Source organism: Panthera uncia, chromosome D2, assembly GCF_023721935.1.
Source record: "Panthera uncia isolate 11264 chromosome D2, Puncia_PCG_1.0, whole genome shotgun sequence".
Lineage (NCBI taxonomy): Eukaryota > Metazoa > Chordata > Mammalia > Carnivora > Felidae > Panthera > Panthera uncia.
This window is the reverse complement of record NC_064818.1, coordinates 45,056,559-45,182,364: the sequence shown is the minus strand read 5'-3', so window position 1 is coordinate 45,182,364 and position 125,806 is coordinate 45,056,559. Positions and strand designations below refer to the sequence as shown.

Sequence of the window (125,806 nt, the reverse complement as noted above, 5' to 3'; positions counted from 1 at the left end):
GCGCCGGCGGGCCGGGGCTCCGCGCGTCCCGGTGGCCGCGCCAGTTCGGCGGAGCGCGGCGGCGCCTCCCCGGCTCCCCGCGGCCGCGGTGCCGGGGCCCCCTTCCCGCCTCCGCCGGGCCCGGGGGCCCCGCGGACACTCGGAGCAGCCCCTGCGCCCCAGCGGGGCCAGGCCTTAGAGGGCAAAGCTTGAAGGGACGCGCCGCCGGCCCTAGTTGTTGCTCTGTTTTCTTTCTTTCTCCACGACACTCGGGACCAACGACTGTGGGCACGTTAGTCTGGCGGCAACTTCCCTTTGCCTCTGCGGAGAGCTGCTCAGACCCAGCGCGAGGGGCTGGCTGTGCCCCGGCAACCCAACCCGGGACTTGTCCGTGGGCGGTCCTGGAGACCAGGCCCGCTGAGACAGGGTGTCCACGCCTGGAAGAAGTGGGACCCTCTACCGGCGCACCCTGCTTTAGCACGGCCCCTACCTGCGCTGCTGGCTTTCTCTTGGGGTGGCTGCCCTCACTTCTGAGTTGCTGAAAAAGTGGCTCTCTTTATTCCCCCGAGCCCTGCCCCCCTGCCTCAGGGCTGCAAAGGCCCTGTGGCTAGAATAATAGTTAATAATGAGTATGTCAATGGCTCTTACATTTCCTGTGTAGTGTTACACAGTAGGTCATGTAATCGCAACAGCCCTTCAAAGTAATCATGACAGGAGCAAAGGTTATATATCCAGGTGCCTTGCAAACATCAACTCCGTTTGTGACCTCTGGGGGAGGCGCTGTTATCATCCCCATTTTATAGGTGAGAAAACTGAGGCACAGGCCCACCAGTCGACTTGCCTTAAGTTCATAAGCTTGTAAGTTGTGGAGCAGGGATTCGAACCCAGGGAGCCTGGCCCTAGACTGAACTCCTACCATCTAAGCTTTGTTTTGTGAATAAGGAAGCTGATGCTCTGAGTTAAGTGATTTTCCAAGGGTGACCCAGCTACCGAGTGGTGGAGCTGGCATTTGAGCCAGTGTAGATCAGAGTCTGAAGAGGAGAGACTTGGATCACAGTGGGAAGAAATTCACCCATTGTTCCCTGGCTACCAGGGCAGTGGGGTTTCTGCTGAATCTGAAATCGGTGCAGTGGGAAGGAAATGCTCTTGTACCTGTCCCTGCCTTGGCTGACCGCGACTGCAAGTTTGACTGGGGTGGTTGGGCCAGGCCAGTTGTGGTGGCCTGTGTGGAGTAGGCAGCAGCCAACAGGATGCAAGGGGCCCCAGGCTCCCTGACCACCTTCCTAATAATCACAGGTGCTATCAAGGAGGGTGCCCTCAGAGAGAGACTTTTGGGGGGTCAGGGACATTCTCATGTTTTCAGGAGACTTGAGAGCTGCAATTGGGGATCCTTTAGAGTCTGCCCTGGCTGTGCCCGAGGACATGCCGGAGGTAATCAGACAGCCCTGCTTCAGGGAGGACTCACCATGTGCCACCCACTCCACTGAGTTTTTCACCCATGACTCCTCGCCACGGTGCCCGGGGAGGCTTTATACATTGGTCTGGACTCTTAACCACTGCACTTTTCTGCTTCTTGATTTGGGGGCAGAGTGGGGCCTTAGCGGTTACCTGGTCCCACCCTCATTTTATAGGAAAGGAAACCAAAGGGTAAAATATTTACCAAAAGCCAAGCTGTGGTCCAGAGTGGTGGTTGAGAGCTGCCTTTGAAGCCAGATGGCTTGCACTCAGATGCCAGCTCTGCCATGTTTATGTGAGCTTGAGCAATGGGCTTAGCTTCTCTGTATGTCAGCCCTCTTCTCAGTAAATTGGGGATAAACAGTTCCAGGATGGGGCGCCTGGGTGGCTCAGTGGGTTAAGCGTCTGACTTCGGCTCAGGTCATGATCTCACGGTTGGTGGGTTTGAGCCCCGCATCGGGCTTTCTCTGCTGTCATGCATGGAGTCTGCTTCGGATCGTCTGTCTCCCACTCTGTCTGCCTCTCCCCGTCTCCCCTGCTCGCAAGTACTCAGTCTCTCTCTCAAAAATAAATAAACATGGAAAAAAAAAACATAGCTTGAGTATCAATTGACTAAATACATCTAAAGGGCTTACAACAGTGCTAGGCATAGAGTTCACACCCAGCCGTTGTTAGCCTCTATCATTGGTCAATGTCAGTTTTTGTCCTGGATGAAAGCTATTTTCAGGTCATGGCCTAATGTGAATGCAGCACCCCATAGGCTAGGTCTGGTAACATCTCTGCTTGGTGCTTGATAAACACAGGCTCCTAGTGCCATGGGTTTTTAAGTAATACAATTGTATTTCTTTCAGAGATTTATTTGAAATTCAGACTATCTTTTTAGTGTTTTTTAATTTTATTTATTTATTTTATTTATTTTTGAGACAGAGGGAGACAGAGCGTGAGCAGGAGAGGAGCAGACAGAGAGGGAGACACAGAATATGAAGCAGGCTCCAGGCTCCGAGCTGTCAGCACAGAGCCCGATGCGGGGCTGGAACTCAGGGACTGTGAGATCATGACCTGAGCTGAAGTCGGACGCTCAACCGACTGAGCCACCCAGGTGCCCCAAGACTATCTTTTTAATAAAAATGAGATTTTTTGTTGCTGATTGGTACCCACTATTTGCATTCTTCAGAAACGTAGTAACTTCTGGCTGAGTGGGGTCAGGGAAGAAAGAGACCCTGGGGAGGTGACCGTGAGCTGAAGTCTGAGTTGGAGTTAATGCCATAAAATTCAGGGCAGCAGTGAGGAATTCTTGGAGTGAGAGGGAGCAGTTTCTTCAGGACAGAGAAAGAGAATGGGACACAGAGCCACTGGCACATCCCGGTGGCCATACCCACCTCTGTGTCCCAAGCAAGGTGGGTGCCTTGTTTCTGTTAGAAGTCCTACCTACACTGCCCTGCAGCTGGAAGTTTCCCTCCTCCCCTTCATGATGAGTGCTGGAGGGAGGGGCAGGGGCTTTGCTTTGTACTAGGTGAGTAGGTTATATACCATTTGGTACAAAGATGTTCTTTTAAGCTGTTTTCAGAGCTGTGTTAGTCCTTCTCATGACATTATCCAAACGGGAACAACAGGGTGAGACCCCGTAAATCCTAATCACAGGAATTTGATGTGTGCTTATAGTCAGAATCAGCCACATCATTTGCGGAATCAAGTGCAAAATGAAGATGTGGGGTCCCTTATTCAAAAATGTCAAGAGAGTGACAGCAGAGATTGAGCCAAGTGGGGTGCCCCTTCAAATGTAGGGCCCTGTATGATGCAGATCATACACTCAAGAAGCCCACCCTGCTCGACGATGGGCGTGTATGTCACTTTCTGTAGACCTCAGCTGCCCAGCTCTCAGCATACAAACTAATACCGGTATTTTAAAGGTGTTTTCTCATTGGAGCTCACACTTAACCTCGTGAGGCATCATCTTTCAGTTTTTCAGATGAAGAAACAGGCTCTGAGGGTCTCACACCTAATAGCACCAGGTTTCTAGCCTGGCTTTGTTCAGGGCCAACCTCTGGCTCTCTGCCCAGCCCCACCAAGCCACTGGGAAGGTCTGGGCCATGAGTACCCCAGTGCCCAGCCCACATGGGGCACCAGGGCTCCCAAGTAGTGAGGCATGTGCTTGTTGAAAGAATAGGGTTCCCTGTGGCCAGAATCCTGTTGCTCTGTCTGGGTCAGTTTCTTCTCTGCCTGTGTTGTCATATTCCTCCTGTAAGAACTGGCCTTGGGGGACCCTTACTGGGGTAGAAAGTACCCTCCTGAGATCCACCAGCAGGCACGGGTGGCTTTGTGGGCCACTATGTGGTGCACATCACCAGAGGACACTGTTCTTTCTGTTTCCAGGCTGCACCAGGTTCCTCCTGCCTAAGGGTCTTTGCACAGGTGGAAACTTCTCTCTCCCAGGAAGATCACTCTTTGCTGTTCTCCTGAATTTTATGTCATGAACTCCAACTGAGCCTTTAGCTCACAGTCACCTCCCCAGAGTCTCCTTCTTCTCTGACCCCATAGACTAGATTAGGATCTTGCCCTGATTTTTTAAAGCCCCGCACCTTTTCTCTGTAGCATGTGACACTATTTGCAGTTAAATACTCCTGTGTCTTTTTCCCGATGACGGGCCACCTTGCCCACTGGACTCTCAGCTTCATGAGTTTAGGAAAGCTGTCTTCCTTGTACATGGCCTGGGATGTGGCTGTTGCTCAGCAAGTATTTGTTGACCGATTAAGTGCACAAAGCATAGGCTGGGACGTAAGCTGGAGGAAAGGAGAGAGGTGCCCGGGGCAAAGGGTTGAGCAGTCTACCTCCCCCCTTAGTTCCCTGCAATGCAGGGGTCACAGAGCAAGAAATTCAGCTCTTCTAGACTCTTAACATACAGAGAGCAAACTGAGGGTTGCTGGTGGGGTATTGGGGGGGGATGGGCTAAATGGGTGAAAGGCATTAAGGAGGGCATTTGTTGGGATGAGCACTGGGTGTTGTATGTAAGTGATGAATCACTAAATTCTATTCCTGAAAGCATTATTACACTGTATGTTAACTAACTTGGATTTAAATATTAATTAATTAATTAATTAATTAAAATTAAGAGTAAAAAAAAAAGAAAAAGAAACAGCTCTTCTCTGGGCTGGAATGACTTTTTGACAATTCTCCCTCCTAGGCCAGGAGAGGAGAGACTCTGCCTCGCCCGGGGCTGCTCCCTTGCGTTCCTGGGGTAGGAGAGTGATACCCACCCTCCCCTGTCCGGTAGCTGGCTTGGCCTTTGCTTGCTTGGCTGGCCCCTCTGCCCTGCAGGGGGTGTATTCTCTGCCATCCAGCCCGAGCCCCGGAAGGGGCAGGCCTGGACTCTCCTTCTGGTCAGCCCGACTCCATCTGTTGGGCTTGCCCTTGCTTCCCCCTGTCCTGACTCCCACTGCTGCTCTCTCTGCTGAGCTATACGCGGCCTGGCCACCACGGTGAGGTGGATGTTACACGGTGCTTTCTTTTCTGGTATTTAACTAAATACCCAGCGCAGCTGATGTCTGCTGGGCACTGGGGGCCTCTGCCGCGTTTTCTCCCGTCTCTCCCCATGCCTGCACGCGAGCTGTGTTCACTGGATTTAATCTAGCCATTTCCAGTGCCAAGCAGAGGGCGTTATTGCGAACACCTGGCTTTCAGAGAAGGCTCATCACAGGCCAGGGGACCCCTGAGAGCCTGTGTCCTCTAGCAACGCTTTAAGGCCCTGAGGGGCCTTTGGGCCTGAGTTTCAGTCACCCACCGCCCATACCCTTGAGTTGAAAGTGGGTGTAAATATCTGGGTTGGTGGCACACGTAGGGCCAAAGTGAGCCTTCCTGTGTATTGATTTGCTACGACTGTGGTAACCAAGTGCCACAGACTTGGGGGGGCTTTCAGCACAGTCTTGGAGGCCCGAGGTCTGAGATCAAGGTGTTGCACGTTTGGTTTCTTCTGAGGCTCCCTGTTTGGCTTGCAGATGGCCGTCTTCTCCCTGCCTCCTCATGGGGTCTGCCCTCCGTGCGTGCACATATCCGTGCCCAAAGTCATCTTCTTATAAGGACACTGGGCGTGTTGGATTAAGGTCCTCTGTAACAGCTCGTTTTAACTTAATCACCTCCTTGAAGGTCCTATCTTCAAGGACCTTCAGTCACACACAGTCAAGTCCTGAGGAGTGGGGATTCGGGCTTTAACGTGTGGTAAAGAGAAGAGGAGGGGCCAGTTTAGGCAGATGGTTCAGTCCATTGGCTTCGATGGGAGCTGCTGACTCCTGGCCAGAGCCACAGGAGTGCAAGGGTTACTCGTTTGCCTCCAGGATGGAATCTGGCCTCCCATGGGACTGAACATTTGGCACATTCTCCTGGTTTCAGTCACTATAAATAATCCCTCCTTCACGCAGCGTTAATAGGAGGAGACTGGGGTGTGGGGTCTGGGCTCTCTCATCCCACCCATATTGTTTCAATTTCCTGCCTTCCCCAGCTCTCCTTGACTCCAGTGGGGGGGGCCTTTGGAGGCGGGCGGAGCTGGGCTTCAATCCTGGAAGCCAGCTGCTGCCTCTCTGCCACTCTCTGCCTGTGACGAATCCCAGGACAGAGGTTGGAGTGGGTCAGCCTGCTGTCCTGCCTGTGTGGCTGCTCGCCAGGGAGCCCCTGCCCCTGTGGGGACTAAAGGCAGAGCCTTTGCAGTCAGGAAGGACTTGGGCTAATTTAATATGTTGCACAGGCAAGGTGCAGGGCAGATGGACAAGGTGCAGGGGAGACGGGGTGGGGGCAGTTCCTCCTCTGTTGTCTTACATGAGTGATGTCTGTCACAGTGAGATTGTGACTAGAGAATGTGCACCTGCCTTGGTTGTTGATGCCCTTCATTCCCAAAGTGTCTCCCTGGGCCTGCTTTGTCCTTTGCTGCTATAGACACAGAAGTCCTCATTCTTTTCCACAAGGTGAGTCCAACCTGCCACCAACCTTTTTCTTGTGAGTTTATGCCCACCTATTTTTTAAGGTAACAAAAGGTGGTCACGATGGGGTTAACACCGAATGATGGCCCCCAGAGATGTCTGTGTCTTAATTCCTGGAACCTGCGAATGTTACCTTATGTGGCAAAAGGGACTATGTGGATGTGATTGAGTTAGGGATCTTGGAGTGTCCTGGAGTGTCCTGGGGGGCCCTGGCTTCTAAGAGAGGAGAAAGAAAATGAAAGGAAATTGACCCCCCAGTCATACCTCGGAAGGTATTCTGTTTATGAACTCGATAGCAGAAGCCACATGGGAGGATTAGCTTATCGCCAGGATTTTTACAGTGAAGAATATTTTCTATGTGAGAACTTCCCGCCCCAGCAGACACAGGGCCTCCTCCCCTTGCTCCTCGCAGTGGAGGGGTTCAGGCCTTTCTTCATCTTTTTTGTCCTTCCTCCTTGCATACCTGCAGCCCTGGCCAGGGTTCAAAGCTTCTGGTGATCCTCACATCAGGACCCGAGCCCCTTCATGTGACCAGAGGTGACATTTGGGGCTGAAAGCTGTGGCTGGAGATGACCGCCCAGGGACACCTGCTTGTGCAATGGGGCGGGCAGGGAATAGCGTTTGCTGCTGTTGGGCCCTTGGCAGTGCAGGTTGAGGACAGGGGATGCGGTGTGAAGACAGTCTTGCTTGGATGGAAGGAGGTTCTGGGCATCCTGTGTAAAACGTCCTTTCTGGGCTCTGCCTGCCAGGTGACGAGTCCATCCGTGAGCCCCAGGGCAGGACAGCCACACTGCAGAGCCCCTGTAATCCCCATGCGGCATGTCTCCTGGGGGAAGGCCTCTGTGAGCTCTGCTGGTCAGGCTGGTCTGGGTGGGTGTTGGGGTGGCTCCCTCAAAGGTGGGCAGAATGGCAGCCAGAGAGGGGCAGCCCTTGGGGTGGATCTAAGAAAACAAAGGACAGGAAGTAGTAGACCAGGTCTGGAATTTCGGAGCATCTTCTGGGTTGTTGGGGGGTGGGGCGGTTCTCCCAGTTCTCCCTGTTCCTGGGTTCGTTCATTCTTTATCCCTGCACTGCAGCTCTGAAGCTGTGGATCCTAAAGCCACTGAAGACTTAGAGCAAGAACCTAAGAAGCCTCTGTTGTTCCAGCTCCTCGGTGCTGGTTTAATGCCCACCTGACCAGTACTGACGCTCTGCCTTGGTTACAGTTGAAAAAGCTGAGACAGGGCAAGGGGCTCGGAAGGCCAGCTCCTGGACCCCCAGCATTGCCAGGTCAGGCAGGTCGGGACGAAACTGATCAAAGTGGACCCTGGGAGGCAGGCTGGTGGATAGGATGTGGCTGGACATTTTTAAGAGATTTCCCAAACCCAGATCTTTTTTGTTTTTTTTTTTAACATTTTAAAAAAGTTAATTTATTTTGAGAGATAGAGCAAGAGCACGTGGGAGGGGCAGAGAGAGAGAGAGGGAGACAGAGAGTCCCAAGCAGGCTCCATACTGTCAGTGCAGAGCCCGATGCAGGGCTCAAACCCACGAGCCAGGAGATTACGATCTGAGCCGAAGTTGGATGCTTAGCCCACTGAGCCACCCAGGCGCCCCAGTTGCCTGGATTTTAAATGTCAGCAGCTAATTCAAAATGTTTTTAAACTATGTCTGGGCCAGATGGTCAGTAGCATCTCCTGTGAATGGGATGTCTCAGGGGTGAGGACATGGGAGCCCGCAGAAACCCCCTGTCCCTGCCATGCTCCTGAAGGAGTCCTTCCATCCACCACAAAGGAGTGAGTGTGGACAGGATCAGGGTGGCCTGCCCCTCTGGCCATGCAGATGGCTCCTGGAGAAAAGACGCACTGTGCGTCCTTCTGGGGAAAGGCAGGGCCTGTGCTCATTTTCTTCTTTCCTTTTTTTCTCTGCAGAGGTGTGTGGGGCCCTCAATGTCACCGTGTCCCCGGGGCCTGTGGTTGACTACCTGGAGGGGGAAAATGCCACTCTTCTCTGCCACGTCTCCCAGAAGAGACGGAAGGACAGCTTGCTGGCCGTGCGCTGGTTCTTTGCACGCCCCAACTCCCAGGAGGCCTTGATGGTTAAGATGACCAAGCTCCGGGTGGTGCAGTACTATGGGAATTATAGCCGCAGTGCCTTCCGGCAGAGGCTGTGCCTCCTCGAGGAGAGACGTGGGGCACTCTACACACTCTCTGTTTTGACCCTTCGGCCAGCGGATCAAGGGCATTACGTGTGCAAAGTCCAGGAAATCAGCAAGCACAGAAATAAGTGGACCGCCTGGTCCAATGGCTCCTCAGCGACGGAGATGAGAGGTAAGGGCATGTTCACTCTTTGGGGGGAGAAGGGGTTCAGATCTGTGGTCCTCGCTCCAGTCAGCGAGATAGGGGCCCCCAGATGACTCTGTTGGGCTAGAATGCATCTTCGTGGCCTCTGTGAGCCACGGCCATGTGAAACAGGCTGTGGGGATGAGGGTAGCCCTTTCCTTAGACGCTGTGGCTAACGTAGAAGTAAGGAGAGACAGGAGCCAGTGCCTGGCCCCATGCTGCCCAACCTAACCCTGAGTAAAACCCTCACGTCTGAAAGATTGGACTGGCTATGTGTGTGCTACGCCCCTAGCTCAGGTCTGTGCAGGCTTGCTTGCTTTGGCTAGAGGGTGCTGGGTATCTGTGGGAGGAGCATGCATTGGGAGGTCCTGATGTCAGTTTCCGGGCCTCAGAGCAGGGCAGGCTGGTGGCTCTCATCTGTTGCCCGGAAGAAGTGATCCAAGCCACAGGCAACATCTCACTGAGAAATTCATCCCAAAGCACGCAAAGGACCAGAGGTGGCCCTCCCTTCCTGGAGAAAGATAGGAGGCATGGGTTGTGTCCTGGAACATCTCGACTACCAAGTGCCATATTTGAGGGTTATCATGTTTTTAAATCACAAATGTTCTACAGTTTTAATAAGACTTGCTTTTGGGTGCTGACTATTGCATTGTTGATTGCTTCTAACTTGAATTTGGTCTGGTACAGGATAAAGAGGATCACAAAGTAAAGCTGATGGTCCCAAGTGTGGGAAAGAATCTAATTTTATTATATACATGTAATATAATGTTAAAGGCATTAGTGATGCTGTTTTGATAAGCTTTTTAAAAGGGATACAACTCAGTTGTAAAAAGGTTTTTTTTTTTTGATGGAAGGAGAAAGGGTATTTTTAATATCCTATATGCATAAAGGACATGTTAAAGTAGATAATTTATGTAGATAGTGTTTAGTACAACTTTATTTGCCTTTGGAGTTTGCTCATTATAATGTTCTTAAGCACAGAATGATGTATTATCTGAAATGTGCACATTTTCTCCCTAAGCATATTCATTCAAGAAAACAAATGACTATTAGTATAAATATATCTTTTGGCACAGAAAACAGAAAAATACATCCGATGACCAAAGGCTGAGGAGGGAATCCACTCTGAATATCCACTTGGCTCCGAAACATAAAGTCTCATGCACATCCTTTTTATTTTTATGTCACAGTGTATTCTGGAACTGTACGTTACAGCTCTTGTTAGGAACGACTCTGTGCCAATCAGAAAGGATGTAAAGATTTCCTACATTCAAGTGCAATCATCTCGTTCATTATTTAATGCGAATCTACCCTCAGTGAGGGAAGCTGGGTTCCTTCTAGAATGTTCGTTTAGGTACCTGCGCCCCAAACCTGAGGTAGTTCTTAAGGTTTCACTGAAAATACACACCTTTTCCCCCCTTCTTCTTCTCCCCCACCTCCCCCTTGTCTTCCCTTCCCTCCCTTCCTCCCCTTCCCGCTCTCTTCTCAGAACCTCCTCTCTCTTCTTCCTCTCCTTCCCTTTCAATCTCCTGTTCTTCCCGTTTCTGGTTCTTCCCCTCGTCCCTCTCCTTCCCTTCCCTTACTCTTTTCTTGTTTCTCTTTCCTCTGTCTCTCTGTCTGTCTCATGCTCACCAACCCCCCCCCCCCCCCGCCCCGACCCACACACCCTCTGACGGCTCACCTGGAAGTGATTCTAATCTCACAGCAGAGCTGGGCCTCCCTTGCTGTGTCTGCTCCGCCTCAGAGCCTCCTGCTCCTCACACTGCCTCAGCCTCTGAGCAGGACTGTGGTTTTCTGACAGGAAGATTAGAAACCTTAGGAAGTGATGACCATGCCTTCTAGAATATTCCACACAGGCTTCAAGGGGACTACATCAGGAGGGTTAAGGAAAGGTAGTTCCAAATACATGACCTGAAAGCAGACTGGCTTGTTTAGGTTGGAACATGTCCGCCCCAGGCTGGGGGGAGTGTGTGGAAGCTTGGCTCTCTGTCCTTCCTGGGCAAGGCGGGGGACAGGCCCGTGGCTCCAGCCTCCTGGGGCGCCTTTCCCCAGGCCCTTTCCCTCGCTCATTTCCAGGGGCCTTGTTTTCCTAAATCTTCACCTCACATTAATAATTGTTGTATGGAAAACCAGAACAAAACAAACACAATGGGCACGTATTTTTGTGTTATAATACTGAATAGGAATTCTCAGAAGTGTTTTGGAGTAAGTGCCTTTCCTCTACTGGGCCCCATATTCTTTCTTTTCTAATACACTCACTTTGCTCTCCTCCTTCCTATGGGCTTCTCAAGCCATTCCCAGGAGAGGGGAAATTTTCTTGGGAATGTTTTCAACACTACCCCTCCTCACTGCCCTTCCTTGACCATGGACTATTGCACTCTCCTTCTTGCATACTCTTTTTTTTTTAAATGTTTAATTTATTTTTGAGAGAGAGAGAGACAGAACATGAGTGGGGGAGGAGCAGAGAGAGAGGCAGGCACAGAATCCCAAGCAGGCTCCAGGCTCTGAACTGTCACCACAGAGCCCGATGCAGAGCTCGAACTCACGAGCTGTGAGATCATGACCTGAGCCGAAGTCGGACGCTTAACCAACTGAGCCACCCAGGCGCCCCTTGCATACTCTTGATGTGAGAATAAAACTGCTTGTCTTTCACTGTGAACTCCCAGAAAGAAAGGTGGGTGCATACTGTCTTCTCATCTCACTGTTGAAAAAGGAGGTTGATTCATACTGTATATTGAGGGGATGGTTCCTGGCACAGAGCAAGTGTCACAGGGTTTTACCCTGATTTCCACATGTTGGTTGTTTTCTATTGCAAAAATAATATAGTTCAATTAGAGAACTACTAAACATGAAGAACGTGAAGAAATAGGTTTCAGGGTTTAAAGAAGATAAAAACGACTTGTAATATCTCCACCCAGGCGTAACTTAACATTTCAGTGTAAATCCATATAGTCATTTTTATGCAAATAACAATTAAAAACCTAATTCCACTCATACCATAAGTACTATTTTCTGACTGGCTTAGTGTGCACATTTTCCCGTGTTGTTAGTTATGCTCCCATCACATAATTTTAACGGCAGGATAGTATTCCATGATGCGGATGTACTACAGTTTATCTTTTCAGTTACTGTTATTGGACAGTTAAGTTGTTCAAAATTACGGTCGGTAAATCTCCACAAATGTCCCTGCCTTTTGAATAAAGTCTTGGAAATAAGATTGCTGGGTCCAAAGGAATACTCAGTTTAACGATTGATACCATTTAGATTGATACAATTTAAGGAGGTGACTTGACCTCTAGAGTAGTTAATGAATTCATATACCCACCAGAATTGAAAATGCCTTTTCCCCGCGGATTGGTCTATGTAATATAGACTTTTCAGAGATGATGACGGTGATGATGATGATTATGAGTGCCTGGTATACAGCTGATGCCTAATAAGTACTTGATGAATCAATGAAATGCTTTTTGATAGCACTTCTTGCCATGGATGACTTTGAGGTAGGCATGACTTGATGATGGCACCTTCTCTGGAGAAGTCACTTCTCTTTCCCTTGGCCCATTCCAATCATATGTCATATTCGAGGCCCTTGTCCATCCTTCCTCTTCCATCACAAAGGACTTCTTTGTGTATGCTAGCCCACAGAGATCTATCTCACATCTTAATATCCCCAGTTTCACTGCCATCCCCAGAAGTAATCATTGTCAGTCCGTGCTTTACATCTTTCAAGTCCGTCTTCGGTGGGCACTCAGTGCCCACCAACACGTATGTATTCTAACAACACTACACTTCATGCTGTACAAGCATTGTTGATGATATTACTTACACTTTTTTGTGATCGATATCACATAGCCAGACAACGCCAAACTGCACACCATCATCCCCCTAGTGCTGAGGTCTTAGGAAGCTTCCAATTTTTCATTAACACAGCAAGTGCTTCGGTGAACACCCTTCTGCACGTTTTCAAGTTTTTCTGTTTGGTTACATTCTTGGAAAGAGAATTGCTGGGCCTAAGGCTATGCATATTTAAATTTTTAATAGACAATGCCCGTATGCTCTCCAAAAAGATTTTGGAAATTTATGCTCTATCATCGCATGATAGAGTCTATTTCCCTGAAGCCTCATTAACAATGGATATTATTAATCTTTTTCAGTATTTATCACTGTGATGGGAAAAATAATATTTCCTTGTTGTTTTAATTTTGATTATTATATTCAATACAATTTAATTTCAATTATTATATTCAATTATTAGTGAGGTAGTGAGGTTGAAATCTTGTCATATGTTTATTGACTATTTAAAAAAATTTCTTCTGTCAATTGCCTGTCCATAACCTTTGCCTGTTTTTTAATTGGTTGCCGTTTTTTTCATATATATATATATGTGTGTGTGTGTGTGTATATATGTATATATGTGTACGTATATATACGTGTATATGTATATGTAATACACATATATATATACATATACACATATATATATATTTTTCTGATCATTAATTCTTTTAGCTGCTATAACAGTGCAAAATTTTCTTCCAGTTTGTTATTTGACCTTACACTGTGTTTATGTTTGGTTTTTTTCCTTTACCATATAGATATTTTACATTTTCAGATATTTATGTTGTTAGATTTGCCATTTTTTCCCTTTATGGTATTCCTTTTTTCAGTCATATTTTTTTTAATGTTTAAATTTTTTTTGAGAAAGAGAGAGAGAGAGACAGAGCATGAGCAGGGGAGGGGCAGAGAGAAAGGGAGACACAGAATCTGAAGCAGGCTCCAGGCTCTGACTTGTCAGCACAAAGCCTGACACGGGGCTCAAACTCACAAACCGTGAGATCATGACCTGGGCCGAAATCAGATGCTTAACTCTTTCAGTTGTATTTTTTATTGAGATGTAATTTATTCAATAAATTACACATAGTACCTTGGCTTCATATATTATCTAGGAAGCTTTTTCCCATCTCAAGCTTATAAAGGTATTTTCTGTTTTCCTTTAATGTTTTTAAAGGATTAAAAGAAAATTTTACTCTCTCTCTTTGGAATCCATTTTTATATATGGTGTGGAATAGTTAACTTCCTTTTTGTTTCAAAATGGCTATCCTGTTGTCCCTACGTCATCTACTGAACAGATAAAATTTCCCTGTTTTGAAATGTTACATTTTCATGAGTTAAATTCCTACATTTAAATGTAAACTCCATACCTCACCAATATAGCACGATTTTAATTATTAGAGAATAGGGCAAGTCTCATTAGTTTTAAAATAAATGTCTTGCCTAGTCTCATTTCATTTTTTCTTCAGCTGCTCTTCCTTAGTTTTGTAGAAATTATGTTGGGGTTTGATTTTATTGGGGTTTAATTGACTTTATAAATTACTTTGGTGTGGGTATATACATCTTATACGTCTTTATGATTTTAAATGTTCCTATCCAGGGACCTGCTGTGTTCCTTCATGCATGCCGGCTGATATTTTTAATCATTCGGTAAAGATGTCTTAATATGAGTCTTGAACATTTTTTATTATGTTTATTTCTAGGTATTGCATGCTTCTAAGTGGGATCTACCCCTTCTCCCTACATGCACACACACACCTCTTTTAAATTGGTTATTGCTGATTTATAGAAAGGTTGTTGACTTGTATTTGGCAACATAATAAGTTATCTTATTTTTTCAGATATAGACTTTTTCAGTTACTTCTCAAGGACGTCTGCAAGTTGATATCTCATTTGGTTTTGCTGACTTTATTGCGTTGGCCCGTAGTGAGTCATCTACCTGTACTCTTTTTGTTGACAGTTCTGGGAGTTTTACTTTGACCATTTTGGCTTTTACCTTGACCATGTTTTCCCATCTAGCCCACATGGCCCCTGCTAGTGATTGTCAGTTGGTCTACTGAAAAACCAGCTTTGAGGTATCCATGACTTTTTTGTGATCCCTACTAGTAAGCCTATCAGAAAAGCAATTGAGTTTGGCCTGACAATGTGTCTTAGTAATTTACCTTTTCCTTTTTAAGTTTCTTAGAACGCTTTTAAAAACCCAATCTCAAGAAATGAGCTATCAAGCCACGAAGGCCTGGAGGAACCTTAAATGCATGTTACACAGTGAATGAAAAGCTACATACTCTATGATTCTAACCATATGACATTCCAGGAGAAGGCAAAAGTATGGAGATAGTGGAAAGATTAATGGTTGCCAGGGGTTGGGAGGGAGGGATGAATAAGTATAGCACAGAGGATTTTTATAGCAATGAAAACATTCTGTATGGTACTATAATGGTGGATACGTGTCATTATTAATTTATCCAAACCCATAGAATGTACCGTACCAAGAGTGAACCCTAAGGTAAACAATAGACTGGGTGGTTTTGATGTGTAATTGTAGGCTCATGTATTGTAACAAATGTACCCCTCTGGTGGGTGGGGGTGCATTGACAGTGGGGGAGGCTATGCATGTGTAAGGGCTGGGGGGGTCTGGAAAATCTCTGTACCCTCCCCTCAATTTTGCTCTGAACCTAAAACTGCCCCCCAAAAAATAAAGTGTTAAAAATGATGATGATGATAATAATAATAATAAAACCACCTAGAAACTTGTCAGAGATAGCCTAAAGTTTTAAAACCTACTTTCCTACTTTTTTTTTTTTTTTAAATCAAGGTGTTACTGACTTCAGGGTTCTCTGACTCCCAGGTAGAAACAGGCACGAGGCCAAGGGTGGCATGGATAGCATTACTGCAAGCTCATGTCCGGGTGTGAGGGAGACAGCCTTCGTGAGAAGGATACCGGGCTGCTCCCTGAACAGTGGCTGCGGAAAGTGTTTGGAGGGGCTGAGGCAGGAAAGGAGCGATGTCTAAACATGTAAAGGTGGGGAAATACGCAGGCACAGTTAACAGAACATGCTCCTTCACACATAGTAAGTGTTATTTGCCTGTTCCGCCTCCATCCCCGGGTGTGATTTTTAGCATTATAAAGATAGGAAAAGGTGAAAGGTCAGGGCTGTGGTCCACTGTGGCTCTGACTAGTCTGGTCTGGTCTTTGCAGGAGTTGCAACTCATAGCTTGTTTCAAGTTCGTGGCTTCTGGCTTCCTGATTCAGTGTAGCGCCTGCAAGGTGGGCTAGAGAAATGGGTGATCAGAGCGGGGTAAGGTTTTCTGCAAGTTCGTGTTCTGTAAAACAGGTGGCTCAGAAAGGAAAACTACCAACGGGCAGGCAGGCAGATACTCAAAGAGCTTTCATTTTGAAACACTGAAATTGTAAGGAGATTAGGGCCTAGGACAACTTTATCCCAACCTGTGGCAGGGGCCTCAGAATCCTTGTCTCAAAGGCACTGGGCACGCCTCTAACATCGGGTACCTTTCCTACACTCCAGGACATCTCACTTTTCCTTAGCTGGAGTTCTTTCTTACCTGTGAATGGTCACCACTTAAGAAAGGTCAGATGTTCTCTCTGAAGAGGAGAGGGACAGAAATGTGATCAGCAGGTCTTCGGGTTGAAGAGGTTATTGCTGGGAAACTCACTTGCCAAGCTGTTGAATAAATGTAGCTCATGGATTTTACTGTGGTGCCACGACTGACTTTTCATGAATGCCGATTAAAGTTTAGCATCTTTTTAAAATTAAAAAAAAATATATTTATTTATTCTTGAGGGAGTGAGAGAGAGAGAAAGAGACAGAGTGCGAGGGGAAGAGGGCAGATAGAGAGGGAGGCACAGAATCTGAAGCTGGCTCCAGGCCCTGAGCTGTCAGCACAGAGCCCAAAGCGGGGCTTGAACTCACGAACCTTGTGAGATCATGACCTGAGCCGAAGTCAGACGCTTAACTGACTGAGCCACCCAGGTGCCCCAAAGTCTAGCATCTTTAAATTGTTTACATCTATGATAGTGGAATCAAGTATTATCATCTGTCAGTCCATATGCCTTATGCTTTGATTTGATCTTTTGAAGGGGAGAAGAAGGAATGGAGTCACAGGGGGTTCAGGGAACTGTGTGTAAGCCAACACATCCGTGCTGCATCCCTGGGATGGTGGCTCCTTATAAAGTCCAGCTCATTATCTATATGCCCATAAAATGCTTTATAAATGTCATACAAAATTAAAAAAAAAATCCCAAGCCCAAACCAAATAACCAACTCACCCCAATATCTGCGGTGTTATTGGCTTTACTTTGTTCTCTATATTTTGTTTCCCCAAATTTGGGGTAAGTCCTTGAGCAGGTAAATGTGGCGAAAAAAGCAAGTAGCAAGTTATTGGAAAAAAATCTGCACTAACATATGAATTTTTCATGGCTTTATTTTTTTTTCCTGGAGACTTCTCTGTAAGCTGGCTAAGAAATGTAAGTTGTATTAATTTGAGGCAAAGCATAACTTGCCATTTTATGTTTTAACTATGCATGTTATTAAAACATGATGGAAAATGGGGATTTTGAAGACAGGGGACGTAATAAATTAAGGGTTATCTGCAAATCGCATACATGTGAGATTGTGGAAGGGGGCTCCTGACTACGGGGCTATTGGTGCTGTGTGGTACAACACGATATGATAAATAATGAAAATTGAAGCACAACACTATATGAAATTGAAAACCATAATGAAAATTGAAAACACGTGACCCTGTAGATGACGCCCTGTGAATTGTGCTCAGCTTATCTTAGAGAAATTGTCATACCAGATGATCGATGTTATTTTTATGACACAGAGGGAGAAAGAAAGGTAGAGAATGTTGTGCAGATTACTCAGTTGCTTGGGCTATATGAGAATCTTACTGAGCAAGAAGCCTTTCCTGCAAAGAAAATGGATCAAAAAGTCCTAAGTGACACATGTCCTTGAACCCTCTGGAGAAGTTTCCAGTGGAAACCAGGAGGGTCAATGTTAGGTTTGATTTCATTTAACTGTTTAATCAATGACATTGAAAAAGGAGCACACATCACCCCAATGAATTTTACAGAAAACACAAAATTGGGAAATGTTTTCTAATGTCAGCGAGGAGTAGAAATGTAATAAAAATGAATCCAGAGAGGTAAGAAATACAGGCAGGGAATAACAGAATAAGATTCAACTTGGAAAATGGCAGAGCAACACATCTGGGGAAGACGTAGCACAGGCGCAGTTGGAGAGTCAACGGGAGGCTAAGAGGCTGTCGTGAAGGGACCTTGGTGATGGTGGCAGTGAATCAGGTGTGTGTCTGCAATGTGATATGGCAGCGCGAACAGCTGGTGTTATTTCCATCCACGTACAAATTGGCCTGGTGCCCCTGGGGAGGAAGGCGGCTGTGTCGTGTGTACTGCCCTGGTGAGACTAATGGGGACCACAGCAGTCCGTTTTGGGAACCTCATTTCCAGAAAGATCCACTCAAACTAGAGAAGAGAGGCAAAGCTGATAAGGAAATGAGTGGCAGCCTCCAGAGAGGTGATCAGTTTAGCTGAGGAAGCTTTGCTGGGCTTAGCGAACAAATTGCGTCGGAAAATAACACATTGACTACGGTGCTCGGTGGTGTTGGGTGAACTCATTTATCCCTTCACTCGGCGGGCATTTTACTGAGCACCTGCTCTGTGCCAGGATCCTGCTGTGCTGGAAACTTGGGGAAACATGGGTGGATCTGTCTGTAAGGGGGGCAGATACGTAACAGTGTATGTGCAAGGGTCAAGGTGTGCACAATTTCAACACACAGGAGAGCCTCTAAGGATGAGGGGGAAGGCAGCGCCATTTCCACAGGGCAGGAAGTGGGAGGAAGTGGCATCTCAGTGTGTGGGCACCCTGTAACAGTGGGTCAGGACAGCTGGAGTCTGAGACGGAGTAGGGGTGATAACCTTGGAATAACTAGGGGAGGCAGGCAGTGCTGATGGTGGAGGGGTTTGTACTGAATATTAGAGAATTTGCACTTGATTTTGTAGGCTATTCTTCTCAACCTTGCCTAACGATTAGAATCACCGGGGCCATTGTTAACATGAAGATTCCCAAGCACCTGCCCAGGGGATTCCAGTCTACTAAGCCTGGGTTGGAATTTGGAGATTTAACAGGAAGCCTAGGTGATTTTATCATCAGGTGGTTTTGGGGGCGGGGGCGGGGGTGTCCTCTGCTTTAGGCCTTGGAAAACCCACGAAGCATTTAAGTCTTCTGACAGATCCCTGTGTTGGCTGCTCAGGGCATGGGTCCCTACTACATTCGGCGGTAGGAATGGAGGGTCATGAAGAGGTCAGAAGAGAAGTCTCTAGTAATCGACTGGGTATGGGCAAGAGAGCGCTTGTGGCCGGCCCCCAGAGGTCTAACTCAGTAGTATGAGCAGGGTGGTGCCCGCAGCTAGTCCACGGGGGACGTTCAGGATGGAGAGCCAGATGTCTGGAGGCCACCCTGCACCGATGCCCGCTAGGGACACAGGCATGTGGAGCCGAAGCTCCTATCTGATCCAGCAAGTGGCATTGAGTCAGGAAGCTGTAACCGTGGGGGTAGATGAGCATCCCAAAAGGCAGGGGTGGGGGTAGAGCTCCAGAAAACACCAACATTTGGGGCAAGCGGAAGGAGGTAGCTTGGCTTGGTGTTATTGGTCCGGGCTCCTCCAGGCCAGCCCGTTGGCCACCTGGGAAAGGCAAAATGTTTTTAGTAGAAGGGCAGCATCACGGGATGAAGGCACAGCAGCTCTTTGTCAGGAGGCCAGAAGGTCAGTCTGTGGGAAATCCAGAGGAGCACAGGGTCCTAGGTGGGGACCAGTGCATTCACCTTGATCCCCAGGGGCCCAGCGAGCCTTGTATCTTCCGCTCCAATAACAGTCATCTCTAGGTAGTATCTTCTCTCTCATTCTTCATGAGTAGGTAGGATACAACAAGGTCAATAGCAGCGTTAGGTCCTGCCTGACCCCAGGGACAGCAGGGGGTGGAGTCCCGAGGGCCCTGTACCCAGGAGTCATGTGGAGATGTAGGAAGGGTGCAGTCGACAGAACAAGGCAATCAGGATGGAAATAAAGGAATATTATCAGAGGTTTGGGGGTAATTCCCAGGAGGGAGATGAAGAGGCCCAGTGAGGTGTTTTTCGAAGGGGGTGATTTATTGGGGTGTTCAGAGTTTTCTGACTAGATACACCAGTGCAGAGATTTTCCAGCATTCTTGATTCTCAATGCCCTTAGGTCAAAAGAAATAACTGATAATTTTGCTTTTTAAGGAGTCGGGCCCATCAGTTTAATATGAATATTTCTGTCCTAAAAACGGAGAGCATAATACATCCCTAGAGACTGAGACAAGCTATTCTTTTTAGTGGAAATTCCAAAATCACTTTTGAAATGAGGTGAAGATTTGATAGTTTAGGGGACAAAAATCAATGCAGAGTAACGTGTGGCTAGTTGTGATATTGTTGTTTTTTTTTTTTTTTTTTTTCAAATAATGATACTTTCTGAAGAAGTTCACTTTATTCTGTCCCTGTCGATGCACAGAAGTACCCGACCCTGTGTTTGTTTTCCATGCTCAGTGTTAACTGGTCACTCGCTGTGTGCATCAGGCATACAGTTCATAAACGAAGTCCACTGTCTTCCCATTACTGGGATGTTAGGGTCCCTATAGCCCCTCCACATGCCCTTTACCCCCTCTATCCTGTGTCCCTGCATCTAGGCACTTGTGTTTCATCCCTGCTCTATTTAATAATCCTTTGACCTCCCTGCTTCCCAAGGCTGCCTCTGCTTCCCAAACTTTGAGGGTCTCCCTGCCATTGTGCCTTTTCCATCCACCTTGAAGTCCCCGTGGCGCCCCGACTTGCCCTCCCTGCATGCTGATTTGGTATGGTCCCTCCCAGGACGTGTAGACACGGTAGAGTTCTTGACATGAGAATGGCCCTGAGCAGGGATGAGAGGCTGGACTAGCTCCTAAGCCTGATTTTCTTCAGGTGCCTACAGGGGAATTTCCAAGATGAAGCCCAAGGTCTGTCTGTGGGGCTTCCTGTCAAGGGCAGTCCCTGGTGCAGACCTGGGTGCCGTATGTCCTTCACGGTGACTGAGCTTTGAGATCGGCTGGTTTGCGGGATCAGCCCGCAAAGGCCCTTCACACCGGTGGGCATGAATTTCCAAGGCTTGCGACAGTGAGGTGGCCATTCATTTTAGGCTTCTTCTCTTTTTTTTTTTTTTTTTAATTTTTTTTTTTTTAACGTTTATTTTTGAGACAGAGAGAGACAGAGCATGAACAGGGGATGGGCAGAGAGAGAGGGAGATGCAGAATCTGAAACAGGCTCCAGGCTCTGAGCTGTCAGCACAGAGCCTGACGCGGGGCTCGAACTCACGGACCGCGAGATCACGACCTGAGCCGAAGTCGGACGCTTAACCGACCAAGCTACCCAGGCGCCCCTAGGCTTCTTCTCTTAAGGGACAGCAGCTTTGATTCCCCAGACCTCATAAAAAGTTATCCTCGATGGCTTTTCAGCCCAGCTCTGCCACCCACAGACTCAGAAGACTGGTCTTCTGAGCCAAAATGAATCTGCATACTTTCAGATGGAGGCGTCTGCATTAACAGTGAAAATGCTAATAATAGAAGCAATTTGCAAAGGCTGTTCTCCTGCAATTTAATCAGTATTTCAGTCTGACCCCCAAATAACATATTTTAATAAGCCAAATTGCTATTTGACTTAAGATGATATAAATAAGCTTTAAATGTGGGGAGTGAACAAAGCAAATGGAAAACTCTGTTACCCTAAAAGTATTCGGGGGCAAAGATGAAATCATAATTTCTTATCTGACTATTTAACCCCAAAATGTTAGAGGGAATTTAATAATTGGATCTGTAAGTACAACCACAGGGAATCAATATTTCAAGTTTCAGTGGAAGAAATTAAATAATTCCTTTTTCTCCAGAGACAGAGAACAGATAATTAGGAATGAGATTTACTAAACGTTTAGTGCTACTGCTTAATTAAGCAAGCACACATCATGATGTTGAAAGTGTCAACAGGTCCAGATACTCAAAGGGAACAAATTGACAACGGGAGTGTAATTTAAACTACACTTGAAACACTTCTTCAGTGTGCCTGCCCTCACTCCCAACTGCCATGGTCTTGGAAGAGTTGAAGAGAGTGAAGACTTAAACAAACCTCTTTCAAGCCCCCTGCTTATGAGCCTGTTATCGCTGTACTTTCCTTAAAGAGAGGGATGGGTGGAGTGATCCCCACCCTCTCAGGGCCCCAGCCTCACAATCCAGAGAAGGAAACAGGTCGACATGTGCACAGATCTGATCGATATTATGGACAGAGCTAATAAAAAGGGAATGTCAGTGGGCCATACATGAGGGTGACGCTGGCTTGGGAGTAAGGGAGAGAGCTCAGGATACGTTCTTGGAGGAAATGAGAAGGTCACCTAGAGGACGCGGGATTCCACTGGGCCACAGGGTGAGGAGGGCTGTGGTCGCTATGGGCCATCCATGTCAAGAGACGAAACAGGCTAAGCAAAGCTAGATAAGGGAGAAAAGGAATTTGCAGATAACTTGATGAAATTGGATGCACGTTTGTGGCTGGTGAGGGCTGGAGGTGGGCAGTGGTTAAGAGCCAAGTTTGGCACGGTAGACCTGGCCAGGGACCTTGACTCCAGGGACCCTGCCAGGTTCTTCTTAAATGCACCCTCACACCTGACACTGTACGTGGTACACAGAAGGGCTCGGTGCTGATTTTTTTTTTTTTTTTTTTTAAGAAAGAATGAATGAGTGACCCAAGCTCTTGGGTAAACTGCCATTTTAATTAATTTTCATTAATGGCAACAGGGAGTGGAAGGTGGTAGTAAGAAAATATATAGACCTGACCCGGAGTCGTAACTGGAGGGGGCAGTTACCAGGCCCTAAGCGTCAGTATTTCCTAACCATTGTTTGGGGATATACACATGGTCTTTGTCTTCTGTAGCTGATTCCATTTCAGAAGGCAACCTTCTTTTCCAACTGCTCTGTTTAATAGGAAGTCTATTTAGTATGTTTTTTTTTGTTTGTTTGTTTCCTCTTTTGCTTTGTTTGCTTTGTTTTTAGGAATTTGTCCTACAGTGGATGCAAAAGAGGAGTGGCTTGAAAAAGACAAAACTGGAGCTTTTCCGTTTCTCATTAGCTGCTCCCTGTAGGTCACTCAGAGGTCTTATTCACATATATGGCTTTGTCTGAGCCCCAAGAGAGACTGCCTTTGGCCTAACTCTTAGAGACACAAGGCGGAAGTGAAGCAATCGGCCAACTCCGGAGAGCAGAGACAGAGAGAGTCTCTGTGTCTCCCTGGGGTTACAGTTGCCTTCCCTGAGAACGCTGATCCAGTTATAAATAGTGGCCACACTGCTACATCTTAACAGGGTTTTCCTTGGGAAACCATCTCATCATTGAATAAGAAGGGGTAGTGAACTGAGTATATTCATTGTTGAATTTATAGCAAAAGTGTTGACTCATCTTTATTTTCTTTAAGGATCTTCTCTTGTGAGTACTTCATATCACCAACCTCTTCTGGTCTCCTTTTCCATCCTGTTGATCTGTGCAGGAGGCTACCTAAGCAAACTGAGGCAGGGAGGCATCTGCTGTCTGGATTCCCACTCCCTCCCTGCCCCCCACCTCCCTGAGTGCAAATCAGTGAGGTCTACATGCCAGGGACCAAAACTTTAAATGGCTGCCCCTCCCAACTCCAGTGGACTGAAGAATCGTCTTCTGCTTAAGGTCTTGGGACTTCCTGCCTTCATTTTATACCAGACTGAGAACTCAGAGGCCATAGAATGAATCACGGCAGGCTCAAAGTACATAACTTTGAGGCCAGAACTTCGCAGGGAAGTCAGGCTTGGGGGCCTGTTGCTTTCATGTGAAGGGAGGTGGCAGGGTAGAGCAGGTGTCTCCCTGGCCTCTCTTCCCAGCCTTCCAGAATGTGACCATGTCATGGTCCCAGCACCAAGTTCCTTTTAGAGGAGGCCTTGACCACCATGGTGTGATGTTTATTGCATTTATTTGTTCGTTCAAAGTGACCGTGATGTATAACGGGCCAAGAAGGATTCTAGGAAGTGAGGAAGACAGATGTAGTCCCAGCCACCATGTACCTTCCGGTCAGCTAGGAGTGACAGATAATGACCAAGATGAATGAGAACACATTCTGCAGGGAGGGAGGGCGTGAAACACTGCGTAATCATTGGAAGAAGGTCTCTCTGACTCAGATTCTCCCCACTTTCCAAGTTTGAGTCAGCCACGTGGGGAGACCTATATCAATCATTATAGATGGTCTGCCCTTTAGAAAGTAACTTTCTTGAAAACTGTGTTCTTTTGCTCTGAGACATGCTATGAGGAGGGCACCTGTTGGGATGAGCACGGGGTGTTGTATAGAAACCACTTTGGCAATAAATTTCATATTTAAAAAAAATTAAAAAAATAAAGGGGCCTTTTGGAGTTTTTGTAAACAACACTCATGCGATGGGCTTACTCCTTAGTTTTTGCAGTTATTTTGTTTTCCCTGGATTAAACACAGAGGCATTGTCTCAGTTTTCAAGCTCTGGACCCTGCCCTGGACTAGAGGAGAGATTGAGGCCCAGGGTCTGTCTCCTCATCAGTTGACTCCCCTCTCCCACATCTCCTTGAACTCTGTGCCCGCCTCTCTACTACGAGTGGGTGAGGCAGGCAGGCTTCTCGAAGTGGAGTCCCGGGACCTCCAGACTCAGGATTTTCTGAACGATGCACTCCCTCATCATGCACATTCCCAAGCCCTCCCTAGATTTCTCCAGTCAGAAGCCCAGGGGTGATGCCTGGGAATGTTCATTTTAGCAAGAGCCCCAGTTAATTCTACTGCACACTAAAAGTTTTAGAAATCTTGGTCTTTGGGCACTCAATGAAGGTAACACCCTCTGTGATTAAAATCGGTGTAACCTGGGAGGAGAATACTGGGAGGAGGCCCAGCCTGTCCTGCAGTGAAAGTAGAAAGGCGACAGTGTGTCTCTTGAGCTCAGGCTGGTCTTTCCGTGTCCTTGCTGTATGCTCCCTGAAGCCTCCTCAGCCCTCTGGCTGTGCCAGGACCCTCTCTACGCTCCTCTCCATCAGTACCTGCATTCTGGAGGGCTTTCTGTATCAGAAATGTGCTGTGCACCTTCCTTTGGATGTAACCCACGATTGCAATTTAAGCTCCTTTAATTGTAGGATCCTTTGTTAGAGGAGCTGGGGACACAAGTGAGCAGATGAGAAAGAGTTTGGGAAGAAAGGGAGCCTTTCCAAGGCCCCTAAAAATTCTCAGCCACCTGTTCTATAGATGATGGGGTCAGGCCTTAATGCAGGTCCAGATAAGGATGCCAGTATTATCGAGGCAAATGGGAGACCAGAGAGGGAGGTGGGAGGCGCCTCAGCCTGAAGGCCATTGTCACAGGGTCTTGGCATAAACTCAGGGGACACAGTCTGCTACAACCTGTGAAACATGCCTTTCCCAGGGGAGTTGGCAGGACATTCTGTCCAAGTTAGGAATCAAGGCTCTCAGTTTTCACACCTCTTTGAGTGATGGTTTCCCCACGGGTCTCATCACAGGGGGCTTGACTGAGATTCTTTCTTCCCAGCCTGCTTTTTCCAGACACAAAGCTGATAGGATCGGTTTGTCTTGGTGCCTCTGTGCCACATTCTTCTAGACCGTTTGATCCTGTAGCCACTTTCAGCCAGTTCTTCCCAGAGGGGCCGAGATCCAGTGAGTCTCACAACTTGCCCCTTTTTAGATTTCATCTGATTCTGCTGTCTTGGGCAGAGGCCCCCAGACAGCCTGCGGCTCTGTCATCTGGGCCAGCCCCTCACCAGAAAGTCAAACAGGCTCTTCCCGCTGGGCACCAGGGTCCCAAGGAAATTACAAAGCCGTCAGTAGGTCAGTTGATGACTTGGCTTTGAGCCCTCTTTACTCCTTTTCTCCACTGTGAGCCCAAACCGACTGTAAACGGGCCTGGGAGTCGGACAGAAATCGAAATCCCCACTTTATTCCAGATAAAGCTGTACCAAGAAAAGCGGTTTGGTGCTGAGGCCTAATTGGACTTCCTTTTGCTTTTTTTGGTCCATTGTGCTACCTTCCTCGGCACTGTCTCCCCGGCCCAGCATGGGGGCCCTGGGGCCCACACCTCATGGGTGGAGGTGGTCTGTGTAGGTAGGATGAAAGAGGAGAATGCACATGAATGGCCACAGGCAGGCTCCCCAGGAAGCAGGGTTCGCTGCACTCCCAGCAGCTGGGGTAATGAGAACTTCCCAAGGGGATGCACGCTGCCCACCCCTTCATTAGCTGTTTGCTAAGAGCCCAGTCTCAGAGCATGTGGCAAGACAGAGGCTACCTTGAGTGGGGCTTTGACCACATTCCTCTCACCCAGAGAGGGGCAGTGTGTCACAAGCTCCCCAGGATCGGGGGCTCCTGTCAACCCCCCTTGCCTAGAGAGTAGGAGGTGAGTGGATGTGGGAGTGGAGGGAGGGTCAGGCAGGGTTACTGCAGGAACAGGGTCCCTTTAGGGAAGCGACAGGCGTGCTATCCCAACCTTGTAATCCCAGCACAGAGCATAAGCGCCCCCCATCATGACCCTACAAGACAGCCCATTGGTTAAAAGGCTGACTGAGTGCATGTGAATTCCTAACCTTTGAGGGATCAGGCTGGGAACTCCCCCAATCATAGGTAGTTGTCAGAAGGTAAGGACTTTCAGCTCTGCTGAGCTGATGCTTAGGAAGAACCAGCATTCTGGGTACGAAAGGCTCCTTGTTGCCTTCTCCCCAATTGTCTGAGAGTCCAGCTGGGTCACCAGGTAAGGCAAATGCAGTTGATAGTGATAGATTCACTGAATCTTGTTTGAAAGATTAGCCTTCTGATGGCTAAGTTCCTTGGAAACCGTTACGAATGCTCTGTGATCAAGAAATTTGCATTTTATTTCTGAAAGTCTTCGATCAACACGAGCAATCTGGGGTTGGAAAATTTGCCACTCTTTCCTTGGTCAAGCAAAATGTTTCCTTGAAGCATTTTATCCTCCTCCGTATCTACCCCACAGTGGCCTCTTCCACTCAGTGTGTCCAGGGTGGCCGCTATAAATTTCTGACCCGCAGGTGCAGCTGTGTCGTGAAGGAGGGGCGCCAATAGTCAGCCGATCCACTGCTGGTCCATTACAAAGCCCTTCTGTCGGCCTGGCCTTGTCCCACAGCGTGTTTCCTTACAGCATGCAGACTCAGCCACATGGCTTGACAATGTATCAAATTCACTTTGAGATAGCATGGGATTAGCGGCTGAAACCAGACAGTTAATGGCAAAAGCCCGGGAAGATTTCTGAAGCTCCAGAAGAGGCCAGGTGAAGATTTTTCTTCTTTTTTTTTTAATGTGTCAGTTTAGTTCTTGTATTTATTTCTTTATTCAATTATTTTTGAGGTGGGAGTGCAGAGGGAGAGGGAGGGAGAATCCCACGCGGAGAGAATCCCATGCCCAGTGCAAAGCCCAACCATAAGATCCTGACCTGAGCCGAAATCAAGACTGAGCCACCCGGGCACCCCAAGAGTTTTCTTTCTCGTAGGAACAGATAAAGTTATGATCAGAGTTACTGATCATTATATGCAAACAAAGTTGTCGCATCTTCCCATAGAACAGTTGCACTGGGGGAAAGTGAGGAACATCTATTAATTCCTTGCTTAGAGCCCTGATAGCTCAGAATCTGTTTGTTGGCTCTTTCAACGCATGTCTCTGTAAATTGGTTAGGGAGACCTTGTTATCTTTTATCCCAAATAAGGCAAAGCAATTGTTAGTGACCACATCAAGTTAGTGACTACAATTTCTGAAAAGAAAAAAATGAAAAGTGAATCAACTGATCTGAAGACACCGGCCTTTGCTAGTAATAGCCCTTTTGAGCTGTAGACATTTAACAACAAGGACAAGGAACCCTTTCTTGTGGACCATTTGGATGATTGAAGATGCACACACTGAAACAAAGGGCTGACAGCAAAGTACCATGCTGGACTTAGGTGCAGGAATTGGAACAGTGAATAAAATAATAAAATAGACAAAATCCCTTTTCTTATGGAGCAAAAATCATTGTGGATAAATATGGCTCACTAGGTCTCAGGCACACTTCACATATATTAACCCATTAAACTCTCATGCCTCCCTTAAGAGTGGGCACTTACCATCCCTATTTGTGAAACCAAGGCACTGGGCAACCAAGCAACTCGCCCAAGGTTACACAACCAGAAAATGGCAACTAATTTTTTTCAACCTGGGGTGTATCAGTGCATCTCAAACAGTGCATATGACTGACCCAGGGTATCTGGTTTAAAAGCAGATTCTGATCCAGTAGGTCTGGATTGCAGACCCTGTGATTCTGCACTTCTTCCAAGCCCCCAGGTGACACTGTACTGCTGGTCTGTTGATCATATTTGGAGTGGTAATGCTCTGGATGATGAGGGCATCTTCGATCTCCCTAAAAACTCAGCTCCTTGGAGATAATCTGTTTTTCCTTTCTGTATTGTCTCCACTGGGTCTCTTTATGCTTATCCTAGCCTGGGCTCAATTAGTTGAAGCTATGAAAGCCCATTCAAGCTAATTCAGAAGGAAGGTAGGGATAGTTTAGGGCTATGGAGCTCATAAAATGCAAGGATAGCAACCATATTCCATAAGCCCTCTTGGGACCTAGTGTTCCAGCAACACCATGTCCTCAGCCCTATGAGCCCTCTGACCTCCAGTTTCCTCTTGTGGGTTTTGCCCTCTGCTCCATTCCAGTTGCCTGTGTTTCCAACATGGCCGCTACCCAAAAGTCCACAGGCTCTTTCAGCCCCAACGCTCTCAACAACCATATATATTATATTTCTTAGCTTAAATTCTTGGGGGAAGAATCTGAATGATTGCTCTGGAAGTCAGCTGTGAGTGGGGAAATTAAGCAGGGATGATGATGGACAAATTATGGGACTTCTCTAATACCATGGACAAGACCAGGTATACACTAAGAGTTCATTGCTGGAGGGCCAGACTGCTTACTTTGCGAGGCAGTCAGAAAGAAATGGATTTTCCATTTATTTGCTAGGCACTTACCAGCTGCCAGGCAGTCTGCCAATGATGGGGATATAGAGGTAGAAGATCCAATTTCTGGTTTTAAGGAATTTAGGTTCTAAAGGGAGAGTTCTTGAGTTGTGGCAGACCCAGCTTATAGCAGACTAAAGCCTGCCTTCTGAGAAAAATTAGAAAGCTGAAAAATAATTTGCATTTCAGCTATCCTAATTACATGTTCATATTTAATCAATACATTTGGATTACATAATTATATGTCACATGTATCTTTCAGCTATCCTAATTGTTCTCTGAAGGACTACCTAGATAAATAGAGCGTAGAGAAGTTAGTGACCCCAATTGTTGGAGACACTTAACTCTTGAAGGAATTCAACCATACTTAAGCAGCACTAGTTAAGAGAAGCTATGTAGACAGTATCCATCAGGATGCTCAGGAAACAAGCAGACAGGATCAAAAGCAAAAACAGATAATGGAAACAAGTCTATGGGTGATGCAGATATAAAAGTTATCAGGCACGTGCATTGACATAATATGATTGATATGGTTGAGAAATTAGGTGACAAGCTGGAGAAATTCATCTGAGAGCTGGGATGTATAAAAATGAATTAAATTAATTAAATGTAAAAAATAATTAATAGGGGTGTCTGAGTGGCTCAGTTGGTTAAGTATTTGACTCTTGACTTTGGCTCAGGTCATGATCTCATGGTCGTGAGATAGAGCTCGGTGCTGGGCATGGAGTCTGCTTAAGATTCTCTTTCTCCCTCTCCCTCCACCTCTTCCCCATTTTGCACTTGCTCACAAGTGTGCTCTCTTTCTCTCTCTCTCTGTCTCAAAAAAAAAAAAATTAATATATGGGCTTAATAGCAGGTTAGACACCGATGAAGGGGGTCAGTGATTTTCAAAATGGGTCAATAGGATATACCCAGTACAAGGCCTAGGGAAGTAAAAAGATGGAAAATTCAGATTGAAATTCATGACAACATAATACAAAAGGTTTTTTTTGAGGGGGGAGTAGTAAATAGAGGTAAAGTTTCAGAGGATCTCTGCCATAAGCCTTGCCTCTCATACTAATTCAATCTCCAATCCAACCTCCTTTATCTTTCTCTTCAGGTCCTAGATGTGTGATAGCCACTGACCACAGGTGGCTATTTAAATTTAAATTTAAAGGGCACCTGGGTGGCTCAGTTGGCTAAGCATCCAATCTTCATCTCGCTCAGGTCATGATCTCACAGTTCGTGAGAATGGAGCTCCAAGTCAGGCTCTGTGCTGACAGTGCTTTTTGGAACCTGCTTGGGATTCTCTTTCTCCCTCACCCTCTGCCCCTCCCCTGCTCGGTGCACGCTCTCGTTCTTTCTCTCAAAATAAATAAACTTAAAAACATTTTTTTTAACTCAAATTTAAATTTAAATTAAAACTTAATTCCTCAGGCTCATGTGGACTAGCCACATGTCACATTCTCAGTATCCACAGGTGGCCAGCGGCTACTACATGTACAGAATGGGCATAAAACATCTCCATCGTTCCAGAAAGTTCTATCAGACGATAATCTCATTCCTTGATGTTTTGGGCTTTTTTGTCAGGTTAATTTTTATAATTTTATCCTATAATTATATTACTGTTATGCATGGAACCTTTCCATAGCTGCAGCCTCTTTAGTGTAATGCTCACGGATTTACGCTGTGTCGCTCAATTCTGTTTCCCTGGTTGCTGAAAGCAGGCGCAGTAAGTTCAGCGATCACCCACTGACTAAAACTGTACAAAATCATTTTGAAATGATATTTATCTTCCAGGCCCTCTGGGGGGAATTAAGTTAAATATGATAACACGTAGCCACAAGAGCAGCAAGATGCTTGGCACATGGTAGGCATTCAGTAAATGAGATGTCAGTCAGTCACTGAACACCATTCCACAACTCTACAGAGGAAACAGAATCCCTGAAAAGGGGAGAGAGACAGAGTGTGTGTGTGCCTGTCTCGCATGGAATGGTGCTCAGAGCACAGACCCTGAGTCATCAGATGACTTCAGGCTCCTCTATCCAGTGGTACCCAGGCAAGTGCACTATACTTTATTTTTTTTTAAATAATTTTTTAAAATATAATTTATTGTCAAATTGGCTTGCATACAACACCCCATCACCCCATGCTCATCCCAACTATACTTTAGAAAGATGTCCGCTAGGGGCTCCTGGGTGGCTCCGTCAGCTAAGCGTCCAGCTTCAGCTCAGGTCATGATCTCAGTGTTCGTGGGTTCGAGTCCCGCATTAGGCTCTGTGCTGACACATCAGAGCCTGATGCCTGCTTCGGATTCTGTGTCTCCCTCTCTCTCTGCCCCTTCCCCACTCGTTCTCTCTCTCTCTCTCTCTCTCTCTCTCTCTCTCTCTCTCTCAGAAATAAGCATTTAAAAAATTAAAAAAAAAAAAACAAACCAGAAAGGTGTCCACTAAAATGACTTCGGTTCTTGGAATTCCTACCGGGAAACTCCTTATTTTGCTAGTATGTGGGGCAAGTGGACTTCTGCCATACCGAGTCCCAGCTTTGCCATTTATTGGATTTTAGACAAGGGCAATCTGATTCCCCCGACTGGTGCCTCCATTGTTGTTGAGTCATTGCACCTCTTTTTAACGTGTGAGTTGTGATAATCAAATGTGGTTTTGCAAATGGAAAAATTACTTCATAAAGGTGAGTGCCCTACATACCGTATGGCATCATTTTGGGTTACCGTGTGGGCTGGGGCCATAGCGTACTGCACTTCATGCTGTCCCATTTCTTTTTTGCCTTACAGTGATTTCCCTCAAAGCGTCTGAAGATTCATCCTTTGAGAAAAAGAAAGAGACCTGGGCATTTTTTGAAGGTAGACCTGGCATGTTTCTTTATTATAAGATGCACCTCGCTTTTAGATAATAGGAAAGGAGTAGAATGGGAGGAAAGTGTAACCAAACTTGGGGGGGGTCACCACTTGGGGTACACCAAATTGAACACAACCCAAGGAAATACTGAAAGTGAAGGACTTTTTATTACTTGTGGCAAGTAAGGAGACAGGGAGCTAGCTCTCAAAGCACTGTCTCCCTGTGGGGTTAGTACGGGAAGCTTTTATTCAGTGCATTAGGGGGCGGGGACGGGGAGTTTGTATAGGCCCTTGTATAGGTTGACAGGCCTACCGTGTCAACCTGCTAAAGCATACATTGTACGTTCAAAACATGGCAGAAAACTCCCCCCATAGGAGGAGATGTTAGCATAAAGAGCTAAAGGTGACTTCAGGTCAGCCACTGGGGCTTCTGTGCAGGTCCTCAGCTCCAGTCTGGCTCAGATTGGCTCACATTAGATGTGTCAGGAGAGACACATCTAGAAAGGGGCTCTCAGGTGGAAACACCTAGCTGGGCGTCTCCTTGGCTGGACCTGTTTGTTAGTTCTGCGAAACAAACCTCATTCCTTCCCTGCTTTTGTCTCTTCCCCTTCTCCCTGCGGCTGATACCTTTCCTCCCTCTTACTTGAGTAACTTCCTATTGCACTTTAGCTAACAAAAGGAGCCTGAAGTCTTAGTTGTGCTGTGATGTCAAGTTGTTTTCTTATCCTAAATTTACTAAAGAGTGGAGTGGGAATGCCCGGTGGTATCAGCCCGTGGGTTTTGAAAGAGCAGAGGTGAAAGGTCCAGTCTGTATAATTTGGGCTTGTTCGTTTTGTTTTGGCTCCAGAATTCCTACTGCAATGTAAAAAATGAAATGTGCAGGGGTGCCTGGGTGGCTTGGTCGGTTAAGCGTCCCACTTCGGCTCAGGTCATGATCTTGCGGTCCGTGGGTTCGAGCCCCGCATTGGGCTCTGTGCTGACAGCTCAGAGCCTGGAGCCTGTTTCAGATTCTGTGTCTCCCTCTCTCTCTGCCTCTCCCCTGTTCATGCTCTGTCTCTCTCTGTCTCAAAAATAAATAAACGTTAAAAAAAAAAAATGAAATGTGCACCTACTGTGACAGAGTTTATCTCAGGTTTCATATGGAGTTGGGGATTCTGGAAACAGTCTGAAAACCTTAAGCAAGTGATTTTCAGCCTACATCAGAGCCCCCTGGGGATCTTTAAAAGCACTGATGCCTGAACCGCATCTCTAGAGATTCTGATTGAGCTGGGACTTGGTTAAAGCTCTCCAGGTGATCCCAGCATACAGCCCTGGCTGGTCCCAGACCAGCAGCATCAGCATCAGCATTCCCTGGGAGCCTGATACAAATGCACACTGTTGGGCTTTACCCTCACTTACAGGGTCGGAAACACTAGGGGCAGTGCCCAGCAATCGGGGTTTTCATGAGACCTCTGGGTGATTCTGATGCGCTCAGGTTTGAACCTTGGAGTGGCGATTCTCAGCAGGAGGTGATTTTGCCCCTCCAGGGCCTATTTGCCAATGTCTGGATACATTTTTGGTTGCCACAACCAGAATTTTGATGTTACTGGCATCTGTTGGGAAGAGGCCAGGGAGGCTGCTAAACATTGTAACAATGCACCGGTCAGCTCCCACAGCAAGGAATTATCTGGCCCCAAATGTCAAGAATGCCGAGGTTGAGACACCTTGCCTTACTTGGAGTAAGGAAGGTTCACAGAAATTATTATCACAAAGTAGATGAGGATTATGGCCAAAAGCAATGAAAGAATGTACTTTGTGAGTTCTTAGGCAGAGCCTTTGGTCAGTGAAAAACTGATTAATGTCAAAAGGTGATCAGGAAATTGTGAAAGGTGACATTTTGTGAAGGCATGACATTTACTGATGATAAATCACCTTGCCAAACAGATCTAGGGACATGTGTGTGCCTTGGGGGCCTCCCACCACCTTTAGTTAACTAACAGATGTGATGGAAGGAGATCTTGCCCAATGAGGGGGCAGGCACTTGGATCTAAACCCACCTCTTTCAATAGCCAGTTAAAAGCAGTGGATGGAGGCGCTTGCTCTCTTAGGAAACATATAATCATAATTGTGATCATTATTTGCAAACTAGAAGGTGTCACCCAGGTAGGCCATTAGGTTTCAAACATTTTCTTTCTCAGATCGTGTGATCTCCAACAGCGATTCTTTGCATTCCCTGCCTTTTCTTAGGCAGGCTTTGTAGCTGTCTTTTTATTTAATGACCCTCTCCTAGCAAAATAATCCCCAGCTCTCTCACTCAGCCTTTCATTCAGGGAATGCCTGTTTGTTAGCAAAGAGATGAAAGCAACTTTAATCCACACGGAGCAAAGTAGTAAACAACTGATTTACCCCATGTTCCTCGGAGCTGCCCCATGACCCGGGCCCTGGGCCCTACGATGGGGAGAAGTATGGAGACATCCAGGGCATCCCTAAGGTAGGTCACTGGCAGCTGTAACAGCGGGAGCCCTGTTTATCATCAGATCCATAAAGATCTCCTGGGGGGTTGTTAGTAACCCTGATTCTGGGCTCCCCACCGAGAATCCGATTATTGCATTTAGGAAGTGAGCAAAACATTTGTACTTTATTGGGGCCCAGGGTGTTTCCCCAGTACAAGTGGTCTGAGGACCATATTTAGACAACATGGCACAAAAAACAAAACTTGGTATGTTGGGAAAGGTTGCAGCACTTGGTCCCACCATGCCTTGCAGCATAATCAGTGTGTCTAAAACGCTTTGTATGATTAATAGTATTTTATAATTCACATGTAGCTATGGAAATCAGGGTCACTCTCGACCTAACTCTACACAAAAGCCGGAGCCTGACGTGGGCTTACTTGTCAACACAGAGAATGAGGTCCCTTCAGAAAAGCATAATTGGAATCCTCACTATGTAAAATGCCTCAGAGCAGCTGTTTCCAGTGTTCTTTCCCTGTGATTTCGGCAGCAGCGGCCTTGCATTTTGCTTTTTTAACCCAGCCACAGCATTGGCGAGGTCAGGGGTACAGATGAAACTCCCTGGCGCCTGAGCCCAGGCCTTTGCCCTTTTGTTCCTGGATGGAAGGGCTGCTGCAGAGAGTGCGAGGGGACCTCCATCCTCCCGGGGCTCGGCTCAGCTGGCCGTGCGCCCACAGCACAAAACCAGTATCGTCAGGCCTCTTGGTGAGATGCTGGAGTGAGTTAAAATCCCTCAGGGCTATTGCTCAGGTATTTCTCGCCAAGCAAGATGATACTACAAACTGGATTTAAAAAAAAAAAAAAAATAGCAGAAGCATACAGTTTGCTGCCTAGACCTGAGATCTTGGCATTTGCATTTTCCCTGGGAGAGTGGAGGACTGCCATCGACTTTCTAGAGTCAGCGGTCTGGGGAGAGGTGGTCCCTTCGCTGTGCTGAGGAATGCTGGGGTCACCGGGCTTCACAGCCCCCCCCCCCAACACCCCCGCAGGCCTCAGGGTTGCCTGGCAACAGGTGCCGCCTGCCTTTCACTGGGGCCTCTCTGCCTGGCCTGCCCTGCGGTGGCTTGGTTTTCTGGGAGGGCGGGAGCTGGCACAAGTACACTGTGCACCCCGTCTCGGCCTCCCCGCTGCGTGAGTGTCACTCCAGCCTGCCGGCCCTGCCATCTGCTTCGGGGAGGCCTGGGCTGGGGATGGTAGGGAGACATTTTCTGCATGGTGGCTTGCAGTGGTGTCTAAAAATGACATCGGTGCCTTTGGAAGTCCAGCGGCAAAAGACAAAACTGCAAACGGATTTGAGGAACATAACAAGGTTTTGAGAATTATTTTGAGCATGCAGGTAATATGTGGCGTTTTAAAAGCTAATCCCAGATTTGGTTAAGTGCAGATGTTTTGTTGAATGTGGATCTGAGCGCTTGGATTCAGCCTCCAGACAAGCATTGTTTGGCCCGGTCTGAGTTTTTTAAAACCTTTGCGCCAATGTTTATAATTAGAGAAGTGTTTACATAAAAGTTAAGGGAAAGTCAGAAGATACTGGGCTGGCGTTCCAGCCCAAGGATGGCTGGCTGAAACATTGTTGCTGCTCTCAGTTCCGCAGGGCACGGCTTTGCTCTGGCTCATCCAGGAGGAAAGGTGGTGTTGGATGGAGGTGTTTGTGACCCTGACTGAAATGGCTCAGGGTTTTACCTTTGCAGAGAAAATCATCGGGAGGTGGTTTCAGTGTTTTGAGTAGATAAAACGGGGCGATTGTCTTTATGCAGCAAAAGGAATGCTTGGAACAGAGGAAAAAATTGGAACCTTGGGGTACCGGTGGCTGCCCGATCCAGGGAAACTCAGGTGTTCTTTTTGAGCTTTTCTTCTCCTGCAAGGTGACACTTTTTAAGGTTCCTGTAGCTCCAAGAACATAACAGAGAGCAGGCACGATTGATCCTAGGCCCGTGGGGACCCCCACACAGGCAGCTGAGGCATGCTGGCCAGGGTCCGCAGCCCAGGGGGCCTGTGTGCGGGGTGGTGTAGCTGAGCCTTCCAGACTGGCCAGATGTTTGATGATTCTGCAGCTACGGCTGCCTGTGGAGAGCCCCCTTTGTGCCACGTGGTAGAGGCTGTGATCTGAAACCAGAGCGTGGACCTCTTGGAGCCCCTCACCTCCTGCTGGGGCAGAATGGGCCACAGATGCCTACGGTATGCTTCTGGGGATGCTTGGGGGAGATTCTCACCACGACCTTGTCCCTGCTTGATTCCTGCAGTTTCGAAACCAGGGAAAGGGTTTCGATGAAGAGGGAGTTCGTGGAGGGCGTTGCTCTGCTCCAGTGGTGCAGACACTTCAGTATGACAGTTTGTCTCTCCAACCAAGAACTAGACTGAAGCTAAATTGCCCTTGCCTCTGTGGTCCAGGGTCCTGCGTCTTTGGAAATCCCCTCGGGGCAGATGCTGTGTCCACCTGCCCCATGTCTGCGTGCCTGGCAACGGGGCCACATCATTTGCTACCCTCTTGTGCCAGAAATGGCTATGCGGCAGAATCCCCGAGCAGCTTGCTCAACTGTGTGCAAATCCAGGACTGGCCATATGTTCTCTGTGTTCTGGCCCATCCTGTGGCCTGTCATGAATCCTGGTCTGTGACCTCTGCTCCAGCTCTCAGAGCTTCATTGCTTAAACAGAGACCCAAGCCCCTACCTCCAACCACTCAACCGAGTTCTCTACCATTTGAACCTGCAAAGCCCATGCATCTGAGACACAGGTGTCTCTCAAAACTTCAAAGGCAGTTTTGATTCTAGTTGTGGGAGAGGGTTTCCTCTGCTTCTGTCCCAGACTCCTCACATACCACTGAACTCATCGACCCCCATAATCTGGCTCGGCCTCCACCATCCTACTGAATTGGCTTTCCCCCCAAGACTTTTCCAGTAGCTTCCTAGTAGGAAAACCCAATGGATGTTTTCCAGCAGCACTTGATGCTATTAAAGAATCTTTCTTACATCTCCTCTCTTGGCTTCTAGAACTCTCACTTCTGTCTTCCTCTGCTTCTGTGGTTGGCTCCTGTCTCCCTCTGTAGGAGACTCTTCCTTGACCCTACCCACCTTCCTGCTCCCTTAAATATTAGGACAGGTGTTCCTTTCACTTTGCAGCCTAGCCCTACTATGTTTTCTACTTATTGTACTTTTAGTCCAGGCTTCTAAGTTGCCATGAACAGAAGCATACTCAAGCTAGCTTGGGCAAAAGTGCTGACTGGACTCCCCGGGGCGGTGGGGGCGGGGGGTGGGAGTAAAGGGGGGCAGGAAGGACAGAGCTGAAAGGAACCTGAGATGTCTGATTCCATCCCATTCTCTCTCCTCGTCTCTCCAGCTCACTGTAGAGGCCAGCCCCCCACCTCCCCCAGCTTGCCTGCCTTTTGGGCACTTACCTAACTGCTTCTCCAAGTGCCAGGGGCTTTACAGAGGTACTTTCCTGTTGACCCAGAAATTCCACTTCTAGGAACTTAATCTTAAAAACCTAATATGAGAGGTACATCAGGGTTTTGGTTTGTGAACCCCCATCACAGTCACTTGTGAAAGGAAACAGAAACATTTTGAGTAGCCAATGATAAGGTACTGTTAAGCCACTTACATTGATATGATAAAATTTTGTCACTCTCTCCCTGTATTTTTATTCTTTCTATGTATTTTGCATTTTCTATGCTATTTCATTTATTTACCTTTTAATGTTTATTTATTTATTTTGAGAGAGAGAGAGAGAGAGCGCGCACAAGTTGGGGAAGGGCAGAGAGGTGGGGAGAGAGAGAATCCCAAGCAGGCTCTGCACTGTTAACGTAGAGCCTGACGTGGGGCTCGATCTGATGAACTGTGAGATCATGACCTGAGCTGAAACTGAGTTAGACACTTAATCGACTGGGCCACCCAGGCACCCCTTCTGTGTTATTTTAGATAGGACTCAGCACAGAGCTCCAGCCTTCTTTGAAGCTCCTTGTGACCTCCTCAGGTTGGCTGAGTTCTTTCTGTGTGTTTCGAGTACTAGGCACACTCTCCTATTGGTGCAAATACCATGCAGCTCTCTGATTTCTTGATGAGGCTTTTAAATCTCCATTGTTCTATTTCTTACACTTAGGAGAGTGCTGAATGTGGCTGGTTGCTACGTTGTAAATGTCTGTTGGCTAAAGAAATTTGTCAGCAGAGAAATATTGTTGCTAAGTTCAAACATCTGTAGCTTTTTGCTACATAGAAGGTTAAAGGAATGCTTTCAGATTCTCTTTTACTTTCTTTTTTAAAAAAATTTTTAATTGATTTATTTATTTTGAGAGAGAGAGACAGAGACAGTACAAGTTGGGGAGAGGCTGAGAGAGAGGGGGAATAAAAGAATCCCAAGCAGGCTCTGCACTCTCAGCACAGAGCCCAAAGTGGGGCTTGAACCTGAGATCATGACCTGAACCCAAATCAAGAGTTGGACCCTTAACCGACTGAACCCCCCAGGTGCTCTCCCCCACCTTTCACTTTCTAGCAGTTGGCATTTTCTCAATCAGATTGGTGTTAAAGTTGATTACTGGAGTTTAAGAAACGGATGAACGTTGTTATGGGCTCAATATTGGTGTTCCCCCAAATTCATGTGTTGAAATCCTAGCTCCTAATATGATGGTGTTAGGAGGTGGGGCCTGTGGGAAGTGATTACATCATGAGAGTAGAACCCTCACCAATAGGATTAGTGCCCTTATAAGAAGAGACCCCCGTAAGAGCCTGCTTGCTCTCTCTTTGTTCTCTGCCATGTGAGGCTATTAAGAGAAAACATCTCCAAACTAGGAAGAGTTCTTACCAGATACCAATTCTACCAGCGCCTTGCTCTTGTGAGAAGTAAATGTTTATTTCTAAGCCACCCAGTCTATTGTGTTTTGTTATAGCAGATTGACTGAGACATATATGATCACGGTTTAACTTCAAAAAAATTATCTTGAGGTAATTGTAGGTTAATATGTATTTCTAAGAAGTGATAGAGATCCCTTGTATCAGTTTGTACCCTTAACCCAATTTCTCCCGATTATAACATCTTGCAAAACTACAGTACAATATGGCAACCAGGATATTGACATTGATACAGCCAAGATACAGAAATTTCCATCTCCACAAGGGTTTCTTATAGCCAAACCCATCAACTCCCGTCAGCTGATAGCTTCCCATCAACTACTCCCTCCTTGACCTCTGGCAATCACTAATCTGTTCTCCATTTCTATAATTTTGTCATTTCAAGAATATTATATAGGGGCGCCTGGGTGGCTCAGTCAGTTAAGTGGCCGACTTCACCTCAGGTCATGATCTCACGGTCCGTGAGTTTGAGCCCCGCGTCGGGCTCTGTGATGACAGCTCAGAGCCTGGAGCCTGTTTCAGATTCTGTGTCTCCCTCTCTCTGACCCTCCCCCATTCATGCTCTGTCTCTCTCTGTCTCAAAAATAAATAAATATTAAAAAAAATAAATAAATATTAAAAAAATAAAGACTATTATATAAATACAATCACACAGTATGTAACCTTTTGGGATTTTTTTCCCTCACTCAGCATAATTCTTTGGAGGTTCCAGATTGCTAGATGTGTCAATAGTTTGTTACTTTATCACTGAGTAGTAGCTGGGGGGGGGGGGTGGGTGGATAGACTCCAGTTTGTTGAACCATTCACCCACTGGGGGACATCTGGGCAGTTTCCAGTTTTGGGCTATTGTAAATAAAGCTGCTATAAACATACATGTCCAGGTTCTTGTGTGAACTTAAGTTTTCATTTTCCCAGAGTGCAATTGCTGAGGTGAAGGGCATTTGTAGATGTATCTTTTAAGAAACTGCCAAACTATTTTCCAGGGTGGCTGTACCACTTCACATTCTCACCAGCAATATTGTTGAGTGACCCAGTTTATTCATATCCTTGCTAGCATTGGGTATTGTCACTGCTTTTTATTTTAGTCGTTCTGATAGGTGTGCGAGATAGTTCGCTGCGATTTAAATTTGCATATGTCTAAATGGCGAAGGAAGTTGAACGTCTTCTCATGAAGTTATTTACCACCATATATTCTCTTTGGTGAAATGTCTCTGTACATTTCTGCTCGTTTTCTAGTAGGATTGTTTGTTTATTTTTTGTTGTTGAGTTCTGAGAGTTCTTTATCGTCTACATACTAATCCTTTGTTGGTTGTACAGTTTGCAAATATTTCCTCCCAGTCTGTAGTTTTGTCTTTTCATCCTCCTCATATGGTTGTTTACAGGGCAAAAGTTTTTAATTTTGATGAAATCAAATTTATCACGTTTTCCTTATATAGATAATGTTCTCCATGTCAAGTCTAAAAATTCTCTGCTTAGTCCTAGATCCCAAAGATTTTTCTCCTCTGTGTTCTTCCCCAAAGTTTTCTAGTTCATATTTTCTGTTTAGGCTTGTGGTTCATTTTAAGTTGATTTTTGGTAACGTACGAAGTGTATCTTACTTGGTGCATCTCCTCTGACCTGGCTCGTCCTGACAATGCTCCGCTGTGTCCTTGCCCTCAGATATCTACATATACGCCGTGCTCGTGTGCTGTGTGGGGATTCTCAGCGTCCTACTCTTCACCCTGACCATCATCTGGCAGTCTGTGTTTAGCAAGAGGAAATCCAGAGGTAAGCGGATAGATAAGGTCATGTCTGGAATGGGAGCACTACCAAACCACAGACAGGCGGAAGACGCTGGGCAAAGTATAACCTTGTTTGAAAAATGCATCGTGAGTCAGGGATTATTTACCTGTGACTGGTGAGTACAGCGAGTGAGGAGCTGTGTCTCCCTGAGACTCCGCTAAAATCAACTGTGACCACATTTAAATTCCTCTTTTTCTCAGGTCCCTTCCTCCCGCGGTTTCTGGGGGGGGGGGGGTGGCCCTTACTCCTCTCATTCTCCCAGAAGGGGCTATGGAGTCAGATGAACCTGGGTTTGATCCCGGCTCTGCCACAGAAGACCGGTTTTAGATGTATTCCTGAACTGCCCTGAGCTTCAGTTTCCTCATCTGCGAAATGAAATGGGGCAGACACTGCCTTCCTCAGTTAGCACACTGTTGTGAGTGTTATTATTCACAGTACTGGCGCTGTGCCTGGCAGGCAGGTGGAGTTAGGAAGGCTCCGCCCGGCCTGAGTGTTCACTTCCTTCCATCTCCTTTCCTGTTGGCATCCCTGATGCCCGGAATGTGTCCTCAGCCCCTTCTTGCTCTGCGTTTTCTCTCTTAATGATTCCAATTCTGGGGACGCTGATTCTTCTCTTTCTTTTTTTTTTTTTTTTTTTTTTTAATTTTTTTTCAATGTTTTTTATTTATTTTTGGGACAGAGAGAGACAGAGCATGAACGGGGGAGGGGCAGAGAGAGAGGGAGACACAGAATCGGAAACAGGCTCCAGGCTCCGAGCCATCAGCCCAGAGCCCGACGCGGGGCTCGAACTCACGGGCCGCGAGATCGTGACCTGGCTGAAGTCGGACGCTTAACCGACTGCGCCACCCAGGCGCCCCTGATTCTTCTCTTTCTATGAAGGCTGCCTGCTTTCCCTCTTCATTCCCCACCTCTCACCAAGCCTCAATGTCACATTTCCACCAGATCCTGTACATTTCCTCTGAAACACCCTCCGGGCTGCACCCCCTTGTGGATTCCCGAAACGGGTGCGGACGCTGTAGCTCCCAGAGATGATGTGGGTGATAGCTGGGCTCTGGAATTAGGCTGGCTCTGGTTCAGATGGCAACTCTTCACTTACCAGCTGATGACTTACCCGCTCTACCTCACCTTTCCCATCTAAGTAATGGGAATGCAGTAGGGTGCCAGGCTCTTAGGATTATTATGAGGATTAAGTTCAACGACAACAACAAAAACTTTAACACATTCTGACTCTCGTAAGTGTCCTGTGTGTATGATAACTTGTGATTATGGTTACGCGTAAGCGCAAGGTTACAAAGCTGGGAAGTGTCAGATTTGGTGGCCGCGGTCTAAGGGGACACTCAAACAGGGAAACTGAGCCCTGCTTCCAGAGGGCCTCTCCGCTGAGGCCGAAGTGTGGGCAGGGCTAAGGGGACCAGGGAGGGAGGGGGTGCACTCAGGGACCAGCCTGCAGGACGCTGTTTGCAGCACAGAGTTAGGAGACAAGGGGAGGACGATTCCAGAACTTTCAAGAGCTGTAGCTGTGGGAGAAGGGTCACCAACAGGAGCCGCGGAAGAGGGACCCACACGGTGCCAAACCAGGAGGCCACAGGGAGGGAGCCAGGACTATGCATTCCTCAGCCCTTCCTTCTCCCTCCCTCCTCCCCTGCTGCTTTGCTTTGGTCTCACGGACCGAAGCCAGAGGGCAGGGCCTGGAGGTCAGCCTCCAGGCCAAAAGAGTTCCCGAGAGGTGCACAGAGACACTTGGCACACTGGGCTCCGGAGACAGAGCAAGGCCCGTGGCCACACCTTTCTCCTTCACAGCTCGTGCCGCTCCCACTGTGCTCCGCACGGTCTCTGTGGAGCCCGAGAGCTGCCTTCATCCTCGGTATCTGCCTGCCCTGTCAACAGAGCCGGGGCTTTCCCCAGCTCCGAGGCTCCGAGACCTTGCCCACGTTTACGGGCTTGCGGCACGTGTTGCACACCGTGCGCTCGCCGCCCTTGCAGACAACGGGAGTCACGGGCCATTCGCCTCCTCCCTTCTCCTTGGAATTTGGCATGTGACAGCTGCTCAACAAATGGGGAATAAATGTGTCCCAGCTGCTTTGCTCCCACCTGCTGCAGTTCGGAAGCCGCCTGGGCAGTCTCCAAGCCCATTTTGCTCCAAAGACACCTCTGCCCGTGTTCAGGAGCATGCTAGAGAAGTGTGCCTTGAGCTGCAGGTTCTATTAGGCCTTAGGCAGAATCGGGGAAACAAAGCAAGGGAGTTGGTTCAGGAGACATCCTTCCCCTTCAGGGCCAACAAGGCAGACTGAGACACACCCTCCGGGCTTCACTCAGAGCCGCTAGAGACCCAGATCCCAACTGCCCTCGTCCCTCCTGGAGCGGGCACGGACAGCCTCGTGTGCACCTGCACGCAGTGTCCGAGAGCCCTACCGAGCTGCCAAGAGCTTCGCCTGGGCGCCTGCAGCAGGCCAGAATGTTGTTGCTCACTGGCTCTTCTACGCTCTTCTGTCATCCTCACCATCTGTCTGGAACGACAGTCCCTACTGCAACCGTTTGAGAGAGAACACAGCTGAGGAGCCTGAAAAGTCTGAAACAAGGGCGTGGCAGAGGCCGCGTCCAGCCTGATCCCGAGCCTTCCACATTTGTCTTCAAGAAAACCTTCGCCATCTGGGGGCCAGCCTTGCCAAGGAATTTCCCTTCAGCCTTCCATGGTGGTTGTTGCTAAGGTCCTTCCTGAACAGCAGTCATAGCTCCCGCAGCTCCTAGGGAGCTGGCCTTCTGTAGCCCTGGCAGGCAGGTCCTGCCCCACGTGGCCTAGGAGCCAGGCACTTCCCCACCACACTGTAGAGCCAAGGACAGAGGACTGTGGTGGGCTCAATGTTACCCCTCAGCTGGACCCCGGAGCCTTAGAGCAGCACTGCCCAGACCTTAAGGAGCAGATGGTTCCCTGGGAAACCTGCTCAAATGAAGATTCTGATTCAGTACCTCTAATGTGATCCCAGATGGTGTCACCACTTTGAGTAGCAAGGCCTTAGAGCCGGTTCTTCTGAACTCTGTCCTGCTCTGTCCCTCCCTTCTGTCACAAGTATTCCAAAAGGATCTCATTACTCTCTGGAAATGAAATTCATAGATGAGATATGCTTGCTGAACCCACAAATATAGAATCAGGCTCAGACCCCCTTGTCATATGGACATGGTCTGCGTTTTCTATGCAACCATGTGTGTGTTGGGCATTCTGCACCCTGGCCTCATGGAGGGAGGCTAAGCTCTCTTGCCTGTGTGAGAACCACACAGTGTCCAGGTTCATGGGCTGCTCGCATACATGTGCAAAACAGAGGTGAACCCAGCACCTGCTCTCCCGCTCCCTTGGCAAGATCTGTCTGAAAAGAGGATATCAGAGTAGCTGTCCCCACTCCTGACGAAATCCCCTGGAGGGCCCTGAAATAAACAGAGCCCATCCCGGAAGCCGGGAGGCCAGAGGGCCAGTGTCTTTCTCTCTCAGCCTTCCTGCTGCCCTGCCCTCACCCCCGGCCTTGCGCTGCCTCGTTTTCCTGGGGTGCTCGTTATTCACATGAGCTGGACTTAAGTGCACCCATGTATTACTTGCCTTCCACTTCCTCCCAAGTTGTGAATCTTCGTCCTGGCTCTTTGTTAGTGCCAGGATACCTGGAACTTCATCCCAGGGCCTCTGCAGCTTTGACTCACTCTGGAAAGCACCAATCCTGATGGCTCAAGACCAAGCCCTGAGTTATTCTAATGGTTCCTCAAGCACACTGGTTTTGAATGGCCTTTACTTGTTCAGGAATTAATCCAGACTCGCTGCTTTGAGGTGGCCCCAACAATCCCCCAACCTTCTCTGTCTGAGCTTTCAAAAGGGCAGTTTTTAAAAAATGTTCATTTCATTTTGGGGAGAGAAAGAGAGAACGTGAGCAGGGGAGGAGCAGAGAGAAAGGAGGACAGAGGATCCGAAGCAAGCTCTGCAGTGACAGCAGAGATCCTGATGCGGGGTTTGAACTTACAAACCCTGAGATCGTGATCTGAGCCGAAGTTGGATGCTTCATGGACCGAGCCACCCAAGTGCCCCTTAAAAGGACAGTTTTGAAGGCTCACTAGACCCAGATGGAAAGAGAGGGGCTTAACCCTATTGTCTCTGCTCTTTGTGATATCTTGGTCTCTGCTCTTTGTGATATCTCTGTTCTTTGTGATATGCTGGAACTCTAGCCCTGGAACAGGGCTTCCTAGAGCTTGCCAGATAGATAGCGAGATATCTTGCTAGATAGCCCTGCATCAGGCTCTGAACTAGCAACACAGAGCCTGCTTGAGATTCTCTCTCTCTCTCCCTCTGTCTCTGCCCCTACCCCACTCATGCTTCTCTGTCTCTTTCCACACAAATAAATACACTTAAAAAAAAAAACTGTTGGAAATTGTATATTGTTCCTTTTTCTCCTTGAACTTTTATCGTCAAGCCACTTCCACCACAAGATTTTATCCCACTTTATTACAGTTGTTTTTGTTCATACTTCTCCATAAAAATAATGTGTATAAAGATTTTAATTAAGGATTTTAAAATTTCCTTATTCCATAAGTTTCTAGGTTTTAATTGTTTTTGTGTTGAGTTACCAATATTACATAATTAATGAGATCTAGAAAACGGGTATAAAGAATCAAAACTCCATGATGATATTATCAATTTTGATAATAACCATACGGAGAACATTTCATTGGAAATGTATTTTTATTGAAGTAGATTTGTAGTTTACTTCATATACCCTTGTATGAATTTGCTTAGTAATAGAATTCAGCACCAAATCTATTCCTACTTTTTACATAGATGCTAACCCTGAAATACTTCATTCTGCATAAAAAGAGGCAGGAATGGATGAAGTTTTCTTATACTATTCAGTACTTTGTGTACTACGGAGTTACATGTCCGAAGTCATATAGTGATCAGTCATTGAAAATGATTTTTAATATTCTCCCAGCTGACAACTGGATTAGGTTATTATTTAATCCTTGCTGAAAGCAAAGTATTGGAAACTTCTCTGCTGGTGAAAGGTTTAGATGCCCAGCCATTGGTCATTCGCTTTCTCAACACCGGCACCAAGGTTTCAAATCATTTCTTGTTTGATGCCTACTATTTACCCTTAGGACAAGTCTCCATAGTACAAGCCAGGATGGGTGAGAGGCATGCGTTCAATTTTGTGCAGAGAAAGGATGATGTGATGAGGAGGGAGGGAAAGGAATACAGCCAGAACTCAGGCATGTTTCAGGAGAATGAATTCTGAGGAAAGAATACCATGGTAGGTGAGGATCTAGAAACTGCTGTCCTCAAAACTGCCTTTCCTAAGAGTGCCCAATGGTGTGCAGATCCCAGACTAATGATCACTGGTCTATTTAATACATCTAGAGTAATTCCAGGAATATATGAATTGTTCGGTAACTACTAACTGTGGTTTTATTATTGCTGCATCTGGAAGTTATCCCGCACAGAGCAGGTGCTCAGTAAACAGAATGCAGAAGGAATGTACGTACTAATAAGGGGTTGGAACAGGTGAACCTAAAGAGCCCTCTCTAACGTTGAGATTCTGTCATGCTGGTCTGGAACCTGCCCTGGTCACCTGCAGGACAGACCACGCCAAAGTGTCATAGCTTAAAACATCAATGATTTTATTTGCTGACAATTCCATAGGTCAGCACTTTGGGCTGGGCTTAGCTGAGCAGTTCTTCTGGTCTTGGCTGGAGTCGCTCCTGAAGCTGCGGTCTTCTGGTGGATGAGCTGGGACCTGGCTGCTTTGGGGCATCAGCTGGGGGGACTTGTGTCTGTTCCATGCGGTCTCATCTTCTAGTAGGCCAGCCAGGCTTCTTTACGTGGTCGCAGAAGAGTTTCCTATGACAAGAGAGAGAAAGTGAGCAAATATCAGGGCACAAGGGCCTTTTATGCCTTTGCTTGTGACATATTGGTTATTGTTTCATTGGCCAAAGCACATCTGGTGGCCAAGCCCTGGGTCAGCGTGGGAGGGACTTTCACAGGAGTATAGTTAGATACAGGGAGGTATGATTCATGGAGCCATTGGTGTAATGATCCACACCCAACTCCAGAGCCTATGGCTTTACTTCTGCTTGAGATGAACTCAGTTGTGAGCATAGATTGGAGACTTATTTGGATAACTTCCTGAGTATTCTTATATTTCTTCTGCAGCTAAAATATGTTTTTTTTTCTCAATGAGACCTACTGTGGAGGATGTCTTGCTCTAAGACTGTTTTTCCAAGGACCCCCACTTAGTCCTGGAAAAGCACTGATCAGAGAATGAAAACCCATTTTACAGAGAGGAGCACCTAAGTGGAAACAGGTTTCCCCAAAAGGCTTTCTCATGACTGAGGTAAAACTTTGAAGTTGGGTGACTCTGTTACTCTAGGACCTTTCAGGTTAGAACCCACCTCAACCTAGCTTGGCAAAAAAAAAAAAAAAAAGAATGTTTTGGGTTAACAAACTAGGAGGTCTGGGGTATATGGCTTCATGCCTGGCTCAATCCAGGAGCGTAACATTATCAAGTAACTGTAGTGTCCCTACTATAGTTCTGCTGTAATCATCCAAAGAGAAGTATGAAAGCCCCAAGAGGTGACTTGTATCAACATCTGGGCAACATTTGGGCACCTGCATTTCCTGGTGATTCCTGGAGCTTCTATATCTAAAGTAACATTTACTTACCATCTTCTATTTTTTTTTTTTTTTTTTTTTTTACAGTGAGACATTATTTGGTGAAATGTCCTCAGAACAGGTAGGAATATTTTCTTTCTTTCTTCAAATGAAACTCTTTGACAGTTTACTTTCTATCGATATTACCAAGAAATTGGTTAAATATGTATCTTTACCTAGGGGGTCTGCATGTTGGTCTGCACGTTGGCCTCAAAATGTGTGTCCTTCATGCCCTTGCATGTGTCTAGATTCCATGCTCTGGTTATCACCCCCAGAGGGTCCAAAGAAAATATGGCTCATGCTGGTTCAACATACATGCTGGAGGAGGCTTGACGCCTGCTTTTGGAGAACCGTGTCCCCTGTTTAGGAAGAGGCTAGCAGCTTGGACTGAACCACTTTGATGCCTTCTGACCACAAATACTCCTAATTCCCTTTCACCAATGTCTGCTTGTCCTATGCCCCACTCTGCAGAATGTGGCCATTAGTAATATATGTGGTAAGATGCTAGCTTTCTAGCTCGTGGAACATACCTCACAGGAAACATAACGGTTATAGTAGATATTGCAAACTCATACTGTTTAGAAAGTTGACACTTCTGGTCTACACACAATGGCATAGGTCAGTTTCTCCCTGCTCTTCCCTGCGAAGCACAACCATAAACCCTGAAAATAATATCAGAGACAACCGAAGGAGGACTCAAAGGTGGTAAGAAAAAAAAAATTATGAGAGCCAAAGACAAAGAAAAAAATGCTAAAAAGAATCAGAGAGAAACCATGCATGACCTACATTTGTGCAAACACAAATTTGAATGACAGTGCATTTTCCATCTGAATCCGTGGAAGGCATAAGGACCACCAGCAGCTCTGTTGTGGTAGAAGGGGGATCATGTGACTTGGAGCAGTGTTCAATGCTCACATTCAGCAGCATTGTCGGTGGAGGTGACCTTCTTAGGGGTATTGAGCAGGGAGGTCCAATGACTTGAGTAGCCTGAACTTTTGGTCACATTTGGGGCAAGTGTGTTTCTGGCTGAGGCAACGTGCATGTGCAGTGGAGAATGGAGAACACCCAAAAGAAGAGAAAAATACCATGCAAATAGTAACAATAAGAGGGATGGTAGTTAAATTAATAGCAGATGAGACATAATTTAAGGCAAGAAATATTACTGGAGACCAAGAAGGAAATTTCGAATTATGAAAGAACAATACACCAGGAAGATACAACACATATAAATGTATATGGGCCTAACAACGGAGCCTCAACACACATGAAGAAAAATAGAAAATTGAAAGATGAAATTGATGATTCTAGAATAAGAGCTGGATATTTCAAGATCCACTCTCAATAATTGATAGAATACCTAGACAGAAATTCAAGGGCACAGAAGATCAAGCAATTTGACCTGACACATAGAGTAGGAATACTCTACCCAATGACCACCTACCACACCTTTCAAGTGCACTGGGAGTATCCTCCAGGATAGACCAGATGCGAGGCCAGAAAACAGATTTGTATAAACTTAAAAAGTTTATGTATGTAAGAAATCATACAAAGTTTGTTCTCTAAGCAAAAGAATTAAATATAAATTAATGACAGAAGGAAACCTGGGAGAATCCCAAATGTTCTGAAATTTAAAACAACACACTTCTAAATAATATGAAGAAGAAATTATAAGAGAAATTAGAAAATATTTTGAATTGAAAAGAAATGAAAACAAAACACATGAAAACTTACAAGATACGCTGCTAAAGCAGTGCTTAGAGAAAGAATTATGGCTTTAAATGCCTGTATTAGACAAGAAGAAAGATCTCAGATCAATATCCTAAGCTTTCACCATAAGTAACTAGAAAAAGAAGAGCAAGTGAAATCCATTGTAAGCAGAAGAAAGGATATAATAAAGATTAGAGCAGAAATTGATGACAGGGAAAACACACACACACACACACACACACACACACACACACACAGAAAAAAATCAATAAAACCAAAAGTTGGTTCTTGGAAAAGATCAATAGAATTGACAAATCTTAAGTTAGACTGTACATGAAAATAAAAAAGAAAAAGCCAATTACCAAATCAGGAAGAAAAAAGGGAATCACTACAGACTCAAAAGTTAACAGCATTATAAGAAAATATTATGAACACTTTTATTCTAAAAAATAAGACAACATAGATGAAATAGAAAAACTCTTAGAAAGACACAAATTATCTAAATTGATTTAAAAAGACAGCTATAATCTGAATAAACCTATAATAAATCAAGAAATTGAATTGTTAGCTAAAATCTTTCCAACAAGAAAAGCCCAGGCCCATGTTGCTTTACTGGTGAAATATATCAAGAATTGAAAGAAAAAATAATACTAATCCTTCACAAATTATTTCAAAAAGTTTGAGAAAGCAGTCTTTTCAACAAATAATGCTGGGATAAAATATATAAGGAACTCTTACAACTCAATAATAAGATGACAAATAACACAAAAATGGACCAAAGAAAAGAGATTTGAATAGATATTTTCCTGAAGAAGGTATATAAATGGCTAACAAATTCACAAAAATATATTCCGTTTCATTGGTCATTAAGTGGTACAAATACAACCACAATGGTTGTAAAAAGACAATGATGTCAAGTGTTGGTGAGGATGTGGAGAAACTGGAACTCTGTTCATTGTAGGTGGGAATGTAAAATGGTGTAGCTGCTTTGGAAATCAATTTGGTAGTTTCTTAAAACATTCAACATAAACTTACCATATGATTACCCAGAGATTTTACTCGTAGGTATCTGCCCAAGAGAAATGAAAGCATATGTCCACACAAAGACATCCATGCAGTTGTTCACGGCAGCTTTGTTCATAATAACCAGGAGATGAAAACAATCTGAATGTAGCCATCAATTGATGAATGGATAAACAACATTTAGTAATCCGTTTGATGAAATACAATGCGGTAATAAAAAGGGACAAACTGCTGATACATTCTGCACATGGATGAACTTCAGAAACATTATGCTAAGTGAACTAAACCAGATGCAAAAAATATGTATTGCATGATACCAATTATCTGAAATGTCCAGAAAAGGATAAATTTATAGGAACTGAAAATAGTTGCTTAGGGCTGAGAGTGGGCATAGGAATTAACTATAAATGAGCAAGAGGGAAATTTGGGGGGTAATAGAAATGTTCCAAGACTGTAGTATAGTGATGGTTGAGTCCTACACTTGAGATCAATGACTTTCATGGGGAGTAAATTATGCCTCGATAAAAGTATTTGTTTCTTCTTAAAAGTATGTGCCCCCCCCCCCACAGAGCCCTAAGGACTGGCATTTCAGATATGGGGGGAGGTTATGGCTGGGGAGCCCAGAGTTTGTGAGGAGCCAGCCTGCCGGTGCTTCTCAGGATTTGCCTGCTGTGATCTACTGTGTCCCTTGCCTCGCTAACAAGGAGTGCCATTTGGGCCCCTCCCTTCCTCTCCCTTTGGTAATAGGGGTAAGACATGCTCCTACTCTGAGCTGGTGCCAAGGCTAGACATATAGTAAGGGTGTCACCCTAGTCTGGTGGGCCTTAGAGTTTGGTCACCCCCGGCCGTGGGATACCTACCAGAGGTCAGTGATGACCACAGAGTCCCATTCAGATGCCGCCCCTCTACCAGCTGGTGCTGTCTGTGAATCTGTGAGTGCCTGAGTTAAGCTCTCTCCATGGGCATGTCTCCTGTCGGGCCAGCCACAGATCTACCTCTGGAAAGCCTATCTTTACTCCACTGCACCCCAGGACCATGTAGGGGTGCCCCACCGACTTGTATTCATCTTCCCGATTAGGACCTCAGGCTGATTTGACTCAGTGCAGCCCAGATTCCTTGCTAGTGAACTGGTCAGTCCCTTGCCTTTCAACTGGTTTTGGCCTGAATTGTGCTCTGCCTCTGCAGCCCACACAGAGGCTCCTTCTGTCCCTATCGTGTTGGGGCCTCCCGACCCCAGCTCCATCCGTGCAATGGCAGTGGTCAGCTGGGCCCCTGGAGTCTCAAGCTATTATTGGGATAAATGTCCTTCTCTGTCCTCTGACCACTTCCTCCTAAGGGAGAATGGGCAGAGAGCACAGGACCAGGGCAGGATGCCAGGAACGGAAACCCTTAGGCAGGGGAGGGACCCTCAGGAAGAGGCCACATGCTGGCACTGTGGCTGCGGTCACCAAGAGGAGGGCCTACCAAGTGACTGGGACAGACCTGGAGGCTCTAAGGGATTCCATGACTTATTGCGATTATTGCGAGAAGTTCATACTGAAGGAAAGCGCGTCTCATTTTGAATATGTGTCATCCCCAAAGTCGGAAGTTGCTATCCCCTGGGAGGGGGTGGCCCTGATTTGGGGGTTGGGAAACTGTTTCCTTCCCATGGCTAAGTGCTCTCCTGGAACAGAAAGCTGGGCCGGAGCATCTCAGGGTTCTGCAAGATTTTTCAGCTCCCTAAAAGCAGCTCGAGGAGTGAGCATGATACTGCCCCCAAAGGTCCCGGAAAGGCAGATTTGAAATGAAATGCCACCAATTGCATAGAGCCCCACACCATGACACCTTGTCCACGGATGCAGATGCCTTCTTTCCTGTAGGTCAAGTTTAAGAAAAGTTGCCAAGAGGATGGCCGTGGGCACCAAAAAGGCAGTTCCCAGACAGTAGATTTCCTGATCTGTTGTTTGACCTCTTCTTACGGGTTTGAGATAACAAAGTATTTGCAGATGGGAGAAATTGAAGTGCACATTATGTTCCCTGTGCCAACAGCAGTTCTGACAGAAGATATCCAGGCTTTCTTCATGTTCTCTGGTGTGTGTGCTCTCTCATGGATGAATAGGGGCACAGACTATTTATATGCTGGATAAGTTACAGGCATAGCATTACTCTGGTTTGTGAGCTTTGTTTAAAGCACTTTTCAGTTTTTTCTGAACCATCAGAGTTTTTTTTTTTTTTTTAAACATACCCTGACAGTCGAAGTATGGGATTTAATTAATAATTGACTGGTTCAGAACCTTAGTGTGAAGGCAGAGGTGATTTCAAAGGGAATCTAAAGATACCGGCTCTGAACTTAGATGTGTAACTACTCGCTTCATTTCCATAATACTGAATAGTGGTAGGATTATGGAATTTGTTTCTTCTGTGAAAGGTAATCTTCTGTGATGCTGAAAGATTCTGGGGCCAGGCTGCCTCGGTTCAAATCCGGGCTCTGCCGCTGATTGCTGTGTGCCTTTGGCCAGCTTTGCCACCTCTCTGATGAAAGGGGGGTGGGGGGACAAAGCTGATGCATAGTGTTGTTGGCAGGATTCGATGAGTTAGTCTGTGTGAAGTGCTTCCGACTGTCCTGGTAAATGGTGAGCTCTATGCAACTGGCTTTTGTTATTATTCAGTCACACTTGGGTGATTCTTCTGTAAGGGATTTCTTGTAAGGCCCGTAGGGCAAGGATGAAATAGCGCACAGCCCATGCCCTTGAGTGCCGCATCAAATGGGAGACCTAGAGAAACAAAACCGTGGCAGCACGCAGGTGGTGCCCACCAAGCTGTCACGGGCACCCAGATAAGCCGCTCCTAACCCCGTCCCAGGGCTCTGTGGTTGGTAGGGAAAGCTTCCTGGAGGTGAAATTCACACCAAGTATTGAAGGAGGAGGAAGAGTGTTTCAGAAAAGGGTTGGGCAGGGGGGGGGGGGATGGGGAGGCAGCACGCAGAAGTGGGGAGGGAGAGTGGGTGAGAGGCTGGGAGGATGAGGTCACTTGGTCCATGAGGGTGAGGAGGCTTGCAGGTGCAGGGCAGAGCAGCAGGGAGGAGAGGCTGGAGGGGGTGGCAGGGCCAGATGCCAGGGGATGGGCACAGGGCTAAGCATCGACACATACCATCGTCTTCATTCCTCACCACAACCCCAAGAGTGGGTGGTGTGATGGTCCCATTCTCCAGATGAAAACTGACATGAAGAGTGTGGCTCATGGTGAGGTCTCTGCCAGGCAGAGGTGGAGACGCGAGGATGCCAGCCCGGGGCCACCTGGCTCCAGGACTAATGCACTGTCCCAGACACACCAGGAAGCTCGGACATGGTTGTGAGCACTTCGGGGTTGGCATGCACACAGGTGAACGAGGAGGAGACACTAGAGAGAGTCAGGGCAGTGGAAGCAGAGTGGGAAGGGTGTAGCCACAGATGCCAGGGAGGGCGGTGGCTGCCCTGTGTCCCCCTGACTTTGAGAAGCCAGTGTGCTCTGGTCATAGTCATCGATTTGCAGATGCGCCAGCCATTATTGTTCTTTGCTTGGGTTTTAGCCCACCCGTGTGCCAAATGCCTCCCCTCTGGCCACGTTCACCTGAGCAAGCAAGGTGGCGAGGGCCGGGATAGCAGATGCGGCCGTGTGGCTCCTGGCCCCCGTCCTGTATCCCTGACATCCTTGCTGTGCCTCTTATCCTCACCCCACCCCAGCTCTCAGGCTCGGTGTCCCTCCCTAGTCCCCAGGCAGAAGAAGGCATGAGGAGGACCGACCTGTGAGATGGAGCCTGGTGGTTATTCCTGGCATCATGTAAAAAACATTCCGCCCAGGGGCGCCTGGGTGGCTCCGTCGATTGAGCGACCGACTTTGGCTCAGGTCATGATCTCACGGTTCGTGAGTTCGAGCCCCGCATCGGGCTCACTGTTGTCAGCTCAGAGCCTGCTTTGGATCCTCTGTCCCCCTTTCTATGTGCCCCTCCCCATCTCAGGCTCACTCTTTCAAAAATGAATAAACATTAAAAAAAAAAAAATCCCACCTGGATTTGGTGTTAGCTGGAGCCATGCCACCCAGCAGCTTGACCTTGGGCCACTCGAGAATTTTTCACCCTCCACAAAATGGGTGCAAATTTGCTTTTGTCCTTCTTGCTCAGGGTCGTGAGGATTCAGTGAGATAGCAGTGGCTGTGGGCTAATTCCTCATAATTACTCACGGCATGCCCGTGTACCTCCACTTGTGAACACTTTATGGGATTTATTTCTAATCTTCATAAAACCCTGCAAGGCACAAATTAGTCTCCCCAGACTAAGAACAGGAATAAAACTGCCAACTATTAGATAAATAGCTAGCCCTCTGTACTATTTACGAACCTTCTGATTCCAGGTGACAGGAAGCTAGCACAGATGGTGTTACCTAGGAAGGGACTTGGCCGGCTCATCTGACTAGGGCTGCTGCAGTGGTTGGGCCCCAGGGAAGCTCGGTCTGGGAGACACAGTGTTGTTGGGGTGATGGCGTCTATTCCCAGCCTGTCTCCGGGCAGTGCTGCCTCAAGGATTGGCGTATCCCCGGGCCAGGCTGGCTCCCCTTGGGAAGAGAAAGGTGGGAGCAGGTGCTTTGCCACCTGGCCTAATGAAGGAATTGTCTCACTTCCTGACCAGCAAATACAACTGCACCCTGGTGGTAGGGGACCGGCCTGAACCGAGCATGGTGGCCAGAGGATGGGTGGGGCCAATCCCACGCAAACACATACCCTCAGTGGTGTGGGCGATAGATGCAGGGCATGTAACCCCAGTGACTTCTCTGCCATTTTTCTTATGACCCAAGACGAGAACACTGCATGGAACCACTAAATATTAATGAGGCATGATCTTACCAGTTCGTATTCATAGATCTTAAATTCACAAACAAGACCAGTGGCCTGGCAAAGCTTCCGTGCAGGCTTCACAAAGCCGGCAGGGACTGCAACGGAGAGCTTTAACAACAGGGCCCCAGCAGAACCTCTCAGATTGTGTAAGCCATTTATGATAAAAGGCCATGGAGGCTGTGGACAGGGAGGCGCTTTGGCAGCTCCCTCACAAGGGAGCAGCTTTATTCTGATGCTACTTGGAACGTGCATGCAAAAACCCCGTAGGGTAGAAGCAGCAGAGAAGAACACACCGTGACCACCAAGGGTCTGCCGCTCTTTTCTAGGTGCACCGGTTCTGGCTCAGGTTACAGAGAACTCTGTCATGTCTGGCCCCCTCTTCAAGGACTCTGAGAGAGATTCCATAATAATGATGGTAATAATACTGGTAAGATAATGCAGTAGGTGAAGCCCATTAAACGCTCATTGTGTACTATGTATGGTTTTATGTTCTTGGCATGTCATATAAAAAAGAGTCATTTCAAGGGAGTCACCGTGAGCGGGTGGTACCCTTTGTCCATCTTGAGAGTGGAGTTCTGCAGCTTTGAGCAGCTCCCGGCATGCGGTGGCCATTAACCTTGAGTAGTCCAGTGGCATGGGAAACCCACAAAGCACGCTCCAAAGCCTAGAGAGAGAGGTTGGGAAATTTGCCCTATTTGCACGAGTCATTGGCCTTTCTCAGTGGCAGCCAACCTGAGGAGGGGGGCTGTAATTGTGCTCCTCCCCCCTCCCCCAGCTTATTGAGATATAATTGACTGTAACTGATAATGACAGTGAGTGGCCGCCATAGTTGTCGAGATCAGCGTTCCTCCTTCAAGATTCTACACTTGAAGCTGCGGGGTACAGGGTTAGGGGGTGACGGGTGGGCTGCATGAAATCTTGGAAAAAAGAGCACAGAGCTGCTTGGCAAGGAGCTCGTGATCCTCTGGGGACCCGTATCAGGCATCGGCATTGTCAAAACAGAGCTATGTGGGCAAGAGGAAAGGAAGCACATGGACATTTCTGCAGATAAAACAGGCAGCTAAAGCAATGACTTTCAAAGACAGCGTGGAGAAGAAGGGCTCGAGGGGTGGGGTGGGGTGGGGTGGGGTGGGGAGAATGGCTCCAGGAAGCAGGCCTGGGGCAGGTGTGGGCAGGACCAGAGCCCGAACACCTTCCTCAGCCCCACTCACGGAGGGCTTTCTGAGCTGAGTTCTTTTGATTGACAGACAACACTTGGCATGAGAGTTCAGAGAGCAGCAAATCCCCTTGCAGCACATGACAGACAGCTGTGTGCCCAAGGATGAGGGTGCCTACTCATTCAATAGGAAACAAGATTAAACAGACCTTAAGGAAGCATTTTGATTCATAGTTCCTATTTTGAGGCACAAAGATTTCCCGGGACCGAAGGAAACACTTGGCCTCTGGGCGCGCGAGGGTTGGATGTACGAAAGTCCCTCAGCGTGAATGGTTAGCTGTACCTCTAGTATTATCCCAGAGACAGGTGGGTGTTAGGACAGTCACTGATGTGTGGGTGAGGACCCGTATGCCACAGGCACTGTGGTTCAATATGAGGGGTGCTTTGATCTCACATTTAGTTATGGAAGCAAGATGTGGCTGGGTCTTAGTTATAATTTTGTTCTTTGGTGGGATCAGCTCGGTTTGTGCTATTGTATTGTTTTTTTCTACTCCCAAACACTCTTAGCTATAGAGTAGAGACACCGGATTTCCACATGGCCAGCCTACCCCCTCCATTTTGACAGGTGACATCACTTATTCCAGAGAATTCCAGGTATAGGAATTGTGCTCCCCTCCTCCTCTGTCCAATCCTAGGCCAAGACGGCCCTTGGTCTTGGGCACCAGCCACAGCTCTTGCCTCCAAGTCCCCAGCACTCTGGTTGGGCCCTCTTCCTCCCACCCAGGCAGGGCTTTAGCTGCTGTAACAGTCCCAGATTTAGTACAGACTTAAATGCAATGGAATGCTGATATCGCCTTTCAGTACCTTCTCCTTAGGGAGCTGGTTTAAGCCCAGAGCAGCCATCGTGGATCTGGCTTGATTTACCCTCTTCCTGTCCTAGTTTTCTTCTTCTCTGTTGTCTGGGCTGGGCCCAGAATCCTTGCTTCAGGGCCAAGGAGGCAGGCCGCCCTGGATCAGGTCCCACGTCTCCCGCCTGGACCTCTCCGAGGCTTCATTTTCCCATCTGGGAGGGTCGGAGATTATGGATATTGTGCACTTTTCCCAGTGCTTTGCCTAGGATAGAGACACACGTAGCTCTTATTAACTGAAGTTCAGCGAAGTGTAGTTGCTCACAATTTGTTCGATACCTAGCAAAACCCAGGTTGCCTGCTCCATCCGGTGCCCTGGGGCTGCTTGGGGGTACAGCTTCTCCCTCCTCCTTACCCACCTGCTGTGTGCTGTGCTGGTTCTTAGATAACACAGCTGTACCTGTGGCAACAGGAGAGCATGCTGTACTATTTTGGGCAGAAAGTTTTTTGATCAACGTGTAGGTTGAAACTGGTAGACCTCAGGGCCGAGACATGGTGCCAGGAGATACCCAGGCGGCGACATGATCCTCCCTGGGTAACACTGTGAAACATCTCCCACTGCACTCATGCACCAGAGATTTGGGTCAGTGCCCCTGAGCTGCTTCACGTCCTGTCTACTTTAGGCCGTGCCAGCCAATCTGACCCTAATAATAACCCTGTGTACTTCTCCCCATTTTACAGATTGGGGGATGGAGGCCCAGGAAGTGAGTGACTTATCCAGGGTCACCTCTCTCGTCAGAGTGGAACCTGCTGTAGCGCAGGCCTTCTGCCCCTTGTCCAGTGCCCATTCCCCGGATCCGGCCACCATGTGCCACAGAGCAGAGGTGCCCAGCTTTCGTGGGAGGGAGACGCCTATGAGAGGTGTCTGGGCCAGATGTTTGCACCTGTTACAATACCTCCCACGTGTGCCAGCCACGCAGCCCTTGTGGGAACCAGAAAGATAGCCCTGTCTTCCACAAATAGCACTGCTTTCCAATCGCACACCTCTCTCATTTAGATGGAGTTTCTGGCCCGTTTTCTATCTGTTTTGGTTTGACTGGCTCCAGCAATGCTCACTCCCTTGTGTCTGGGACAAAACACAGTCCTGTTCCAACCTAAGGTATAGAGTAACTTTCCTGTAAGTGAATCATAAAGTGGACTTTTCTTTGTCGAAAATTTCGACCAGTCTTGCTGGCTCATTGGGAGAAATAATATTTTGCGAGAGAAATCATCTGTCACGTCACTGGGGTGACTCATTGTATATGAATTCCCACCGTTGAAGTATGAATTAGGGCTAAATTTAGTTCACTGCAGTTTTGCTGTTTTGAAGGAAAATGGTGATGACAAAGCAGATCTTTTTTAGCTTACTGAAAGCCCTGGGTCTGATGGCATACATTTATATAAATGATGTCCCCGAACTTTCACTTTTTATTAAAGAGCTAAAGAACTAAGTCCAAGAAAAAAGAAGAGGAAGGAGGAAATATTTGATTCTGCAGGGTTTGAGGTACAACTGGCAAGGACGATCCAAGCTCAGAGGCGGTAGACAAGAAAAAGAAATATTGAATAATTTAACAAAAAGAAACAGATCACTGTGCGTTAATAGGAAGCCAAAATTCAAAGGGAATTGGGAGGAATGTTTGCACTAAATACGTCCGGCTGATGTGAAAGGTGTGTGCCAATCTTTAAGAAAACTCGAGACCCTAATAAATAATTACAGATGTCCACACATCATTCGCAAAAGAGGAAACGCGAGGAGACAAATGCTGGAAATGTTCATCCTCACGAAGTCAGAGAAATGCAAGGAAAAGGGAGATCCCGTTGTTATCCGGTGAGTAGTTTTTTTAAGCCGATAAACCAGGTGTTAAAGAGGATGAAAACAGAAATCTCCTCATCCGTTGACCGAGTGGCTATGAAGTAGGGCTAACTTGTTGGAAATCATTCTGACAGTGCGAATTAAATACCCTTTAAAATGGTCCTCCTCCACGAACTAGTAATTCCAGCTCTAAGAATCTAACCTAACACAAAAGTCTAAGAGTAGAAAACCATTATGCACAAATACATTTATAACAACATTACTCACGTGTCAAGTATTACTGAGATGCCAGGGAACAGTTGAGTACCGTGGCCTACCTGTCTTCTCACCGGAACACTGTCAAGATGTCACAATGTGGAGAATACAAATTAGGTAAGAAGAAGGGTGCAAAATTATGAAACAGTGTGACAGTAACACACAGTGTGTAAAAACCAAGGAAGAGTTGAAACTTGTGTTCACACAAAAGCCTGGACACGGACGTTTATGGAAGCTTTATTCATAATAGCCCAAACTGGGAAGCAACCAACATACCCTATGGTAGGGGATTGGATTTGGAAGACGTGGTACGTCTAGACAATGGAATATCATTCAGCGCTAAAGAGGAATGAGCTAGCAAGCCAGGAAAAAACATGGAGGAAACTTAAGTGCATATTACTATGTGAAAGAAGCCAATCTGAAAAGGCTACATAATGTATGATTGCACCTATATGACATTCTGGAGGAGACAAAACTATGGAGACAGTAAATAGATCAGCGGTTGCCAAGGGTTGGGTGGGGGGCGGGGAGCAGGAGGAATGACTAGGTGGAACACGGAGGGGTTTGTGGCAGTACCACTATTCTTTATGATACCGCAGTGGTGGATACATTGTCCAAACCCATGGAACTCACCAAAGTGAGCCCTAATAGAAATTATGGGCTTTGGGTGCTAATGATATATTGATGTAGGTTCATCACTTATAACAAAGTCCCACCATGGTGAGGGGTGTTGATTAATGGGGGAGGCTGTGCCTGTGCAGGGGGCAGGGTGGGGGACATATGAAAAATCTCTTACCCTTTGCTCAGTTTTGCTGTGAACCTAAAACTTCTCTAAAAAAAAAAATAAAGTCCATTAAAAAAATTAAACAAGAAACAGGAAAAAGACTGGAAATATTTAAGAAGGTTGTGTTTTGGTTAGGATAGACTTATTTATTTTCGTTTTTTTCCTCCATGCCTGTAATTACCATTTGAAAACATGAACATGCATTAATTTATAATGGAAAGAAGAAAAAATAAACGTTTCAAGGGTTTAAAGCTATGAGATGAAGCTGTACATGTGGTTGTGTATTTAAGCAATTCTGAGAGTTTTTGATCCCTTGTTTCCTCTTAGTGGTCAGCGTTTTGTAAACGCACATTCCTCTGGGATATCTGTGAGTTTACACAGTTGACCCTGCACTCTAAACTCATGGCTGGTTAGAGTTTCCGTTCCCAGTAAAAATAAGCCATCTTTGGGGAAACTCAGTGTGATCTATATTCTTGGAATTTTTCCCACAATGTGTGGGTCAATCTTTGTTCATTTAAAAATTTTTTTTAAATGTTTATTTATTTTTGAGAGATAGAGACAAAGCCCGAGTGGGGAGGGGGCAGAGAGAGAGGGAGACACAGAATCCGAAGCAGGCTCCAGGCTCTGAGCTGTCAGCACACAGCCCGATGCGGGGCTCGAACTCAGGAATGGTGAGATCTTGACCTAGGCTTAACCGACTGAGCCACCCAGGTAGCCCCAATCTCTGTTCATTTTTTTTTTTTAATTTTTTTTTCAACGTTTTTTATTTATTTTTGGGACAGAGAGAGACAGAGCATGAATGGGGGAGGATCAGAGAGAGAGGGAGACACAGAATCGGAAACAGGCTCCAGGCTCCGAGCCATCAGCCCAGAGCCTGACGCGGGGCTCGAACTCATGGACCGCGAGATCGTGACCTGGCTGAAGTCGGACGCTTAACCGACTGCGCCACCCAGGCGCCCCTCTCTGTTCATTTTTAAAACCCTAGGACAATGTTAGAATAACCTTCTTTTATTAAATATATAGAGAGATTTCTTCATGTTTAACTGATTGCTTTCCAGTGATTATACAGTCACATGGTTTAATAATTAAAATTGAAAATTTAAATAATTGACTAAAAAATGTGTAGTGATAATTCTTCCTGCCCGGCCTCCTGTCTGCTTAGTTCCTCAGCAGCCCCATTGTAAGGAACCACTATTTTAAAATTCTTGTGAATACTTCCAGAGTTTCTTTGTGCACATGTATGCAAATGTTAATATATATATATATATATATATATATATATATATTTATTTATTTTTACTTTTCCCTGCTTTTATACAAAAGGGGCACGTGTTACACATTGGCCAACACCCAGCTTTACCACTTAACGATGTATCTTTTCTCATCACACATAAATAGCTTCTTACTCCTCTTTGCAGCTACAGAGAACCCACCCCCCCTTTGTGGATCGGTAGATTCACTGTCATTTCCTTAACCAGTCCCCTGCTGATGGACAGTTGGGTTCTTATTGCTATTAACAACAGCACCGTAAGGACAAATCTTATACATACATTTCATACACATGCAAGGATATCCACAGAAGAAATTCCCGGAAGTGAAATCGCTGGGTCAGGGTAGAAGCCTCTGTAATTCTGATTGCCAAATTATTCTGATTGCCAAGTTATTCTTATCGCCAAGTATTCTCCTTTGGGAAGGGTTTACACTCATACCAGCCGTACATCTGAGTGCCCAATTGTCTGCATTCTTGGCAAAATAGCACTTTGCCTCCAATGTGATTATTGCCATTCTGATATGTGGAGAAAGGAAGTGCAGTATGTTTTAATTTGGATTTCTTTTGTGAGGGAGCTTTAGCATGTTTTCATAGGTAAGAGCCTTTCCTCTTGCATGATAACCGTTTACTGCTTTCCTTCATTTTGATTATTAGGCAGTTGGTCATAGGCTTAAGGCTTTCTAAAAAGTCTTTATGTATTAGGGAGATAGTCTGTCTTGGTAACTGCACCTGCCTGGATAAGAGATGTGCCTCAGGATAAGAGATTCTAAAAGGGGCTTCCCTATGGGTTGCTGGAGCCAATATGACACACTTGAAATAAGAGTGATAGCCATTCAATAAAGTGTATACACTTCATCCTACATGTAGGATCAAGATTTCACAGCAAGCCAGTCTGTGTTTGTATCTTTTGTCACTTAGGTCCTTTATGTCTTACCTGTAATATAAGGCTTATTTATCAGTGTCGTCATTCTGGGTTGTCATGGGTAACACATGCAGGAATCTGATATTATAGATACAGAATCTGATATTATACACAGGGCCAGATAACTGAAAACACCCACAGCCCTCCTCAGGGTGAAGCCACTTACCCGCTACTAACAGTAAAGGTACAGCAGGAGAAGAAAGCGTGAACAATCATGGGGGACCCTGGAGACTTCCAGAAGAAAGCACGAACCGTCATGGGGGACCCTGGAGACTTCCATGAGAAAGCGTGACAATCATGGGGGACGCTGGAGACTTCCAGAAGAAAGTGTGACAATCATAGGTGACCCTGGAGACTTCTAGAAGAAAGCATGAACAATCATGTGGGACCCTGGAGACTTCCAGAAAAAAGCACGAACCATCATGGGGGACCCTGGAGACTTCCAGGTGCAGCTCCCAAGCTCTGTTCTCCCTTGCACAAGAGGGGCTCTGTTTTTGGATTGGGAACCACAAAAATATGTGCCAAGAATCTCGGTTTTACGGAAGCTCAAGCAGAAGTTTCAAAAGGTATCTCAATACCCTACTAGTGATGTGGCCAAGCCAAACTCTATAATTCATGAAATCAGTATAAACTATCAATCCATACATCTGTAACTGTGTAGACAAGCTGGTTCTGGATCTCTCCAGGGATCTGTGAACTTTAAAAAGCACATTATAAACCACTAACTAGCTCATCTCAACATCCTTATCTTAGCTGTAGGTCAGTCCCAGACCTCCAGACATCCCTGGAGATAAGCATAGAGTGATCCCAATCCAGCTGTAAGATAACCTGACCTTAGATAGGTACTCAGGAAGCACACAGAAACTATTGCTTCCTTTCCCTTTCCCTGGAACAAATACGATTTTGCCTTCACCAAGACTCTTCTCTTCTATAGTTCAGGGGAGACCGTTACCAGTGTGACCAGCTTGGCCCCGCTGCAACCCAAGAAAGGCAAGAGGCGGAAGGAGAAGGCTGACGTTCCTCCTGCAGTCCCTGCCAAAGGTAGGAAGCTAGCTTACAATTACCCACGCAGGAGCCAGCTCAACTGATCCAGAGTGGGTCTGGGGTTAGAAGTGGGACCAGGACAGGGGGAGTAGACAGATGGAAGACATGACATCCAGTGATTATATAGCTTGGAGAACCCCACCTAGATTCTGATCATAACTGAGCCCCATTACTAGGTGGGGCTGGGGGTGGTGCACCGGATCAGCATGCTTTAGTGGGTGGGTGGGGGAGCCAACATGCAGAGACTGATTCCACAGTATATTCCATCCACACTGAAATATATTTCAACTATTAACATGCTCGGCACATAGTGAGGTGGGACAAGGGGTGTCAACATCTTGGTTCATTCAAGGGAAAGAAGCCTCTGATTTTTCTAAAGATGTAAACCAGGTATGTAGTTTATTTTGGATTGGCCCTGGGGATGAAATGAGGGTTGGTCTTTGATTCCAGTTATAATGTAGAGCAACGTGGGTGAGAAAGATGGGTGTTTCTGGAGGAGAGACTGCTCATATCTTAGGAGAACTAAGGCCATCTACAGACAGTTCCTAAAATTACCATGGCCAATTTGGGAGACGTTCATGCCTCAAATAATTTGAAATGTAGTTGGAAGTACTAGGACCTCCCAGATAAACAATTTAAATAAGAAGACAAGATACATTTTATCCCTCAGGTGAGACTTCACAGGCTGTCACCTAGAGACCCTTGGGGTCGTGTGGTGAATGCCACTGGTGCTCAGGCTGAACACACGTTGGGTGGACAGAAAGGCTGGAAGGCCTGGGCGTTCTGGGAGGCATGACAAGTGCAGATCTGGGGAGGGAAGGGGGCAGAGAACCCTGCCGTAACATCTCATTCAATCAGAGTAGATAGTACCCTACCTTACCAAAGATAAAAGTGAGACTCAGAGAGCTAAGTGATGGAGTCTGGCTTGGAGGTGAGGTCTGTCTGACTTTGAAGGTCAAGTTTAAGTTCCAAATCATTGAAATACTCATTACATGACATGGTGGGGAAGAGCCTTGGTTTTCTCCTCTGTTAAGTGGGGACAGTAAGACCCTCCCTGATGACCTGTCAGGGCTGCTGTGCAGGTCAAGGTCACTGCTTTCACTGTTAGTGTGTAGTTAGAACGAAGCCCCAGGGAAGTTCCCAGGCTCAGCCTTTACCAAACACACCTGGTTCTCACCTGCACACCTGACCTCTTTGTAGCTGGCAGTGTTTTATGCAGAGCTGTTTCATTGACCTTGAAGATGGGAAAGGATGACATGGCTAAAGACTAGGGGAGAATTGCTCTCCATCGAGGGGCACCCAGTGGTATCTAGGTCAGAAACGGGAGTTCTTCCATAGGGGCAGGAAGGGGTCCATGAGTCTCCACAGAGTATGTCTGTGTTGCTCATGATATGTGGACGTTAAAAGTCTGGGGAGAATTGGAAGCTAAACTCTTCATACGCTTCCACAGCCCCCATAGCCGCCACGTTCCATAAACCGAAGCTGCTGAAACCGCAGAGGAAAGTCACGCTGGTGAGTAACCCTATTCTGTTTGGTGTTGTCCCCTCAAGCCTTCAACACGCTGCAGAGCCCAAGTAGTAGCTTTACTGACTCCAATCACACTGATAGTTCTCAGTGCCTTGATCCCCAAGCAAAGACATTCTCTCTGCTTGGGTCAGCTTTTGAGACATCTTTTCCCCATATCTTGTTCCCAGAGTGGCTTTCTAAAAATCAAAATAGAACATATGTTTCATTATAAACGCTATTTTTCAAAAAGAAAGAAAAAAAAAAAGGCCATACTCAGGAAGGTATAAAATGGAATATGGGCCTGCTTGTATACATTAACCTGATAACCACTCTGGAGAGACTGCTGAAGAACCTTCCAGAAAATATGTCATAGCTTTTTATTTTGAAATAACTTTAGGATCACAGAAGGGTTGGAAAAAAAAAAAAAAAACGGAGAGTTCCCATCTGCCCTTTCCTAGCTTCTCCTAATGTTAGCATCTCACGTAGCCATGGTGTATTTGTCAAAAGTAAGATTATCGTCAGCACATTGCCATTAACCACACCCCAGACTCTGACCAGATTTCAGCAGTTTTTCCATTCATGTTCTTTTTCTGTTCCAGGACCCAGTCCAAGATATCACATTGCATTTTGTTGTCATGCGTCCTGAGTTTCTTCCAATCTGTGACATTCCCTGGTCATTCTTTTACTTTCATGGCCTTGACACTTTTGAAGAGTCGTAACCGGTTATTTTTTTACAATGTCCCCCTGACTTGGCTTTCCCTGAGGTTTTCTGAGGAGTAGAGATGAGATGAGGTTCTGGATTATGGAGTAGAATGCAGAGGTGATATTTCCTTCTCAGTGCATCTGTTCAGGGATGCATGATGTCGATATGTCTTATGAAAGTGACATTAATTGTGATCGCTTGGTTAGGGTGGTTGCCAGCCTTCTCCGTCCAAAGTTACTGTTTTTCGCTTTCCATACTTTATTTGTTAGAAGCCAGTCACTCAGTCCGGGTCACATCCAAGGGAAGGAGAGAAGCTCACTGTCCTGAGAGAGGAGTATCAAATAATTTGTGCTGTTAACCACCACAGCCATTAATAAATATTTCAGGGGCGATAACGTCAAGTCTAAGCAAATATCCCATTTCTCCTTGAACTTTTAGCCACAATGTTACCATTCATCAATGGATTTTGCTTGTAGCAGTTATTAGTATGGTGTACTCATGGTGATTTTCTATTTTCCTTAATCCCTGTACATTTACTACTTGAAATTCTTCTGTAAAGAAGAGCTGGACACCTTCTCTTATTTATTTAACTCACTAATTTATATCAATATGTGTGCACGGACATGAACAACTTTAAGTTTCTAGTTATATTGTTATTTACTTTGTTTCCAGTATTTTTAGCAGTTTTATATTTGTATGAGAGAGAAAGAGAGACAGAGAGAGATACAGAGACAGACAGGGAAAGACAGAGAGGGAGAGAAATTGGCAACCCTATTCTAACATGTGGCCAAGATAATCTTGAAGGAAAAGAAAAAAGTGGAGAATTTCTATACCAATTTTCAAGATTGATCTTAAAGCCACAATAATTAATAAACTATGGTATTAGCACAAAGATAGATAAGTTGATCAAAGGAACAGAATAAAGAGCCCCCAACAGATCTAGGGATGTATTGTCACTTGATTTATGACAAAAGTGGCATTGCAGGGCAGTGGAGGGATTACTTTTCAATATAGGGTGATGGGTCTGTTGGATATCCATATGAAAAATGATCCATAACCCCTAATTTACAAAAATTAGACAAGGATCATGCACTTGTCTAATCCATGTCTAACCTGTCATGCATACATCTAACAAAGGTTCTTTTTTAGAATGTCTGAACACCTACCAATCAATAGGAGATAAAAGGACAAGACTACAAAAAAAAATATGAAGTCTGAAACATGCATGTCACAAAAGGAGGTACACAAATAGTCAGTTCATGAAAAGTATCTAACCTCATTGGCATCATGGCAATGGAAATTAAAAAGCAGAAAGTTCACATCTATGAGGATGGCTAAAATGAAATACTTGTTTCTTTTTATTTTGCCTGTTTTTCTCTGACCCACTGGGAATTTAGGAATGTATGCAGTTTTATCTGTTTGTCAGATCTTTTTTATTTACTTTATGTTTCAGATTTCAATAATCATTAATTGTCAGTTTCATTAAACTTCATCACTACGTTCTTTTTTTAAAAAATTATTTATTTAAATTGAAAGTGGGTTGGGTTGAGGCACCTGGATGGCTCAGTCGGTTAAGCATCTGACTTTGGCTCAGGTCATGATCTCGTGGTTCGTGAGTTCAAGCCCCACTTTGGGCTCTGTGCTGACAGCTCAGAGCCTGGAGCTTGCTTCAGATTCTGTGTCTCCTTCTCTCTCTGTCCCTCTCCCACTTGCATTCCGTCTCTCTCTCTCTCAAAAGTCAGTAAACACTAAAAAAAATTTTAATTCAAGTTAGTTAGCATAGCGTGTAGTATTGGTTTCAGGAATAGAACCCAGTGATTCCTCATTCACATATAACACCCAGTGCTCATCCCAACAAATGCCCTCCTTAATGCCCATCACCCATTTAGCCTTTCTCCCCACTCCCCTCCCCTCCAGCAACCCTCAGTTTGTTCGCTGTATTTAACAGTCTCTTATGGTTTGATCCCCTCTCTGTTTTTATCTTATTTTTCCTTCCCTTCCCATGTTCATCTGTTTTGTTTCTTAAATTCTACGTATGAGTGAAATCATATGATATGTGTCTTTCTCTGACTCATTTATTTTGCTTAACATAATATACTCTAGTTGCATCCACGTTGTTGCAAATGGAAAGATTTCATTCTTTTTCATCCCCGAATAATATTCCACTGTATATCTGTATCTATCTATATCTATATCTATCACATCTTCTTTACCATTCATCACTGTATTCTAAACAATTATTTGAACCAAACATGTACTAGTTTTGTTATTATTCTTTGTTGAATCTAATGTCTTTCCCTCAAATATCTTCATTTGCCTTTACATTTGAGCAATTTTTCTGTGACTGGAATTCTAGTTTCATAAAATTTTCCACTCTGTTCTAGGAAATATGCTAAGCACTTTATGGGCACTTCTATTTACTTATATTGCTCAATATAAATGCCAGATTCCTTACTGTGGCCTATAATGCCCTATACCATGCAAGCCATATATGTAATTTAATTTTTTTAGTAGCCACAGTAAAGAAGTAAAAAGAAACAAGTGAAACCAATTTTAACAGTATGGTTTATTTGACCCAATATAGCAAATATAGTATCATTTAAACATGTAATATAGAGGCGCCTGGGTGGCTCAGTCGGTTGAGCTTCCGACTTCAGCTCGGGTCATGATCTCACAGTCTTTGAGTTCGAGCCCTGCGTCGGGCTCTGTGCTGACAGCTCAGAGCCTGGAGACTGCTTCAGATTCTATGTCTCCCTCTCTCTCTGCCCCTCCCCTGCTCATGCTCTGTCTCAAAAATAAATAAAAACATTAAAAAAATTAAAAAAAAAAAGAAAAAAAACATGTAATATATACTAAAATTATTAATGAAATATTTTACATGCTTTTTATTCTACAAAGGCTTCAAAATACAGTGTATATTTTATACCTACTACACATCTCATTTCAGAACCACATTTTAAGTGCTTGAAAGCCACATTTGACTAGTGGCTACCATATTGGAAAGCTCAGCTGAATATGATCTGGCCCCCATTACCTCTTTAACAACATTTTTGCCACTGACCCCCTTCCTTGTTCCTTTCTGGCCACACCGGCCTCCTTGCCAGTCCTTAAACATACCAAGAATGTTCTGGAAGGAACTTTGCACCAGTTGTTCACTCTGCCTGGAACGTTCTCCCCAGGATATAGTTGTGGCTTATCTATTCACCCCCTCAGCTCTCTATCCAGATATCACGTTGATGGAAGAATCTTCTTGAAATCCTATATAAAACACTGCTCACCTATGAGAGGCAGCCTGACATGTTTTATATTTATCTATTAGTTGCCTCTCCCTTCTACCAGAATGTACGGCCCATGAAGGCAGGGAGCTTGTCTGTTGTGGTCACTGCTGTATCCTCCATACCCAGAGCAGTGTCTAGCATGATAGAGATTTGTTAATGACTCTGCACACCAGCTCAGTAGAGTTGGTTCTGTCATTCTGCTTTTACAGATGGGCACAGTGAGATGCAAAGTCAGTAAGGTGCAAGATGGAACCCAGGGTCACGCAGACTTGAATCTGGTCCTTCTGAATGCAAAACATAAAGTTTTAGCCAGCTCATTTGGATTCTTGCCTCAGAGTGGAGCCTGGGTCTGGTGGCTTCTGACATATTCTTCTGGCCCAGCCTTGCCCCTGCCCTTGCTGCTTTGTGCCCAAGTTTCTTGCTGTTCTACTGGAGAGGCTGGTTCACTGTTTTCCAGAGAAAGACTTCTTTTGCCTGCAGTGAACTGTGGGCTCTGATGGGCTTTTCATTCAGTGTGATTCCATCTGGTTCATATCATCAAAAATTCCTCACCAGCTCTCCTCTATTGCCTACTCCTGTCTTGTCCTCAAATGTAGCAGCAGAGTGCTTGTTGATTTAAATAGATCTCTGGTCATTCAGTGGGCCTTTGGAAACTCAGTTGAGCATAAAAGCTAAACCTATCAACTTCCCTCACTCCTCAGCTGTGCATATCACTGCACATGTGTGTACCTGTGTATCTTTTCCAGATCTTTTCTCTATGTTCTGATATTTATCAACAACCTCAAGAAAGGATATGCGTTGTAAATTTTCCACCTTACTTTCTCTCTGAGTTGTTCAGGAGCTATTGGTTCTAATCCAGAATCTTACCCCTGGTAATAACAGAAACAGCTATTTACTGACACTCTGTGGATATATCCTAGAGAGACAGCCAAAACAGTGCCTTTTCTTTTATTGATAGAGAGAGAGAGTAAGCAGAGGAGGGGCAGAAAGAGAGGGCGACAGAGGATCTGAGCTGTCAGCACAGAGCCCGATGCGGGGCTCGAACTCATGAACCATGAGATCATGACCTGAGCCAAAGTCGGACGCTCAACCGACTGAGCCACCCAGGTGCCCCCCAAAGAAGTGCTTTTTGCATATTGCCGTAGTTAACTCTCCTAATAAGTTCCCTACTCCCGATCCCCAGTTTTGCATGTGAGGACACACACTCTGTTCAAGAAAAGTGAGTTCCCACAACTCACAAGAGTATTGATCCTTCTCCTGTGAAGACAACCCCACTGCCCTAGAGGACGGCCCCTTTGCAGTGTTGTTGGTCTTACCTAGTTGGACAACTATCTCTAGTCCACAGCCTGGTGGGGAGGGGGGCACCTCTCATTTGTCCATTGAACAAAAATCAGCTGTGCACTTATGGGGTACAAAATGCTACAGTAATCCCTTGGGGGCCACTTATAAACAGAGTGGAGTGAACAGTACTTTCAAAAATAACTCTGGTCTTAGTCACAAGTTTTTGTTGTTGAATTTTGTGTGTGTGTTTGTTCGAGCTGGTGTGCTTCGATGCAGATTCAACATTGGACATTCTTAATCTTCACAGGAAGTTAATTGGGGCAGTTATATGATTTACATGCATCTAATTATATGCATCACAGGGACTCCTTGTTTTATAGAAGTGTCTCCAATAACATTTCTTAAGTACCAAATTGTCTGTTAATTGCTTACAAGATGAAAAGATTTAAAATTTTCTATGCCCCATTTTCCAGAAACAAGCCAGTTTGGAAACCAGTTCCTACCTATGACAATATACAATAAAGAAAAGAGCTGACTTTGAATGAGACTCTGTCTGACCAGCAGTATAGAGTCAAAAATATCAGGCCTAGCGTCTGCAGGTTTTAGTTCATATTAAGATGTAGTTTCCCAGGAGGGCAGCATTGACCTTGGTCTCAATGGGTCGATATTTAGTTCTCCGATCAATAAGTCTTGATGGTAGCTAAAACTAAAGTCAATAGATACCTGTTGATTCACGTAGGCCTTGGTGGGTAGTTTAGAAAATAACTTGGAGACATCTTTTCTTTCAGGCCTGGCACTAGTTTAGGTCTTCAATTCTGTCACTGTTCCATTTTGCTACCATCACCACGAAACGGAGCTTCCTCGGGTGGTTATAGGCCACAGAGCACACGCAGCCCTCTCTCCAGAATGATGGTAGCACGTGCTCACCCCAAGAAGTCAAGCTTCCTGCTGCCTCCGGCACCGCATTGACAAGAGGGAATATTTATTGAGTACCTACTATGTGCCAGTTCCTCTGCTGGGGGCTTAGATTCCATCTTACTCATCTTTTTTTTTTTAATTAAGTTTATTTATTTTTGAGAGAGAGAGAGAGAGGGAAAACAAGTGGGGGAGGGGCAGAGAGAAAAGGGGACAGAGGACCTGAAGCGGGCTCTGCACTGACAGCACAGAGCCCGACGCGCAAACTCATGAACCTCGAGATCATAACCTGAGCCGAAGTCGGACACTTAACTGACTAAGCCACCCAGGCGCCCCCCCCCCCCAATATCACTCATCTTAATTATAAATCTTAACTACCAGCTCCTGGTAGGCCCTCTAGACTCTGGCAGGCAAAAATAACAGACGCGTTTCCTTGTGTTTTCACCCTCAAAGCATAAAAGCGGGAACCTTTTTGTATGTTTCCAAGGCGACATAGCATTTTGCGGGAAGTACGTATTCCAGAGACGGGGAGTGGTTGGGAGGTTTAAAAAATGATAGGATTCAGGAAGAAAAAAGAGAGGAGCAAAGCATTTTAGACATTTCGTAATCAAGCTGTGCAAACCAACCCTCCTCTTTTTTAACAACACAAGCACGACATAGCCTGCTTTCAGAGTTATCTAATCACCTAATGAGGCCACGCACCATCACGAAGTGTCTCTCTGACGGACAATGTGATCGTTTTGTCTAATAACCTTAAACACTGACAGTGAGTCATTGTTTCTACATCAGTGTTTTTTCTTCTTTTGGGGGGCAAGGGAGTACTTGGACAAAACGTAAAATGTGTAGTTTCCCCACAGCAGAGCCCCCAGGACTTGTGGGGCTAATGCAGATACTTCCAGGAAAAGCTGTCATTTCTTCCTTGTTTCTGAAGAAACAGAGAAAGGCAGCAGTGCATTTGATTGATTTTTATTGCATCAGGTCAGTTATTGATTTGGAGGCCAAGTGGAGGAAGAGGAAACAGTTTCTGTGATGTGGAGGTAAGACCTCAGTGCTTAAAGAAGGGCAACAGGAAATAACAAATTTGAGAGGAGGGTAGTCAGGACCCCAAAACTAATGAAAAGAGAACGAGAATACAGTTCTTTGGACTCAAAGACCTTTTTTTGTTTTTTGTTTTTAAAAGGTTTATTTATTCATTTTGAGCGCAAGTTGGGGAGGGGCAGAGAGAGGGAGAGAGAATCCCACGCAGGCTCTGCACTGTCAGCGCAGAGCCCAATGTGGGCCTCGAACCCAGGAACCATGAGATCGTGACCCGAGCCAAAACCAAGAGGCGGACACTTAACCGACTGAGCCACCCAGGCACCCCTGGGCTCAATGAACTTTTATACACTCCTGCCTCTGAGTCAACACCCTCCTCACCCTTGAGCCTCTGTAATTACGGCACTTGTATGTAGTACACAGTAGCCAGAAGGCTCAGGCCACCTCTCTTCTCTAAGGAGAAAATGATCTCTTGTGAGCAAAAGACCTAAGACACAGAAAAATCAGGAACGTCATGGGCTTAATTACCACAGATTTCCCAGTGGGTCTCTTATATCCTGTCTGTCCCGCTCGGATCCATCCTCCACGTTGCTGCCTAGAGATTGTTCCCAAACACAACTCCAACCATGTCATTTCCCTGCTTAAAATACTCTCCTGGCTCCCCCTTGCTTCCAGGATGAAGCACGGCTTCCCGTGAGCGACATGAGTACAGGCTGGGCTGGGCTGTCTCCCGCTGGCAGGGGGGCTCTGCCCTGCACCCGCTGCCCCACCTCATCCTCCCGCAGAGCTGCCACTCACCTCTGAGATGTGGCTCCCCCACAACCTTCTTTTGGAGTCCTCCTGCCCCTTGAGCCCTGCTTACCCACAAATCCAGTTCTCTGGGCATCAGTTATGCCTCTGCGAGTCAATGACCTCCCCATCGCCAACTCTCATGGCCCTTTTCAGTGAATTTGTTTCTTCTGACCCCTCAAGGCATCCATGTCCTTGTTCCTGGAGGTAAACAAGGGTCATCTGCCACCACCCCCAGCTGACCGCTCTCCTTCCTGGCTCTTGCCCTTCCCCACACGGGTAGGCTGCTTCCCCTCCTCCACCGGTCCAGGATGCTGGCTGTCTCTGGGATGCTCTTCTTCTTGAACAGATTGCCTGGGAGAGTCAACACTGTCACAGGGGCAGCAGGCACCTGCGCAGCCCGTCCGTTCCCTCGCTTACATCTTCGAGTCAGTTCCAGATTGGTTCTGACTGTTTATGGTACGTACATTCCCCCTGGCGGCTCCACATGCACCGCCCGTTCATCACAGCACACAGGGGACTCATCACGTCCCCCCAGTCCTGCTCTACCTGGGATAGCCCTGCCTCAGGGAATGGCTGTCCCATCCAGAATGTAGGTGCCTTCTCCCTCACCCCTATGTACTGGTGCCTGAAGCCCGTCTGTTACTTTCCAGGATGCCTGGGCTCGTTCCTTTCCTCCCACTCACTGCCACAGCTGGCTTGCAGGCCCACCACCTCCCCATCCATCTGATTTTCAGCCTTTGGGGCTTCCATAACACCTTACCTGTATTTTAGCACTTCCCACACCACAGCGAAGTTGTACTTACCTGCCTGATCTAACTTTTCCCTCCACTAGGACCATGTGGTTCCCATTTTACAAAGCGACCTCTACGTTTCTTATACTACAAAGGCTATACATTGTAGACACCTTAGATAGTGAAGACGGTGGGGGCTGTTTTCTTTTCATTGTGCCAAAGTGCACGTAACATAAGTTGTACCATCAGCCATTTTTCAGCGTATAGTTCCGTAGTACATTCTCATCGCCGTGCAGTCTCCACAACTCTTTTCATCTTGCAAAACTCTATATTCTTTAAACCACACTCCTCCCTCCCCTCGCCCATGAACTCCCCCCTTCTATTTTGTCTTTATACGTTTGATTACATGAGGGACCTCATGCAAGAGGCATTTATCTCTTTGTGACTGGCTTGTTTCACGTAGTATAACATTGTCAGGGATTGTCCATGTTGCAACATGTGTCAGAATTTGTTTTTTTTTTTTTTAATTTTTTTTAATGTTTATTTATTTCTGAGACAGAGAGAGACAGAGGATGAGTGGGGGAGGGGCAGAGAGAGAGGGGGACACAGAATCCGAAGCAGGCTCCAGGCTCTGAGCTGTTAGCACAGAGCCCGATGCGGGGCTCAAACCCATGAACCATGAGATCATGACCTGAGCCGAATTTGGACGCTCAACCAACTGAGCCACCCAGGCGCCCCTCTTTTTTTTTTTTTTTTTAAAGCTGAATAATATTTCCTTGGATGTATATACCACATTTTGCTTATTCATTCATCTGTCCGTGGACACTTGAGTGGCTTCCACATGTTACCTGTTGTGAATGATGCTGCTGTGAACACGTGAACATACAAATATCTTTTTGAGCTCCTGGTTTTAGTTCTTTTGGATATATATCTAGAACAGGAATTGCTGAGTCACATGGGAATTCTATTTTTAATGTTTTGAGGAATTGCCATAGGTTTTCCATAGCAGCTGTACCATTTTACATTCCCACCAACAGTGCACAGGGATACAAGGGTTCAGTTTCTCTACATCTTTGCCAACACTGTTATTTCCTGGGTTGTTTTGTTTTGTTTTGTTTTGTTGTTGTTGTTAGTAACCATCTTTTTTTTTAAAATTTTTTTTAATGTTTATTTATTTTTGAGAGAGACAGAGACAGAATGTGAGTGGGTTGGGACAGAGAGAGAGGGAGACACAGAATCTGAAACAGGCTTCAGGCCCTGAGCTGTCAGCACAGAGCCCGACGTGGGTCTCGAACACACAAGCTGCGAGATCATGACCTGAGCTGAAGTCGGACGCTCAACCAACTGAGCCACCCAGGCGCCCCATTAGTAACAGTCTTAATGGGTGTGAGGTGGTATCTCATGGTGGTTTTAATTTGCACTTCCCTAACAATCAGTGATGTTGGACATCTTTTTAGGTTCTTATTGGCCATTTGTATATCTTCTTTGGAGAAGTGTCTATTCAAGTCCTTTCCCCATTTTTTAAAATCAGGTTGTTTGTTTTGTTGTTGAGTTGTAGGAGCTCTTTATATATTCTGGATATTACCCTCTTATCAGATAAATAATTTGAAAATATTTTCACCCATCCTGTAGGTTGCCTTTTCCCTCTGCTGATTGTGTCCTGCACAGAGGTGTTAAATGTTCGTTAGCACTAGTTTTAAAGTCATCAAGGACTTGTCCTCCTCATCACTGTGTCCTCAGTAAAAGAGCTGGAACTTACAGAGTGTGTGTGGAGTGAATGAATGATTGAGGACAAAGATGTGTGATTGGACTGAGTCTGCACTGCTCAAAGTGCAGTCCATGGACCAGCAGCCTGGGCATCACCTAGGAGCTTGTCGGCAAATAGACCCCACCCTTGACCCTGGTGAATTAGAATCAGCAGTTCAACAAGATTCCAGATGAATCTGATGAACCTGTAAGTCTGAGTATGGCTCTGAATGACGTATCAAACTCAGTAGACATCTCCGGTTGGGTCATTGCCGACAGGATAGAGTCCTTCACATCTGGAGAAGACTGTTTTTACATTTTAGTAAAGAATTCAGACCCCACGTGGGAGAATGGTGGATTTTCCTATTTATCAACAAAGAGAAAATTAAACATGAGAATCAGCTTCTAAAAGGTAGGGTGACTTTCCTTCATTCCTGAGGACGTTTCCTGGACGGTTTATCCCTGTGTCAGCTGGGGTTTGCTCTGTCCTGTGACATCCTAATGCCCCTCACAGGTAGAGTTCTGACATGTAGAGAGTGTGTGACCAAGATAGGCTCACCTGCGATTCCCTCTAGTTTAAAGTCTACAGTAAACCAAAGGGGCTCCTGGGTGGCTCAGATGGTTGAGCATCTGACTTTGGCTCAGGTCGTGATCTCATGGTTCGTGAGTTCGAGCCCTGCCTTGGGCTCTGTGCTGACAGCTCAGAGCCTGGAGCCTGCTTCAGATTGTGTGTCTCCCTCTCTCTCTGCACCACTACCCCCACCTTGCTTGTGCTCTGTCACTCTCTCAAAAATAAGTAAACATTTAAAAATGTTTTTAAAGCCTACTACCATAAACCTGCTTCTTCTCATGGAAGCTGAAAGATCAGAGCACTCAGAATGAATAGGAATGACATGGTTCATTCCATCATGGCTGAGAGGGAACCTGTCTTAGGAACCTACCTTCCATTGAGTGGTCAGCCCAGGACCCACATGCCTTGCCTTGTCCATTGTCTTCCCAGCCTCAGGAAAGGAGCCCCTTTTCCTGGCCTCATTTCACTATCAAGAATATCCTGCCAAGACCAGAGTTTCTCTCTGATAAGTAGCAGAAAAGGGCTTTGAGGCACATTAGACACCAGTGATAGAATTCTGAGAGGATTTTAATAATAACCCAAATCCCAGCAAAATTATTTCCAGAGGACATGCATTTCAGGTTTCTTGAAGGATGTTTATAATAAGCCGGAGAATTTCTCTTGTTGTCGTTAATGTGCTAGAACCGGTTTCAGTTAAATTTTACATGAAAAGGATATATTAACCTGCATAAAATATGTTCATAATCTCAATTTAAAATTAAAAAGAAGAAAAAAATCCCCGCCACCACATGTACAATATATTGCCCCAAGTAAAAGCCTTGGGAAAAAAACAAAAACTTTGCTTGTACCACACCAGTACCATTTTTACAGAGATAAAAATTCTATGCTCCCCTCGGTACACATGCACATCCCATTATTGTCACGGGGAGTTATGTATGTTGACTGCAGGCAAGAATCGATGCCGAGCTTCAGAAGGGATGAGAGTAGGGAAAACAGAAGTCGTTTGGTTTCATGGACTTCCTCCAGTCCGGAGAGAGCAAGCGACTGGGCCTTTCATAAGTGGGATGCCATCATCAGGGAAGGGAGATCCCCTCCCCCGCTTTCCCCCAAGTGGAGGTGGAATTGTATTAGTCTTGTGTTAGGGACTCTGGTCTCTGTCACAGACCTGTCATCTCCCAGCACACCACCAGGTCAGTGCCGAGGCCCTTTGCTGCCTGGTGCTGTCTGCAGACGGCTACCAGGTTGGATGCTTCTCAGCTGTGTCAGAGGCCAATGGAGGCTGATTGAGGCTCTGATTTCATTCACGATGGGCCAAGTGGAGCGCTTCCTCCCCAGGAGTCTTTTTAAAAAATTTTTAAAATGTTTTTTTATTATTTATTTTTGAGAGTGAGAGAGACAGAACACAAGTGGGGAAGAGACAGAGAGAGAGAGGGAGACACAGAGTCCAAAGTTCTCTGAGCTGTCAGTACAGAGCCCGACGCAGGGCTCGAACTCACCAACTGTGAGATCATGACCTGAGCTGAAGTCAGATGCTTAACCGACTGAGCCACCCAGGTGCCCCTCCCAGGAGCCTTTTAAGACTGGTAGCACCTTCAACACTCATTAGGAACCCCCTTTAGGGAGACAGTGGGAATCCCACTTCAGAAGGGCTGCAGAAGGAGTCCGCTTCATCCCCTTCTAGAAGGATAATGTGACTTTGTGCTTTGAGGAGGAAGGTGATTTGGGAATTGATCAGGGGTGTGTTTCCCCTTTTTACCGCATCCTTGGTTCATTCAGATCATTTTGTGGTCTTCCACTTACTCATTCCTTGAGCACTAATTGGATGCCAGCAGGCAGTGTGCAAGGTGCTATGGGGACAGGAGCACAAGCCCTGGAATCTCCTGATGGGGGTGAGCAGGTGGCAGAGAGGTAAGCTGGTCTGGAGGGTGGCCTAGGCTGGAGACAGGCCTGGAGATCCTGCAGGTCCAGCCCCCTGAGTGACCCCACCCTGCTCCTGGGGGTCCTGGAGGGGCCTACTCTCGGGAGGCCCCTCCCTGTGTGTCTGCAGGGAATGTCTCTACAGAGTGGCGGCTGGTTTTCCAGCTCAGCTCAGCTGATTCGCTGCCTTTGTTGGGCACTTTGTTACAGGGATCATTGCACTGCTGGGAAATTTTTTTTTTAACTTTTCCACTCTATTTTATTTTTATAATCTCATAGAACAATACCATTTGTGCTCACATTTGATTTTTTTTATATAAAAAAAGCCTATTTCATTTAAAACCTCAGTTTTGAGCATGGAACATTTTGGAATTGTTATTAAAAGACTTTTTCAGTCTCAAATAGAGAATACTAGAAATGGTAAAAAAAAAAAAAAAAAAAAAAAAGAAAGAAAGAAAAGAAAAAATAGAAAAACCATCACCGTATCTGTGACATCAAGCTAGGTATTCACAATATCCCGAAGAAAAATCTCGATGTGAAATTCTGAGCTCATGGCAAACCAGTGGCACGTTTAAGGGCTTTTATGCCCGCAGCCAGATTTAATGCTAATTTATTATTATAGCTTCCAAAAGCTGAATGTATAAATTCCAACAGGCACAGGTGATGTCCAAAAGGCAGTGAGACGACAGCCTTGTGAATTTATGATGAGAGCACTCCTGGAAAGGTGAAGCCTGCTGACTACGAATTCAGTCACGTGTGCCCATTGTCCACATCACGTACGAGTGCCGCCGATGAGCTGGCATATGCCTGCTGCTGGTCCAATGTTTGGCCTTCGTGCTCGGCTTGTGCCCTGCATGCTGTGTCCGTGACGTAATGTTAGTGGTAATGATGGCGATGACAGTGGTGGTAGTGATGTGATGCAGATGGTGACGGCAATGGTGAAGAAGGGGATCTTGAGGGTGAGGACCCACCTACTCACTTCCCTGACCCTCCCCCGTGCAGGCAGCGTCCCAGTGCTTGTCACTAAGAAACACTGGGACAACCCTGGCCTAAGCACGGCTGTTGTCTCCGCCTCCCAGATGAGGCAGGAGCTTCAGGGAGGTAAGTACCCGCACAGGCTTCCCCCACCAGGGAGCAGCAGAGTGGGGTCTGATCCGGCACTTGGCCTTGGGTCCCTGTTCTTTCCCCACCAGTCTCTGGGCTCTGCTGTCTGTCATCGAAAGCTCTCCGTATAGTCCTAGTTCACCAGGCCTGGGAGTGTTTTCTGTCTCGACCTCGCTGGATGGGTTTTTATATGATGAAAGTTGCAGATGGTGATTCCAAGTGGGGTGCAGGAGTGGAGCTGGCGGTTCAGAATATCCATTTGTTAAAATAGAAAGTGAAATTCCTTCCATAAGCTCTTCTTTCTCTGCAGTTACCGCTGTTGGGAATTTAACTTCTATTTTTTCTTTTCTTAATACATCTTTTTTAAACTTTTTTTTAATTTTTTTTTATTTTTTAAATGTTTGTTTATTTTTTAGAGCGAGCGAGAGAGAGAGAGACAGAGCATGACTGGGGGAGGGGCAGAGAAAGAGAGGGAGACACAGAATCTGAAGCAGGCTCCAGGCTCTGACCTGTCAGCACAGAGCTCGAACACACAGGGCTCGAACTTGGGAACGGCCAGGTCATGACCTGAGCCGAAGTCTGATGCTTAACCAACCAAGCCACCCAGGTGCCCCAATACATCTTTTTTTTTTTTTTTTTTGAAGCAGGGAGGGACAGAGAGAGAGAGGAAGACAGAGGATCCAAAGCAGGCTTTGCACTGACAGCACAGAGCCCGATGCAGGGCTCAAACCCACCAGCTATGAGACCATGGCCTAGCCGAAGTTCGACACTTAACCGACTGAGCCACTGATGTGCCCCTAGCTTCTATTCTTTAAACAGTTTTCTGTGTATATGCAAACTTACATCTACATCTCTCTATATATTCCTGAAGTGTATCCACAGTCGGTCCACAGTCATTGTAGGTCACAGCTATGGATTATGACAAATACACTCCTGTCTGCCAAGTTCTCTAAAAATGAGAATGATCTTTTTTTTTTTTTTAATTTTTTTAATGTTTATTTGTTTTTGAGAGAGACAGAGACAGAATGCAAGTGGGTTAGGGGCAGAGAGAGAGGGAGACACAGAATCAGAAGCAGGCTCCAGACTCCAAGCTGTCAGCACAGAGCCTGACGCGGGGCTTGAACTCACAAGCTGTGCGATCATGACCTGAGCCGAAGTCAGACACTCAACCGACTGAGCCACCCAGGCACCCCAAAATGAGAATGATCTTAAACAAAATGTTCACACATTGAATTGTTTTCTCATTAACAATATATCAGGCTTATATTTCTACATCAGTACATATAGACCCATCCCATTCTTTTAATAACTCAAAGTATCACAGTATCATAGTTTATCTATTATCTATCATCTTTCTTTCTTTCTTTCTTTCTTTCTTTCTTTCTTTCTTTTTTCTTTCTTTCTTTCTGCCTATCTATCAATCTATCTGATATTATCATATGCCTTTAGTTTAACCTATGAAATTTAAAGCCATATGCAGATTTATATGATTCCAAGCAATAGGACCCAGGTATCCTACTTCTTGGTAGAGTGTCTGCATAGAACCCAGGATAGGCTGAAAGAGAAGAAAGTCCCATGATTCAGCTCATGATTTCCCAAGAGCGTCCCCTCCCTGCATTTCTGAGGCCAAGGATATTCAAAGGAAGATTTTCAGTGCAGCGTCAGACTGGTTTTCTTTCACTGTGTCTTAAACTCATTCAGTCATTCATTTAAAAATGTGCATTGAGTATCTCCTGTGTGCCAGATAGCACCTGAGTCAGGTGTCTCCCTAGAAGCTACAGCCAGTGACGTGCTCCAGCCCACTCATACCCACGAGAGAGAACAAATGTCTTTGGCATCGTGAAATTTACACGTTGTAAATCAGCAAAGGCTATAAACCAGAACGCTTTTCTTGGACAGCCAGTGGCTCTCAATTTCCCAGCACACTACTGGATGCAGCAGCAAATGTCTGACAAAGCCACTGCCTTTGCAGAGCTGAGCGGTGTGGCTAGAGGCTGGCTCTGGCACCAGCCCCACCACTGACTAGCTGTTGACCTCAAGCTTGCCGTTTCTGTGCCTTTGTTTCTACATGTACAAAATGAGGCTGATGATAAGAGTACTTTCTGCCTAGAACTGTTGGTACACTAAGTATTAGGTGCTATGGTTCATTCTAGTGGGAGAAGGCAGAAGATAACCAAATGAACGTACTTTATAAGGCCAAGAGGTGATACGTGCTCTGCAGAGCAATAGAGCAGATAGGAGCCAGGGAGAGACTGACGGGGAGGGCGCCCCCTTGGAGCAAAGGCCTCTCTCCCTCTCTCCCTGACCCTCTCCTGCTCATGCTCTCTGTCTCTCTCAAAATAAATGAACTTTATTTTAAAAAGTTAAAAAAAAAAAGGAAAGGTTAACTTTACCACTATGAAAAACATGTATCACTAGATTTATTTGACACTGGCCTGAGGCCCAGTGGCATCCATCAGAATCTGGTGTGTGATGTTTTCCAAATGATCTCTGAGCGTCTTCTTCTCTCTGCCTCTAAGTATTTCAAAGGGACAAGTTGTCAAAACAACACTTGTCTGTACTCTATAATAAAAATCATAGTAATAATAATTGAACACCTGTGTAGCATTTACTGTTTACCTACAAGGTAATTTTCTAAGTACATTACATGTATTAATGGATTTAATCCTCGCAATAGCCCTGTAGGATAGATACCATTATGAGTCTCACTTTACAGATAAGGAAATGGAGGCACAAAGAAGGTAAGAAACTTGTCTGAGGTCACACAGTTAGTAAATGGCAGTCTTCCTGTCTCTGAGAATCCATGCTCTTAAGTAATACCAGACAGACCCTTGAACAGTCTGATGAGTCAGAGTGTTAAAGATCGCAGGTGAGGGACACCTGGCTGACTCAGTCGGTTAAGCATCTGACTTCAGCTCAGGTCGTGATCTTGTGGTACGTGAGTTTGAGCCCCACATCGGGCTCTGTGCTGACAGCTCGGAGCCTGGAGCTGGCTTCAGATTCTGTGTCTCCCTCTCTCTCTGTCCATTCCCCACTCACGCTCTCTCTCTCAAAATGAGAAATAAACACTAAAAAAAAAAAGATTGCAGCTGATTAGAAGATTGAGTGTTCAAAATGGAAGATTCTCAGAGCAGACTCCTATGGAAGGAGATTACCAAGCCCTCTCTTTTTCTACACATAAGTATTCTTTTGAATAATATTGCCAGGAAAAGTACTTTTGGAAGGAAGCTGGGAAAACATAGATCTCTGGTCCATGGGGAAGAGAACATGAGTGACTATATTAGATCACGGGGCTCTCACTGCCATCACTGTGCCACTATGAAAAGTTTCATGTGTCAGGACCCTCCCCAAGAGATTTATCTATAATCACATTTTAGCTTCCAAACATACATTGGTGAAATCTAGAGACCTCCATCTGTCTGATGACTTATAAAGCCTCTGGCTTTTCTGTGCCTGGCTTTAGCAGGTCCTATGGCTGGTCACCTCTGTGTGTCCTCAGAGCAATTAGCCAGGGGCATGTGACTTTCCATCATGTCAAATTCATTCTGGGAATGTGCTTTGCTAAACATCCTTTGAATTCTCCAGAGTCGAGAGCGTGATGCAAATTTGCTCTGCTCAAGAGTTCCAAGTGACCTCATCCAACCCACGGTGCCAAAAACCTGGATACAACTTTGAAATCTTAATCTCCATCCAAAACTTCTCTCCTGAGTTCCAGATCCTTTCCAAACCTTCCAGAGCTGTAGAGAACACTGGCTCATTGGCCATCAGTTAACTGAATAATCACGTGAAAGCCAGGAAGCGGGTAGGAATTTGGGCAGATATAATCCCAAGGCTTATAGATGTCTGAAGCAACAGAGGAAGTGGGCATTTGGTGCCTCATAGCATGCCTGTGTCCTCCTGTGTGGTGACCAAGGTCCCGGTGTCTAGCCCCTGGCTCAGATTGCCAAGAGGAGCCTATGTTCGCAGTCATAGCTGCATGCTGGCTTTGGGGAGTGCAACTGAATTCCAGCCCTCACCTCTGGGTGGGGATTCTGGTATCAGTTATGCTGTTGAAGCCAGAGGTCCCAGTGGACCAACTGTCTCAGCTCTAAGGAGATCGTGACTAGCCCTGGCATGCAGCTCCTTCTCTATCTCTAGCCTATCACTGCTTAGCTTCCTATTTCTACCTGTCCAATGGATATCTCTAACCAAGAGTCTGTTGCCACCTCACGCACAGCCCATCTAAGGCAGGGTGAGCCAGTCGGTAGACCTGTGGAACTCAAAATTAAGTCAAGTTCATTTCCAAGCCATGTCGATTCCAACAGGAACAGTAAAGGTGACGCCATAGTTTTCTTTCCCGAGTTTGGACCTATGGGTGCCCATCGAAGGCCCTCCATCAAACAGAGCTTTGCTGATCACACAGCCTCCACCTCCTCGGTGGCCATAGTCCTATGTGCGTGGGCGTGGGGAGGGGAGAATTTGTTTTACTAGGTACTCCTCTGTTGAATAAAAAATGAGCACTTATCTTGAAGGGGGGAGAGGAAGTCTGCCCTCGATAATATGTAATTCTCTCTTGGGTAAATAGATTCCTGATAGTGCAGCCCGTAGAAATGCAATCACATTTTTTAACTCTAAGGTGAAGTTAGCATAAACGTCCCCATGTCCTAGTTATTGATCTTTTGCTCAGATAATGGTATTACCCAATTGAACTTCTGACACTGGAGAATTTGCAGTGGCTACAATTGTATTTTTCTTTTATTCCTGCAATTTAATTCAACGTGCACTTCCAACCGTGATCTCTACGAAAAAATGGTGTTTTGCAGGAGTTGGAGTAGAATGTTAAATCAATCTCTGTCTCTCTCTCCTTTTTCTTCTCTGCCCCTCTCTCTCTCTCCTCTCTCCTGGTAGGAATGTTAACTTTTAGCTTGAATCCTGGAAACACACCTACCAAATGAAATACTCAGAAACTTCCAAATTAAGAGCTTAAAGTGTGGTGTGTCCCCAAGAGGTGCACAACTTCTGAATTCTTGGGGGTTGACTTTTCTAGTGTTAGCCGTATCAAGTAAGTCCTTCCCCATAGGCCCACTTCCCATAACCGATACTCTAAAAAAGAAGAGCTTAAGTTAGAAGCGAGAGGTCTCCACCTGGGGGTTCTCATCTGCTGTTGAGTGCCTCACCACTGGCAGAACAGAAAAGATGGGCCGTGGAAGACATGGCATTTCACTGCAAACTGATTTTGTTACAGTTGGAGTCCAGAAGGTTCTGTCACTGCATGAGAAACCTGGTCTGTGTGATAATGCTTTCTGAATTCTTCTGAGGTTTTACTATGTAGGAATTTAATCTGGCTCAGTGGCTGTCAGGGAGCACTTGAGTTCAACTCTAGGATCTGGGAGGTCCTTAAGGACAGCGGGAAGGTCACACAGCTGACGTTTAAACTAAGGTCCAAATTACCCCTGTACCCATGGTCTGCATTCAGCCATGAGATGATGGCCGCAGGGCCACTCTCCTTGCCTCCTCTCCAGGAGTATTTCCACCCACTGAAAGTTAGAAGAATTTTTAAAAATTCCATTCTAGCCTTTCTTTAATGCATCAACACGTGTCTGTATCTGAAACTCCATCCCCTTTTGCTCATCAAATCCCCTTCCAGACTAAGGAATGGATTCTTCCTGGCTGGGAAGAAATGTATCAAAAGTGAGATTACAGGTCTGTAAAACAAAGAGGTTTAGAACAGACAAGATCCCAAGCATTGAACATAAATACCAGTCCCTTATTGGAGAAATAGAGAAATTGACCAGGGGTCTCTGCAGGCTGAGAGGGAAAAGAAGATACAACCAAACAGTTGCATTTGCTTCTCACATGTTTGGAAAGTTCTAGGGCCTTTTCTTCTTCTTCTTCTTTTTTTTTTTTTTTTACTTAAAAAATTATTTTTAATGTTTTCATTTATTTTTGAGAGGGACAGACAGAGTGCAAGCTGGGGAGGGGCAGAGAGAGAGAGGGAGACACAGAATCTGAAGCAGGTTCCGGGCTCTGAGCTGTCAGCACAGAGTCCTATAAGGGCCTCAGACTCGTGAACCATGAGATCATGACCTGAGCCAAAGTTGGACGCCCAACTGACTGAGCCACCCAGGTGCCCCTGTAGGGCCTTTTCTAAGGGACACTGTCAGAACTTCCCAGCAGTTGGTCCGCTTCCCATCCCCCCTGTTTCCTCCTGCTCCTGCTTTTCAGCGAACATGGCTACATCAGACCTAGGTGTCTGAGGCCTGGAAATCCTGCTTCCAGGAGTTTCCTTTGTGTCTGAGTACAGCCTAAAGCATTTGCGAGAGTGTTTGTGAACCACTAGTTCAAGATCGTTGAAGCTTGTACTAGAGTGCCCATGCACTTCTGTACTCCCTTCACCCCCAAGAGCAGGAATGGGGTCTTGAAGAGGGTCATTTTGAGGGCCAGCAGCTCACAGGGAACAGAGGTGCTTCTCGATTCATCTTCAGAGACTCACTTGATGTGCTCCAGTTTTCTAATTGCCGTAGATGTTGGGAGTGAATCTTCAGCTTATACCCAGGCCACGTTCGAATTGTTAAGATCACAGACATCACCGGAAATACATGTGGGGCCCTGCTGTGGGGTCCTACCCTTGGCTCTGCCCCATTGCATCATCTGCTTTAGCCTTTACATTCTGCTCCTGGCCCCTGGTTTTACCACCAGTTGTATAGTTTTACCAGTAACTGATTATTCCAATAATTTTCTCTAAGCTACTTCTCAATGCACCTAAACCTTCCACTAAAGCATCAGTGCAAAAAAAAAAAAAAAAAAAGGTAGCTTGATAAGAACTGGTGAGGAGTCTGCATTTACTCCCTTTCATTGGCCATTAGGAATTTATTTCCAGTTAAACAAGCTGGGAAATGTAATTAAGCACATGGTTGATGGTGACAGCCAACTGTGCATGCCAGAAAAACAATAGGTTCTTTAAAGGTGCCAAGGACCGATATTATGCATCTTCTGTTGGAAACTGTATACACTTCACAATTCGGAGGCTCCTGTGTGCTGCCTCGTGTCTTCAATCAAATTATTATATCCCAGAAATATGCATAAGGGAAATGATTCTACACATTTTATGGTGGGTTGTTGCTTGTAGCAGTAATTGAAGTACCTTTCCACTTATGAAAGTACTAATTTTATTTGTTTTTATTGCTTTTCTAGATGCAATTATTTATTTAGTGTGCTTTGGCTTTATTGAATTATGTTTACTATAGGAACATCATAAAAATGTATGAAAACAACACATCAGCCCAGCCAGCCTGGTGACCTGTATTGAGAAAGCTAGTGTTATTTTTCATATCCAAACGTAATGGAATAACTTAAGAATAAACAGATAATCTACACTAGAAAACAATGCAATTTCAAGGTAATGTAATAAAACACCTGGACAATATGATTTCATAAATCCTAGTTCTAAAATTTACATGAGTTGGGTTTTGCGTGCTTATTTGAGGACACATGGCATTTCTAAATGGAATCGTTATAATGTGAAATGTAATTAAACTGTAAGGCAAGAGGTAAACGGGATTTTTGTTGGCTTGTAATATATGGACAACTAAGAAGCAATGTGAAGACTTTTGATGTCAAAAGACAGGCAGGAGGCTCTCATCCCTATAAATGTCCTTAACTTTGAAATGGAAAAATGACCAGTTTGTGAAGGTTGCTGGTTAGTCGCCCCTGACGAGTAGGTACTGGCTGTAGTTTAGATACTCTTGCTCCCTGTCTCTATGATGACGCTTCATTTCGAAAGAAAAGAGACTTTTTGCTTTAGACATTCTTTTTAAGAAACTTAAATTGAATGTGAATGGTTTATTTGTCCTGAATTTTGGCGAGATAATCCAAGGTGTAAGCACAAAAAATAAAAAAATCAAAACAAAACCATAGCACAAACCAAAGCCGAAAAACAAAAACCAAAAGCAGGCTGCTTAAATGAAAGTCACGTGTCAAAAAAAAAAAAACACGATCTCGCGGTCCGTGAGTTCGAGCCCCGAGTCAGGCTCTGGGCTGATGGCTCAGAGCCTGGAGCCTGTTTCCGATTCTGTGTCTCCCTCTCTCTCTGACCCTCCCCCGTTCATGCTCTGTCTCTCTCTGTCCCAAAAATAAAATTAAAAAAAAAAAAAAAAAAAAAGAAAGTCACGTGTCTTTCATGGCTAGAAATTAGTGACTGACTTTTATTTTTCTGATTATGAATTAAAATTAATTAATGTGTTGTTTAAATACGTGCGCCTACTAGAAAATTTAAAAGGTATCCACAAAGGTATATCCTCCCTTCAGCCACCCAGTTTACTTTACCAGAGGGAACCATAGATATCAGGTGCTTGATTTTTCAAGCAGGTTCCAAGGGTTTTCTAAGTGTATAACATATATACACATATATTTACACAAATGATGGTAACACAGACACATATGGTTCCATCATTCTTTTTAAGGAATATACTCCATATACTCCATTGTATGAATATCCCAGTCTCCCGCTGATGTCCATTGAAGTGTTTCCAGATTTTGCTTGTACCAACAAACAATATACAAGAGGACCTGTTTCTTCTGTTTCTTTTGACAACCTTTCTTTAAGGTTTGTTAATTCGAAAGACAAAACCTGATGTCTGATTTTATTTTTTTAAGTTTATTTATTTATTTTGAGAGAGAGAGAATGAGTGTGAGTGGGGGAGGGGCAGAAGAGAGAGAGAATCCCAAGCAGGCTCTGCACTGATAGTGCATGGGTTCGATCTCATGAACTCTGATATCATGACTGGAGCCAAAATCAAGTGTCACTGACTCTTAACTGACTGAACCGCCCAGGCATTCCCTGATGTCTGATTTTCAATTGAGATTCTCTTGTTGCTACAGGTTCAGTCTCATTTGTACGTGTAAGAGCCTATGTATTTCCTCCCCTATGAACACTCTGGTCCAGTCTGTTGTTCTTTGTTTAATTTTCTTTTTTTTTTTTTTTTTTTTAATTTTTTTTTTAACGTTTTTATTTATTTTTGAGACAGAGAGAGACAGAGCATCAATGGGGGAGGGGCAGAGAGAGAGGGAGACACAGAATCGGAAGCAGGCTCCAGGCTCTGAGCCATCAGCCCAGAGCCCGACGCGGGGCTCGAACTCACAGACTGTGAGATCATGACCTGAGCCGAAGTCGGACGCTTAACCGACTGAGCCACCCAGGCACCCCCTTTGTTTAATTTTCTAATGGGTTATTGGCCGTTATCTTTGTTGAATTGTAAAGCCCTTTGGTATGAGTTGCAAATATTTTCTCCACTTTGTCAGTTGTCCTTTGACTTTATTTAGAGAATACTATGCCGTATATGGCATGAAGATATACATATCTTTTTGCATTGCTCCTGGATTTTTCTATAAAATACCTTCCATACACAGAGGTTATTAAAAAAAATTTTTTTTTAATTTCGCCACACTTTCTTCTAGCACTTTTATGAGTTTCTTTTCCACATTAAAAATGTGTAATTTATCTGGAATTTGGTATAAAGAATGATGTAGGGATTTGATTTATTTATTTTTCAAGGGACTACCCAAGTGACCTAACACTATGTATTGAAAAATAATATTTTATTTTATTATTCCAGGGTAATTTCTGGACTTTCTCATGAGTTGCACTGATAGATAGGTGTATTCCTGTGCCAACACCCCAGTATTGTAATTATTACAGCCTTAGATTTTAGTATCACTCAAGTTGGATTACCAATTATTCTTTTTATAATAAATAAGTGAATATTTATTTAATAATATATATAATAAATAAGTGAATATTTGTTATTGAATAAATTTGATGTGTAACATTGTGTAAGTTACACATACACATGTACCAGGCTACTTTGATACCTTTATATGTTGTAGCATATATAATATATATAATATATGTATATATAATATATGTATATATAATATATATATTATGATTGCCAAGCAGTGATATTTATCACACTACATAACTATAGTACAATATTATTGTCTACATGTATTATCCTGCGCATTAGATCTCAGTACCTTATTTACTACTCGTTACAAGTTTTTACCCTTAAGTACCATCACTCTTGTCTGACTCCCCTCAGTCCCCTGGTAACTACCATCTTACTCTCTGTTTTTTACAGGTTTAATTTTTTTAGATTCCACATGTATAAGTAATATCACACAGTCTTGTCTTTCTATGACTTACCTAATTAGCATAATGTGCTCAAGGTCCATCCATGTTGTCACAAATGGGACAATGTCTTCCTTTCTCATGGCTGAAAAATATCCCATTGTATATATGTAACACATCTTCTTTATCCATTTATTCGTTGATGGGCATTTGGGTGGTTTCCATAGCTTGGTTTTGTGAACCATGATGCAATAAAATGGGATTGTATAAGGGGCTTCTGGGTGGCTCAGTGGGTTACACATCTGACTCTTGATTTCAGCTCAGGTCTCACATGATCAGCTCAAAGTCAGGCTCCACGCTGACAGTGTGGAGCCTGCTTGGGTTTCTGTCTCTCCCTTTCTCTCTGCCCCTCCCTGGCTCTTAAGTGCGCTCATGCTCTCTCTCTCTCTCTCTCTCTCTCTCTCTCAAAATAAATAAATCTTGAAAAAAAAAATGGGATTGCATATATCTCATTGGAATCCTGTTTTTGTTTCCTTTGGATATATACCCAGAAGTGGAATTGCTGGATTATGTGGTAGATCTATTTTTAATTTTTTGAGAAACCTCCACATTGTTTTCCATAGTGGTTTCATCAATTTACATTCTTCTCAACGGTGTTTAAGGGTTCCCTTTTTACTACATCCTCACCAGCTCCCGTGGTCTTTGTCTTCTTGATGACAGCCATTTTAAGAAATATGAGGTGATATCTCATTTGCATTTCCCTGATGATGAGTGATGTTGAGCATCTTTTCATGTGTCTGTTGACCTTTTTGATGTCTTCTTTGGAGAAATGTCTAATTACTTCTTTTGCCAATTTTTAAATTGGATTTTGTTTTGTCTTGTTACTGAGTTGATGGAATTCTTTGTACATTTTGGATATTACTTGGGTATTTCAACCCCTTATCCATTATACAGTTTGCAAAAAGTTCTCTCATTCTGTAGGTTCTTTTCATTTTGTTAATTGTTTCTTTTGCTCTGTGGGGGCTTTTGAGTTTGATGTAGTCCCATTTGTTAATTTTTTTCCTTTGTTGCTTGTGCTTTTGGAGATATTTCCAAAAAATGATTGCCAAGATCAGTATCAATGAGCTTCTTCCAAACATTTTCTTCTAGAACTTTCATGGTATCAGACCTTTATGTTTAAATCTTTGATTCATTTCTAGTTAATTTTTGTGAGTGATATATGATAGTGGTCCAGTTTCATTATTCTGCATGTGTTTCTACAGTTTTCTCAGCACCATTTGTTGAAGAAACTATCCTTTCACTGTTATGTGTTATTGGCTTCCTTGTCAAAAATAAATTGACCATATATGCTGGAGTTTTTCAATTGGCTGATGTATCTATCTATATTTGTACCAGTATCATACTGTTTTTTTATTACTATGGCTTTGTAGTATAGTTCGAAATCTGGAAGCACAATACCACTGGCTTTGTTCTTTTTCTCAGGACTGCTTTAGCTATTTGGGTTTTGTTTTGTTTTTTTTTTTTTTTTGTGGTTCCACACAAATTTTAGGATTGTTTCTTTTATTCCTGTGAAGAACGCCTTTGGTATTTTGATCGGGATTAAGTAGAATCTGTAGATGGCTTTAGATAGTATGGCCATCTTAACAATATTAATTCTTCCAATCCACGAACATGGGATATCTTTCTGTTTGCTTGTGTCTTCTTCAATTTCTTTCAGCAAAGTATTGTAGTCTTTGTTGTATAGATCTTTCCCTTCCTTGGTTAAATTTATTCCTAAGTATTTTTTTTTTGATGTTATCATGAATGGGTTCATTTTCTTTATTTCTTTTTTGGATGCTTCATCATTAGTGTAAAGGAATAAAGTTGATTTCTATATGCTGGTTTTGTATCTTGCCATTTTACTGAAATAGTTTTGTTTTTTTTTTTTTTACTAATTCTTTGGGATTTGCTCTATATAGGAATCATATCATCAGCAAATAATGACAATTTTACTTCTTTCTTTCTCATTTGAATGCCTTTTATTGCTTTGTCTTGCTTAATTGCTTTAGCTAGGACTTCCAGTATTATACTGAATATGAGTGGTGAGAGTGGGCATCCTTGACTTGTTCCTGATCTTAGGAAAAGTGCTTTCAGTTTCTCTTCATTGAGTATAATGTTAGCTGTGGGTTTGTCATATATGGCCTTTATTATGTTGAATATGTTTCTTCTGTATCTAGTCTGTTAATGGTTTTTATCATGAAAGGATATTGTATTTTGATCATTGAGATGAGCATGTAATTTTTATCTTTCATTTTATTGGTGTGATGAATTACATCCATTGATTTGTGTATGTTGAACCATCTTTGCGTACCAGGGATAAATCCCACTTGGTCATGGTGTATAATCCTTTTAATATGTTCTTGAATTTGATTTTCTAACATTGTCTTGAGAATTTTTACATCTATAGTCATCAGGGATATTGGTTTATAGTTTTCTTTTCTTGTGGTGGCCCTGTATGGTTTCTGTTATCAAAGTGATGATGACTGCATAGAATGAGTTTGTAAGTATTCCCTCCTGCCTGATACTTTGGAAGAGTTTGAAGAGGATTGGTATTAATTATTCTTTACATGTTTGGTAAAATTTTCCAGTAGCACTAGCCTTGAAGTTTTTTTGTGTTGGGAGTTTTTTATTATTATTATTATTATTACTGATTACTAATTACTGATTACTATTACTATTACTGTTTAGCTTTTGTATTTCTCCCTGATTCAGTCTTCTTAGGTTGTGTGTTTCTAGAATGTACACATTTCTTCTCAGTTATGTAATTTGTTGGCATATAATTGTTCATCATAGTCTCTTACAATTCTGTGTATTTTTGTAGTATCTATTCTAATGTGTTCTTCATTTCTAATTTTTTTGAGACTTCTCTATTTTTTTAATTAATCTAGCTAAAGCTTTGTCAATTTTATCTTTTCAAAGAACTAGCTCTTAGTTTCACTGATCCTTTCTATTCTTTTTTCTGGTTTCTATTTCATTTATTTGCACTCTGATCCTTACTTTTTCCTTCTTTCTGTTAACTTTGGGCTCCATTTGTTTTCTTTTTGTAGTTCCTTGTGGTGTAAAATTAGGTTGTTTGAAATCTTTCTAATTTCTTAATATATTATTATTGTTATAAACTTTCCTCTCAGAACTGATTTTGATACATCCCACAATATTTGATATGTTATGTTTTCATTTTCATGAGATACTTTTTATTTCCCTTTTGATTTTTTCTTTGATACAATGGTTGTTTATAAGTGTGCTGTTTAGTTTCCACATATTTTTAGATTTTCTCACTTTCCTTTTGTTGATTTCTAGTTTCATACCGTGTGGTCAGAGAAGATAGCTGTTATGATTTCAGTCTTCTTAAATTTGCTAAGATTAGTTTTGCGGCCTGACATATGATCTATCCTGGAGAATGTTCCATGTGCACTTGAGAAATTGTGTATTCTGCTGCTGTTGGGTGAAATGTTCTGTATATGTCTGTTAAGTCCATTTATTCTAAAGTGTGTTTCAATTTAAATTCTTCCTTGTTGATTTTTCTATCTGAATGATCTATCCATTGCTGATAGTGGGGTATTGAAGTCCCCTACAATTATTGTATTGTTGTCTATTTCTCCTTTAAGATCTTTTATTAATTACTTAATTACTTTTATTAGTTAATCAATATATAATATACTTACAAGCTTAAGTAACATTGATTACTTAATATAATTAATATATACTTAATTTCATTGCTTAGATTTTGGGAACGTATTTGTTTGTAATCGTTATATCTGCTTGATGGATTGACCCCTTTATCATTATGTAATGACCTTTGTCTCTGAATACCCTTTTTAGCTTTAAGTCTATTTTGTCTGATATAAATATGGCTATACTTAATTTTTTATTTCAGCTGGCTTGGCTTCCATTCTTTCACTTTAAGCCTATATGTGCCTTTAGAGCTGAAATGAGCAGCATATAATTGGGTCTTATTTTTTTATCTGTCCAGCCACTTTGTGCCTTTTGATTGGTGATTTTAATCCATTTACATTTATGGTGATTATTTATATGTACATTTTATCTTTTGCCTTCTGATTATTTTGTCTTTCCCGTGTTTCTGTTTCCTTCTGATTCTGTCTACCTTTGTAAGTAGGTAGTTTTGCACGGACATTGGTACAGCCTCTCCCCTCCCCTTTTTTTGATGTTTTGTGTCTATCCTCTAAATATTTGCTTTGTAGTTACCAAATATGCTTTGTAGTTTACATAAAACATTTCATAGATAAAATAGTTCTTTTTCTGGTGATAGCAATTTATCTTCATTTGCCTATGAAGGTTCCATCCTTGGGCACCTTTTGGGATGAGCACTGTGTGTTGTATGGAAACCAATTTGACAATAAATTTCATATATTGAAAAAAAATAATAAATAAATAAATAAAATAAAAAAAAAGAAAGTTCCATCCTTTTCCTCTGCCTCTTCTATATTTTTGATGTCACAAATTATCTCTTTATACTGTGATTTTGTTATCAAGTTGTTCCCATTATTTTTAATGCTCTTTTCCTTTAAACTTTATGCTATAGTTAAGAGTTTAATATACTATTTTAAAGAAGAGTTACCATATTCTAATTCTGTTTATCCCCTTAATCAGAGTTTTGTGTACTTTCATTTTTTCATTTCAGCTTGAGGATCACCTTTCAACATTTCTTGTAAGGCAGGTCTACTGGTGGTGAACCCTCTCAGCTTTTGTTTATCTGGGAAAGCCTTTATTTCTCCTTCATTTTTGAAGGATAACTTTGCCAGATATTCTTAGCTGACAGTTTTTATCTTCCCATATAATATGTCATTCCTCTCTCTCCTGGGATGCAGAGTTTCTGCTGAGAAATCTGCTGATAGCCTAACAGGAGTACTTTTTTAGGTTACTATCATTTTTTCCCCCTTGGCTGCCTTTAAAATTCTTTATTGTTGACTTTTGACAATTTTACTCTAATGTGACTTGGAGAGGGTCTTTTTGCATTGAGATAGTAAGGTGTCCTATTAGCTTTGTGGACTCGTATACCCAGTTCCTTCTCCGGGACTGGAAAATTCTCAGCTATTATTTCTTTAAATAGGCTCTCTTCCCTTCTCTTCCCTCCTCCTTCTGGGATACCCATAATGTTGGCTTTTCTTTTCTTTTTTTTTTTTTAATTTTTTAAAATGTTTATTTTTGAGAAAGAGTGAGAGCAAGTGGGGGAGGTGCACAGAGAGAGGGGAACAGAAGATCTGAAGTGGGCTCTGTGCTGATAGCAGAGAGCTCGATGCAGGGCTTGAACTCACAAACCGTGAGATCATGACCCAAACTGAAGTCAGACGCTTAACTGAGTGAGCCACCCAAGCACCCCTTATTTTGGCTTTTCTAATGGAGTCAGATCATTCACATAGAATTCCTTCACTATTTAAAAATTTCAGCTCTCTCTCCTCTTCCACCTGAATCATTTCTATATTTCTGTCCTTGAGCTTACTAATTCTCTCTTCCTTTTGATCTGCTCTATTTCCAGTATGTTCTAATGCATCCTTCCTCTCATTTATTCAGTTCTTCAGCTCCAGAATTTCTGTTTGGTTCTGCTTTGGAATTTCAGCCTCTTTGATAAAGCACGCCTTCTGTTTATTAGTTTGATTACTGAAATCACTGTACTGTCCTTCTGAGTTTTCTTTTGGCTTTTGAACTTCTTTACAAGTATTTTGAATTACCATTTAGATTACAGTATTCCATGTCTTTGGCTTTGGTTGCTGGAAAATTGTCATTTTATTTTTCTGATACCATGTTACTGTGATTTTTTAAATATTACTGTGGTTTTCACCTACTACTATGATTTTTCATGGCGTTTGATGAGAAGTGGCTCTGCCATGCATTTGAAGTAGCGAGCACCCTTTTTCATGTAGGTGAGGTTTTGTTAACATTGATTCCAACAGTTCAACAGGTTGGTAGTTAGGAGCTTTCCTTTTGTTTTCCAGAAGGTGGCGCTATAGCACAAGTTTTTGCCTTCTGTTAAGGAAGCTGACTGGCTGCTAAGGTTGGGAGCACTATGCATTTAGAAAAAACAAAGGTGCTGGCGGTGGGGGGGCGGTGGGCAGAGCAGGAGTGAGGAGGGAAGGTGTGTACTTAGTGCTTTGGGCTTTGGGTGTGCCCACTGCTACGTAGGGGGATCCTGACGCAAGGATGGGCTTCTTGCCTTCTGGGACAGACAGCAGGAGACACTTTCCTTCCGTTCCTTTCCCTCCCCCAGTCACTGTGGTCAGTCAGAGAGAGCAACTGCTCCCTCCAGCTATAATGCGCATGGCCAGGCAGACCCTCCTCCCCCCCCCCCCCCCCCCCCCATTCACTGCCTTCACCCTCTACCTCCTGTATCAGTAAGGTGGTGCTGGCTGGTTTCTGGACCAGCCCACACCTTCTCTGTCATCACCGCCAATGCCACTGCTGCCCCCCCCCCCACCCTCTCTGCAGTCTCCTCTGCAGTCCAGTCCCCCCACCTTTGAGTGCACAGATGGACAGATCTCTCGGGTGTCTTTTGGTATGCTGTGCACAGGCACTTTTCTTTTCAGTTGTGGATGTCCAATCAGTTGTAAATTGATGGGGAAAGGAAAAGAAAAAGGAATGGTTCATGGTGCTGTGATCCTGACATCACTCCATAATAAGCCACCAATTGTTCTTTATTTTAATAATGTTCCTTAATCATGGCAAGAAAATATACATGGGTAACTCCTTTATTCAAAAGTTGTTTTTCACAAAAAAATTCTTTTTAATTTTATTAAATGCTTTTTCAGCATCTATAGAGATAGTCATATTGGTTTTTTGCATCTGTTGCTATAGTGGATTATACTGGTAGATTTTTCTAATATTGAACCATCTTTGCATTCCTGGAACATGGTTATGTATCTTTTAATCTGCTTCTTCATTCTGAGTCAATCTGATTTAAAATTTACATTAATAAATGAGGTTGTTTTCAAATACATGAAGGGGCATCTGGGTGACTCCGTCAGTTGAGCGCCCAATTCTTGATTTCATCTCAGGTCATGATCCCAGGGTTGTGAGATCAAGCCCCAGGTCAGGCTCTGCACTGAGAATGGAGACTTCTTGAGATTCTCTCTCTCTCTCTTTCTCTCTCCCTTTGCCCCTGTCCCCTGATCTCTTTCTCTCTAATGTAAAAAAAAAAAATTTTTTTTAATAAAATACATGAAATTTTTCTTCCTCTTTTAATGCTCTGGATAAATTTAATTACATTGGAATTATCTTTTCCTTAAAAGAATTTGTTTTAGAAAGTCTCCTATAAAAATGCCTGGGCCTGGTGTTTTTGAGAAAGAGCTCTTTGACAATATTTCCTTTCTTCCTTTCTTCCTTCCTTTTTCCCTCCCTCCTTATTTCTTTCCTTTCCTTTCTTTTATTTCTTTTTTTGATGATAATTAGTACATTCATATTTTCTGGAGTTTATAATTTATATTTGTTGAAACATTACCTACTTTATCCTGCATTTCATAATTTTGGGCAATGAGTTGAGCAAAGTAGTTTTTTTTTTTAATTCAAAAATTTATTTACATTATATCCCCTTCCTCATTTCCTATTTTATTCACTTGTGCTTTTTACCTTTTTATCTTGATTAATTTATTTTTCAGTTTATTTATCTTATTGGTGCTTTCCAAGCACAGGCTTTTGGATATTTTTATAATTCTACTGTTTTTCTGCTTTCTTTCTTTTCTTTCTTTGAGGGGAGGAGGGGCAGAGGGAGATGGAGAGAGACAATCTTAAGCAGGCTCCACACCCAGCACAGAGCCCAGTGTGGGGCTCAATCCCACAAACCTGGGATCATGACCTGAGCTGAAATCAAGAGTCAGAACTTAACTGACTGAGCCACCCAGGTGCCCCTGTGTTTCTGCTTTCTGATTCATAGAGTCTGGTTCTAATTGTATTGGTCTTTCTTTCTTTTTTTTTTTTTTTTCCATTTATTTTGTTCTTTTCTAACTTCTTCAATTGGATGCTCGACCCATTTAATTCATAGTATTAACATAAATATTTAAGACTATGATTTATCTGTGAGTACTTCATTCTTTGGGCTCTGGTAAGTAATATTTTCTTTTTTCATTGTTGTCAAGATATTCCAAAACTTTAGTTTTATACAGGTTGAGTCATTCGAGAAAAATGCCCATTCTAATTTTGTTATTAATTTCTGGAATTTTGGGTTTCTGTCGCTATCTTTATTTTTTCCTTTTGATCAGAAACTGTTAGTTACATTATTTTTACTTCTCAGAATTAAAGTTTACTTTGTGACCTAATGTTTAATCGCTTTTTGTTAGTGTTCTATGTTGACTCAAGAATAAATCATAGTGAGGGGCGCCTGGTGGCTCCGTCAGTTGAGAATGAAACTCTTGGTTTCAGCCCAGCTCGTGATCTCACAGTTCATGAGTTGGAGGCCTGTGTTGGGCTCTAAGCTGCCAGAGTGATGCCTACTTAGGACCGTCTCTCTGTCCCTCTCTCTCTGCCCCTCTCATGCTCTCTCCCTCTCTCTTCTCTCAAAATAAATAAATAAACTTAAAAAATATATTAAAAAAAGAATAATCGTAGTGGCTCTTTATAGGGCATAGTGTTCTTTATAAGGCAATGAGATCTATATTGTTATGTTATTTAATTTTTATACGTCCTTGGAAAATTTTTGTCCATTTGTTTCCCTTTGGGTCCCCAGAATGCGATGAAAATGCACCCCTGATGAATGAATATATGATGCGGAACTCCTGTGGTCAGCTGGAATTGTTTTGTGTTTTGTCTTCCAGCCAAAGATTGCTGAGGAGAACCTGACCTACGCCGAGCTGGAGCTGGTCAAACCCCACCGGGCCGCCAAAGGCCTCCCCACCAGCACCGTCTATGCCCAGATCCTCTTTGAAGAGAACAAGTTGTAATGCTGTGCCCTCTTCCGTGGTCCTATTTAATACCTGCCATCCCGGTTATTTATGACACTTTGGAAACAAAGTCCTTATTTTTGTATTTTCACTCGTGCCTTCTGCGGGGCAGAGAGACCCTTCCCAACAGCGCTCCAGGTGCCTTCGAGGAGAGGTGTGAGGCACGAGGTACGGGGCTCCTCTCCACAAAAGATTAGGGGCCACAGACCTTGGACAAACCTCCCAGGACAAGATTTTCTGAGTCTGAGCCCTGAGAAGTGTGGACTCTGATTCTGAGAGTACCCAAGGAGATTGTTTCTGCTGAGCCAAACCCCTTCGTGTTTTCTTCTTCTTTCTTTGGGGTTTAATCTTTTAAAAATCTTATTTTAATCTTCTGTTCTTCCTGTATTTGTGATATCAAGCTCATAGCATATAGCTAGAAGAAATACCATTATAGGCCAAAGTGTGTGAGATGGCAGATATGTACTAGTTGGTTTTCAGAAGGTCACAGAACGTTCCTAAGGTACCTAGAGCAGAGCAGACTGCTTATTGCAAACGGTCACTCAAGGTAGCATCTCTTGTTTTAAACAGATGCACTGACCCTGGTGATTTAAGGGAGGAGAGGCAGATTGTGGGGCTAACAGTCAGCCGTCTGTAAATACCCCAGTGCCCATCTCCCAGCTGTGATCGCCCAAGGCCACAGGGCAAGTAGCACACACTATTTTAAAGGGCTTCCATAACCCTCATCAGGGTGCACCTATATTGGTATAGAAACTTACATCCTCCAAGAAGTCCTACTCTTCTCCAAAGGAGCAAGGGAGGGACTTAGCCATCCACTGACACACTGGAGGAAGCGGGCCCCTCGGAACTGTGTCGAGGTTACCAGCTCTAATTGGACGTCCACTCATATGTGGGCAAAGTTTTGTGCCTGGTTCCCCTAGTGGAGGAGAGTAAGAAGTGCAAGCCAAGTTGGGAAAATGTGTTTTAAAGACCCTACTCTTGGAACGTGCCTTGTCCAACTCAACTTCATGGGTGATTTCTAATGTGTTTGGGTTGGGGTCAGGCAGGGGTGCATGGTATACACATATGTGTGGAAGTTTCTCTGCAGGACTGGTACAACACCCAGAAACTCACTGGAGATGGAAACGTTCTAGAAGAGAGCCATCCTGTCACACTTCTTGGGTGGGTGTGCTCTGGGCGGTTATTCACTGCGCACTGCAGACATTGTTTGGCTTTGTAACGGATCATGTATATATGGTAAATTATATATTTTAAACACAACCTTGAGTGTGAGTTGTGCCCTTCTGTATAGCTGTGCGAACTTGGTCAAGTTTCTTACTCCCTAATTATCTCAGACTCACGTTTATAGTAAGGTGACTTAACCTCTCATAGAATTCTTGTAATGGGATGATGAATACCTCAAGATTCTGGATAGTATAAAATTGCTTCACACTACACTGTGTTAACATTCATGTGACAGTCTATGTATTTTCGAAATGAAAGTTTCTTTACAGTGTAAGGCTCTCGTTACAATAGCTTCAAAAAATAAATGTGTCCGTGAACTTAGCTCTACGGTAACACTCCCAAAGACCCATGATAGCTTATGAGTACCTCTTGTGGTTTATTGGAAAGGGTCCAAATTGGGAGCAGGTAGATTTTCTAGAAGCAGAAATAGCCTGACTTTACAAACAGGAAGTCGATCTCTCTGGTCTACACCTGCATCTCATTCCCTTTCCGCCTGCCAGATTTCAAAGATAGTGAATAAACCACGCAGCTTTGGGGGAAGAAATACCACTTGAAAGAATTGTCTGGAACTTTCCAGGGGATCCTTTAGGAGAGGAGACTATATGGTTGGCATTCAGTTCATATCATAATTATCATAGGCAGCGTATCCTATCTTATCATGGCAATGTTCCAACAGAACATGGTTCTATGGTGTTTTGAGGAAGGAGGGTGATTTCTTCGTTTGCACAAGGAACCATATGGGCTAGTGGGGCCCGAGGATGCCAGATGGGGATGGAGTGTGAAGTGTGTGAAGAGGAGATTGTGGGGAGAGGCAAGAGGGTAGGGGGCCCCTAGGCTACTGCAGAAGTGAACTGCACTCAATCCCATCAAGCCCATCTCCTTAAATTTAGTGAAAGCTGAGGGCCATGACGTGTGGAAAGAAACACATTCCGCTAAGAAGAGCTGGCAGCTGCAAGTTAGGGTAACAAGTCATTGCTCTAGATTCAATTCAGACTTTGGCTCCAGAATTCTGCTCATAGCTGCACAAACCCACGTGACACTGTGTGGCTGGGGGACCAGCTGGACCTCGAGTATTAAAAGACCATCACCTCCTACTGAAAACACTTCCCAAAGGAATCCTGGAAGCTACTGTCAACATCCAAGCAGAGCTCATCCCATCATTATGTCCAGAAGCCAAACATCCAAGTTCTGCTCACAACTAGAAGCAATGGGTGATCTGTCCCTGGTGCTTATTTGCGGTGATAAATCTTGATGTTATTGTCATAGTAAACCTTCAAAAAAATGGGTGAATTATTCCCTATCAAATAAACCACTAACAATGCCTTAACATTTATTTCTAAAGATGAGTAAGGGGAATCATCCCAATAGAAATTAGGAAAAGTTTTCCTAATTATCTCATCTATTTCATCCCAATAGAAATTAGGAAAAGTTTTTCATCTTGTTTTTACTATCAGGCATCTATTGAAACAACTATATATATGCAGTTTTTAAAAAAATTTAATGTTTTTGTTTAGTTTTGAGAGAGAAAGAGAGAGAGAGACTGAGTGTGAGCGGGGGAGGGGCAGAGAAAGAGGGAGACACAGAATCCAAGGCAGGTTCTAGGCTCTGAGCTGACAGCAGGGAGCCCAATGCGGGGCTCGAACTCGTGAACCATGAGATCATGACCTGAGCCGAAGTCAGTGGCTTAACTGACTGAGCCACCCGGGTGCCCCTATATAAGCAGTTTTCATAAGGGACAATTGCTTGTATGTTTACATGAAGTCAAAACAAGCAAGAATCCATTGCTCAGTAGACACTCTCAGATTTGGTGGTGAATTTTGACCTAGGCCAGGCATGGCACGGAATCATGGCAGGAAGGAAGGCAGCAAAAAAGGGCATCCCCAAGCCCTGAACTAAAGCAGCCGGGGTGGGGGAAAAAGGTTGGGATTTCTTTGGGATCGCATCTTCATTAAAGCATTGTGACCCTGTTAGTTCACAGGGCAAGTCAGAAAAAGCCAGGCCTCCCCCCTCCTGATATTTCCTGGAGTGAAAATGACATTGGGGCACTTGGTATTTTTTGGTGCATGGTCATCTGGGTTGTCCCGAACATCAGGAAACCCAAAGACTCACTTGTATAAGAACACTAAACCAGTTGATGCTTTTAGGGACTATCCACCCCCTTGTTCATCACTCAGCCTCCGATATGCATGACCGCAACCCAGGCTTGGCCAAGAATGGGGTCATGCTCCAGGCCGAAAAAAAAAATGGCCCAAAGCGTGCATGAGGCCTGTTCTGGGCTGATCAGAATCCTTGGGAGAAACAAACCATCTTTCTCTTGGGGAGCGAAGCTGGGATGCCACCTATCAGCTATGCCTCTGGCCACGTCTCTGGCAATAAGGAGGCCTTGAAAAATGAAGGAGACTCTGAGAGGTGAGGAGGAAAATGTCTTGGGAGCACAGAATCCAAGCTCCCAGACCCAAAATTCCTCAGGCATTTCTCTTTCCTTCAGATCTTCCTTTGATTCCATTAATGACTCCATTTTCCTACCATCTAAATCCTAGTTTTGTTCGAGCGCATCATGTTGCAATGGAGAGAATTCGGACCATTACGGTATGCATCAAAGTTGCTTCCCAGCTCAGGAAGCAAAAGAGTTGCACTGAGTGTCACCACCCAAGGACTCCACCTGCATTATGTCCCATGACGTACTTGTAGCCACGGGCCCCTGCCGTGCTCTGCACTTTCTCACTGAGTGGGGCCTCTCAGGGCCCTGAGGACACCCTTCTCGATGGAAAGGGACTGTCAGGCTTCAGCACTGATATTGGCCTCACGGAAGGACCCTCTGGTTTGGAGGAGAGACACCAGCAGGCTTGGAGTGGTACTAAGCGTCACTGGGGACAGCAGGGGAAGGGCACAGGGCAGAGATTCAAATGAGCCCTATCACATGGATGCTGGAGGGCACCTTTTTGTGTGGCTGTGAAGTTTAGCGTGGCTTCCATATATGTTCTATAGGACATGATGTCTTTCAGTATCCGTATATTTCCTGGAGAGGGAGGGAGTTCTCATGTTTAGCCCATTACTAGGTGAGGCAGCCACATGGTGGGGATGTTGACTCTCCGTCCCGTCCCGCCCCCACCCCACCCTGGACAGAAGCTATTCACTCACTGGGAGGAACACAAAGAAGAAAGTCATGGCTTAGAAGAAAGGCCGGCCTTCAGCGTGGACAGCTTGAGTGTGAGCTACAGAGGAGGTGTCCAGATGGGTAGGATAGACTAGTGCCCCCTAATCTGTAACACATCACCGGATCCTATTAAACTGTGGATCCTGGGTCAGGAAGTCTGGGTGGGGGCCTGGGAGTCTATGTTTCTGACAAGCTTCCAGGGAATGCCCATGCTTCTGAATCTGGACCACAGTTTGAGGGGCATGGATGTAAACTGTCGGGGAATGTGGATCTGGAACCCCTGGAGGGTTGGGGGCTATCCTCAGAGTATAGGTCACAGCTGAGGCCCTGAGAGTGGGCAAAATCCCCAGGGAGAGGTGGCCCCATGCAGAGGGAAGACGCCTGGCCTGAGGCCCGAGCGGTGGGGAGCTCTCTGCTGGCAGCTCCAGAAGCAGGTGAGGAGCCTGAAGGAGGCCAGGGAAGAGCAACCAGTCAGAGGAATGGCAGGGGCTGGACAAAGCCATGTCTGGGAGTTTCTCGAAGGAGGAAGGGCTCAGCAGTGTGCATTCTGCAGAGGTCAGACAGAATAGAGGTTGAGCCTTCGTTCGTTCTGAATTATTCGTACACTTCACATTTTTAAAAATGGTTTGTTTTGCCCAGGAAAACAATTCCCCAAGTGCGCAAGGCTACCCGGCTTTGGCCTGGAGCCACATGTGCTCGCTGAGCGTATTTTCCCCCAAGCCATCAGCGTCTTTCCGTGGGGTGGCGATTTGGGGAAGACTCTTAATTAATGCATAGGGTGGGGTGTGGGGGCGGCCACTGCAGTTTTCCGCTCCTTCTGTTGTCATTGATAGAAGACGGCTTGGTGTCTACTTTCTAATAAACCCAGCTCGATTAGCTTCATGCCAATTTAGCGTCTGATTGTCGAGCGTTAATGTACTGGACCCTGTAGTTTTAAAGAGGATTAGAGATGTTTACAGCTTTGGTTAAACGCACCTTGTTCTTCCACATTAAACTTTATTACAAGTGTTCTCCATCAGCAAACAGGGAAAAACTCATTAGGAGCTGGTCTGGGTGGGGGCCGCGCTGCTGCTGACAGTTCCAGCACTCGGTTTTCCTTTATTACAGCTTCCTAGCTGGCAGTTGGATGGGATTGCTCCCTATTTACGAATACGATTAGGACCTCAGACTCCTAGGTCTGTGGGGGGATCCTAGGGAATCCAGGAACAGCCAGGAATTTCTACGCGGAAGTCTTGTGTTGCTTGTGTGAGGGTCTGATGCCCTCTTCAGTTTTTCTGAAGGAGCCCATGCTCCATGTAAGATGGGGTGTTTTGTTTTTTTTTTAAGAGAGAGAGTGAGCAGAGGAGAGAGAGGGCAGAGAGAATCTCAAGCAGGCTCCACGCTGAGCAGGGAGCCCGATGTGGAACTCAATCCCATGACCCTGGGATCGTGACCTGGGCCAAAATCAAGAGTCAGAGGCTTAACCAACTGAGCCACCCGGGCACCCCAAGTTGGGACCTTTAGAGACTCTATGCCAGGTTCCTAGCAGCAAGGTCCCCTAGGAGTGCCATGATGGTATCTGTCACTTTACAGCTGGGGGGTAGGACTGGGAAGTAAGGACTGGGAAGGGACCTGATATTTGGTGGCCAAGCCAGGTTGGAACCAAGCTTTTGTCTCCAAGCCTGGTGACCACCCCCGGCAAAACCCCAGCCCAAACCCCCCAACTCCACCACCGAGGTCTGACCCCAGGCAGCCTGCCATTCCCACCGCCAGTCCCCAGCTTCTCAGGGACCCCAGGTCTGAGTGCCTTGTGACTGCACTGCTCCCAGTCAGTCGGCATTCTTTAAACTGTGTTTTTCCTGCTCATTCTTCCACCTCTTCTGGATTCCACTTTCTGGTTCTCCGGGAACCCCTTCACCAGGCCTTCCCTCTTTGTTTGGACTTTTCAGCTTCTGTTTCAGTCTCTGAAGCGACACGCATTTCTCAACCTGTGCGGGCCACCCCTCAAGCCCTCTTCTCTTGTTTCTTCCTCCACCTCCCGGAGTCGCCACTCACTGCATGGCCTCCCTCCCCCTCCCCCAGACTCGGCTCTGCTCAAGGCCTTCAGGGATCATTGCTGAGCATGTGTTCTATTGCAGAGAATATCTTATTTTTCTCTGCACCATTTGCCACAGGTGTCCTTGCGCTTTTTGAAACTGCTTCCCTGATGTCTATGACACCGCTCGTCCAGCTGCACCTCTTTGGGTCTTGCATAATCTACATAGTGGCCTTTCCTCCACTCGGCCCTTCCATGATGGCTTCTTACAAGGTTCTGTCCTTAGCTTTTTTCTTTGCATCCACACCGATGTCTCTGACCACTCTCCAGCTGCAGCCTGCGGCCTCCAGAGCTCCAGTTGGACCCTTCTCCTAAGCCCCATGCCTACCCACTAGCCCTTTCCCCCGCAGGGCAGCACCCATGTCTCTTGGAAGCCAATGTCCACTGCTGACCACAGCACGAGCATCCCACCCCCCTCAACACCTAGCCGTGCTGCTTAAGAACGTTCACCTTATAACTAAGACGTGCTGTCATTGGAGATGGAGGCCATTAGCAGCAGCAACGGCAGCAGGATTGTTGCTGACTTTTACTGACCAGGGCCAGGCACCATACTGGGCACGTTTTCTGTATTATCTCATTAAACCAATACTCTTCCACCCCAATCTGCAGACGAGGAAGCAGAGGTTCAGAGACCTCAGCTAGCTTGCTCAAGAGGACAGAGCCGGCGTCATAGTATCTCCTCACGTTGCCAGCTCCTACCCCTCCTCCCCATCCACGGGGTTCCTGCCTTCCATCAGCTCTGGGCATCTCCCTCCTGGGCCACCACATTCACACCTGACCTTCCTGCCCTCTAACCCATTCTTCAAAATGCTGCCTGAGGGATGCTTCTAGAGGGTGGACTGGCTGAGTCGCCCCCTGCCTAGAATCCTGCTCCCAACCACACTCAGAATGAAGCTCCGCCTCCTAGAACAGTCCAGGCTCCTCGTGACCCGGCCCCGCCTACCTTGCCGGTTTCTTTCTGCTGCCTGCCCCCTGCCCTTGCACCATCTGCTCAGCCTAAGTGGGGTGTCAGGGCTGCAAGAGGGGGCAGCTCTGGCTGGGGGAGGGCCTGCACCCCTCTGGCTGGGGGAGGGTCTCAGAGCGTGGGGAGCGGAGACCATGCCTCCGGGCACTGACCAAAGCCCCAGGGGCAGCCGCGCAGCCTCAGCTTCCACAGCATCTAAGGCAAGATCCCCAAGACCAGGAAGCCCAGGCTGGGTCACCGTGCTCCCTGAGAGTCACAGACACAGCTGCTGGCTTTGATAGCACAGTGGTGGCTCCGTCAGGATCAAAATACAGGGCTCCTCTTCTTTCCATAACTCCTCTTGCCCAACCCTGTGTGCATTCCCGCCCTGCCCCGCCCCCAGAGGTCAGTAACGTCTCAGCCTTGTCAAGGAGGCCCAGATGGGCAGCACCCACTGGAAGGTGATAGCCAATGGCTTCCAGCCGAAATGAGCAAGGTCAGTGTTGCAGTGGGGCGGAATCATCAAATATGGCAAACTTAGCGCCCCCAGGGAAATTCCAGAGGTCAACAGTTCCACAGATGTGTCCTGAGCGGCAAGTATTGAGTGCAGGGGCATGAACGAAGAAGCACAGCCAATGGGCAAGTTATGCTTGTGGTGGTTACTGTTGGCAAGGTACTTCCTGTGCACTGGGCATGGTTTTCTGGTGCTATGGGCTTCACAGCAGTCCTGAAAGGAGGTGGCCTTACGACCATATTATGGCTGGGAGAAATGAGGTTCAGAGCATCTAAGCAGCTTGCCCAAGGCTGCATCATAAGTTGCAGAGCTGGATTAAAAGTCAAGGTTGCTTGGGGCACCTGGGTGGCTCCGTCGGTTAAGCATCCAACTCTTGATTTTGGCTTGGGTCCCGATCTCATGGTTCATGAGTTCAGGCCCCGCATCAGGCTCCACACTGAGAGTACACAGCTCTCTCTACCTCTCTCTCTCTGCTCCTCCCCACTTGTGCTCTCTTGCTCTCTCTCTCTCACTCTCAATATAAATATTTAAAAAAGAAAGTCAAGGTTGCTCAGTGTTAATTTGGTGCTCTTTCTATTGTGGTCTGGCACAGGAACCAAGAAGGAAATAATCCCAAAGTGCCCCTGGAAACCGGAAGGAGGAAAGCGTCCATCTGAACAGAGCCCTAGTGGAGGGGCATGTGTCTGCCAGGAAGCGGGGGGCAGGAGGCTCCCTTGGTTGTAGATATCCCCCTGCGTGGGGAGCTCCTGGTGGGGAGGTGCATGCCCAGAGAGCGGGGGGCATCAGGCTCCTCGTAGGCCTCACCTGGCGGACTGCAGTAGAAAGGACCCAGGGCTGCCAGGAAGTGAGATGGACCACGGGCCTTTCACACGGGATTGCCCACAGTGGGCGAGCTGAGAGGGATGCGGGCACTCTGCTTTTCCTCACAACCAGCAGTGGGGATCAGCTTATGTAATCATGAGGAAACTGAGGCCATGAAGAAATTAGGAGGGAAGCTGCCATAGAAAGATAATTTAGTATGCCCGAGGGATGGCGGAAAAAGCAAAAAGAGAATACTGCAGAGGAAAGACCTTAAAATCCCTTAAAGTCTGGAATTCTGCCCACTCCCATCTCCAAGGGAGGGAGCTTGGTGGCCTGGTTACTTTTGGCTTTGGTTTCTTCTCTTATTTCGACAGATCTGGAATTTACGCATGTAACTGTCCACCTGCTTATTCCAGATACATGAGTAAAGAGGAGACCTTTGCTAATTTCACAAACTCCTGTTTTTGGCCAGCTTGGTCATGAGTGGGAGGAAGGCAATCATGAGGGATGCATTCAGGGTTTGTGATTTCTGGAGTTCACGGACAGGGACACAGTGGGGACACAGTTTCCTTGGCCTCCTCCAGCTCCCCTGGCCTCCCCTGGCCTCCCCCACCTGCTCCTCCCACTTCCCTGTCCTCTTTGACCAACACTGGACAGCAGCTCAACTGCTCTGGGTCGGCAGCGCCTCCTGGTGGCCACCACTGAGAACTTGCAGACCTCCTTTGCCCCCACCTGCCTTCGCTTTGACCTCTCCACCTGTCTTCACTGGCTGATCCTTCTGCCTCTCCCCTACATTCCCAGGTGTGCTCTTCCTACTCCAGCCTTGACCAAATCCTGCTCTGGCTCTTCTTATCGTGTTCACTCCCTTTCCCGCTCTCCTTATGCCCTTGTTCCTCTTGCAAGGAAAGTGGTTATTTGGGATGCACCATAAGCAGGCTACGAACCAAGCGCGTACATGCAGCCATTCTCTCTGGCCCAGGGGCCAGATCCCAGACCAGAGCCTACAAACAGAGTTCTGTGTCTGGCATTGTTTCTCTTCACACACACTTCGTTTACTTTTGCTGGTGTCCTGGCTTTTCTCACTCAGTAGCATGAGCACAGGATTTAGTTAGAAGATCTGATCCAAATCCTGAGTCTGCCTTTGCATTGCCATGTGTCTTTGAGAAGCTATTTGAGCTCTCCAGCCTTCAGAGTCCTCACGTGAAAAAAAGGGGCCAATAACATTTATTTATTTAATGTTTATTTATTTTTGAGAGAGAGAGAGAGAGAGTGAGAGCAAGAGGGGGAGGGGCAGACAGAGAGGGGGGATAGAGGATGCGAAGGGGGCTCTGCACTGACAGCAGAGAGCTGATGCGGGGCTCAAATTCATGAACCCAACTCACAGACTGTGAGATCATGACACGAGCCTAAGCCAGACACTTAACCCACTGAGCCACTCAGGAGAGCCAGGGCCAATAACGTTTAAAGAGTTACCTTCGAGGGGTGCCTGGGTGGCTCAGTCGGTTCAGTGTCCAGCTTCGGCTCAGGTCATGATTTCGCGGGTCAAGGGTTCAAACCTCATGTCGGGCTCTGTGCTGGCAGCTCAGAGCCTGGAGCCTGCTTCAGAATGTGTGTCTCCCTCTCTCCCTGCCTCTCCCCTCCTCATGCTCTGTCTCTCTCTCTCAAAAATAAATTAAAAAAAAAATTTTTTTTTAAATGTTTAAAAAAATAAAGAGTTACCTTCCAGGGGCGCCTGAGTGGCTCACTCACTTAAGCATCCAACTTCAGCTCAGTTCATCATCTCATGGTTCATGGGTTTGAGCCCCGTATCAGGTCTGTGCTGACAGCTCAGAGCCTGGAACCTGGTTCGGATTCTGTGTCTCCCTCTCGCTCTCTGCCTCTCCCCCACTCGTACTCTGTCTCTTTCAAAAATAAATAAACATTAAGGAAAAAAAAAGAGTTACCTTCCAGTAAGGAACAAGTCAGCCTCTGGGAGGGGGTGCGGGCTCCCAGCCGGGCTGCAGCCCAGGGAGGAGCCGCCCCACAGGCCCGGGAGGGGAGCGAGTGCAGGGAGTTCTAGCCCCCAGGGCTGGCTGTCCCATCAGCCGGTTCTCACTTTGACTGCAGAGGAAAACGTCTGCTGGTATTTCTTTGACCCACAAGAACATGCGGGGCACCAGGCCGGGGCGCAGACTCACCTCCTTCCTTGCTCCCAGGACTTTCCGCGGGACACCAGCACTCGCCTCCTGCTCCTGGCTATGCTTCCCTAGCACATCTTCTTCCTCCGACTGCTCTCTGTCGGGGACCAGAGCAATGAAATGATGGCTTTTTCTCCCCAGGGCACAGTGAGTCCCACTGAGGGCAGGCCCCTGTCCGCTTTGTCACCACACTGTCCCTGAGGGACACTGTCACAGAGCCTAGTACCCACCTGCTTCTCAATACCTAGAAAGGGGACAAAGGGTGGAAAAGGACAGTGAAGGTGTTTTGAAAACTAAAAACCACAACCCCGCACGGAGAGAATTCTTTTTTCCTACAGATCTCATTCCTCCCTAAGGCATCCAAATCCTGTGCCCCAAACCACATTATCCAGAGTTTCCACAACTCAGCAAAAAGACACTGCTATATTTATCCTGCTGGCAGCCCCCTCTGCCAGTTTCCATCAAAGACCAGCCTGAAATAACATGCTTGTCTGGGGGGTAACGAGGCCACGGTGGCTGACAACACTCTGGCTGTGGTCGGGCCTTAGGAGGTGGGAGGCTTGACGGGAATCCTGGCATGTCTACCACCTCGGGAGGGGACAGCGGTTTCTCTCCTGTGGGACAGGAAGGAGGTGGTGCCTTTTCCCAGGGAAGCACTGGACCGTGACGGACCAGGAGGCTGGCTCGGGGCTGGCCCCACAGCCTGAGAACCATCTGGAGCCACGCCACCCCAGTCAGATCGGAGCTGAGGGCTTGGGTCTGGGGGAAAGTCCTTGACTCCCTAGGAGGATAACTGGCTTCGGTATCCAGACGTTATAGGCTAACGTGTAGAGGCTTGGGCAACATTTTATCTCCCCAGGTGAAATTCCGACTCTGAAACAAAGTAATGAGAGAAGCGTAGCTTTGTAAGTTGCTTACACTTTACAAAGAGTGTTCTGGATGTGATGAGTTTCTCCCCGCCATTCAACACCTATTCTTCTAGTATTCTCTCTGAGGAAGGGCCAGGGTTGATCTCATTTCCAGCCACTCGAGCCCTTCCCCACTCTTTAACAAAAGCAGGGGGGTCAGCCACTACCGCCCTGTGCTTTGGCTGGGCTCACGCTCATACCCCAGCGACACTCGCCACCGTCCACCCTGCTGCCTGCGCGGTGCAGGGGGCTGGCTTCTCCTCTGAGAAACTCAGTGTGACCTTACAGCCCACACACTGACATCGCGCAGCAGAGACAAATAGAACTTTTACCCACCGATGCGCCCAAGGAAGACCAACGTAAAATGGATGACTCCGCCTCCTGTCACTTGAGCTTTCCTGAAGGCCACCGTGTGTCATCTGCCCTATCAATGGCCCCATCAGGATGCGTTTCTTTACTTTTTACTTTTATTTGTTTTATTGTAGTAAAATGTACATAACATTAAATCGACCATCTTAACCCTTTTTGTTGTTGTCGTTTTTATTTAAATTCATGTTAATTAACATTCAGTGTAGTCTTGGCTTCAGGAGTAGAACCCAGTGATTCATCTGTTACATATGACGCCTAGTGCTCATCCCAACAAGGGCCTCCTTAATGCCCGTCACCCATTGAACCCATCCCCCCCAAAAGACACATCTTAACTGTTTTTGTTTTAGTTGTTTTTTTTTTACATTTTTTAAACGGTTATTTTTTTTGAGAGAGAGAGAGAGAGAGACAGAGACAGAGCACGAGCAGAGGAGGGGCAGAGAGAGAGGGAGACATAGAATCCGAAGCAGGCTTCAGGCTCTGAGCTGTCAACACAGAGCCCTACGCGGGGCTTGAACTCACAGACCATGAGACCATGACCTGAGCCAAAGTCAGATGCTTAACTAATTGAGCCACCCAGGCGCCCTTACATCTTAACTGTTTTTAAGTATACAGTCCAATGACATTAGTGCACTTGCATTGCTGGGGAACTCCACCATCCACCTCCAGAACTTTTTCACCTTCCCAAAGTGAAGCTACTCCCATTGAACAATAACTCCCCAGTACCCCCTCTCTCCTGAGTCCCTGGCCGTCACCATTCTACTCTCGGTCTCTATTCGACCATTCTAGGTACCTCACATAAGCGGAATCCTTCAGTATTCGTCTTTCGTGTGACTGGCTTACTTCACTTATCAGAATGTCCTCAAAGGGCATCCATATGGTGGCACGTGTCAGAACCTCCTGCCTTTATAAGGCTGTACGATGTTGCGTTGCATGTTTATACCTGGTTTTGCTTATCCACTCATCCGTCCATGGCCCTGGAGTTGTTTCCACTCTTTGGCCACTGTGATGGGCGTTGCTGTGAATGTGGGTGTACGAATATCTGTTTGAGTCCCCGCTTTCAGAGAGCATGCATTTTCTGAAGGTTTTCGCCATCGCCCAGCGCAGAGCCCCACACTCACGGACCACCCAACAGACATGCCCCGGGCTGACTTTATATCACTTATCCCCTCCCTGCAGCAGTGGGTTGCACACTGTTGAGATGAAGAGGGCTTTGGAAGTCAAGAGTCCCTTTGAGGGACATTTAGAAATTGTGATATATTAAATCCACAATAACCAAGAATATAATTTAGCACTAAATTAGGTATCTAATCTGTAGTTAAGAACATGCCATTTATTGCACTTAACAATCAGGGGTGGGGGTGGTGAGTGGCTCAAATGAGAATTGGAGAGAAGCTGCGATGTTTGGCTTTTATGGTGGAACGTTCTGGTAGTCGTGCTTGCAGAGGGTAGTTTGAGACTTGTACCGGATTTGGGTCCTCTCAGGAGCACCATGTGACTGATGAGGCCTTGTGAGGGTGACCAGGACCCATCAGGCCTCCTGCGTGCTGGTACCCAGCTCTCCCGTAAGCCAACACCCTGAGTCAGTAGAGCCTCCCTCCCAGAAACTGCTGGTCTGAGCTTGTCCTGCTGAGTAGTCCAGCTGAGGCCACTCTTGTTCCTGCTCTTCAAGAGGAGCCCTCAAGGAACGAGGCCCACCGCTGGAGGTTTCGGGGGGAGGGGTGGAGAGAGGCCTGAGCTGTCTGCACGACAGGCAGTGGAGTGAGGCACTAAGTGACCGTCTTCACGTTCTTGAGTCTTACAGCATTTCCTGCCACCTTCTTGCTGTTTCCAGCTTCTCAACCTCTCTGGGGATCAGTTTTCTCATCTTTGAAATGGAGACGTCTCCTCCAGGGAGAGTTCCAAGGCTCAAAGAAGCCAGGAGAGTAAAGGGCTGGCGGACTCCCACGAGCACGCCGAGTGCTCAGGAAACAGTGGCCCGTGCTCACCGCCCTTCGGGCCCCCAGCTGCACCCTGGTCCGTTACCGCAGATGGCCTCAGCATCTCGTCCGCAGCGCTCTGACAGCAACCAAGTCCTTCGAGATTGTGTAAGGATGGGACAGAACCGCGCAGGAAGAAGGAGGGGTGCAGCCCCCCCACCCCACCCCGGCGCACCGTAGGTGGCGTCCACGGTGATGGAGGCTTTCCTCTGCTTTCCTCCTGCTCCGTGTGTCCTAACGGCTGCCGCGGGCTCTGGCGGGGGCTGCGGCTGGGGGTCCCCCAGCAGGCCTCTGCTCAAGCGACGCTAATTGTGCCAGGGAGAACGGCTCACTAGAGTGGAAAATAGTCTTCATATATCTAGCTGAAGACGATAATGACCTTTTAAATAACAGAAGCAATTTTATTTCAATACCTCAATTACTCTGAACTCTGAAATGTCAAAGTGCTCGGCACTTTCAAAATAGCTTAATATAGACATTTATAGCACTTAGACACAGCCAGTTTCTTATCTAACCTAATTATGTGTTGTACAGGAAATGGCGATGCTCACCATCTGTGTTATTTTTCACAGCGATCCCCACGCATGGCCCTGGGCTCTGCCTGGAGTCTGGTAGCCGGATTCCTCCCTGGCACAGGATGCACTGTTCTGGGAGCAGACGTTGAGCGGGTCCCTGCTGGGGGCCGGGGACCAGTAGCCTGGCCTCAGCCAAGCGGGGACAGGAGGTTGATGTGGTCTTCCCGGTTTGGTTAAGGCCCACGGCATTGTGCCCGGTCTCCAGAGACAGCTCCCGTGGATGTGAGATGCCAGGGCCACGGGAGCGGGAAGTCACGGCCAATCAGAGCTGCTGGGGGTGAGCGCTCTCCCTCTTCAAGCAAAGCCGGGAGGGACCTTCCTACGATGTGGGTGGTATGAGGCCAGGTTCGCCTGGCCAGACTTGGCCAGACTGATACCTTCTGCTGCCACTTTTTGGAAGCTACCTTTCCTTCTCCAGGTCTGTAGCCCAAAGACCCCTGACCTTCCTGGGTGACAGGCTCTCTGTGACCCTCTCCTCATTTCCACTCTGCCCCTGTCCCTGCTTCTCTCCATCACTCTGCCCCAAATCAAAGTCTCTTCCCTGTTGTTTCTCAGAGAAGCAGATACTTGCACTTGTTCATCCCTGTGCTGGAATGTTCTGCCCCGACCCCTACTTGGCTCACTCCCTTGCTTGCGTCAGCTCTCAGATGTCACCTTGCTGGGGCAGCGGTCCCCGGGTGCCCTGTCACGTTTCTCCTCCCTCTTCCCTGCCCCTTTCCTACCTGTTTCTTTCTCTCTCCTTGGAGGAGCACCTTACTTACTAGGTGTTTTCTTTATGTATCTGTTGTTTATCTCCCAGAGTAGAGTGCAAGGGCCTTGTGGGCTTGGGTTTTGTTTATCAGTCATTGCTGCATCACCAGGGCCTCGATTGGCACTGGACACACAGTGATCCCTTGGTGACGAGGGTTCAGTGTTTGATGAATGCGTGAGCGGGTGGCAGGCCAGGAGAACAGAAGGTCCACGGAGGGGATGGGCAGCCCACGGCTCTGGGCTGGTTGACAGGCAGGCTCCGAAAGGCCAGCTTCGCCACTTAGCAGCGGTGACAGGACCCCGGTTACGGGAATGTGTGAACTGCCCAGTAGGCATGTTAATCCTCCAACAGGACTGGGTATGATCCCTGACATTTCACAGATTTTGGAAACGAGGCTCGGAGAGGTTGTGTAAGGTTCCTCGAGTTCTTCAGCGGAGCTGGGATATTAGCCACAGTCGGTCCTACTTCAAAGCCACATCTTAGCCAGGGTGGGTTGTTCCCACCTGTGGCAGCTGCACTGAGGCTGCCCATCTTGGGAAGGTCCGGCTGTGGTTAGCCGATTACCAGGCGTCCTGCCCCCTGCCCAGGCCCTATTCCAAGGGGAGACCCTGTTCCCATGGTATTGCCGGCTCTTTCTCTTTGTCGCTCACGCCCCTTTTTGCCTCTGTTTTCCAGCTCCAGTCCTCAGTGTTTTAGTCCCCAGCCAAGTGTCTGCCGGTCCCCAGGCCGAGGTGGCCGTGGCACAACCAGGCAGGCGGTCCTCCTGCCGGAGCTCAGCCCCCGCCCCCCAGCCCCAGGGCCGCTCTCTGCGGTCATGGTTTATTAGGGTCTGGCAAGACACCGGGAAAACATATATGTAGAACTTTCGAGGGCTCCTTTCGGTTCATCAATCACTCATTCATCTATTCGCTCATTCACGTCTTCCTGGAGTACCCATGTGGGACCAGCCCCTCTAGGCAGTACAGACAGATGTAAACACACAGGAAGGACGTGCATCGCTGATCCTCAGGACCTCACAGGTGCTTAGTGTGTTGGCCAGGAAAGGTGAAATTTCAGTCCAGAGTGATGGGCTGGGATGGAAGCAGCAGGGGGAAGGTGGGCCACGGAAGGGTCCAGGTGTGGGCTAGCTGGTGCTTCGGTTCAGGCTCTCTCCTCCCCGGAAACCTCTTCTCCTGCAACCCAGGTGGGAAAAAGAGCCTTCCCTGGGGTCATTACAGGAAGAGGACGCCCAAATTCATATGCTTCCCTCTACCACCCAGAGGGTGCCGCCTCACCCAGAGCCAGGGCACTCCTGAGCCAGCCTCAAGGTGCCCGCCCTGGGTCCCTTTCGCAGCAGTGTGTCCCCGTCCCCTGCAGCAAGCCCTGGGCTAGGCACTAGTGCTCCGAGAGGACGCAGTCACCGGCTCCTCTATTGGTGATGGTGCAATCCAGATGGAGGCAGACAGCATGGAAGCACCCGCCCCTCCCAGCCACGTGCTGCCCAGGTGGCCTGTGGAGCACAGGTGAGAGAGAGCGAGCCACGATGTGCCCTGGAAGGAACATCAGGGGAGGGACAAGTTGGGCCACGTCTTAGAGCCAAGGAAAGGACACTGGAGGAGGCCCAGAGAGGCTCAGTGCTGTCTGACAAGGACCTCCTCTGTCTCTTCGTTGCAATGCAGGGTCGGGCGGTGGGGCTGGGCACTCGGCCTCTCCGAGCCTCAGTTTCCTTCACTGTGAGATACGAGATAACATGAGACAACATGTGTCCGGGGCCTTTTGCTCTTCAGCAACCAACTCTCTGAAGGGTGGGTCTCGGCTGCTCTACCTTGAGCGTTCCCTGATGTCCCAACTCCCCACTAGCTGTGATCTTTTCTTTGTCCTCGTCCGTCTCCGCGACTGGACTCTAAACTCCCTGGGGCAGGGACCTTATCTGTCTGGTTCACCATTGCATCATGGGGCTGAGAAGAGTCGGTGCTGGATAAGTAATTATGAATAAATGCGGAGGTGCCCCGAGGAGGCATCACCCCAGTGCATTGCTGAGAAATTCTTGCAAGCCACTTATTGATTCTGAGGGGTCTGGGTTCATGGGCCACTAGGCGGTGTGTTCTTTTGCCCCTGGGTGCAGTGACACGGGGACGTCAGTGCATTTCCCCGGCTCTGAGTCTACCCCAAGATGCTAGTCCAGTGGTTGCAAATTGAACTGGGTCCTGGGGCCAGTCCGCTAATGCGAATGCCTGATGCGGCTTTGCAAAACCAAAGCGGTAGGAAGCAGCGGGGGGCGCTACAAACTGGATGCGCTCCCCAAACTTCCCCAAGGCTTTCGGACTCAAAACAATGATTAGCTCTGAACCGCCCAAACAGGAGACACCTGCAGGCTCTACCTGCTTCCTCAAACCACTGGCTTGTGCCCCTGCCAGGGTCCCAAAGCCCCAGAGATCACTAATAGGGAGACTGTGAAGATGGTCGCACCCTCCCCTAGGCAGGCGGCTGGGGGTAATTACAATTCACTACTCTGAGCAATGAGAGGCCAGGAGCACAACCGGCCCTTCCCCTGGTCACTGCGGGCTTCTGAAAAGCCCAAGCCGCTAACACCGGCGAGGAGGGGTGTGCTCACTCTTCACCCTGGGACCCCTCAGCCCCCAGGCTTCTCTAGCATGTGGTTCAGGTGAGGAGTGGGAATGCCCCTCCTCCATGGGCCGAGCTCTCTGCCGCACAATGCCGGTCATCCAGGGGGAATGGAAGACGGCTCAGTTATTTCAAGAAGTCGCCTGGGGGTGTCAGGTGCCTTCAGGAGCTGACTCCATGGCTTCCCCAGCTCCAGCTGCCCTGTGGGTATCACCTCCAGCCCCTGGAGGGCTCCCCACCTTCCTCCCCTTCTCTCACCTGTGCTCCACAGGCCACCTGGGTAGCTCGTGCCCCTCAGGCTCCCTGACGCCAATCACACTGTGTTTCACACAGCAATGGGGAGAAGGTGTCCCTCCCAACCTGGGGCTGGTTTTGCTGCCTCCAGTCTTTGCAGCCTTATCCCTAAAGCCTCTTCACATTCATCATGGAACGGCCGTGGGTACTTAGCCCAAGAGCAAGATGGGCAAACTGCAGCCCTGTTTGAATACAGCCTGCAGGCCAAGAGTGATTTTTACTTTTTTTTTTTTTTAAGTTTCTTTATTTTTAGAGAGTCAGGGAGACAGCATGAGCAGGGGAGGGGCAGAGACAGAAGGAGAGAGAGAGAGAATCCCAAACAGGCTCCGCGCTGTCAGCGCAGAGCCCGGCTTGGGGCTTGATCTCATGAACCACGAGATCACAACCCAAGTTGAAATCAGGGAGTCGGGACGCTCAGCCGGCTGAGCCACCCAGGTGCCGCTTTACATTTTTTGATGTTTAAAAAAAAAGTCAACATAGTCATAATACTTCATGGTGTGAAAATTACATAAACTTCAAATTTTAGCATCCATAAATAAAATCGTGTAAGAACAGGTACACTCATTCTTTTATGGGTTTATGAATTGTCTCTAGCTGCTTTCATACCGTAAGGGAAGAAAGAGTTTATGTTTCTAGAAACTGCCTGTTGTCCAAAGTGGTTGTGCCATTTTATATCCCCGCCCCCCCCCCCCCCCCCCGCCGTGTGGGAGTGGCATCCTTCCTAATACTTGGTTTGGTCAGTCTTTTTAGCGTTAGCCATGTTTACAATGTTGTGGTCTGGCATCTGGCTGTAATTTGCATATGCCTAATGATAATGACACTGACATCTTTTCATGGGCATACTTGCTTGCCAGGTGTCTTCTTTGAAGTGTCTGTTCAAATCTTTTCCATTTTTTTTTTTTACTGGGTTGTTTATTTCCTTTTTATTGAATTCTGGGAGTTTTATTTTTATTTTATTTTTTATTTTTTTTAACGGTTATTTATTTTTGAGACAGAGAGAGACAGAGCATGAACGGGGGAGGGTCAGGGAGAGGGAGACACAGAATCTGAAACAGGCTCCAGGCTCTGAGCCGTCGGCACAGAGCCCGACTCGGGGCTCGAACCCACAGACCGTGAGATCATGACCTGAGCCGAAGTCGGACGCCCAACCAACTGAGCCACCCAGGCGCCCCGAATTCTGGGAGTTTTAAAATGTACTCTGGATACAAGTCCTGGGTCAGATGTGTGGCTTGCCAGTATTTTCTCTCAATCTGTGGCTTGTCTTTTGTTTAACAGTATCCTTCAAAGAACAGAAGATCTTGAATTGGACAAAGTCTGGTCTACCTACTTTTTCTTTGATGGATTATACTTTCGACGTTGTATCTAAGAGACCCAGGACCGGGAGGTGGTTGTAGGAGGTACATGGACAAGAGTTCTTTTTTGCATTTATTTGTTATGTAATTAGAAAAAAATAGAGACTGTACATCACACCTGTGATTTCACAGACATTAATGCTTAAATAAGGTTCAAGTTCACAAAACGAGTGCAGTTAAAGACAGCATGAAAGTGATTGTAGTTGATACAGGTGGTGTAGAGAAATCACAAACAGGAATGAGAAACATTCTGGAAGCTTAGGAATGAGGGGATAATGCCCCAGAGAGGAGAGAGAAGAAAAGGAAAGCCATTTGCCTCCTATCAGGCCCGGTGTGAGAAACCACATTAACAATCCTAACCACAATAATAAGCATTTCCTAAGCTCCCGCTCTGTGGTAAGAGCTTTACACACATTACCTCATTTAATCTTAGTCTTAATCAGTACCTCATTTAATCTGTAATTGTCAGTCCGATCTTACAGAACAACAGGAAAGAAGGACAACTGGGGAGGAGGGACACCGAGCCCGAGAAGTGGCGTGGGGTCAGAAAGTGCCATCTCACAGCCTCTGCTCCCAGGGGCGGGCTACCCAGTGCAGGGGCCTCCGGTGACTTGTGCTCCAAGTGGGAAGGATGAACTTCGAGGTCCCAGAGAGCTGCTGTTTGGGGCAGTGAGTTCCTCACTGCAGGGGGTATCCAAGCTGGTCTCTTCTGATACAAAATGTCCAAACCATTTTTTTTTTTTATTCTTCGCAAAGCATTTACTCACACTCTTCATCCTGTGTTTTGTCACGAGGTGGGGTAGGGCAGCTATTCTTGGAAACCCAGGCACTGGAGAGAAGGTAGGGCGCCAAGGTTCCAGGGCCTGGAGGCAGGCTATTTAGGCTTCTGTTTGCCCATGCGCCCCCAGCCCTTGAAGGAACACAAGGCCGTGTGGTACATCAGAGGGGGTACTCGCGTCTGGAGCCCTGACCAGGTTCTGCCACTGACCTGCTACACGACCTTAGTTAAGTCCCTTCCTTTTCTTGGGCCTCGGTTTCCCTACCTGTAAAATAGCAGAATTAGAGGGGCTGTGTGACCACTGACGTCTCCGGGCTCTTAGGGGTTCGGTTTCAGGCATCCGTGTCCAGACTCAGCCTCTCTCCATCAGGTCCCAGCCTGGCTTGGAACAGACACTCAGTGGTCCCTTGGGCAATGCTAGTGAATGAATGAATGAATGAACGAATGAACAATTGCCTGGGTGGATAGTTAACGTCAGCCATCACTCTGATGTCAGTGAGAACTCGTCAGTGCCTACTTCCTGAGTGAAGACGGAGGACTGCCCAGCGTGTCCTGCACAGGACTGGGGCACAGGTGACCTGGAGTTCTTGCAGGGTGGTGCATTTAAGAAAATCATTTTTGACAACTGGCAATAGTGGGTCTTAGACAAGGGGTGTCTGTATCAACCAGTCGGGAGACAGACAGAGATCTCAGCCTGGGGCAACACAGTTTCTCGCCTTTGGGGATTTGGGGGAAAGAGACAATTTGGAAAATCCTCCTGTTTACTAAGAAGACTATGAAGGTGCTATGGGCAGCAGCCCTTAAGAGTGAAATGGAAACGACACACTCGTGTAAGCAATTACACATACACACACACGCACACACATACCCTGGATCTGCACATGCGATATGTACCCAGAACTTACTAAAGCAAAACTGATTTTGGCTTAGAGAGATTTGATCTTATGCTAAACAAATTTCATCAGGATTTTCATATGAAGAGTCTATTCTTCCCCAAATGTGCCCTGCTCGGCTGCATGCTAATGTGGTCAAATCCAATCTCTGAGTTCTCTGCAGGCCCCGTGACTGGGTTCTCAGGACTCGGCTCCTAGCTGCTGGCTGAGCCTGGGGGAAGCAGTTGCTGTCCTGAGTGGCTTCTGGGGACTGGGCTTCTCTCCTTGGAGCGCAGAGCATAAAGGAAAAACAAAGGGTCGGTGTCAGGCAGGAGACTGTGCCCATGAAGAACGAGGGCCAGAGACCCACAGGGTCCTGGAAACTTGGTCAGTGGCACAAAGAACCCCTTGCAGTCTCGCCATCAGTTCCCAGCAATTCACAGAAGCAATTCACGCATCATGCACTGAGTACTTATGGGGCATCAGGTCCTTGGGCAGGCTACCATCCTTCCCTGTCTCTAGAACGTCCAGGGAGCAGGGCACTGGGACTTAACAAATACACATATGAGACATCCAGTTAAATTTAAACTTCTGATAAACAATGAATACTCTTTAATGTAAGGCTGTCCCAGGTGAGCCCAGGCCCGTCCAGATAGAGACGTGGGCACGGCTCGAGCCTTGCTGGCGCCCACAGTGGGTAAAGCTATCTCCCGGAGGGTTGATTCAAATGCACACCCTGATCTTGCACTTTTGAAGACTGAACTGGGAAACCTGCTTTCCTCTCTGCAATTGGAGGCATGTCCATGGCACTGGGTTCTCTTCCCTGGCCTCTCAGCAGAGAGGGAGAGCCGAAAAAGGTCAGGGCAAGAATTACTGTGATTAATGGGTGGGAAAGCAGCATTTATTTGGAATGGTGAACGGAGCTGAGACCTTCCCAGGATGGGAGTGTGGGAGACCCGGGTTATCGCAGTGATGGGGCTGGGGGTGGGGGCTGGTCTCACAGTTATTAAACAATTGTCATGGGGAGGAGCTTAACTTTGCAAGAGCTGGGCACAGCTACTGTCTCCAGCTGAGCCAGTGAAAGTGAGCCCAACACGGAGGTCTCTGTCCCCAGAGGCTAAGGAAGCCCCTCACTACCTGTCTTGAGACCTCTATCTTTTCCTGCTCCTTCTTTCTAGCTCCAGCCTGGCATGCCCTGTGCCTTCGCCAAGGCTGCCTCCTCTTCCTACAACATCCCGCTCTCCAGCTGGACAAGGCTAAGTCCTATCTGCCCTTCCAAGTTTTGCTCCAGGGCCATCTACTTCAGCCGGTGTTATGGGCTGACCTGTGTCTCACCAAAATCCCTGTGCTGAAGTCCTGTTCCCCAGTACCTCCGAATGTGACAATTTGGGGAGATAACATCTTTAGAGAGATAAGTAAAGTAAAATGAGGTCATTAGGATGGACCCTAATCCAACATGGCTGGTATCTTTATGAGAAGAGATTAGCGCGCACGCACACACGCGCACACACATGTGCGCGCGCACACACACACACACACACACAGATCCATGTGAGGACACAGGGAGAGACAGAGCCATCTACAAGCCACGGAGAGAGGCCTCGGGAGAAACCAACCTTGCTGACCTTGATCTTGAACTTCCAGGCTCCAGAACCGAAAAATCTTTGTGTTTAAGCTCCCCAGCCTATGGTACTTTGTTCTGGAAGCCTGAGCAGACTACTGCAGCCACAATATCGCCTAGGTCCTCCCTAAGGCATGGGATGTCTCTCTTTTAGCCCTTCCACCCCTAGTCACATTTGTTTGCACAGATATCTTATCACCAAGACTCCAACAAGACCTGACCCCCACCCCTCCCTTTTCCTAGTGATGTGGGCAAGCAAAAGGCAGCGTCCAGGAAATATTTGTCAAGTGAATGTGCCCAAGACAGCCTTTGGGCCAGCAGACCTTTCAGCCTCAGGTAAATGCTATGGATGGTGTTTGAAACATGACAGCACGCCCAGCCTTGATATTTATGACTTGCTTCTTGGCCTTCCTGGGGAGTGGCGCTCTCCACTCTTCAATTTATGGCCCTTCCGTGCAGCCCCAGACTGACGAGGGGATTGCAAATGGGGCGTCTGCTAAGAGCACATGCAGACAGGCGAGATCCTTGGCCCTGGGGTCAGACACAGGCCCTTCTCACCCAGGGAGGGGGGCAGTGGACCTGAGAAGCACCTCGTCCTCTGTCTTGCCCTTTGCAAAGACCTCAAAGTTTACAGATAGCTCACTGTTTCCTAACCATCCCTCATTCACTATCTTTGACATAGCTGCGTACCACCTGTCCGTTCTGAAGATTTATCTTTAAATTGATTCACTGCCCCTGGAGGCCAGGCGACCCAGGCCATAAGACATCAAGTCCATTTTCTTGCCATTCCCAGGCCTGAGCTACGCTGAATGGGGACACTCATCAGGGCCTCTGCAGGGCTTGCAGAAATATGGAAAGGATTGTGTTCCCTGGAGGGAAAAATCTCAGGGAGGGGAGTTGCTAAGGAGATTTGCCGCCCCAAATCCCCGTGCACCCGCCCGGACTTGATTTCACTGAAGAGGCAGGTGAATTGCCTTTCAAGGAGCTCTGAAAGTCTGGGGGTGGAGAGAAGGCATTGGAATCGGATGATGCCTTCAGTGCCCAACAACAGGACTGAGAATGACTGGTGCCTTGGAAGGCACTGGAATTCCTCAGAGGGGCTCAGCTGACTCCCTACCTGCCATCTTCTCAGATGGAGAGCACAAGTCACGTAGCAGCCCGAATTTTCCCAGGAGGAGCTCCAGCTCCAAATCAACATGTGGATGGGGGTCCTTGCCCCTCATGAAAGGTCAGGCCCTGGGAAAAGCCTGCCAAGCCCAAGTCTTCTCTGGGGCACAGAGATAGGGTAGGCACACCTCGGCAGCGTGCCTCTCCCTCACCCCCAGGCTGACTTCCCTATGCCTGCCAGAGGACTCACGTTCACGTCCTGTCAGCCATGTTAGCCGGGCCTCCTGAGCATAGCCCCTCGCTCCCCATGAACCCTTGTCTGGCGGGCAAGCCTGCAGGAAAGCCAGATTCCAGGGAAGGAGGCAGGAGGGCCTGAGAAACACTCTGAGGGCGGGCTGTGCTTCTCTGAGGCCTTCCTGCCTTTCTAGGTATGGGATGCAAACACCTGAGTGGAAAAGGGTGGTGATCTTACACTCACGAGCCCTCTTGCATTTTGAAAACGGTCATTTTAATAAAATAAAGACAATCCAATATTTCCCATTAGTTTCCAGCAAGTGACCCAATTTTTTTCAGTGTAATAAGCCCTTTGAAAAGGTGAGTCTTGTGAGTTCGTGGGCAGCTTGTGAGTGAGTCACAGTTTCCAGATCGCTGCTCCCAGGCTCCCAGGTGCTCTTCTCCTTTTTATGGAGTGTGTCCTTGGGCAACCCAAGGCCAAAGTCGCATGGGCCATGGAGTGGCTCGGGGTGTGCAGCTCTGATGGCCAGCAGCCCCTTCCTCAGGGGAGAGTCTTCTGTGCCCCAGGCACTGCGACAGCCTCCTTTTGCTGGTGCTGCTGCTGCCACTCAGGGCACCTGCCGCTCACTCCACCTGACCTCCACTGTCTTTCTTCCTACCCTTCTGCAGACCAGCAGAATATTCTCCCCTTCTCATCGCCGACCAGAAGTTTGGTCTGGTTTCTTGGGAAGAGAAGGAATAGACAGGAGTGTTAGAGCCAAGCCTGTGGGTCCCACTCATCCCAGCGGGCACTCAGGACGCTGCGACATGGCGGGTTCGGTCCAGGACCCCGTGGGGCCTGCACCTGACCTCCACCTGAGGCAGGGGTGGGGGCTGGGAGAATTGGAGAATGCTTTGACCCCGAAGAGGGGGAACTTCTGAGCTCTGAGGATTGTGGCACCCCTCATGAGTATGGGGGGACTCCCCAAGATGCCCAGGCTCCTGGCAGCAGGGTGAGGCCCTGCCTTTTCTCTCCAGCATCTCCAGGTGTGCCTTTTGTCCTGTGAAGAGACAGTCTGGCCCCCCTACAAACGAATGGCAAGTTTTCCAGCAGAGTTCGGGCTCCGGACTCTCCGGCCCCCTTTTCCCATGTCCTACACTAGCCCACTTCATTTCAGCCTGGCTTCTGGAACACTGTGTGGTTCCCACCACCACAGATCCTGAGCCAGCAACTGCAGGGCAGTGAGGGAGGAAGGGAAGGGCCTCTCCAAGGCCCGCGGCCTCCGGAGACTCCACTTCCTAGTGTGAGCAATGGGTTAATGACAGAAAGGACCACTTAACCTCCACTGGGTAATTATGAAGAATCAAATAATGTCTATCAAGTGTAGTGGCTGACACTTGGCTATTCTGCACTGGCTTAGAGCTCTCAAAAGGCGCTTTTTTTTTTTTTAGCGTACGATACTCATCACGCCAAATGTTAGCATTGGTAGCGGGCCTCAGGAAAACAGTGCCTCCCCAGCATGAAGTTACAAAGCTACACCCTTTTACATTTCTTTATGAATCCACGGGTATTTGAAAGAGAGAGAGAGCACGAACATGTGTGTGTTAAAAAACATTTCCTAGGGCCCTACGTGGGCTCCTCATTTGCCTCTTGTGCAAGGTGGGCCCTCCCTGGTGCCTACAGCAGTGAGGCGACTTTCCAGGGCCAGGCCACCTGAGCCCTGAGCTGCTGGAGGCCCGAAGGAGCCAGGCCTTGGTTACCTGGACACGGCTAGGGCTGTCACCGCAGGGCTGGTCTTGCTGGGCTTCCCTGTCAAAGCAAGGCTGACATCCAGCTCTCGACAGAGGGCAAGATTCTTCTCCCACCTGTGACCTGTGGGGATCGTGCGAGAGAACGATTAGGAAACCCATGCATGCACGTGGATGTCCACGGGCAGAGCCACAAACACATACACACATATTTATATTTGTGGTCAGCAACTTGTTAAATTGAGGGGAAAATATATTTAATCTTGGCCTGTGCCGTTGCAAAAAGGGCCGTCCCAATTTAATTTGCAGGCTGTGATAGTTACATGTGCTGACGGGCTGCGGTATCCATTGTGTACCAAATTGGATTTGTGTATTATTGCTTTCTAAATTGCATGCCTAGTTCAGCAAAATTGTTCATCAGTGTTTACTGGCTTTATGCTTAATAAGATGCCCCACAATACCTTGCTGCCAGGATGTAACACAGCCCGTAATTGCCTAGTAAAAATAAATTACATAAAGTCGGCATTATCAACTTATCTAAATCCTCTCACGCCACAACCAATAATTAAATGCTGAGAACGTTTTTTCAAAAAATATAACTCAATGATTGTTACTTCACTCATTTTAATGACTGCATTTGGGGGCAGACAGTAATTCCTTCAACATGGAGGGCGAGATGGAGAGACATCAGCTGGGTACATCCCTGCGAAGTCACTCAGAGTCAGGGCAGGAACGACACAGCTGTCCCAGCTGTCCCAGGGTGTCCTCCTACGTGCGCAGAGAGGCCTGTGCACCGGGAAATGCGTGCACATTTTGTGTGTGTGCAAAAGGCCACACTACAAGCCTTCCCGGAGCCCTTTTTGTGTTCCAGGTCAAGTCCAAGTCTACGAGGTGATTCCTAAAATACGTTGTGCTCTGACTGGGTTGGTCCTTGTTTCAAATGACAAATAAATGAATTCCGGGCCGAAATTAGATCATGTCTGTACACAAACGAGGCATCCTCAATATCTCCAAAGCTCTCCTTTCTTGCCCCTTAAGACATCTGAGGGATATAGCAACATGCACACCAACAGGACACAGGTACAGACATCCACGTGCCATGCCTGATTCTGTCACCTTCCAGCAAAACGGGTTTGAGCAATATTCGGAGAACAACGAGACCTCCACAGGCTGAGGTTTGTAAGCCTGCAAATGGATTTTCTATTTCTACACTGTGGTCCAGCCTGATTTTCACGAATACATCCGTGCCCTCGTGCCATTTCACCTGAATCCTCCCTTAAACTGTAATCACAACCTCGGCAGTTGTTTTCTATTTGGCGGTGGTGACCTCAGACAGGTCGGGACAAACGGCAGGTTAAGGATGTGGACCCAGGCGTGATGGGGCTGCTGCCAGCCTGAAACAGCCTTGTGAGCTCCGTAATGTCATCGGCCGGTATATGAAGGGAGAAGGCTCTTACCAGCCTATAAAAATGATAAGAACAACCTGCATTTTGTTGAGCAGATTCTTGTCTATGCCTGTTATTTTTCATGTTAGGTACTTCCTGCACATCCTGACATGTCAGGGGCAGGGGAACCGAGGGACAGAGTAATTGTTGGGCACAGAACTAGGTCTAGAGCCCTGCCTCTTGCTTTTCATGTCACTTCCCATTTCTTTGGACCCCATTCCCAATGAGTACAATCTCAGCACAACTGTTGACCCTGAACAGAAACCCATGAATGCACTGGCACTTCCAGAACCAGTGGAAGGTCTTTGAGGTGCTCTTCATTCATCGGTCTTTCCATCCATCCAGCATTCTTGTTCAGACATCCATTTATCAACCTTTGCCTCATGGGACCTCCATAGCTTCAGAAATGGGCAGTGGAGCCACGGACTGAACTGGCATCCTTTCGTGCAGGTGTACCACAGAATTGTTCATAATGAGGCTGGGGAACAGGATTCTATGCTAGCTCTCTTCCAACTGGGTGGGAGAAATAGGGGAGAAAGTCTGACCCCCGTTCTTCAAAGAAGTGTTGTGAGTTTTTTATTTTTTTTTAAAAAAAAATTTTTTTTTTCAACGTTTTTTTTTAATTTATTTTTGGGACAGAGAGAGACATAGCATGAACGGGGGAGGGGCAGAGAGAGAGGGAGACACAGAATCGGA

General features: G+C 46.3%; 2 protein-coding genes across 5 annotated transcripts in view; one reads left to right on the top strand and one right to left on the bottom strand.

Annotated features, from left to right (window-relative positions):
- The first annotated feature begins 6,464 nt into the window (after positions 1–6,464).
- On the top strand, positions 6,465–98,926 carry VSTM4 (V-set and transmembrane domain containing 4). Its single transcript, XM_049646000.1, has 9 exons — positions 6,465–6,498; positions 7,607–7,670; positions 8,220–8,707; positions 31,433–31,501; positions 40,485–40,592; positions 47,335–47,368; positions 62,886–62,992; positions 64,446–64,507; positions 97,481–98,926. Exons 1-9 carry the CDS (start codon positions 6,465–6,467, stop codon positions 97,604–97,606), a joined length of 1,092 nt encoding a protein of 363 aa, XP_049501957.1. The 3' UTR covers positions 97,607–98,926.
- Positions 98,927–116,688: 17,762 nt separating this feature from the next.
- The window catches only part of WDFY4 (WDFY family member 4), a 298,336-nt gene continuing 289,218 nt past the window's right edge, over positions 116,689–125,806 (bottom strand). For all 4 annotated transcript variants that reach the window (XM_049645343.1, XM_049645342.1, XM_049645345.1 and 1 more), the window contains 2 exons: positions 123,678–123,789; positions 116,689–122,659 (listed from right to left, as the gene is read on the bottom strand). In XM_049645343.1, the coding sequence (XP_049501300.1) occupies positions 122,593–122,659; positions 123,678–123,789 (179 nt within the window). In that variant the 3' untranslated portion in view covers positions 116,689–122,592. The remainder of the gene's footprint in view (positions 122,660–123,677; positions 123,790–125,806) is intronic.

Bases quoted from the DNA above. Each gene is read 5' to 3' on its own strand.
- VSTM4 (XM_049646000.1), top strand. From the start codon at position 6,465: ATGGGGTTAACACCGAATGATGGCCCCCAGAGAT. The intron at 8,708-31,432 runs GTAAGGGCATGT...TTTGCCTTACAG, and splicing joins CTCAGCGACGGAGATGAGAG to TGATTTCCCTCAAAGCGTCT. The intron at 31,502-40,484 runs GTAGACCTGGCA...CCTTGCCCTCAG, and splicing joins GACCTGGGCATTTTTTGAAG to ATATCTACATATACGCCGTG.